At 41.2% G+C, this 115,886-nt stretch overlaps 2 protein-coding genes across 10 annotated transcripts; both read left to right on the forward strand.

The window, feature by feature from the left end:
* The first annotated feature begins 3,558 nt into the window (after positions 1–3,558).
* col21a1 (collagen, type XXI, alpha 1) lies at positions 3,559–49,236 on the forward strand. Of its 9 annotated transcripts, none has more exons than XM_036956227.1 (30): positions 3,561–3,793; positions 9,174–9,304; positions 9,523–10,083; positions 11,281–11,446; positions 15,789–16,017; positions 17,804–17,977; positions 18,809–18,886; positions 19,619–19,627; positions 21,373–21,462; positions 22,720–22,782; positions 31,774–31,827; positions 31,922–31,975; positions 32,175–32,228; positions 32,808–32,861; positions 33,268–33,321; positions 33,414–33,467; positions 34,704–34,757; positions 39,013–39,057; positions 39,872–39,925; positions 40,134–40,187; positions 42,225–42,278; positions 42,571–42,642; positions 43,512–43,547; positions 44,688–44,732; positions 45,254–45,286; positions 45,395–45,541; positions 45,705–45,759; positions 45,843–46,037; positions 46,279–46,356; positions 47,108–49,236. In XM_036956227.1, exons 2-30 carry the CDS (start codon positions 9,205–9,207, stop codon positions 47,296–47,298), a joined length of 2,907 nt encoding a protein of 968 aa, XP_036812122.1. In that variant the 5' UTR covers positions 3,561–3,793; positions 9,174–9,204; the 3' UTR covers positions 47,299–49,236. The 9 variants fall into 9 exon arrangements, with proteins under 9 accessions (XP_036812125.1, XP_036812122.1, XP_036812123.1 ...); XM_021576468.2 differs by lacking the exon at positions 3,561–3,793 and adding an exon at positions 3,822–3,918; XM_036956228.1 differs by lacking the exon at positions 19,619–19,627.
* Positions 49,237–51,554: 2,318 nt separating this feature from the next.
* Positions 51,555–89,838, forward strand: bmp5 (bone morphogenetic protein 5). Its single transcript, XM_021576472.2, has 7 exons — positions 51,555–52,624; positions 57,798–57,990; positions 77,744–77,892; positions 85,911–86,108; positions 86,707–86,783; positions 87,221–87,331; positions 87,545–89,838. The coding sequence occupies exons 1-7, from the start codon at positions 52,129–52,131 to the stop codon at positions 87,692–87,694; spliced, it is 1,374 nt and encodes a 457-aa protein (XP_021432147.2). The 5' UTR covers positions 51,555–52,128; the 3' UTR covers positions 87,695–89,838.
* Positions 89,839–115,886: the final 26,048 nt, after the last annotated feature.

Raw genomic sequence — 115,886 nt, forward strand, 5'->3', positions numbered from 1 at the left:
CAGTTAAACAAAATACACATTTTCAAATGTGTTAAACTATTGCCTTTCTCTCTCTTTGAGTCAACTACTCACCAGATTTTGTGCTAGCTAGCCGTACTGTAGCCTATACTTTTAGTACTAGATTCATTACCTGATCCTTTGGTTGGGTGGACAACATGTTAGTTCATGCTGCAAAAGCTTTTATCGGTTGGAGGATGTCATCTGGAAGTTGTCATAATTACTGTGTAAGTCTATGGAAAGCGGTGAGAAATACGAGCCTCCTATTGTTTTTTATTGAAGTCAATGTTCCGAGAGGAGGAAGGACCAGCTGTCCTCCGGGTATACCATCGTGCTACCCTACAGAGTGCTGCTGAGGCTACTGTAAACCATTGCAAAACAGTGTGCTTTAAGCAATTCTTTGGTGACGTGAATATATTTAGTATAGTATTATCTAAAAACGATAACTTTTTCAATATTTCACTATTTTTACTTTTATGAAATTCACTGAGGAGGATTGTCCACCCCTTCTTCCACTGCTACTAGATACTTTATCTACAATTCCATCAACATTTCAACAAAACAACCATGTTTCTGACATTATTCATCAGTATGCTGTCTTCGTAGGCTTATGTAAGACATTTATACCTGGTTCTAACATGCATCCTTTGTCCTGATCTTTTCCACATTCTGATTGTGCCTGCATTTTCAGACAGGTTTAGAGAATGAAAAACTGATTAGCTGATTGTGATCAGATCTTCCTGATCACCCCCTGAGGTAGTCAGGCATGCATTGTATCTGGATATCTTACAAGTGTAGACGGATCTGGACAGTGGAACCATTTAAATCATCATTATCCCGCCTTCTAATATTGACAGGTGGCACCATTGACTTATGGTATCAATATGTGTCTTAAAATGTATAAATATATATTCTTTTGAAAGTATGGCTGTCAAATAATTTGCAAACAGGGAGAGGCAAGTAAATCTGGTCACAATGCAGACACAGTGGACGAATAAGTGACATTTTAATACCATGTGTAGACATTTCTGAAAATGCTGGCCAAATCAAGGGTGCATGTAAGCACCAGGTATAAATTAGGCTCTAGATGCCCCCCTATCACAGCACAATAATGTCAAAAATGTAAACAGTGTTTCATTACATCAGGTCACAAGTTTGCAGATAACACAACAGTGGTAGGCTTGATCACCGACAATAACGAGACAGCCTATAGGGAGGAGGTCAGAGACCTGACCGTGTGGTGCAAGGACAACAACCTCTCCCTTAATGTGTTCAAGACAAGGGAGATAATTGAGGACAACAAGAAAAGGAGGACCAAGCACGCCCCCATTCTCATCGACGGGGCTGTAGTGGAGCAGGTTGAGAGCTTCAAATTCCTTGGCGTCCATATCACGAACAAACTAACATGGTCCAAGTACACCAAGACAGTCATGAAGAGGGAACGACAAAATATATTCCCCCTCGAAAGACTGAAAAGATTTGGCATGGGTCCTCATATCCTCTAAAGTTTCTACAGCTGCACCATCGAAAGCATCCTGACGGGTTGCATCATTGCCTGGTCTGGCAACTGCTCAGCATCCGACCGCAATCAGGGTAGTAGTGCGAATGCCCCAGTACATCACAGGGGCCAAACTTCCTGCCATCCAGGACCTCTATACCAGATGGTGTCAGAGGAAGGCCCTAAAAATTGTCAAAGACTCCAGGCACCCTAGTCATATACTGTTCTCTCTGCTATCGCACAGCAAGCGGTACCGGAGCACCAAGTCTAGGTCCAAGAGGCTTCTAAACAGCTTCTACCCCCAAGCCATAAGACTCCTGAATATATAATCAAATGGCTACCCAGACTATTTGCATTGTCGCCCCCCACACCCTCTTTTACGCTGCTGCTATTCTCTGTTATTATCTATGCATAGTCACTTTAATAATTCTACCTAAATGTACATATTGCCTCAATTTCCTTGGCTAACCGGTGCCCCCACACATTGACTCTGTACTGGTACCCCCTCTATATAGCCTCGGTATTGTTATTTTACTACTGCTCTTTAATTATGTGTTACATTTATTTATTTATTTATTTTTTTTGGGGGGGGGGGGAGGGTTTCTTAAAACTGCATTGTTGGTTAAGGGCTTATAAGTAAGCATTTCACTGTAAGACCTGTTGCATTCGGCGCATGTGACAAATAACATTTCATTTTATTTGTATCAGTAGCGTAAACCCCTTTTTTCCTCGAACAGATGATGATCATGCTTGACTCAATGCATTCTCCTACAGCAGGGATCGTCAACTAGAGTTTTTCTTGAGCAGATGGTCACGGGGCCAGAAGATAATTACACATCATTTGTAGACTGCAAATTGACCGCAAGAAGCCCAAAAATAATGTAATATTTGACTAAACGTAATAATTTCAAACACAGCTTACATTTGTAAACGACCACATCTATCTCTCTATTATACATGGGAATACTTTGGAACAGACTTCCCAAATCAAAATCACTTGGAGCTGATTTGCTGGTGTTGTTACAGTATTTTATGTCCAAAAATATATAAAGAAATTGCTCAGAAAACTTGGGAGGCCAAATAAAATCACCAGCGGGCCAAATTCGGCCCGTGTGCCGCCTATTGGGAAACCCTGTCCTACAGCATCTGGACAGCATTTCATGTGTATCTTAGTTATTACACTGAATGTTTTGTTCCCTTAGGTCAGGTTGTGAAATCATCTTGATGTGTACAATGTGTGTTTTTATTCTCATGAGATTTACATTGTGAAGGCCTAACATTGTGTATTCTGGGCTACCCTGGGAGTATTTCAGCCTGTATGCTGAAACTGCCCCCGTTAATCATTGCAATACTGAGGTGCAGAAAGCCAAAATGGAGTCATTAGTTGATGCAGGATGCTGCAGAGCTATGAAACTCAAAGAAATATGACAAACTGAAGTCTACAACAACATTCTCAACTGATATCAGATTTGGTTGGACATATGTGACGAGTTTCAGCTGTAAGACTAGGCTACTAGGAACGGTACCATATCACAGTCATTTTATGCCCCTTGTTCATTGCTCACTTGTACCACATGATCTCCTGCTGTCCACCTTGGTAAGCCCTTTCCATGAGCACACAATAGGAAAATGACAATGGGCAGATGGAGATATGGAGAACAACGGAATATGAAAAACAACGGAACAGAATGCCAGTTACCAAGCCCGAGGTTTGGTCCCAGCATTTGAAAGCCTGTAGCCTTATCTAGGACCTACCCTGGTTCCTGGAACCCTCAGGACTTCATGTGTATACCCTCAGCCCCCACACACAATCCTGTCCTTCTGACTACTCTTTTTCTCCTGGCACTGACAGAAAGAGGCTGTCTCTCTCAGTATTTCTTATCTGTCTCTCTCTTTTAGCCTGGATAATTAAGAGTGGCTGTTGGTCAGTAAAAGTTGGAGAAGACCCAGAGAAAAGAGAGAGAGGGAGAGAGGCAGAGAGAGAAAGAGGAGAAGAGAGAGGGGTAGAGAGAAGGGGGAGGGAGTGAGGTGAAGAAAGTGAAAGGGAAGAGGGGGAGAGCAAGAGAGAGGGGGAAGAAAGTGAGAAGGGGAGGCAGGGGGAGAGAGAGAGAGACAGAGAACTGGAAAGTGAATGGAGAGGGCAGGCTTTCAGTCACAGGAGGAACATTTGGTGCAGTGCTGAAACTTCTTCCCCAAACACAGCTTCTTCTTCTACCTAGACCTTGCCACGGTTATGGCCACAGGGCACATATGAGAAGGTGACGGGGGACACTGACACTCGGACTACACTAACCACTGGTAACTTTTTTTTTTGGGGGGGGGGGGGGGGGGGGTTTGCTTCTGCCATTTTTGGAAAACTACATTTTGTACACTTGTTGATTTTGGGTCTGCAAGGGCCTTTGATGCCAATACTTTAATCTACGGTATGCTAAAGAATGTTTCATGTTTAAATTAGGAAACAGATTGTTTCTTGTTTGAAATGTGTTTATTATTCAATTGTTTCATGCATTGTAAAGCAAGTTGAACCTGTTGGATCCTTTTGGGATTTAGACTGAGTATGAACTTTCAGTACAATTTCAGATCATTCTGGTTTTTGAGTGTGTTTTAGTGTGTTGTAGCTTTCACTGAAGCTTTGTGCTTTATCAATGTCTCAATAGATGTGATAATCTACTAGTGTTTATATTCCTACGATCTGAGCGGCTGCAGCAGCAGACAGCAGGTAGCATACTGAAGACATTAGGAGCAGTTATCAGTCCCTTGTTTGTGCCTCTGTCATATGCAAGGAATGAATGGAATTATTTAACTGAACTCTGCTTGGCGCTCGACTCAGTCTCCTCTCATAAACAGAAAAAGAAAGTTGAGGGAACAAAATCCATAGAAATACCAAGATCAGGGGTTTGCATAAATTGCTTTCATGAGTTTCTGTGAGTGTGACAAATTTATATAAAACAAAAGTTAGGCATTCCCAAAAGTAAACCCCTAGCCTGTAGCTCATTCTAAAATAGGAACATATTGGATGATAATATACCCCTCCCAGGCTCCAAGTGGTTTAGTCTACTGTGATGATATGGGTTCATGGTTTTGCTTATTTGATTTGATTTCAAGGGAGAGCTAATATAATGTTTTGGCTTTTCCCTTGGTGCCTGAGGAACTTGGCAGTAATTAACGTTCCCCTTACCTTGGCAAAGTTGTAATCAATGATGTATATAAACCCTGGATTGCTGATGCTATGTATTGGCCAAAGAGAGGCTTTGAAACCACCAGTCTGCCATATTGGCACTCCCCAGAAGAAGCAGTCTTCCACATGAATGAATGGAATTCTACAGTATTTAAATAAAAAAATTTAAGAACAAAATTACATGTATTTAAAGGTCCAAAGCAGCCATTTGTATCTCAATATCAAATCATTTCTGGGTAACAATTAATAACTTACTGGGATTGTTTTCTATTAATATGGTCATGAACAAAAAGATTGCTTCTTAGCAAAGAGCAATTTCTCAAACAAGAATTTTGCTAGGACTGTCTGGGAGTGGTCTGAGAGGGGAGGGATAACTGAAAAAACTATCTGTTATTGGCAGAGAGCGTTGGAATTCCCATCAAAACAGGCAGACATTTCAGGCGGTATTTTCAAACAGCTCTTACACTAAAGGGGTATTATCATCATTTTCTGAATTTCAAGTTATCATTCCAACCTCAGTTTGGAAATATATACATATTTTACTGCACCGGGCAGTAAGTATTTTTGTTTTTTGTAGTGGGGAAAGTAACAAACTATACTTTAAGGAATATTTCTAAATATATTTTTCTGCTTAGCTAACATAATCAAATGTATGTGTCTGTAATAAAATAAGGAGCTTATAATATAATAAAGCTGGCCAAAACAAATGAAGGTATAAAAAGAAATGTATTAATATAGCTTCCAAAATAGTTTTTACAATGGTGGCGGAGTGTGGTGGCTTAGAAACAGCTAGTCAGTCAGCTAGTGTACATGCTGTATAAATCATTGGTTGTAGTACATGCTGAACAGCAGCTGTTGATTTTGGGATGGAATAACTTTTAATTGCATTATTTAAAGGAGTTCAGTCCAAAATGCAATGGTTGACATATTAAACACAGTAATTTAAGACAGCAGGTGCTAATGTTTAAATAGCTATTCTAGTAGGTGCACATGAACTTCCCCAATTAGCTTTGGAGTTGTGAAAACAACATCTCAAATGTATCCCTAACAACAACTCTATGAATCAGAAGACCATAGCAACCAAAAAGGTTAGGGTAAGAACCAGATGAAGGAACCAGAAAATCCGTAAGTGATCATCTATAGAAGTTTGTGCTTTCGGCTCGAACCACGAACAGGTTAACTCTGTTGGTAGCACCTTTTCTGGAAAAGTGGGAGGAATCAGCTGTTCAACATGAGCTTCCTGACTCCCATGTCCAGCTGGATGCAACCCACCAGGCATGACATAAATATTTTACAAAGTATTGCTGCAAACTAGATGAATAACTCAGACTCGATAATAATAAATAAGGTGTCTGGAATAGAATTTGGAAGTCATGTTACGGGTTTTAGGCAATATGTCAGATTTTTTTAAATCTTTATGATGGATATTGTTTTGTGTTTTTCTAGTCGGGGGGGGGGGGGGGGGGTTATAATAAACTGCATACCAGCGACCCGTCATCTTGACCAAGATGGAGAGCTATTAAGTGTCTGCACTGCTCCAATAACGTCAGAGGTCAATGACTGGGTCATACAAAATAAAAATAAACATATGGTTGACGGCACTGCACTGACCTGCAAAACAAGTGCATGGGTTATTTGAGAGAATTTTGTGGCATGCATTCTCAGCTGGTGCCTACTCCATCAAGCTTTAATGTAGCCCATTCAGGAATGTGTTCCTTTAACTGTGTAGTCCAATCACAACCAGGTCTCTTGGTGTCTTGGACAATGGTTGCCATCCATTCGTCATGACTACATGTGTTTGGTCACTGTCCAGAGCTGGAATTTCACTGTCTGACGCCATAAATGAATTCCATGTGGCTTTAGCAGAAATGTAGAAATATCCAGTTTGGGGTACTAGCGAATGGGTCTTTGCTATCTGGGGTCATTGGGAAGTCCCAACTCTGACGTCACCTCATTGAAGTTGAAATTTAAAACAGTAAGGGTTAGGGTAAGGGTAGGGGTTAAGGTTAAGGTTTATTTTAGGAATGTCCCAAGGATACAGGATTTTACTGACCATACCAAATTGCCCATGTCACGCTGCTCCAGCGACCTCCCCTAGTGCTCTGGACGGATTTGGGGGGAAAGACCGGAACAAAATGGCCGGCTCTACCATGGCAGTTTGGAGCCTCACTGAGCTGTGCCTCAAATCCCAGGTCAGGGAGTGGAAAAACACAGTCATGTTATGGCTGTGACAACAAACCGACTGCACAGTTACATATGGTGGATCAGGGTTAGATTTCGGTCATTGCAGAATTCTTCTATCCAAGTCTGGTCATTGTCTTAGGAAAACCCACTGCTTAAGGTTGATCGGATGGATTGACTGAGCTGACTAAAGGTCCTTCCTTCCTTCCACAAATGCTTTCTATGGAACATATCTGTTCCTCATTTATAGCTGCTTCTTTTTATAATGTCTGCAGTTTCTAACTTTCACGGGCTGGAAACTGCAATAAAATATACCATTTCCTAAAGAAGCCAGAGGGAAACAAAGAAGTATGATCAAAACAATTCTGAGTACTCACACACACGGAGAGAGAGCGAGTGTGTGAGAGAGAGCGAGTGTGTGTGAGAGAGAGAGACCTCAGAATGCTCTTCCATGTTTCATTGCCACTAACACATACTTAATTTGCTTTATCTTGTTTACAACAAATGCAATATACTGACCCTCCATCTTTTGTCACAGATACAGTGCCTTGCGAAAGTATTCGGCCCCCTTGAACTTTGCGACCTTTTGCCACATTTCAGGCTTCAAACATAAAGATATAAAACTGTATTTTTTTGTGAAGAATCAACAACAAGTGGGACACAATCATGAAGTGGAACGACATTTATTGGATATTTCAAACTTTTTTAACAAATCAAAAACTGAAAAATTGGGCGTGCAAAATTATTCAGCCCCTTTACTTTCAGTGCAGCAAACTCTCTCCAGAAGTTCAGTGAGGATCTCTGAATGATCCAATGTTGACCTAAATGACTAATGATGATAAATACAATCCACCTGTGTGTAATCAAGTCTCCTTATAAATGCACCTGCACTGTGATAGTCTCAGAGGTCCGTTAAAAGCGCAGAGAGCATCATGAAGAACAAGGAACACACCAGGCAGGTCCGAGATACTGTTGTGAAGAAGTTTAAAGCCGGATTTGGATACAAAAAGATTTCCCAAGCTTTAAACATCCCAAGGAGCACTGTGCAAGCGATAATATTGAAATGGAAGGTGTATCAGACCACTGCAAATCTACCAAGACCTGGCCGTCCCTCTTAACTTTCAGCTCATACAAGGAGAAGACTGATCAGAGATGCAGCCAAGAGGCCCATGATCACTCTGGATGAACTGCAGAGATCTACAGCTGAGGTGGGAGACTCTGTCCATAGGACAACAATCAGTCGCATATTGCACAAATCTGGCCTTTATGGAAGAGTGGCAAGGAGAAAGCCATTTCTTAAAGATATCCATAACAAGTGTTGTTTAAAGTTTGCCACAAGCCACCTGGGAGACACACCAAAATTGTGGAAGAAGGTGCTCTGGTCAGATGAAACCAAAATTGAACTTTTTGGCAACAATGCAAAACGTTATGTTTGGCGTAAAAGCAACACAGCTCACACCCTGAACACACCATCCCCACTGTCAAACATGGTGGTGGCAGCATCATGGTTTGGGCCTGCTTTTCTTCAGCAGGGACAGGGAAGATGGTTACAATTGATGGGAAGATGGATGGAGCCAAATACAGGACCATTCTGGAAGAAAACCTGATGGAGTCTGCAAAAGACCTGAGACTGGGACGGAGATTTGTCTTCCAACAAGACAATGATCCAAAACATAAAGCAAAATCTACAATGGAATGGTTCAAAAATAAACATATCCAGGTGTTAGAATGGCCAAGTCAAAGTCCAGACCTGAATCCAATCGAGAATCTGTGGAAAGAACTGAAAACTGCTGTTCACAAATGCTCTCCATCCAACCTCACTGAGCTCGAGCTGTTTTGCAAGGAGGAATGGGAAAAAATGTCAGTCTCTCGATGTGCAAAACTGATAGAGACATACCCCAAGCGACTTACAGCTGTAATCGCAGCAAAAGGTGGTGCTACAAAGTATTAACTTAAGGGGGCTGAATAATTTTGCACGCCCAATTTTTCAGTTTTTGATTTGTTAAAAAAGTTTGAAATATCCAATAAATGTCGTTCCACTTCATGATTGTTTCCCACTTGTTGTTGATTCTTCACAAATAAATACAGTTTTATATCTTTATGTTTGAAGCCTGAAATGTGGCAAAAGGTCGCAAAGTTCAAGGGGGCCGAATACTTTCGCAAGGCACTGTATGTCTACTTTCAATATTAAGATATGCATTGCATGCAATTCAAGTAACAGCAGTGACAAGTAAGAAAAACGGTCTTGATTGGTTAACTGATATGAGCAATTGTAACGACAATCTCAGCAATGCATGTGTTGTTTCCCTTTCCCTATAGGGGCACAATTGGAGTTTGGTACTTCAGCATCATGGGTTGCAAAACAAGATCCATGCATTGTGTCTTGCGGTGTGTGTGCTTCATGCTCCTTCACTTGTCTTGTACAGCACAAGATGAGGACATGAGATTCAGTAAGAGTGCTTCTGTCTTCATCGTTATGTGTGACACATTTCCATTGCATGGTGTCCATTATCTCTCAGGTTTACTATAAAAACAGAATGGATGTTCAGGAAAGCTCTCTATGAACCGTATTGGTAAAGGCCATTCCTTCAGAAGAAGTGAATAATTTGCATTAATGTTTTTTCTCAAGGCTGTGTACCACCACTCATGTGTCTCATGTCTCTTACAGGTTGTAAGACTGTTGCAAGTGATCTGGTCTTTATCCTAGACGGCTCATGGAGTGTAGCTGATGTGAACTTTGAAATAGTCAAGCGATGGCTAGTCAACATTACCACAAGCTTTAACATCGGACAGAAGTTCACCCAGATCGGAGTGGTCCAATACAGTGATGATCCAATCATAAATATTCCACTAGGGAAGCACCTTCATATCAAGGATCTCATTAGAGCCATGGAATCCATTGACTACATGGGAGGAAATACAAGGACTGGGACGGCCATACAGTTTGCTAGCGACAAACTGTTTAACCTGTCTGAGAGAGGCCCAAAGGGCGTTGCTAGAATCGCTGTGGTCCTAACAGATGGGAAGTCACAAGATGAGGTGAAAGCTGCAGCAGAGGCAGCCAGGAGAAGAGGAATAATCATCTTTGCCATTGGTGTGGGATCTGAGACAGAAGAGGCAGAGTTGAATGCTATTGGAAACAAGCCTTCCTCCAACTACGTGTTTTACGTTGATGACTATAAAGCTATTTCCAAGATCCGTGAGACCATAAGGCAGAAATTGTGTGAAGGTAGGCATTGTTGTGATGACAAAATGGGGACAGTCATAAGCCCTATCCCTCAGCTTTATAACAAACCAAGTGGGGCAATCATTTTTGTTGTTGTTGGTTAAAATGAAGGAGCGGGCTTTTAAGGACTCTTCGGTTCATTTAACATGTTTGCACATTGCCAAACATTGAAGCTCTTCAAAACCAAGAAATGTCTTGAAATCAAATGTTTTCTCAAGATCTAATGATTGGGAATGTAAATGTTTTCTAAAGCTGATGACTATGGATGACGAGCCAAACTGTGCCAAGAGAATAATGTCAATGTGATGTTAGTGCTTCAGGTGACCCAATATCTGGGCAAAGGAGAAGATGATATGATCTGCTCTCTGCCCAAGGCCTAAATAAAAATGAACAAGCAACAACAACAAAACAGCTATCAATTGCTTTTGACCGGAAGAGGCACCTTCTGGTAAGAAACAATACATAATGATTTTTTTTGTTTGCTTGTAGATTTTTATTTTGATCTTTTTTGAAGGAACATACATGGCGTAAGGGCAGTAAATTACAGTAGTTGCTGGCAGCGCAGGCATATTTGGACAGTAATTCTGAAATGTTGACGCTTGCAGAGCTGGTGAATGGTAGCTTGAATGGTAGCGTTTTGTGCAGAGAGGCGATCTCGTCATATTCATCATCTCCTTTGCCCAGATACTGGTTCATGCTTCAGAGTGAGGTAAAGGTTAGTGAAGCTATTTAAAACAAAAGGGTTTCATCAAGAACAAGAGCAAAAACAACTCCCAGAACCAAGCATAAAACAATAGTTAGGAAAATCGGACCTATTTGAGTGGTTATATCCACTTAAAAACAGAAAACAGTAAGGATGCCTGATCCCATGTAAATGAATAGCCTACTGTAATAATTAACATGCGTAATTAAAGGGTGGGTGTAATGGTCAAATTCTGTCTGGTTTTCACAATGGGAGGGGTGTTCTTTAGACAGCTTGCCTATTTGCAAAATGTCCAGTGATCCTTTCCAATGCCTTTTACAACAGATTATCTGACACTTCGGTTTCCAGGTCAAATGAAATGGATTTAACTCAAAATTAACATGCAGCCCGACCAGAAAAAAGGATGGTGGTATGAAAGTGTGTTTGTGATTTTCAACCAGTCACACAAAAATACGTACTCTGCTGTGTTCTAAATTCTCTCATTCTCTTTATTTCAGAGACTGTTTGTCCAAGCAGTATCTCAGTCGATAACGGTGATGTGAAGGGCTTCGATATTCTACAGTATCTTAATTTGGCCAAAAAGGTCAAAAAAACTCAAGGGTCTTTCTATGGCTCCAAAGCCTTCCAGGTGACATCTCGCGTTGACCTGAGTGAAAGCACGACGTAAGCTTTAAACACCATGCCATGTCCAGTGGTGTAGCACAGTTTCACTGGGCCCCCTGTTTTTCATGTGGGCAGAGAGAAAAATTTGCAGATTTATAGCTAATCTCATGCTATTTTACACATTTTGGCTATGAGGTATATATATTTTTTGCTATTTTATAGCTCAGGGATTCTTGAAAGACAGGACAATCTCAACTTTCTTTCCACAAATATTTGTCTTAAGAAAAACGAAAATGAAAATGAAACATATATTTTGCAGGCCAAAGTATCAGCTACAGTATAACAGCATGTAAAGGAACAACCTCCAATTTCTATATGTTTTCATAAAATGCAACTAACTGGATTCCTACCAACCCCATCAGACACCATAAAAGGCATTTTATTTTTACAATTATTATCGAACAAGTGTTTAAAGGTCTATATAAAATTGCTACAGCCCATAGAAACACATTGAACTACACATTAATAAATGGCAAAAAATTAATAATAAGGAACAAGGTTTTGAATGAGAAAACTTAGACCCATGTTTGGTCACGTTATTTTTGGCACATTTTACCTATACATTTTTGCAGCCTGGTACTGGATTACCTTCAGACAACGTCCCTGAAGCTTATTAGTTTGTAACTCACACTGTTTGGGTTTTACAGACAGATTTGTTGCGAATGTCTTGTCTGGATTCTCTCATGTGTATTAAAAGGCCACTTTCAAAAGCCCTGTTGTATGGATTAAGTGAAAACTTTATATATCCGGAAAGAGGGGATTGAGCTGCAGCCAATACAATAAATTGTACTGTATGTCTCTAACTTAAACACACAGGGATATAAACACACTCAATATCCAAAATGACATCACCTTGTGGGTGTGGGTGTGTCAATCAAATCTAGGGGGTTTTAAAGTTAGAGATGGCTATTTCATGAAACTCAATAAGATCATTTTCTAGATAATAACCATCATTGCCAGTTTTTAAAATTTTAAACACTTTTTTGGAAAGTTTGAAATTGGGTTCCTTTGCTTCGGACAAAGGCATTTTGAAAGTTTAGAGAATTCCTAAAACAAATCTCGTCCCTTCTAAGATTCTCATGAATGTACATTTTAGGGCTCAAATAAAAATAACACAACAAAATCATATTTTTTTGACTATAAAAATACAATTTCCCTGTCGGACAACAATTGTCCTGACTTTCAAGAGTCTCTGAGCTAATTTCCTGGCATTCTACATATTGCTGAGAGAAAATGTTGTAGTTATAAAGCAAATTTCCTATAATTCTGAACATTTCTTTCATGGTATGATGATTTTTTGGGGGGGTTGGGAGACCCCAAATCTCGTTGACCCCCCCGTACCTCAGTATGTGCCATGCCAGTGGCTGTGTCAATATTTTATTTTTTATTTGTATTTTTTATTAACCATCCCTCTTCGGAGGACACATGTCTTTATTATATATTTTTTACAGCCTTTCTGCTACATATACACTACCGTTGAAAGGTTTGGGGTCACTTAGAAATGTCCTTGTTTTTGAACGAAAAGCAAAAAAAATTGTCCATTAAAATAGCTTCAAATTGATCAGAAATATAGTGTTGACATTGTTAATGCTGTAATTGACTATTGTAGCTGGAAACGGCTGATTGTTTATGGAATATCTATATAGGTGTACAGAGGCCCATTATCAGCAACCATCACTCCTGTGTTCCAATGGCATGTTGTGTTAGTTAATCCAAGTTCATCATTTTAAAAGGCTAATTGATCATTAGAAAACCCTTTTACAATTATGTTAGCACAGCTGAAAACTGAATTGACTGAAAAAAGTGGCCTTCTTTAGACAAGTATCTGGAGCATCAGCATTTGTGGTTTCGATTACAGGCTCAAAATGGCCAGAAACAAAGAACTTTCTTCTGAAACTCGTCAGTCAATTCTTGTTCTGAGAAATGAAGGCTATTCCATGTGCGAAGCAAGCATAGAAGTAGTTTAGCTCGTCTGGTAGGCTTGTGTCACTGGGCAGCTCTCGGCTGTGCTTCCCTTTGTAGTCTGTAATAGTTTGCAGGCCTTGCCACATCCGACAAGCGTCAGAGCCGGTGTAGTACGATTCGATCTTAGCCCTGTATTGACGGTTTGCCTGTTTGATGGTTCGTCGGAGGGCATAGCGGGATTCCTTATAAGCTTCCGGGTTAGAGTCCCGCTCCTTGAATGCGACAGCTCTTGCCTTTAGCTCAGTGTGGATGCTGCCTGTAATCCATGGCTTCTGGTTGGGGTATGTAAGTACAGCCACTGTGGGGACGACATCATCAATGCACTTATTGATGAAGCCAATGACTGATCAGAGGAGGAATCCCGGAACATATTCCAGTCTGTGCTAGCAAAACAGTCCTGTTGCTTAGCATCTGCTTCCTCTGACCACTTTTTTTTATTGATCTAGTCACTGGTGCTTCCTGCTTTAATTTTTGCTTGGTATCAGGAGTCAGGAGGATAAAACTATGGTCAGATTTGCCAAATGGAGGGTGAGGGAGAGTTTTGTATGCGTCTCTGTGTGTGGAGTATAGGTGGTCCAGAGTTATTTTCCCTCTGGTTGCACATTTAACATGCTGATAGAAATTTGGTAAAATGGATTTAAGGTTCCCTGCATTAAAGTCCCCAGCAACTAGGAGCGCCACCTCTGGGTGAGCGTTTTCTTGTTTGCTTATGGTGGAATATGGGTCATTCAATGCTGTCTTAGTGCCAGCCTCTGACTGGGGTGGTATGTAAACAGCTACAAAGAATACAAATGACAACTATCTCAGTAAGTAGTGTGGTCTACAGCTTATCATGAGATACTCTACCTCAGGCGAGCAATAGCTCGAGACTTCCTTAGATATCGTGCACCAGCTGTTGTTTACAAAAATACATAGACCGCCGCCCCTTGTCTTACCAGACGCCGCTGTTCTATCCTGCAGCAAATAACCAGCCAGCTGTATGTTGATGTTGTAGTCGTTCAGCCACGACTCTGTGAAACATAAGATGTTACAGTTTTTAATGTCCTGTTGGTAGTTTAATCTTCCGCGTAACTCGTTGAGTTTAATGTCCAAAGATTGCACTTTGCTACCAGAATGGAGGGAAGTGGGGGTTTATTCGATCGCCTATGAATTCTTAGAAGGCAGCCTGACCTTCACCCCCTCTTTTTCCGCCTCCTCTTCACGCAGATCACGGGATCGGGCCTGTTCTCGAGGAAGCAGTGTATCCTTCGTGTCGGGCTCATCATAGTTGTGAAAGGAAAAAGAGGATTCTGCTAGTCCGTCGTGAGTAATCGCAGTCCTGATGTCTAGAAGTTATTTTCGCTCATAAGAGACGGTAGCGGCAACATTATGTACAAAAAAATATTTTTAAAAAGTTACAAATAACACAAATAAACGAACAAAAAAACACAAAAAACATCTGCCATCCTCTCAGGCGCCATCTTACTTACTTACTTATTGCTTATTCAATCAGTACAACAGTTTTCAGCTGTGCTAGCATAATTGCAGAATGGTTTAATTGTATCTTTATTTAAGAAGGCAAGTCAGTTAAGAACAAATTCTTATTTTCAATGGCAGCCTAGGAACAGTGGGTTAGCTGCCTGTTCAGGGGCAGAACGACAGATTTGTATCTTGTAAGCTCAGGGATTTGAACTTGCTAGTCCAACACTCTAACCACTAGGTTACCCTGCCACCCCAATTAGCCTTTTAAAATGATAAACTTGGATTAGCTAACATGCCATTGGAACACAGGAGTGATGGTTGCTGATAATGGACCTCTGTACGCCTATGTAGATATTCCTTTAGCCGTTTCCAGCTACAATAGTAATTTACAACATTTACAATGTCTACACTGTATTTCTGATCAAGATGATGTTATTTAATAGACAAAATTAGCCTTTCTTTAAAAAATAAGGAAATGTCTAAGTGACCCCAAACTTTGAATGGTAGTGTACATACATTTTATAAATATATTTTCGTATACATTTTGCATACACATTTTACATGCACATTTTACATACATGGTACTTTTATATAAAGCATTCACATAACAATAATACAATACCAAACATAAACTCTTTAATCCCAACCCTCAGCCCATCCCACCTATCACCATAGACCTCAGCTTTTTAATCCCACCCCTCAGCCCATCCCACCTATCACCATAGACCTCAGCTCTTTAATCCCAACCCTTAGCCCATCCCACCTATCACCATAGACCTCAGCTCTTTAATCCCAACCCTCAGCCCATCCCATCACTGTTGCCATGTCTACTTTATCACTCTGGTTTCATAGTGATGTGATTGACTGGTTGTTTCATGGTGATGTGATTGACTGGTTGTTTAATTTTGGCCCACAGGAACTTGTTTCCAGACGGCCTGCCTCCGTCCTACGTCTTTGTGTCCACACTGAGGTACAAGGGGTCTCTGCTCAGGGAAGAGTGGGACTTATGGAGGGTACAGACCAATAACGGGAAACCACAAATGGCTGTCACACTTAACGGATTTGAACGCAATGTCAAGTTCACTACAACCAGTGTAGCACCAGGTGATACTCAGACAGTGGTCTTCCAACAAGAACCTTCCAAGGTACCTCAACACCATGAGTCTTCCAAACCACCAAAACAGACACATGACATGATAGTACTTTACAGATGTCGGATCTTTATTTGACCTCTGTTTATTGGTACTCTTTTTATTATCTATCCTGATTGCCTAGTCACTTTTACCCCTACCTACAGTACCAGTCAAACGTCTGGATACACCTACTCATTCAAGGGTTTTTCTTTATTTTTACTATTTTCTAGTAATAGTGAGTACATCAAAAGTATGAAATAACACATATGAAATCATGTAGTAACCATAAAATGTGTTAAACAAATTAAAATAGATTTTATATTTGAGATTCTTCAAAGATGACAGCTTTGCATCAAGGCAAAGAAAACCCCTTGAATGAGTAGGTGTGTTCAAACTTTTGACTGGTACCGTATATGAGAATATAACCTCAACTACCTCATACCCCTGCACATTGACTCGGTACTGTTACTCCTTGTGCGTTATTGTTATTTGTTGTGTTACTATTTTCTATTTTTATTCTCTATTTTTCTTACTCTTTATCTCTGCATTGTTGGTAAAGGGCTCATAAATGAACATTTCATTGTAAAGTCTACACCGGTTATATTCAGCACATTTGACATTCAATTTGATTTGATTTGACTTGTATTGTATAGTCACAGCAAAATAATCCTGCAGCAACAGGATTTGAATGTTTAATCCATAATGTTGCTTGAGCGGTGGTTAGGCCTTTAGCGGGTCAAAATGAGGCTACTTGTAAAGTGGGATACTGTTACTATAACCATCTGTTAGTGCAGGTTTTCAATTAATTTTTGTAAATCACGAAGCTCATGTGCATTTCCTGTGAAACAGTGAAATTCTCAGCAACAAAAGAGTGATTAAGATGATAAATCTGTACCGAGCCCCAACGAAAATGTAAAATCATGACTTGTTTGTGGCATTTATAAAACCTCAAATTTGGAAAAGAGAAACAAAAATAGTCTGGCTAAGTCATTAATTCATTTCTCTCCAGAACTGGCAATCATCATGAAAATCTCTGAGGCAGATGTACAGTCTCTACAGTCCATGAAACACAGAGAGTCCTCATAAAACAGTGATAGGGTTTATTACTACACACACTAATGATATGACAACAAGCTACATTATATTCCAAAGAAGCATTTTCGGGAAAATAACTAGCTTTCTAAGGACTAGGATGTGGGAGGATTGAAGACTGTGACATTTGAGGAGAATGGGATGTAGTGAATTGAAGGAATGATTCAATATGGTTAGATAATAACTTCTTGGAGATCAGTCACCTTATCAGACTATTTGAAAGCATCCAACGTTTTCCTACTGGCCTTGTGCTAGCCAAGGCCTACTTTACAATGGCTTCTTGACATGCCTGAGTTAAATGTAATGGTCTGCCTTTAGACAGGCAGACCAATTCTGATATTGTTTTCACTAGTTGTTCTTTTGACCAATCAGATCAGCTCTAAAAGATATCTGATGTAAAAAATATCTGATGTTATTGGTCAAAATACCAATTAGTTCAAAAAATATCTGTATTGAGGTGCCTTTGATTTCTTACGTTTTGACCATGTGGATTAGTGATTTTAACTAAACAGAAAAGAAACTGATCTTCTAAAGCTGAGCCTGTCTTTATTCTTTGTTTCTCCATTGTTCTTTCTATCAGTGTTTTGTGATTGCCCAACAATTTCATATCCATTGCACTCTATAGTAGGCAGGTTGCTACATTCTCCTAGACCTTGTTGACCTTTGTATATATAATCATTCCATATCCTCTTTTCTTGTCAAATAGAAACTATTTGATGAGAACTGGCACCAGCTTCGCCTACTGGTCACTGAGCAGGATGTTACCCTGTATGTTGATGACCTGGAAATTGAAACCATGCCATTGGAACCTCCTGTTGGTATCTTCATTAATGGGAAGACCCAGATCGGAAAGTATGTCAGCAAAGAGACGACTGTACCAGTAAGTATCCGGAGACTACATTTTCAGAACCAATAACGTGCATTCGTGCATCTTTGAGCAAGACAACTGTCGTTTACAGATGTAGGATCTTAATTTGAGCCAGTTTGCTACAACAAGAAAATAATCATTCTGCAACAGGAAATGTGAATTACAATAAATTACAATTAATGGGCATTTTTGTAGGGGTTGATTAATTTTTTGCGAGGGAAATTACACATTTTAGAAGCCTTTTAAAACCTAAAATACACCACAAGTTTGCAAAGTTCTCCTTCAACATTGTGATTAAATTAACATCCTACATCTGTACATTGGATCGCATTTAAGCGGCTATTGGTCTAACTGTTTAACAGTAGGATGTGAAGAGTCAATATTCTGCATTTTCCTCTAAAACATACTGACCTCAGTGGATTAGAAAATCTTGCCACGAAGAACCTCTCTGCCCTCTATGTCTTATTTAGTCTTTGCTTTATTAGGCCATGTTGATACTTGGTGTGCTGTGCCAAACATCCTCAACCTGCAATCAATCATAATGATGTGTGTTAAAATGAACAACTTTTAGCCAAGCTAATTTGAGACGTGCAACCTGAATGTTGCTGGATTTGTTTTCAACCCATAAAACTTGAAAATGACCTGCAATAAATCCTTACAAGTTATGGTAAATATAATGAAGGTGTCACTTAAGTCTAGAGAAATAACTTCCTGGTATGGTGATGAGAGGGACTTATTACTTTTCATGAATCGTTATAAAACTCTTATCAAGACAAAGTAGCCACTTGTTAGTGTTGAAATGCTTTTCCCCCGACCGTACGATAATTCCTTTCTCTTTAACAGTTTGAGATTATGAAACTCAGGATCTACTGCGACCCCGAGCAGAACAACCGTGAGACTGCCTGTGAAATACCTGGAGTTGTGAGTACAACCAACTTTTTGGATGTGTCCTTGTAATTAATGTGGCACATTAAAACCAAACCACATTTTTTTAAGGGATCACATATTTTCCTGTTTGTGATCACAATGCACCACTATACTATATACCACCATACCACCACCATGACTTAGTATCGGGGAAAATCCATACAATGTTCATCTTGAAATCTGTTGAAATTTGTCAAAAAACTTTACTTTTTCTTTCTTCTTTCTCCTCTTTCAGTTGTGCATTGAATCACATGGAACTAGGAATATGATTCACGATATATGACCCGTGTTTTATAGATTATTACACGTATCACTTGTTTGACCTCATCCTGCTTTCTACTGTGCTGTGGTGGAGCGCCTTTACCTCTGCTTGCCACATGCACATTGCTCTCACTGTTATTTTACCGTCTGACAGCAAATCTGTTTGTGAAGCAGTGGCCAAATGCTGCATTGGCTTGGCTATTGCTTTCACTACTAACCCACGATGCCAGACCATTGTTTTGCATATGTGGTTTCTGGATATCAGTTTGGGAGAAACAAAAAGAGAGGGACCGAGAGGCACTGAAAACACAACCGCATGCCAGCATCTCTCTCTCTCTCCCTGCATGTCTTGCATTGTCTCATTTACCTTCAACCAGTGTTGTTGTCTAAATGAATTGGTCTATTAGTGTGAGATTACAGGTTCCAGGCGCTTCCATGACATAATCTCGCTCCTTTTATTTCCAGGACGGCGAGGTATGTATTTTGGCTGATGGCTTTGCTCGCTTACAAAGTAAACCCTAGTTTAATTTTCATCGCGAGAGGTAAGACTATACTTTATTTTATGGTCTTTTGCAGTGTCACTTTTTTTATTTTTTTATTTTTTTTATTTAACCTTTATTCAACTAGGCAAGTCAGTTAGGAACAAATTCTTATTTGCAATGACAGCCTAGGAACAATGGGTTAACTGCCTTGTTCAGGGGCAGAACAATAGATTTTTACCTTGTGAGCTCGGGGATTCGATCTAGCAACCTTTCGGTTACTGGCCCACTAGGCTACCTGCCATCACTAATCTGCTAGGGGTTGTGCAATGTATAGGTAACACTTTACCTTAAAGGAAAATTCCACCCAACATTATATCTTTTGGTATTGGTTTTATTAGTCCATTGTTTATATAATCCCAATTTGTTTTGCATGCCAGCAATTATGTGATGCAATCAATACACACCATCATACAATGCAACATACTGACTGTATTACTGTATTTTGAAAGTTATATACAGTATCTTGAAAATGTGGTTGCTGACATGCAACAGATTTTGGGACTATATCAACAAGGGACTCATGAAACAAACTAAAATATAGTTTTGGGGTTTTCTTTGAAGTTTCCCTTATACCCAGGTAACTGCACAGCACTAACTATAGTTACAACATTGAAATAGGGAAGGGAAAGGGGATACCTAGTCAATTGCACAACTGAATGCATTCAATCGGAATGTGTCTTCCGCATTTAACCAAACCCCTCTGAATCAGCGAAGTGCGGGGGTCTTCTGTAATCGACGTCCACATCATAGGCGCCCGGGGAGCAGTTGTTGTTGGGGGTTAACTGCCTTGCTCAAGGGCAAAACGTCAGATTTTTACCACCTTGCCGGCTTGACAATTTGCACCAGCGTCCTTTCAGTTACTGGCCCAACACTCTTAACCGCTAGGCTACCGGTAATACAAAAGTAATCACATGGTAATAACCTCATGTTGAACATACCTATCGTTACATTTGATGAATTTCAGGGTAAGTCCAAAGTAATATTTTTCCCTTGCGTCAAGCAAGCAAACATATTTGTACTAATATGCAGTCAAGGTTTTTTGTCTCTTGCTATAAACATGTAATATAGCCCTTTGTCTCTAGAACTATGTTTGCAAAGTCATTTTGCTGGAAGTGTCTGCTGTGTGAATGCTACTAGGCTGCCAAATGCTAAATGATACGACTGCTAAGAGACCTGAACTGAATGCACTCCCTTGGCTTCAGTTGTCTGAGTGTCTGTTAGCAGGAAATCAGACATATCATTGATTAATTGCTCGTATGTCTTCCATATGACAAGAGTATTTCTTAGTGATCACTATGTTCAAACCTTTTACTGCAGTAGGCAGAGTGTTTATTGGTAGTCTACTTTGAAACAAAAGTACACACCTCACACACAGGGCTATGGACTTTAAAAAAAAGACACCTGTACCATGTCAGATATAGCGTTGAAATGTATTACATTTTGAGTTCGCATCCCAATATTACACTTTATATACGTAACAGAAGAAATAAGAGGGAAAAAATGTTTGACACTGAAACACTGGATTTTTTGCAGTTTTTTTTAATCATCTTGATTAATTATGAAAAATATGAATAACTTTCCACCCATGAGGCCACTAGAGGGCGATTTGGTGGTTTGACCGCTGGAAAGGGCTATGTGCCATTAGTGAATGGTGTGTGTGTTTCTTGTTTATTCCAGTGCGCCAATGGTCCTGGTGACATAGACGTGGACCCCACTCCAGAACCATGTACCTGTCCTCCCGGACCTCCTGGTCTTCAAGGAATGAAGGTCAGTCAGAAGGGTTACATCACCGCGCTTGCCAGTTTCTAAATCAGGTGTCAACTCCTTCCATCAGGACATGATGCTGTGCAAATCAGATACACCTCTGAAAGCGTTTCACTTTTGAACAGTTTTCTGACATAAATGGTTTTGTCTACCCACAACTTGCATGACCAATTCATCCAAGACGTGAACGTACAGCCAAATAGAAAGATGCGGTTCAAACGGATGTGGCTTTGTGCCTACAGTACGTCACTGTGACAGCAATGCATGTGATTTGGTTGTGGTTGGAAGATGTTATCAATAAGACCTGCCCCACTGTCCAACGTCTTTATTGATGGAAATAATGAACCATTGAAAAAGGGACTAGTTACGGATTGTTTGGCAAGAAAATGACAAGTTGACTAAAAGTACAAACAGACTGGCTCCTAGGCTAAATAAAGTTTCCTTAAATGGGCCACAAAATAAAGTGCTGTGTGACACATTTAATTGTTCACAGAGCATATGCCAAAGAATTTACAAGATGTTAAAAGTTAAACTAAAACGTTTCACCTTTAAGCAATATTACCACAGCAACAGGTCCTTTCATTCTGTAAAAGTGCACAAGGTTATAGGCATGTTTGTGTTTATAAGGCCATAGTCACGCATGGGTACAAATCCAGTTTTTCAACAGGAAAAGATTGCTCTTAAAGGTTTTAATAATACATCCAAAAGGCTACAAGCATGGCTGGTTCGCAGATGGATCTTTTGGGCTGAATCAGAGGAAGCTGGTGGGAGGAGCTACAGGAGGATGGGCTCTTTGTAATGGCTGGAATGGAATCAATGGAATGGAGTTAAACATGTTTCCATAATTGTTATGTGTTTCTTACTATTCAATTTACTCCCTTCCATCCATTACAATGAGCCCGTCCTCCTATATATCCTCCCACCAGCCTCCTATGGGGCTGGTATATTAACAGGAATTGTAGCAAAGGGCATCTTGAATCAAGTGAAGCTCAACATGTCCTGCTGAGACATGAACTCAGAATGATCTTTCGTACTGATAAAGTCTGTAAAACCCTGAAAGGTCTTTTCCAGGAAAGGTAAAAAAGCATTTCTGTTTGATGCTCCTCACAAAGAACATGTTTTAAAACCAAATCGGTGCTGCTTTGCAGCATGCAATAGACAAACAGTTTCTGAGTAGTTCAGCGGGTTTCATGAGTGGTGCAATTGTATTGTTTAAAGATCAAAATGGTCCAGTCAATAACATGCTGTGTTCTCTGTCAGGGGGAAGCAGGAACAATGGGGAACCCAGGTCAAGCTGGTCCTGCTGGTGCTGATGGTAAGCCTGTGAGTACTACATAGTTTAATATACAAACATCTACTTACTCAACACCCATCAGAATCCACTTTTGGAGAAAATAAATGCATTGAAAATGGATTAATTGCTATTCGGGACATTGCTGAATGGGCATTCAAATCAGTTGGATGCCAGTTGGATGTTTTGGATGTCAAGAGAATTCCCGTTAATGTTGTAACGGTTAAAGAGCACACTTGGAGAGAGAGGGTGAAAGGGGATACCTAGTCAGTTGCACAACTGAATGCATTCAACCAAAACGTGTAACCCAAACCCTCTGAATCAGGTGCAGGGGGCTGCCTTAATTGACGCCCATGCCATCGGCACCCGGGGTAGAGTACATAGTGGTGCTAATAGTACCCTTTCTCCAGCAGGATTTACCTTCTAGGGATTTCAGGGCATTTTTCACATGCTTAAAAGGAAAGGGAAAAGAGGTTCATGTCTGAGTGTTAAGTACAGTATCTGGTACTTAACTCTAAAGGCTTTTTCTCCCGACTGGGTGGCAGGAGAAACTTTATGACTCCTGCCAGTGTGATAACTGGGCACACGAGGCGGGCCAGATGGAGGCGGGCCAGATGGAATTTCATTATTTGCAGAAAAGCTTTGTGTTAAATATGATTAATAAGTCCAGGGCCCGTATCCACAAAGTGTCTCAGAGTAGGAGTGTTGATCACAAAGATTAAGATTATATGGACATATTCTAGATCAGCACTCCTACTTTGAGACGCTTTGTGGATACGGGCCCAGATCTAATTTCTAGACTAGATTGTACTCAAACGTAAGTAATCACCGCTGCCACAGTTTCTAACATACATAAATCTGCAGAGAGTAGAAAAAAAGGTGCTATCTAGAACCAAAAAGGGTTCTTCGGCTGTCCCTATAGGATAACCCTTTTTGGTTCCACGTAGAACTCTTTCTGGTTCCATGTAGGACCCTTTCCACAAAGGGTTCTACATGAAACCCTAAAAGTTATTCCTGGAACCAAAAAGGGCTATCCTATGTGGACAGCCGAAGAACCCTTTTAGAACCCTTTTTTTCTAAGTGGAGATTTGATATAATGATCTGGTCGCCACTGAAGATGCTAAAGCATATTGGATCTTCACCTGATTACATGTTAAGTGGCTGATAGTCAGAACATAACGATTATGAAACAGATCATGAAGATGGAGCAAGTCCTCCCTGAGATGCTCTCTAACATCAAGCAGAAAGGAAAAGAGAATAATCTGTCATTTGTAAAGGTGAATGTCTCTCTAACCTAGTGTCCGGCTTAATGATAAAGTCCCTACATATCTTCGTTCCATGTTGGTGTTTGATTTCTTTGAGTTAGAGCAGAATTGTCTTACCAGAATTAATTGAATAGACCCTTAGTGGATTGGATCATGACCTTTAGGGGACTGTTCATTTCTAAGGGCTAGACTTCATGCCATGAAACAAATGTTTTTGGAAATCTGACAAATGTTTTAAGAGGACTCATGGTCATTGTTTCCATGAAACAGTACAGCACATGTTACCTCGCAGGGGACTGTCACTGTAACAAGATAAATCTCACAGAAGCAGTAGATTTTTTAGTAGGCGTTTGTGCATTAGCGGTTTGGCATTTGTTGTTTTTTGTGGTATGACTCAGATTTCACTGAAACGGTTAAGCAGGAGGTAAGAGTGTCTGTATGAATACTTACACAAGAACCTTGAAATTCAGTAACTGAAAACATGTGGCACGTTTGCTGATATTGCTTGTTTGCTTGTACCAGCTCTACCATCACTTTGAACTTGTAGGGTGATTTCCTGGACACAGATTAAACCTAGTGTTGGACTAAAAAGTAAGCTCAATGGAGAATCTACATTAAAAGTTATTTTTAATTCAGGACTAGTCTGAGTCTGTGTCCGGAAAACCACCCTGTAATGACTCAGTAATGTTTGCCCAAAGTGGCATATAAAGTCAATTTTGAATATCATCATTATTCTTGTAAATAGTCATGTAACAAAGACTATTGTGTAATTTTCTGCCTAAACTATATCAGGGACAAAATAACCATTGTTTCACTAATTTTTATGAACTCAATTTGTTCATTGTTATCTATCAATGAACTCTTTATCAACTCACTGTTCGGATGACATTTTGAAGTCCTATATTTTCCTAGCTTTTTCCATTAGAGGCTTTGAAATGCTGTATGGTTGGAAGGACAGTACGTTGGTCTGTGTGGGGTGTTCAACTTGCACTCGATACTCATCTCTACTGATGACTGAGGTCACGAGATTTGTAGACCAGTTTACAATACAAAGATTAATTCTTTGTGAACATGTTGTGGCCTTTAAATACTGGCATTGTATTATTGGAGCAAATCTTCCTCCAAAGTGCCATAAAGAGATGAGAGAGTGTCTTTCATAAATATCTTGTGAAGTCTTTCCTTTGTAACCAGAGGAAAGATATTAGTTTCGTTCAAACCCTACACTACATAACAACGAAAGCAGTACATATCATCCTCCTACATTTCATCCTCCCACTGAAGTTGGGGCAGATGTTACATTTGGGTTTATCCCAAAATATGAGGGCTGTTTTATTGCAAATGCTAATTTCCGTAGCAACTGAGAATATTTTAGTTCCCAGTAAACATCCTCTAGTGGTTTGAGTCATTAAATAGAATTGAATAATTATCTTAATTGAACAGTCCTCAAATTTTCCCCAATGAATTTGTCGACACACTTACAGTTGAATAAACAAATGGTACCCACTTGTAGTGTAATCAAGTATGGGTGTGGAAGTGTGAAAGAACTTACAGAACTGGAACCATACTCTGTACAGTAATCAAGTTTACCATCATACTAAGAGCAAAGATCTATGATCAATGCAGAAACGGATCTACACTCAGAAAGCATACTTTTCTCCTGACTATTTTTTCTTATGTTAAATATAGACATGCAGATGTCAAAAAACAAAAAAAGAACATACCATTCCTGTGCCAGTTTATGATATTAAAATCAAGTAAAATGCAGCATGGAGCTATTTTGTAGCTAACAGGTAGTGTGAATTGTAAATTGCTACCCATGTAGTACTTCATATCTAGGGCAGAGGCTCAAGTTTTCCATAACAGCTGCAGAGCAGCAGTATGAGCGCTAATTCATTAATGAGTTTCATATGCTCTCTTGACGTAAAATTATGAAGTGTATAGTGCTTGGCGGTGGTGCTCACCACTCTCACGAGGATAAAAGTACGTCTCCTAAAAGCAATGGAAAAAGGGGTTCACCCTCTTTCATGGCCATGTAGGAATAAGATTTGGAGAAAATAAATTGCCTGATGTTTGATTAAACTGATTAGCATTTTTCAACAGATTCCAATTGAAAGCTGGCTGGAGGTCATGTCCTCATATAGATTTTGGTTGTCCTGCTGTGAGGACAAAGGCATAGTTTACCCATAACATTATAGCCTTGACTTTTACAGGATACCAAAAACCTTGTCTTAAGTATACCAGCAACATGTTTCAACTGATAAAGGCTTTTTAGAGCTTTAATAATCCCTACATAGAGGTCTTACGAATCCTCTATAAGCAAAGTCATACTACAAAAAGAGTGATATAAAAGGTGCTTACATCTGTTTTGTCAAATCTATCAAAACCCGTTTGGCACACTTCATATGGCATTTGATTATGAATGACTTCTGAAGCATCTATATAGGCCTTATAAAGGGCTAATGAAGGCTTATAAAGTGTGTATGTATGAAGGTTTTAAAAGTTGTTTTAAAATTTTGAAGGGGCAATTGCAGTAGCTACATCCATTTTTGGACATAGAAAGGAATGATATGTACACATTGATTCTTGAAGAATATAACTTTTATAAGTGCCTCATGGGCTTAGTTAAACTGTCGTACCCCATCAGAACCCAAAATATAACCTTGTTTTACACCAATGTTTGTAAACAAACACTGTATAGCCTGTATAGGTTAAAACTATAGTTTGACTATTGTTATGTTCTAATTATCAGAGTAAGAACTCGACGGACACTATGAAAGCTCACACCAAGTTTATTCTGGTCAATACAGCTGCATTAGACAAAAAACATATTCACACAAGCACTGATATTGAACTCTTTCTCCCAGTCTCCTCCTACACATCTGAACAGCCAATGCATCCCTGTTGCTAGACAGAACCTTAGTGATATCTGTTCTTCCTCACTTCATCTGACCTGACCTCTGCCCCAAAGTGCTCAATAGTACCAAAATCACTGCTGTCATGGTGACTAGGATCCCTGAAGGCTAACGATAACACATCCTGACACAATGTAAACATGATACATTCCACTCTCTCCCTCAGTGACATTAATTAAGTACAGTATATTTCATGATTTCATAAGTCAAGAAATCCAAACCCAACACTACATATATAAAGCATTCATTACACATACATAAGCTTTTCAGGAACCTGTTATAACAGCTCCCAACCACATTAAAGGTTAATGAAATACAGTGCCTTCGGAAAGTATTCAGACCCCTTGACATTTTACACATTTTGTTAAGTTACAGCCTTATTCTAAAATGGATTAAATAGTTTTTTCCCCTCATCAATCGACACACAATACCCCATAATGACAAATCAGAATCCGTTTTTCTGCATTAAAAAATAAATGAACACTCAAATATCACATTTACGTAGCGTAGAAGTACGGTGGCTAGGAAAAACTCCCTAGAAAGGCCGGAACCTAGGACGAAACCTAGAGAGGGACCAGGCTCTGAGGGGTGGTCAGTTCTCTTCTGGCTGTGCCGGGTGGAGATTATAAATGAACATTGCCAAACGTTCATAGATGACCAGCAGGGTCAGACAATAATAATCACAGTGGTAGTAGAGGGTGCAGCAGGTCAACACCTCAAGAGTAAATGTCAGTTGGCTTTTCATAGTGTCAGGAGAATTCTATACTCCTGTTAATTTACCAATTAAGTTACCCTTAGTCTGTTATATCAGGATTTGTAAGATACTGATAGAAAAGGAAACAGACAGAGGCCCAGTCTACAAAAGTTAAATGTTTATTCACGGGAACGTTCTGAAGTCAAGAATACAAATCAATTCATTTTATACTGACTTCTCACGCCCACACATACACACAAACATACGCACACACATACACACAAACATACGCCCACACATACACACAAACATACGCACACACATACACACAAACATACGCCCACACATACACACAAACATGCGCCCACACATACACACAAACATGCGCCCACACATACACACAAACATACGCACACACATACACACAAACATACGCCCACACATACACACAAACATACGCACACACATACACACAAACATACGCACACACATACACACAAACATACGCACACACATACACACAAACATACGCCCACACATACACACAAACATGCGCCCACACATACACACAAACATACGCACACACATACACACAAACATACGCACACACATACACACAAACATACGCACACACATACACACAAACATACGCACACATACACACAAACATATGCACACACATACACACAAACATACGCACACACATACACACAAACATACGCACACATACACACAAACATATGCACACACATGTCCTGCTACGCACACACAGTCTGTCTCACTTCCCAGCCGACAGAGATAGTGACTTTGTCCTTGAGACGTACTCTCCGTTCTCTCACAAATCTCTAGTCAGGTCGGCACCGAGCTCAGACAGTCTGTGTTTAGAATACCATAAAGGCATATTGTTTTACCCTAAATCTGACTAGGACTACACATTTATTGATTATGATTTCATACATTCTAATCAATTCCATACAATTATATGTTTCAGGGCAGAATATTCTAATCATTCAATTAACAGACAATTCTCACCTATCATATAGCCAATCATTCAGAGTCAGAGACAGAAGGTGCGGTAGAGAGAGAGTCCAATATAGCATGTCCGGGACAAGGTAGCACATCCAGTGAACAGGTCAGGGTTCCATAGCCACAGGAAGAACAGTTGAAACTGAAGCATCAGCATGATGAAGTGGACTGGGGACAGCAAGGAGTCATCAGGCCAGGTAGTCCTGAGGCATGGTCCTAGGGCTCAGGTCCTCCGAAAGAAAGAGAAAGAAAGAGATAAGAGAGAGAATTAGAGGGGGCATACTTAAATTCACACAGGAAGACAGGAGAAATACTCCAGATATAAAAGACTGACCCTAGCCCCCCGACACAAACTATTGCAGCATAAATACTGGAGACTGAGACAGGAGGGGTCAGGAGACACTTATTTCCTCCGAAAGAAAGAGAAAGAGAGAGAGAATTAGAGGGGACATACTTAAATTCACACAGGAATGGCCCGAGCCCTCACCCTCCGATCCAACAGGTCCCAGACGTGCTCAATGGGATTGAGATCCGGGCTCTTCGCTGGCCATGGCAGATCACTGACATTCCTTTCTTGCAGGAAATCACGCACAGAATGAGCAGTATGGCTGGTGGCATTGTCATGCTGGAGGTTCATGTCAGGATGAGCCTGCAGGAAGTGTATCACATTAGGGAGTAGGATGTCTTCCCTATAATGAACAGCACTGAGATTGCCTGCAATGTCAACAAGGTCAGTCCGATGGTGCTGTGTGTAACTCTCCTTCGTGAAGGAATGAGTGTTACACACCGACCCAGACCATGACGGACGCGCCACCTCCAAATTGATCCCACTCCAGAGTACAGGACTCGGTGTAACGCTCATTCTTTCACGATAAACGCGAATCCGACCATCACCCGTGGTGAAACAAAACCGTGACTTTTCCGTGAAGTGCACTTTTTGCCAGTCCTGTCTGGTCCAGTGACGGTGAGTTTGTGCCCATAGGCAACGTAGTTGCCGGTGATGTCTGGTGAGGACCTGCCTTACAACAGGCCTACAAGCCCTCAGTCCAGCCTCTCTCAGACTATTGCGGACAGTCTGAGCACTGATGGAGGGATTGTGCGTTCCTGGTGTAACTCGGGCAGTTGTTGTTGCCATCCTGTACCTGGTGCTGCAGGTGTGATGTTCGGATGTACCGATCCTGTGCAGGTGTTGTCCTCGCAGTGGCAGACCACGTGTAACAATCAGCTGTCCGTCCTGTCTCCCTGTAGCGCTGTCTTAGGCGTTTCACAGTACGGACATTGCAATGTATTGCCCTGGCCACATCTGCAGTCCTCATGCCTCCTTGCAGCATGCCTAAGGCACATTCACGCAGATGATCAGGGACCCTGGGCATCTTTCTTTTGGTGTTTTTCAGTCAGTAGAAAGACCTCTTTAGTGCCCTAAGTTTTAATAACTTTGAACTTAATTGCCTACCGTTTGTAAGCTGTTAGTGTCTTAACTACACAGGTGCATGTTCATTAATTGCATATGGTTCATTGAACAAGCATGGGAAACAGTGTTTAAACAATTTATAATGAAGATCTGTGAAGTTATTTGAATTTTTACGAATTATCTTTGAAAGACAGGGTCCTGAAAAAAGGACGTTTCTTTTCTTGCTGAGTTTATTTCTGTTTTACATTTTTTAAAACCTGTATTTCCTTTGTCATAATATGGTATTGTTGGATTGATGAGGGGGAAAAAACAATATAAGGCTGTAATGTGACAAAATGTGGAAAAAGTGACTGCAGTGATGCCTCTTGCACTGAGATGCAGTGCCTTAGACCGCTGCTCCACTTGGGAGCCCAAATTTTATGAGTTCGGTCATTAGCAATGCAATTGACCAGACAACACCATTAAAAAAAATCACTTTTATTACAATCTTCTTTTTCCAAGCCAGTATCACATCGATCATCAGTCAATAGATACCCAGATGGTGGCTTGCACACTACTTAGACAATAATAATGCACAAGACTACAACCACATTACTGTCCATAAGAGCAAATAAATTATGTTGTCAATTATTTAATCACAATTAATCTACCTGGCGAAGCCACCATCACCACGAGCATGGGGGAGCACGGGGTGTGGCACTTGGAGCAACAACTACAAAAAAACAAAAAAAAGACAACACTGAACTCAGGGAAAACTATTTTTAGGACGAACGCCACTATGAGCTAGCTTCAACCACACTTACGCAGCTCAAACCTTTGTAGTTTGGACCAACAATTTGCGTCTTTTATTCACAGCGCTTGATCTCAAACACAGGTGCACCACAGGTTATAATGGAGGCAGAGCGTGTGGACCACAATGAAAGAGAGTCAGTAGTTTAAGGGATGCTACAATCACAGGAGGAGGATGGTTAATTTAGTACAGAAAGTTACAGGACACACATGCCATCAATTAAGGTAAATCATTTGTGAGAGCATGCATAGGTCCATGAAAATGTAACTCTGAAGGATAAAGTACACCATATGACACATCTATAAAGATACCTAAACATGAGCTTTTGCATAGCATTTACAGTTTTTTACATTTAGCAGACTCTCTTATCCAGAGCGACTTACAGTACTAAGTACATACGTTTTCATACTGGTCCCCTATGGGAGTTGAATCCACAACCCTGACGTTGTAAGTGCTGTTCTCTACCAAGTGATCCACACCAGACTAGGAAGACATGAAGGCGCTATAGATATGCTCTGTAGATATGCTATGGATATATTTAATTAACCTTAACCTAATTAATAATGCATTTGGAACCTGTTGTAACACGTTCATGAAATGCTTATAGATGTCTGAAGAATGCTTTATAGCTGTGTAGTCAAAGTAAATTGTTACCCTTCATTTTGATATAATGGATGGTCAGTCCTTGTATCCATAGCTCTGTCTACAAATTTGAGCGTGGTTACGTTTCTCCAGCCCCATCCCTCAAATTTTTTGCGAAACACAGACTGGGAGCACGCCTTGTTAATGTTTAACTGCTGATTGCCACATTAAGTGGGACTAATTTAATTGAACACAGCTGATTCATGTGTTTTACCTATGAGCAACATTAATAAAAAGGGTAAATATCTCATGAATTCTCATCTCTCCTCTTTTTAAATTGAAGGGTGTGCCTGGTAACCGAGGGATTCCTGGACCGCAGGGTCCAACTGGGACAGAGGTATCAGCTGAATATTAAAACAAATTATGTTTTGATCAGAGTAGTGTTTTTGATGTAAAATCAATGGAGCTACTCTTTCTGTTCTCTCTTTCAGGGGCGACGCGGGGTTGATGGCAACAAGGGAGAACAAGGACGGCCTGGTGATTCGGTAGGAAGGTCAAAAAAAAGCATTTGTATGACTTTTTATCGATTCGGCATTATTTATTTTATGACACTGTAGGAGACCCACTTTCATGCATTATAACCAATGCTTGGAATTCCAATCAACTGATCAAAGCTACTTTTAATAATCTACAATCACTTTTATCAGACATACATTTTTATGTATAAATCTCTTGTCTTTTCAGGGTGAAAGAGGGGTTCCGGGATTACCTGGGCCATTGGGTCAAGCAGGTGAAAAGGTACGCCATAACACTGGTTTCACTGAATAAGGTTATCAAATGTATACATCTCTATATAATATCAACTCTTTGCATGCACATTATCAGCCAGGTTATTCAATTAATCTGTATATAATCAGTAATCCATCTCCCTAAATGTCTTACGTCCTGGGAAGATGACATATGTTGCATTGATTCATTATTTTGGTCAAATTATGAACAGAAAAGGAAGCTATTGGTAATCCATAGCAATAAACTATCGGAACTATCCTAATAGAACCATCTTAAATGGAAATAAACAGCTGGTGAACTGAATGTCATGAATCCCACATCTAATTAAACTATACACCTTGTATTATATGAGAGCAAGCCAAAGGAAATGAAAAAGAACATGAAACATTTGTAGGTTATAAGGAACATAGACATTGACTCTGTACATTATTTATTGTTACTGTTGTTATTATTGTGTTATTACTTTTTTTAGTTTGGAAGGGCTCGTAAGTAAGCATTTCACTGTTCATCTTAATCAAATGTTTTCAGGGAAAGGTAGGCAAGGGGCGTTATTAAATTCATCTTTCATTTCTTTCATTTCTTTCCCAGGGCTCTATGGGTCTTTCAGGGGGATCAGGACTTGCCGGCAAAGATGGCCTAGTGGTAAGAATATCCCAATACTGTTAACCACACGGTTATGTACATTAGTTGCCAAGTAAACAACAAAGGTTAGATAGTAGTTAACTGGCCACTTACTTATGCTTTCAAGATGACAAACATGTTGACAAATGTATACAGTATATTGACCTCTGGCCAATATACTGCAGTATTATATTGTTGTAATATTGTACATTTTATATTGTACATTTGTAATGATGGATAAGGGTGAATTTGTATAGTACCCAAGGTATTGTGTGATGTATTGTTTTATTGATGATGTAGACCGTTTTGGTGTGATGTGTTGTTTGGTTCCGGTATGGACCCCAGGAAGAGTAGCGGCTGCCTTGGCAGCAGCTAAAGGGGATCCTAATAAAATACTAAATACTATATATCAATTTAACGATTTCAGGGAGAAAAAGGAGCCAGGGGATTCTCTGGGCCATCCGGACATCCGGGAGTACCAGTATGTACAATATAGATACTCTGGTTTCAAACCAGGAACTGACATGGCTTTAAGTTTGAAAAAATATCTCTTTCTCCCATTCTTCAACTCAGGGTTTACCTGGAAGGGATGGAAAGAACGGAGTCCCAGGACAAATCGGTCAAAAGGTTGGTTTCCAATGTGACTACACAAAGGAAAGTTAACTCACTGATGGATGGGATTGACGTTTGACAAAATTGACCATAAGGTTGACTTGTCGTAGTCGGTCTGAACTGAACCACCAAAGGGTTAGGCTGCTATTGTCTGGCAGTTCCCCAACAGTGGAAATATATTATTGCTGTTAGAACACATTGTGATCTATAAGGGGGTTAGCGCCATTGTTTCCTTGTGTTCTTACTCAGCTCAGGCTTTTCTGACACATGGTTTCCATTATCTTAATGGCAGTTCATCACCATCTAGGTGGTTGTGTCTGCGTTATAACTTCTGGATTTATATGATTTTTTTCTTCCACATGTAGGACCTTCCAAAAATGTTCACAGTTGGTTTCTTCCCTTCTACACTGTGGAAAATAGAACAAGTAGTGTCTCATTGGATGTTTTTAGAATGCCAGTTGGTTGAAAATAATGGCTTGACAAGCTGGGTTACTGTACATGTAGAGCTGATACTGTACAGACTTATTATGGCTTTTTTTAACCTTTATTTAACTAGGCAAGTCAGTTAAGAACACATTCTTATTTTCAATGATGGCCTAGTGGGCCTAGTGGGTTAACTGCCTTGTTCAGGGGTAGAACGACAGATTTGTACCTTGTCAGCTCAGGGATTTGAACTTGCAACCTTTTGGTTACTAGTCCAACACTCAGGCAACACACAGGCTATGCTGCCGCCCGGCTTGACAAGCTGGGTCACATGTAGAGCTGATACTGTACAGACACTGTACCTTATTTAACCTCATCATGGCTTGACAAGCTGGGTCACATGTAGAGCTGACACTGTACAGACACTGTACCTTATTTAACCTCATCATGGCTTGACAAGCTGGGTCACATGTAGAGCTGACACTGTACAGACACCTTATTTAACACCTCATTTGACAGACACTCTTATCCAGAGTGACTTACAGTTAAGTGCCTTGCTCAGGGGCACATTGGCAGATTTTTCACCCAGTTGGCTTGGGGATCCAAACCGGCGACCTTTCGGTTACTGGCCCAACACTGTTAACCGCTGGGCTACCTGCCGCCTCTGCTGTTAACTTTAATCTAACAAAGATAGATTCAACAGTATCCAATTAGCAAATTCATGGTGGGTGCTGCTATCTCTTTGAACTGTACCTGTAGCCAGTACACTGAATCATCAAGCATGACGTCTGTGTTAATGATATTCTGATGCATTATTTTCATCAATAGGGAGAGGTTGGAGCAGCTGGCATCCCTGGTCTAGACGGAAGGGAGGGCCATCCTGTAAGTCATGGACATTTCTATTCTTTCTATAACCATGGATTATATTCTACATTCTATGCACTCCAGACGATCTACTTTCTTGTATGCTTAGGTTTCTATGAAATATGAACAATGCCAGAATGCCCTCCACCCCCTCAAATAAAATGAGTTCCTTGACTTTAGCAGGGGATATCCAAAACAGACTCGGTCATCTGGAGCTACTTGAATCACAGCCGACATCATGGATCATGACAGTATTTCTGACAGCTAGTAAATTTGGAGTGGTTTCCCTCTAGTTCATCCCAGGATATAAACCCTATTATGGCAATACTTTGGTGACTTCATGTAGTCATTTTGTAGTCATTTGGGGACAGAATAATACATCTGAAAAAGAGTTTTACACAAGTGCATCCCCATTAGTCTTGGGAGTTCTGCAGATTTGGCCGCACAAGCCGAGTGGTGGAACTACAATGTTCTAGATGAGTCAGTTGCTCCACAGGGCTGTAAGCCATTTGGTTTGCCAGAACATCCAATGATCCAATGTCTTTATGGACTAAATAACACAATAGTTGTATCTGCCTGTAACCCCCTCAAAGCTAGTGTCTAAAAATTATTGTATTGTGAGACTTTTTTCTATATTTTTTCTATTTAGGTACTTATTTTACATGACGTGTTGATAATGGCATGGGGAAAAGGATGGGGTTATCAGCCTTACTCTTGAGTGTCATGTGATTTTGAATAACCAATGAGAGTCAAGAGTGTTGTATCCGAAAGACATCACCTTGAGTCATTGTTTTTTTTTAGATTAGATGGAAGAGCACACACTATTGGCCCTCCAAAACCACTTTCAGGCCCTATCCAAAGCCAACAGATAGATGCCAACAGATTAGAGAAGGCTGTTTGGAGGAGCTATAGGAGGACAGGCTTATTGTCATGGCTGGAATGGCATATATGGAATGGAGTAAAACATGTGGTTTCCATATGTTTGATGTGTTTGATACCGTTCCATTTATTCCATTCCAGCCATTACAATGAACCTGTCCTCCTATAGCTCCTCCTACCAGCCTCCTCTGCAGCAGATAGATACAGTACTGCATGTTAGCATTTAACAGGATTTAAGCATTGCACATAACGAAAAACATAGCTCATGTGGTGTTCTTGCCAAAAATTGGTTAGAGGTCCTTATTTAGGTATTTAGTGTTTGGAATTGAAAGGGTTCTTTGTCGTCACGTTTCTAATTAGTAGAACACAATGTAAAGAGAAGGAAACAAAGGCTGTTCTTGGACACTTCCATAGCTAGGCAACTCTTTGATGTGCAACATTTTTTTATGAATTCCATTGGAAGAAAATGATATGAAACATTTGTGCCTCCAATGAGCCATAATAAGCCTCACAGTCACAACTTGTTCATGGATTAACTCCATTCATCTCCCCCATACTCCCATCAATGATCCAAGAACACATGTAACAAACTATAGTTGACCATGATGTACTACTCTGCCTATTCCAAGAACATCTCTGCTGTTTAACACATAAATACGCTTTGGCTTATCTATATGACACATAAATAGATTTTCATGGTGTCTTACCTGAAGTGGCTAATTGTCAATAGCCTCGTCTGGGGAACAGCTTTTAATATATTTGCAGCATCGGAGGATTTTTGATGAGTTATTTTCCATGTTTCCATGTTCCTTTACAATCCCCTCAAGATAAAGTCTCTGCCGTTTTCCAAACATCTGTACCCGTTTATCATGAAAAACTGACTAAAGAGGCATTTCAAGGTAGTTTTGTTGGATGTGCTCAACAATTATAAACTGTTTATTTACTCAACTAAACATTCACAAACTAACAGATTTACTATTTACGACCATTTATGTCCCCGGGAGGGTTTTAAACGCCAGGCACTTTTCACATTTGTCCATTAACAACAAATATTGTCTCTCATCTACCAAACATATATCAGATTATGCTGTGAGGTGTAATGGAATATGCAGAATTTGGTTTAGGATGTGACAATCCCTGTTTGGGATTTGACATTGTTGGTTATTCTACATTTGCCGCCAACCATTTGCCGCCAACCACTACTTGGGTGACCTGCTATGTCACCCATATCCATATCCTTAACCTTCAACGTCAGTCTTTGTTTGAAGTGTGACAGAGATGTGTCGGTCGAAAGTCTTTGAAGAGGAGGAAATGTTTTCTATAGATAATATGCGTACAGTCATGAATGTAGATCAGACTTGAAAAAGGATATACAGTCATCTCTGGGACTACTTAAATATGATGTATCAACTGACCTTTGGCCTGTACGCAATAGTCTCCTTTTGGTCTCATCGTTCACAGGGTTACACCACAGTGTATTTTCAGAGATATTTGGAATCACTAAATGCAGTAGACCTTATTTAGTACTTCCATAAACATGGCATATGTGTTCACTGCATACATGCTTCTTCTTTTAAACTCCTGATTTCTGACACTGAGTGGTCAGACAAAATGGGCAAGCTTTCATGGAAATGGAATGCATCCGTTCCACTTCATGGAACATATCCTCAAGCATTTGAAACACCTATTGCTGTTTTCAATGAGTAATATTTTTGGGACTGTGTTGCTATTCATTTAAACCAAGATATACACTGTGGCTTTAAGAGCTTTGAGGTCTGAGGCTTTGTCGGAATGAGACTCTGGAGGTGTCCCAGATACATTTTCCATGTTGAAATGACTGATTAGTGGGAAAACTATTGTGTGCAGAGAACACTTATAGGTCCACATAAAGTTGTGTATATTCTTCTATACAAACTTTAGGAAGTATATTTTTAATTTAAATGAACCTTTATTTAACCAGGAAAGGCTCATTGAGATTAAAATCTATTTTTCAAGAGCACCCTGGCCAAGATCGGCAGCACAAGTCATTACAAAAAAAATTACAGACAGACAACATGAAAAACTACAAGTAATCTAGTAAAAACCATTGAATTCACAAGAGTATAAAACAGCAAATTAAAAACATTGACAGGTCAGGGAATCAGCCTCAAAATCCTTCATCAGTGATTTAAAAACACCAATCGGGACAAGTTCTTCCAGTTTAAAAGTATTTTGTAAGGTGTTCCAAGACGATGGTGCAGAGGACATAAAAGCCCTTTTACCAAATTCAGTTCGGACATTTGGAACAGTTAGCAGGAAAAAGTCCAGCGAACGAAGAGAGTGCCCACCACATTTCTGAACAATAAAAATGCCCAAATAAAAAGGTAGTAAACCCAAAATGGCTTTGTACATAAAAGTATACCAGTGACTGAGCCTACGAGTGACTAGAGAAGGCCAGCCAACCCTGGTATACAAAGTGCAGTGGTGCGTAAGGGTTTTGCAGTTTAAAATTGTGCCATGGTGTGCCATGGTAAATTGTGCCATGGTAAAGAGTGTTAATTGATCTCAAACACTGAGCGGAAGCATTCATATATAAAATATCCCCATAGTCTAGTAAAGGCATAAATGTAGCTGATACTAGCCTCCTTCTGGCTTCAAAAGAAAAACAGGCCTTATTCCTAAAATAAAATCCCAATTTCAGCTTAAATTTTTTTGTAAGTTGTTGAATATGCAATTTAAAGGACAGGCATCATCAGTTAAAATTCCAAGATATTTATATGAGGTTACAACCTCAATCTCCTTGCCCTGACAGGTAGTAATAGGTGAAAGGTTCAGAGGTCTATTTCTAGCATTAGAAAACACCATTAGTTTAGTTGGACAACAAACCTATTTGTACTATTAGGTCTATCCTTGTTAGGGGTCAACTAGTTATTCATATAAAATCAATGAACATGTTATGAAGAGATCGCCAAGGGTTAACACACACATTGTATGTTATATAGATTGGTACAACAATCTCTCTGATGAATTATAAATGCAATGAGGTTTCAAGCCGCATTCGACCTGTCCATTCATAGTGATACCCAATGCTATCTAGTACTACTGTTCTCTTCATTAGGGCAGTATTTGTGTTTGTTTTTACAACATCCTGTGAAAGCTATTAAACCCACTGTCTGATACAGCCAGCGAAGCTCAGGGGAAAGACATTTGATATGTGAATAATCCAGACCTCTCAGAAGAAAAAAAACAAAACTATCCGTGAACCATATACAGTATGTTAGCTGTGTTCGATGGGGAGGACACTTACCCGTCTGTCTTTCATCAATATATTGAAAACAATTGTAATGCATAACACACGGGGTATTGTGATCGTGTTTTGTCATATAGAGTAAGCTACATACTCTTTTGTTTCCAGGGTATGCCTGGCGAGCCTGGAAATGAGGGCCAGAGTGGAACTAAGGTGAGCTCCTGTTATTCTCATAAACGTCTGCCCTTATATCAGGACGTACCCATACTGTCTATTACATTTTCATTAAATATTGATTCAAAGTCACAATATCCTTCCCGGCAATTTTTTATAGCAAACTTTTGTGCAAGAAAGGCTATAATGTTATTGTACTTTATTTGGCATTCCCTTATTTTAAGTCTAAAACAATTTATGAACACTATACTGTTTTCAACTATGGTTTACGTGCACTGTTATAGAGCATAGACTAAAATATATAGGAATATAATAAAGTAAGCCTAGTCGTTAAAGTGTTGGGCCAGTAACCGGAAAAATTGCTGGTTTGAATCCCCGAGTCGACTAGGTGAAAAATCTGCCGATGTGCCCTTGAGCAAGGCACTGAACCCTAATTGCTCTTGTAAGTCGCTCTGGGTAAGATTTTAGCGTCTGCTAAATGACAAAAATATAAGTCCAGGTGATGGATTTTGGAAAATCCGCAAATGATTTTGGGATTACAAAAATCGAAGACTTCAGTCTTGCCCACAAATAAGTACATTTTCAAAAGTCCTCTGAGGGCCCAGTACCCTATCCCCATAACATTAGACTTTTATAAACTATGGTTCAAGTTTTGATATTGAAATACATAAATAATCTTTAATAAAGATGTCATAAGTGACAGAGAGAAAGTGCACACATGCAAACAATCAGGGAAGTTGTTAAACTTGTATTTCTTAGCTAAAAATATTTCCAAATTGAACAACCCCTGGTTTAATTGCAGTATAGAAAAGTGACCACCAATGTTATTAATTATATGATTCTATAATTACAGGGTGAAGATGGTTTACCAGGACCGAAGGGAGCCAAAGGTTCCACTGGACTATCTGTAAGTTGGCTGCCACCAATAGATCCAGTTTCAATTTGTCCAAATGTATTCAGGGTCACACTTACAGTAGTATATTGTACATATGTATGGAGCAAGGTTCTAAGTCATTTTCACACATACTCAATGATCCATAATAAATACAAATACAGATGTGCAGAGATACCGGGAACATCGAAACTGATGCTGTTTTCTTGTTTTTCTTATTTAGGGGGACAATGGATTGCCTGGTGAACCTGGATCATCAGGACAACCTGGACCTAAGGTACTAGTGGTTTCTGTTCTCTTCCAGAAATGTAACATCTTGTCAATGGGATTATGTCAATCATGGATTGTGTCGATTTTCTTTTGCCCAATGTCCATGTGAGTACTGTTTGCAGAAGTAGTAAAATGCACTTTTCATGGGGGGCTGAGAACATCTCAATAACTTGTGTAAATATAGTCAATAGCATTAGTAAAGATTGCTCGAACACATACCTTAATACACCATATTAGCATTGAAATGATGTGAACCAATACAGGTACAAATGTAGGATCTTAATTTGATCACTGTTTTGTTGCTGAGAATGTTCCTGCACAGCAGGAAATGCTAACTTTACGTGTATTTGTGTTTTAAAAAGGATTCTAAAGTTTGTCATTTCCACCTATACATTTCAGACTTGATCTAACAAAAAATCCATCACCTCATACAAAAATGTCCATGAATTATAATTGGTTTAATAAGTATTTTCCTGCTGCAGCAAACTGGAACAAATTAAGACAGGATGAGAATGTGTTGGACGAATTTCAGTGTTCTGGCCATTTACTGGTACTTGTCCAGTGTCCTGTTGAAGATCTCAATTACTCCTGTCTCCTGCAACACCACCTAGAGGCAGTGCTGCAACACCACCACTAGAGGCAGCGCTGCAACACCACCACTAGAGGCAGTGCTGCAACACCACCACTAGAGGCAGTGCTGCAACACCACCACTAGAGGCAGTGCTGCAACACCACCACTAGAGGCAGTGCTGCAACACCACCACTAGAGGCAGCGCTGCAACACCACCACTAGAGGCAGTGCTACAACACCACCACTAGAGGCAGCGCTGCAACACCACCACTAGAGGCAGCGCTGCAACACCACCACTAGAGGCAGCGCTGCAACACCACCACTAGAGGCAGTGCTGCAACACCACCACTAGAGGCAGCGCTGCAACACCACCACTAGAGGCAGCCTTGCAACACCACCACTAGAGGCAGCGCTACAACACCACCACTAGAGGCAGCGCTGCAACACCACCACTAGAGGCAGCGCTACAACACCACCACTAGAGGCAGCGCTGCAACACCACCACTAGAGGCAGCGCTGCAACACCACCACTAGAGGCAGCGCTGCAACACCACCACTAGAGGCAGTGCTGCAACACCACCACTAGAGGCAGCGCTGCAACACCACCACTAAAGGCAGTGATGACCACACAGAGCAACTTTAAAACCCTTAATGACATTGAGCAGTGTTATGAAATTCAAAATATTGCCGGCTACATTACCTCATCTGTCCTTAAAAGGGTTTATAGTTGCGCTGTGCATATCAGCCCTTGTCTATTGGTGTGCGAAATCCGTTCCTCTAGTCATGTTAGAGTGCCACTGTATAGGCCTACCAAGACAAGCAACAAAACGTTGCATTATTGTGCATGCATATAGTGCTTGGGTTAACATTTTCTGCAGTGATATAATTTCTAGCGAGTATGTTGTTTAGAGCAGTGCCTTGGTTACACTGGAGACGCCAAATGAAATGGTGATACAAGTTGACTACTATTGCCTTCGACAGTGGAATTTTGGGATGGAAATCAAAAGCGGTCTGGTACTCTGGTTCTCTGGTCTCGACTCTCTGTCTCCCAATCACTTTTCATTAACTGATATCTGTTTAACAAGAGCCAATGTGTATTGGTTAATGGCACAGGAGTGAAATAGTAGTTTATAGACATGACCAGGGTTTTCATATTAATGTCCTAGTTTCAAACAGCATTTATTAGGGAGAGGATATTTGTTTAGAAAAAGAAAAAACACAAACTAGGGCTAGGTTTAAATCCGATCAGCACTAGATAACGTATTAGCACGTTTGACATTTAAATGGAATTTCTGATTGAGCCGACATACGCAGCACTTACCTTGAATGTGGTCTCTGCCAATGTGGAAACAATGCCTTTCAACAATGCCTTTTTTTCACAGCAGTATTTCATGATTTCAAAGCAGAATGGTATTTCTGAATTGTATTTTATGAAGTACTTCCTTCAACTAATATTTTTTTTCTCAAATAAAGGGCAGCAAAGGTGAAAGTGGACTTCCAGGTCAACCAGGGGTTCCAGGACAGGAGGTCAACATTTTAAAGTTTTATATCGGTTGATATTGTCTATTATGAATGTAAAGGTGATTACGTCATTTAGATCTGTTTTAAGAAGGCTGTGTGAGTCATTGATGAACCCTTACGACGTAAGCTACAGAACGTCTACGAGACAAAGTGTCCTTACTGTGGGTTCTTACTATGTACAGATATGTGGTTGTCTCACCCAGCTATCTTAGGACTGTAAGTCGCTGTAATAAGTGTCTGCTAAATGACTCAAATGGACATGTACAGTATAATGCTGATTGAATGAATGTTATTCCAGGGCAAGTCAGGTGACCATGGTGGAGCAGGTCAGCCAGGACACCCAGGAATGCCAGGCCTGACAGGACCTAAGGTAGTTATTAGGGAGAGGACAGTCTCCTACAAAATCACTCTTAACTGCTGTGAAATTACTATGTCTATACTGTTCAATAGGGATTAACCTATTTAGCAATTATTGGAATTATTGGAATTAGCAATTATACTCATTTTCACTAAATGTTCTGCTCAAATAGGTTCTTTTAAAATTGGTATAATTATTAATTTTTCTGAGGCTTAGTGTACGATTGAGCTGGGATTAAACATTAAGAATGTTTTCTGCAAATGTTTTCAGTGTTGCCATCCCGATCAAATTGTTTATTTAATGAGCGAGGAAAAACACTGACGTTGCATTTTGATGAAGAATTAGGAGCCAGAAAGCTACTTTATAGTGAGCTGTGTTTCCAGATTTACCTCCATTAACTTCAATAAAGAATAATAATTTATACCACAGCTTCCAATAAGCCTTTCATATGATGAAATAAATACATTTCCCCAAGGACTGCAATTTACAGGTGAGGGTTAATCAAATGCAATAAAATACATCATTGATCAATAACAGTATTTTTTACAGGAACTGTTTCACAGTCATTATTTGATGCTCCACAGTAGAGACAATTACATCTAGCTTACCGTATCATAAACAGCACTTTTTAGTTTGCCTTTCGTTTAATTTCTACCACTTCAGGACAACTTAGCAATCTTACAACAAAATAGATTTTCAAAAAACAGGGAAACACTACAAGAGGCTTGTAGAATGTTTAACACACTGTCCTCTGGCATATCCATAGCATGTTCCATTGACTTGATGCAGCTGAAGTTTGAACATATGTAGCTGTAACTCTGTATTCTTCTATTGTAACAATATCATAACACGTGATTGTTGTGTCATTTCTATCTCACCAGGGACAAAGGGGAGATCCAGGTGAACGAGGAGGGGAGGTATTCGCGACATTTAATTACTCCTGATAATTCAAATCCATTTAACTGCCCTTGATTCTTTGTATGGAGCGTCTGTCCTCTCAGAGGATTTCAGATGGAATTCCACATATGTAAAGCATAGAGTTGAGTTATATTTTTCCATGCTGTTCAGTCCAAGAGAGTAAATAATGGTAAACAGCAACAAAATGAAATGTAATATACTGTAACTGATGAACATATTGAAACCTTCATTTGACGTATGGACTGGAGGTTGCTTTGGGAAACATACAGTACCAGTCAAAAGTTTGGACAAACCTACCCATTAAAGAGTTTTTCTTTATTTTTTACTATTTTCAACATTGTGTACCAAAAGTGTGCAAAGCTGTCAGAGGCAAAGGGTCGCTACTTTGAAGAGTCTCAAATTCAAAATATATTTTGATTTGTTTAACACTTGTTTGGTTACTACATGATTCCACATGTGTTATTTTAGAGTTTTGATGTCTTCAGTATTATTATTTGCTTATTTGAGCTGTTCTTGCCAAAATATGGACTTGGTATTTTACCAAATAGAGCTATCTTCTGTATACCAACCCTACCATGTCACAACACAACTGATGTTTTCACCATTAACTGATGTCTTCAGTATTATTCTACAATGTAGAAAATAGTAAAAATAAAGAAAAACCCTTGAATGAGTAGGTGTGTCCAAACTTTTGACTGATACTGTATATACAGGTTGCTACATTTTCCATGTACAAAAGACTGCTTCAAGTATAATCGGATGCTTGGCTCACTACCTCCTTCCAAATGTGGTTGCTTTCATTTAGCCAGAGTGGAATCATGTTGAACAACCGCTTAATTCAAAAGTCATGGAAAACAGGGACAGCTATGATCTTTGGGGCAGGAAACTAGGAAGCGTATCGAGTCAAATGACAATGTCACCACAGGACTACGGTTAAGAAGTCACTTGTACTGAGTCTCTGGATGGAAATATCATTAAACTGACTGTCATGGACATAGCAACAACCTTCTTGTAAAATCTCAGTCAATTTTAACTCTGCTCTGAAGGACACTAATTTCATTACGGATGACCTTACATTTAATCACTAACAGAATGACTAAAAACAAAAACCATAATTGCTAGTTTAATTTTCTCTACAGGGATTGAGAGGTGAAAAAGGAGATATGGGAATTCCAGGGAATCATGTAAGTTCCCCTTCCTATGATTACATAAAAATTTTTGGACATCAATGAATGCATTCTGTAATGGCTATACAAGAGCATTTTGTCCAATTGGACAGTTGATTGTCCAGTAGCCTCAGAAGCCCAGTTACATCATATTTAGTGCTTGCAAGTGCTGCAGTAGACTTGTTCTATTGGAAAACTTTTCTCACCACATTATAGTGGCTCTTCAATAGCCTAAATCATTTGTAAATGGGAATATTTTCCTCTTGTCACACTGTGTTTATTTCATAGCATAGACTAGCACTGATCTAATACATTCATGTACAGAAATTGGATTGTGAATTTGGAAGTGTCAGAACAACTCTCAAATTGACTTCTGACGATCACTTTTCCATTGGCAATATCAATTTAAACAGCATGTTTTCCCTTTATCCACATCTAGAGGATATGGAAGTTAGTTGTATTTCCATCTCATTCAATTCCATTTACATTATAATTAATGAACTTTACTAATAATCAGCCATTATGACTTTGATCGACAGGGCTCTAATGGCTCATCGGGACAAAAAGGAGAGGTAAGTTTGTCATTGACTACTGTAAGTAGCCGTAGCCCTAATAGCTAAGCATACATTCCCATCTAGAGCAGTGTGTGTGTACTTATACTATGCTCTTGTGGAAGCCAGAAAGGGACAACAGGAGACCCCGGTCAGAGGGGACTAGGAGGTCACCAAGGCCAGCCAGGACTATCTGGGCAGACAGGCCCACCTGGGCCTCGAGGACAGAGCGGGGACGTTGGCCCTCTTGGGCCACCTGGACTAGAGGGGAGACCTGTATGTACCTCACCAGTACACTGACCATCCTTGGTCATCAACAACTACCCAACATGTCACTTTTCCACAAAAATCGTTCACTGTTCCATCAATGTCTATGCTATCTGTATTAATTGACTCGTACATTTTGCATGATGCCATCAATCATGTCACATTTCCACAGGGAAGGGAGATGTCCAAGCAAATAATTCAGGAAATATGCAGAGAGGTACTTAGATGTGAGTATTGATTATGTTTGATCATTGCTGTGCTCTGTGTAGTACACCAAATCTGAGCCCTCTCCATTGTGTTTTCATCCCAGTGGAGATGCCTTCACTACTCCTCAGTAACCAGCAGCTGAGTAACTGTGACCACTGTCAGACCAGGGACGGGACTCCGGGGGTACCAGGCCCGGTTGGGCCCCAAGGATCTACAGGCTTTCCAGGGAACCCTGGTTCCAGTGGACAGCCAGGTCATCCAGGTCGACCTGGGCATCCTGGGATGCTTGGCTTGAAAGGTAATGCATAGGCTCACAGAGGACTCAATTAATACAGAGGACTCAATTAATCTGTGCAGTATGTACAGGTAAACAGTAGAGTAGAATATAAACATAGGCCTAGCTTTTTCTTTTATTCAAATACGATTTCAAAATGTGTTTGTACTGTCTGGAACACATTGCATTCTATTTGTACTGTCTGGAACACATTGCATTCTATTTGTACTGTCTGGAACACATTGCATTCTATTTGTGTTTCCAGGAGATCCTGGTTTAAAGGGTGAGAAGGGCAGTCAAGGAAGAACAGAGATTGGAGATCCGGGAACACCAGGGCCTCCAGGTAATGATAGGAATATAATACATGTTTACTATGTATGGTACGCTACTGTGCATCCAATCAGATAAATGCAATATACACTGAGTATACAAAACATTATGAACACCTACTCTTTCCATGACATAGACTAAGATCCCTTATTGATGTCACCTGTTAAATCCACTTCAATCAGTGTAGACGAAGACAAGGAGACAGGTTTAAAAAGTATTTTTAAGCCTTTAGAAAATTGAGAAATGGATGGTGTATGTGTGCCATTCACAGGGTGAATGGGCAAGACAAAACATGTAAGTGCCTTTGAACGAACGGGGTATGGTAGTAGGTGCCAGGTGCACCGGTTTGTGTCAAAAAATGTAGGCAGTTCTGAGGGAAAAAGGAAGGGTGCAACTCAATATTAGGAAGGTGTTCTGTATGTTTTGTTCACTCAGTGTAGTTATGTCTATTCAGTTATTTAGTTAAGATAGAAATGGAATCAGGAGAATGTACTTAAGATTGATGCATCTGAGTCACTGCATAGTGTCCAATCATGTCCTCAGTCCAAGCTGTTGGAGAGTACTTTCTGGGATTCATTTCAAATCTATTACGACCCTTTTCCCCTCTTCTGCAGATAAACACATTGTAAGCCTTCTGGGACCTTAGCTACCCTTTTTCAATCAAAAGTGATCAAATAACAGGATTAGGAATTGTTGGCAAACCAGTAAGACATGTTTTGGAACCACAAGAAAAACATCTCATTTGTAATTGTCTACTTTCCCAGGTCAAATGGGTCCCCAGGGGTACAGTAAACCAGGCCATCCAGGGAAGCCAGGAGCCCCTGGCTTAAACGGGGAGGAGGGGAAGAGAGGTAACCCTGGGGTCCCGGGCCAGCCGGGGGTGTGTCATCTATCCATGTGTTACGGTGTCATGATGAGGAGCAGGGATCCTTTTAGTAAAGGACCAAACTATTGACCCAACATGGCAGCAGGCAGGCAATCAAACAGTCTGGAGTAGATGCATACATCGCAAAGAAAAACAGCAAATCTTTCCAATCTCAGGAAGATCACATTTTACAGTGTTTCCCATTAGTCACGGAAACAGGAAGTACCTCTTAACATGTATATAGCAAAGATACTCATGTGCATCCTTTCATGACCTTTATCAAGCCCAGTTTATACCTGGTTCTAACCTGGTCCTTCGTCCTGATCTTGTCCACATTTTGACTGTGCCCACATTTTGAGACAGGTGTAGACAATTATAAGATCTGTGATCTGTGATCTGATTGTGATCGAATCTTCCTGACCAGCTTCTTAGGTAGTCAGGCACACGTTGGGTTTGGAAATACCTGTGTAGACGAATCTGGACAGATGGCACCATTGACTTATGTCATCAATATGTGTCTTAAAATAAATAAAGATTATTTTGAAAGAATAACTGTGAAATAATTTGCATACAGGGGTGGGCCAGGTAATCTGGTCACAATGCATGCACAGTGGACGGATAAGAGATTACATTTCTGAAAATTCAGGAACAATCACAATGTGGACAAGATCAGGACACAGGATCCATATTTGCAGCAGGTATAAACCGGCTTTAGAGGGGAAAAAAACATATTAATTCTGTCCTTGTCACATTCTGCTTGTTATGTCATGGGCTCCATTTTGCTTTAAAGGGATAGTACAACATTTTGGCCTTTTTGTACTTGCCCAGAGTCAGATGAACTCATGGATACCATTTGTATGTCTCTGCAGGCAGTTTGAAGGTAGTTTCTGGAGCCATTGCTATCTAGCATTAGCACAATGACAGGAAGTCTACAGGAACAGCTACAGGAAGAGCTAGCATGAAAAAATGTTTCACTATCCCTTTAAAAGAATGATAGTAATTGCTCCTACATTTGGATGGCTTTGGTTGGCATTGGTTAGATTCTGAGCCAAATAGCAATACAACAAATCCAATGTAAAGAATTCTACATTGCTCACAGAAGTACACAGGAATAAAGGGTTGGTACTCCACTTGGACAATGCTGATGGTACATTTTCTTGCCATATACTGCCCCCTGGTGTTGGTGTTTTTGCACCATACTTTTTGATTGGTCACCCCAAAATTATGCATTTTTTGCACCAGACTTTCTGATTGGTCACCCCAAAAATGAAGTGTTTTTGCACCATTTCTTTTTCATGGTCACCCCTCAATTTGTTTCGCAAATTTGTTTGTATTTTTTTATGAAATATTTAAAGACCCTGTAATGTATTATAATTTGTAATTTGACAAATAAAGTTGTAAACAACATCTAAATAATTATGACATAGTTTCAGGGCAAATCTGTGAGCTTACTATCTCTATAATGGAGGCTGCTATGTTTATGAAACATTTAGATGAATAAACATAGAAAAGCCATAATCTAAAACCTGTGTGGATTACAGCGATGCTATTTCAGTTTATATTCCTTTTAAAACATTTTTTTTTTTACAAAAACTAGTTTATATATTGTATGAAAAATACATTAACAAGTATTTTTTTTTAACTTGAGTAGAGGATAGGCCTACCTACTATAACAAATGTAAACCTGGGAAATCCTAGCTACTTTCTGCCAAAAGAGTGAGGGATAAATGAAACATGTTGACATCTTGACTTAATCTGAAGTTTGCTCTGTTGCAAATGTTTTACTGTTCGCGCATATATGACATTTATGTGCCTGAGTACCTTACCTTACCGTACCTTGTCTTACCTTAGCCTATCAAGTTGAAGTATTTTTGGTTATTTATAAAACTGAACTAATTTACTGTGTACTGATGGGCTTTACCTGTGAGAGCATGGTCGTTTTTTTTGCTGTGTCTAATTTTGTATGTGTAATGATGACTTTTGTATTGACTTTTGGTATCATTAATTAAAACTTTTTTATGACGTGAAGTTTTTTTGTGTTTGTGTGTGTGTTATGCAAATTAAAAAATACATTCCACCACTTCTTACCTTATATTACTAATTTCCCTCTGTTTCAAAATCACAGTTGGAATTTCCTTTTAAGTACAGAATTCTCACTGGTGGTAATTGGGGATGATAAATGATGGTCCTAACACTCTCACACTCTTACATCTTTGTACGATCTTGATCAACTGTCACATGCCAGTTGCCGGATGACTCAGCCTGAATTTGTGTGTGTGCTCACATGTGTGTGTGTATTCTGTGTGTCTGTCTATGGCTGTCTGTCTGCAATAACAGGTGATGTACACATCCTACACTAGATGGCGCAATGGGATTACAACTCTGCAACTAAACTGTGAAATAACTTAATCAATTGGGGATGCTTAGTCAATTGAATGAAAATTAAATACTTTATAGATTGCTAATAATAATAATAATTGACCATTTCTATCTCTTTTCAAAAGAAACTCAGCTTCAAAGGCATAGAACAAACAACCACTAGATATTAATGAGCAGCCTAACTATAGTTAGCGAGGTCAACCAATACATCACCATGAGTAGCTTAACTATAGCGAAGCCAACCAATAGAGGCCAAGACTTTGATGGAGAAAATGTGGAGAAGGACAGTTTATGCTGCTACTGTATATGTCTTGAGGATAATGTTGACAGCACTGCTAAGCTGCACCTGAGCCAAACAATGACTGACTGATAGCTTGGACACTATGATAGTACATCAGTAATATTAAAGCTGAGGTAGGCCTACTGCATGGTTACAGGTTGTTCTTACCTGTAACTATTGCTATAAATCCCTTCAAAAGTTAACATTTTAATACTGTATACATACTGTAGGTCTGAACATAATTGAAAAAGTAATCGTGTTGCCTTTGATGTAAATGAATGTTAGGATATTTACATCATGATATACCCAATCAATACACTATTGCAAACCTGGCAAGAGATCTTAGCAGCCATATCAATAGCACATACGTTCCTGTATACTTACATAGGCTTACACATGCCTGGGGCTTGTGTGGTTCAGTTGATAGAGCGTAGTTGCTGCAATGCCAGGGTTGTATGTTTGATTCCCACAGGGCACCAGTACATATGAAAATGTATGCACCAACCCCATTATTTAACTATGTTCAATGATGATGACCATACAGCCCCATGTGTTGGTGAGGATAACTCGCGCACATGTCACACCTCACCAGCCTACAGTCTTCTCATTAAGAAAAAAATGATTTGCAACTTTGTGGAGCTAAAAGGAAATAATAATGAACGAAAACAATAAACTCAAGATGTGACAATTTCAGTTCATAGATGGAAAAAAGCCAATTGAAATAAATGAATTAGGCCCTACTCTATTTATTACACATTACCTCCACCACTGGGGAGGCAAGCCCAGCCAATAAGAAAAGTTTTTTTTTCTCCCAAAAAAGGCCTTTATTACTGACAGAAATGCACCTCAGTTTCATCAGTTGTCCAGGTGGCTGGTCTCAGACGATCCCGCCGGCGAAGAAGCCAGATGTGGAGGTCCTGGGCTGGCGTGGTTACACGTGGTCTGTGGTTGTGAGGCCGGTTGGACGTACTGCCAAATTCTCTATGGCAGAGAAATTAACATTAAATTCACTAGCAACAGCTCTGGTGAAAATTCCTTCAGTCAGCATGCCAGTTGCACGCTCCATCAAAACTTGAGATATCTGTGGCATTGTGTTATGTGACAAAACTGTACATTTTAGAGTGGCCTTTTATATTCCACAGCACAAGGTGCACCTGTGTAATGATCATGCTGTTTAATCAGCTTCTTGATATGCCACACCTGTCAGGTAGACGGATTATCTTGGCAAATGAGATATGCTCGCTAACAAGGATGTAAACAAACTTGGCCACAAAATTTGAGAAAAAAAAGCTTTGTGTATGGAACATTTCTGGGATCTTGTATTTCATCTCACAAAACATGAGACCAACACTTTACATGTTGCATTCATATCAAATGTTTGTTCAATATAGATGGGCCTGTCCTAAAAGACCATCGACATAATATTGTAGGTGGTCAAAAATATACGTTGATTGATATATTTCTAGATTCAATGAATGTACAGATTTGATTTTGGAAACAATAATTACTCATTTGTCCAAATGTCCTCTCCTTAAACGCACGGATATGGCCAACCCTGAAGGGGTAATTAAATGGCCGTGTCGTTATTCTTTGACTTGTTAAGACAGGTTTCAGATTTCAAGTGTCTCCCCTTGCACATCTGAGTTGCCACATTCATCTTCATGTCGGTTAAGTTTTATTGTGGCCGCTAGAGGTGGATGCAAAAACGTGTTCCTGGATGGGAAGGACTCATTGGATAGACAACAAGCTTCAACACATTTTCCCAAAAACTTTACGCGCCGTGGCAACTAGTGGCAACGGGTGCTATTACTGTATATAGTCTACTGATTTCCACTCAAAGGGGCTTTTATGTTCCTATTCAATGAAAGCGTTGGGCTTTTTCGACTTTTATGGGCGTACCTGCATGTTATTGTGTAGGTGCGATAGAAAGTAACAATTCCACATGTGATGCGCCTATTTTGAAACATGTGACAGTGGGACATTGGATTTAAGCGGAGCACTGGAAAGAACTTCAACAAAAACGTGTTTATTTTTGCCGAAGAGAAGGGACAGCTCCACAGCATACGTTGATGTGAGACTTACAAGAACATCATTGCAGGCAGACGTTCTAAGTGTTGTGACATAATAACCTTTATGTTATGCTGGATGTAAAAAAAACATTCAGAAATTGTGATATTTGCATTGAAATGGAGATCATCTTTATACATTGGTAACAACTGTATACTTGTGTAACATCATCATCAAAAACATAATTGTGCAAGATGAGAGCTTTCATTTCTTTGAACCGGCCAACGTTTGGACTTTTCTGGAGCTGCTTGAGTTTTCTATACTGCGCTCATTGTGGTTTAGGCGACAACCATGTGCATTCTAGTTTTATTTACAGGAGATTGCGTAACCATGAACGGAGAGAGATTCAGAGAGAGATTCTCTCTATTTTGGGTTTACCACATCGTCCAAGGCCCTTTTCTCCAGGAAAACAAGCATCTTCAGCACCCCTGTTCATGCTTGACCTGTACAATGCCATGACTACTGAGGAGGAAGAAGGGTTGAGAACACAAGAGGTTACAGGGAAAGGATTCAGCGCGAAGGCTCATGGAAACTCGCGTAAAGGGTACCACGGCTCTCCGCAGGGACACTCTCGTGTTTCGCAACCTTACCGCGCGGCTCCTCTGACGAGCCAAAGCCCTCCACTCACTACATCTCACGACACCAACTTTCTAAACGATGCTGATATGGTTATGAGCTTTGTCAACTTAGGTAAGCGAATTGATTTGAGAAAGGTTTCAAGCTTGCTGATTTGTGCCGTGCGCTCCAACACACAACAATTGCAAATATTGCGGTAACTGATTAACCACAGTATTTTTTAATCCTTAGAACAATGTCACATGGCCTTCTCACTACTAATATTTTAACATTTAGATTTGTTAATATATTATAGGCTTATTATTTTTCTTATATTGTCCATATGTCCTTCAATGATGGAAACGTACTCTTTAAACCATGTTTTCATTTTACATTTAAAATACCACATAGATTCATACAAATTCTAACTTAACAACATTGATTAAATTAACACGAATCTGTGTTTATTTTTATTGAATTTGATTGGATTCATTAGACGAAAATAAAAATCCTAAACATGTTAAACAAATGTTCCTCCCACAGTAGCATATGCAATGCTATTCATTTTGTTGCAGATAATTATGATATTCAGTTAGATTTCCAATTAATATAAAGTTATAGGCTATTCCTGTAGTATCAGGCACTCATTTCCCCTTTGTCACCTGTAGCAGGAACAGTGTGGCACACTGCTCAGAAGTGTTCCCAAGTTCTCTTCAAGGTCACTGTGCTGTTTTGTCTTAATGCTGCACTTTTCATTATACTGTTGTTGATGTTTCAAGTCTATTTCGATGTCAATATCAGTTTCCATTTCAGACTTTGAGATGCCTGATATTAATGTCAGACCATATTTACAAGGTAAAACAGTGGTAAAAGCACAAACAACTCTTTGAAAAAAGGTTTGATCAAACAAGCTGTTTGTATGGACATTCTTCAAATTCTCATCTCTATGGAGATCTTGAAATATTCAACTGCAATTTCATTCTAAGTCTTGCTTCCCTTAAAATGCATGAGTTTTCTCTTAAACCTTCATATTTGAATAACCTAGGACAATGGTTATTTGACAAGGGGACATCAAAAGCATTCAGCACATGTTAGATATCCAGCACATACATTTTGAATGAATAGATGTTTATCAAAGTCCTTCATAAGGCCCACATTGGAATATTTCTATTTTTTGAAATTGTCAAAACGCATTGTAGCCTAAGGAAAGGCGTTCTGGTAAATATGATTAACACTGTTTCTTCAGTAGCGCTGACCTTTATACCCGCAGTTCATACAAACTTATCAGATGACTGTCTGGCCTTGGTTAAATTGGCCTTAATTACGTCCTGTTGTTAAAGAAAGGAAAGCGATCGAATGAGGGCTGCACATTTTCGCCACATATTCATCGTGGCAGTTGATTTGGGAAGTAAGATGTGAAAGCAGTAGCATTGTTAATTCGTCTTTGTGTCATTTTTCATTAAACATTACATCCCAAAGGAGAGTGAAATGTAATGTATATCGCATTTAAGGAATAGTACAACAGCGGCAAAAAAGGAGCTGTTATATAAATGTTATACTTGTTCACATGTGCCACTATGATAAAACACAAACTACACTTACAGATGTAGGATCTTAATTAAATCACTATTTTGTTGCTGAGAATTTTCCTGCACTGCAAGAAATACAGAGGAGCTTTGTGATTACAGAAATTCACTGAAAACCCACACTAACACAGATCATATTAACTGTACTGCACTTTTCATGTAGCCTACTTTTGGCCACATACTGATTAAGCAACATTATGGACTAAACAGTTCAGTTTATTTTTGCTGTGACAATACAGGTCAAATTAAGATCCTACAATGATACAGACACATCTACCAACAACTACAGTTACAGAGAACACATTTAACAACAATGAGGCTTATACGAGATATAGCTCTTATAAGTGCTGTATAGCGAAAGCATGTAAAAGGTATTTGTGTGAACGCTGTTGGATGTAAAATCCCTCACCTTGGCCAGTCCCATCTGTTTGCACTTAGAGCTGTATGGCATGTTCACTGTCAGCCTTTAATGCTATGTGCTCTCATTCATGGGACAGTCAGTGGTAAAGTGTTCAATGAGACTATTTACGCAAGTATTACCACTACAGCTATAATGGATTTAACTACACTAATGCTACTACTAACGCCTATTATAATACTACTACTATGAATGATTATTAGGCCATTTAAGTGAGGTATTCACAAAAATGCATATTTACTCTTGTCAACATTCATTTTTGTTTTATCAGGCAAGAACAATTTCTTACGTACAATGACAGCCTACCCCAGACAACACTGGGCCAATTGTGCGCTGGCCTATGGGACTCCCAATCACAGCCGGATGTGACGCAGCTGGTTTCGAACCAGGAACTGCAGTGATGCCTCATGCACTGAAATGCAGTGCTTTACAACACTGCGCCACTCCGGAGACATTATGATGAACAATTGTGCAAAATATGTATAATTTGCCTAGTTCCTCTTCCAAATGATCATCAAAGTTTATTCACTGAAACTGCTACATGTCTGGTAGCCTAAGTGGCCGACCCTTTTTAGTGAGTCAAACCACCCTCTGAATTGATCTGCAGTCATCTGACGCTTGAAATACTATATACTCAACCTCACTTCTGCTTCCGATTACTGACCAAAGCTAATCATGGAGCAAGTCCAATCTATGACAGGACGGCCTGACCCCTGGCCTGTTTGTGTTAAGTAACCACAGACTTTCACTGTAGATAAACTATCAGTGAAATGGACTTGCTGGCTGTATGATTTCACTTGCTGTGCCAGAACACTAACACACCTCAACATCAATGCTTTTCTGCTGCTATTTAGCAAGTGTTGGATGGTTAGCTGTCACTTTGTGTCTTCTTGACTGCATTATGGCATGCCTTTGATTGCAGACAGGGTTCAAAATGAGGTCGGCTCTTCTTTGTTTGTCAAGTGTAACTCTCAGTCATATAATATAGTACAAATGTACAATCTTAATTTGATCAATATTTTGTTGCTGATAATTTTCCTGTACCGCAGGAAATGCAGATGAGCTTTGTGATTTACATAAATTCGCTATTTCATGTAGCTTACATTTGGCCAGCTAATAGCCTAACCACTGATAAAACAACAGTATTGACTAAATGTTAAAATCCTGTTGCTGCAGGATTATTTTGCTGTGACTTTCAGTGGAGGCTCCTCAGAGGAGGAAGGCGAGGACCATCCTACTCAGTTTTGCAATGAAGGTCTACAGTGGCCTTAACAGAACCCTCTACTGTAGCACCATGGTGTAACCGGAGGACAGCTATTTTCCTTCTTCCTCTGGGTACATTGACTTCAATATAAAACTTAGGAGGCTCATGGTTCTCACCCGCTTTCATAGACTTACACAGCAACTATGACGACTTCATAATTACCTACCAGTGCTCTTGCAGTATGAACTGACACGTTGGCCATCCAATCAAAGAATCAGATCATTTATCTAGTAGCCTACTGAAAGCCTAAGATATAGCTAGCTAGCACTGCAGTGCATAACATGTGGTGAGTAGTTGACTCAAAGAGAGAAAAAGACAATAGTTGGAACAGTTTTGAATAAATTAATTTCTTCAAAAATTAAGGAGAAGCAGCAGAGAGAGAGAGAGAGAGAGAGAGAGAGAGAGATTTCATGGTATTTTTTGTTGTTATTGTTTTACCTTTCACTTACATAGGTAATGCAGCTCATTTAGCCTACTCAACAACCTGACTCCAACATTGAGGAATGCTAGATAGCTATTTACTGTATGTTAGCTAGCTGGCTAAAGAGTAAATCATAGTCCACATATGCTGAGACGTGATAGTCCGGCATCCCATTGTGACATTGCTACGCAGCTCTGATACGCGTCCTCTGTTCATTTGAACTTATTGACAGGTGGAGAAATAGCTTGAGCTGAGAATGAGAAAAGAATGAAAGTCAAAGGTCCAATATTCTATAACACTGCTGTGAGGCTATGAAACGCTGCAACTCTTCCAAGTCCAGGTAAACTTTCAGTTTTATAAATGTATTGCCACCAGGGCCCACTGGTGTAACTGCTAAACTGCTTACTTCGCAATTATATATATATGGATTAGATTGTGGGTTTACTAACGCGTTAGTTCTAGTTTGTTGACTATAATGATGACAACGATGTAAGCTGTGTAGCGGTTAGCGGTTATGGTATGAAGGTTTGGCTTGGAGAGTTTTTTGCCCTTGGTCACAGCTATTGTGTTGTGCACTGAAGTCCACAGGCAAAGAGTGAAGGTTGAGAGGAGGAGAAACATTTTGAAACTATTTGGACTAATGATTACACCCCAGATCAGCTAGATGCAGTCAAGAGTGTGCAAGGCAGTATTGAATGTGTCACTGTCTGTCATCTTGATTACTCCAATTTGTCTCTCGACCTGTGCACCAACGTTATAAACTTTAATTTGCATGCTAAGTTGTAACAACCTCATGATGGGAATAGGGCAAATTAGAGTATCATCCAATATGCTGTAATATAAATAAAACCATGCTCATTAAAACAATTTGTCCTCCCTAATCTTAAAAGGCACGACCGCCAGTGGTGACAATATTAGTTAAATGAAGATGCTACACCTGCATTTATAATTTTTGTAAATTGGAAATGTGCACATTTTCTAATGTCCTCCTATGAAACAAGTTTAAACAAATATATCAGACAAAGATTAATATGGGTTTCATGTATCTTAATATGGGTTTCTTGTATCAAACATAGCCAATATGTTATATAGGAACTACAGGAGATCAATATTAGGTTGGTAAATGAGGTCCCAGCAGTCACTCAAATCATGTAAAAAAAAGGCTGTCTGATCACTTTTTCTCACGTGGAGGGGCAGACGAAAGTAACTTTCAATTATTGAAATCACCCTGTTTTTCATAACTGACAGCCCATTCATCATCGGCAGAGAATGTTGTGCGGCACACAGTGGAGGGCCTGTCTGGAAACTTCTACTTGTACTCAGTTGACTGATTGAATGGACTGGAGAGTGCTTTTGTTGGGAGTCAAAATGTTTGGATTGGCTTTTGGAATGTGAAAAGTTTTGATGAATTACTTTTTTTTCAGTTAGGTTGGTTACTGCTGTCACACCACATTCTGTTGCTTTGCAACACATTTTGGCTCTATTGTGTATCAGGGAGGAAGATATCGGTAATAATAATCACTGATCTGAATAAGGTTCATACATTTCCTCTCAGCATGTTATGCAGTTATGCGAGTCCTCTATTTAGTCCTCATGGAACATACTGTCTTCTTTTTCAGTGGAGAAAGACAAAGATTTCTCCCATCAGCGAAGACACTACAAGGAGTTCCGTTTTGACTTGACTCAGATCCCAGAGGGGGAGGCGGTGACTGCTGCTGAGTTTCGGATCTACAAAGATGGCAGTCCTCCTCGCTATGAGAACGTTACCCTGAAGGTCACCATCCACCAGGTCATCAAGGAATATCAAAACAAGTAAGCTCCAGCTGCTCTTCATTTTAACACCCCACATCATCCAAATTGAATATGAGGTATATCATTACCTTTTCAATTCTTCTGAAATGGTATATAAAGTCAGTTATGGACATTTAAAAGTCCAGAAACAGAAACAGATTATATTGACTGCCACCTTTGGAATAGGGTGAACTGTATATTTATGATTCATAAGTTCCACAATCTTTTTTTTCTAAAACAGTACTATGCACAGTAGAGTATCCTTGACATCCAGATGTATACCTCTTTAGAAGGTCACTGTACATTTGGTCTAAATCAAACTATGTTATGAACTGAATTTGCTGCTGCATGTAATTGATCATTCTATGGTTTAGAGTGGTGGATTCCTCAATCAAACGCCTATACGAAGGGAAGTGAAAGCACATCTTATTCTGTTTAACTGAGAGGAAACAGCCATCTCAAATGTCCCCTATTACTGTTTATAGGCATCCTGAATCACTGTACATAAAAGATGCAGCCATGTGAGTTTACAAACCAGTGTGCCTTGTTCTGCCTTGGCCTTTTTGCCCGTTAGAGAACCAAAATGGTTGCTCATTTGGGTTTTATATTGGATATTTTGAGAATGGAAGAACTGTCTTTATCACATGTCTGATGTAATATCTAAGTGACATGGCTGTAAATGTTTGTTCACATGAATTCATTGATAAATCCAATCAATTAACCATTCAATCAATAATTCAATCAACCTACCAATCAACCAATAAATCAACCAACCAATCGTTTAATCTACCAATTAAGCAATTTACCAATCAACCAACCAACCAATCAATCAATCAATCAAACCACCAATCTTCCAATCCACCAAACAACCAATCAAACAATCTTCCAATCTACTAATCTACCAATCTACCAATCAACCAGTCAATCAATCTACCAATCTACCAATCAACTAATCTACCAGTCACGCAATCTTCCAATCGACCAATCACCCAATCTTCCAATCACCATGGTCTTAGAGTGAACCTAACATTTTATGAAATTGAACACAGCTTAAATTAGTTTTGAATCAGCTTTGAACTGATAATGGCGCTGACGGGGATGGCTGCCGTTTTACGGGGTCCTAACCAATTGTGCAATTTTGTGTTTTTTTCCCCTCATTGTTTGTAACTTTTTTGTACATAATGTTGATGCTACCATCTCTTATGGCGGATCCCAAATCCCGTCATTCTTATGAAGAATAGACGGAAATATAGGGGCCGCAGATTAGGGTGCCTTGTGAGAATTTGTCAATGAGTGTGTAAGCCCCCTCTACCATCTGTTATATTAGCCAACGTGCAATCACTGGAGAATAAACAGGATGAGCTCCGTTCGAGACTATCCTACCAATGGACATTAAAAACTGTAATATCTTAGGTTTCACCTTGTCGTGGCTGAACGACGACACAGATAATATACAGTTGACTGGGTTTTCCATGCATCGGCAGGACAGAACAGCTATGTCCGGTAAAATGAGGGGCGGGGGTGTGTGTCTACTTGTCAATAACAGCTAGTGTGCAATGTTTAATATTAAGGTAGTCTCTAGGTATTGCTTGTCTGAGGTAGAATACCTCATGACAAGCTGTAGACAACACTATCTACCAAGAGAGTTTTCATCTATATTTTTCATAGCCGTCTATTTACCACCACAAACCGACGCTCGCACAAAGACTGCACTCAACAAGATGTATAAGGCCATAAGAAAACAAGAAAATGCTCATCCAGAAGCAGCGGAGTGCTTCACTAGGAGCTAGTGTTTGGGGACTTTAATACAGACAAACTTAAATCTGTTGTACCTAATTTCTACCAGCATGTCATATGCAACCAGAGGGAAAAAGAACTCTAGACCACCTTTACTCCAAACAAAGAGACACGTACACGTACTCCCTTAACCTCCATTTGGCAAATTTGACAATAATTATACAAGTACCAGTGACTCGATCAATACGGAATCGGTCAGATGACGCAGATGTTACGCAACAGGACTGTTTTGCTTGCACAGACTGGACTATGTTCTGGGATTCATCCAATGGCATTGAGGAGTATACCACCTCAGTAATCGGTTTCATCAATAAGTGTATCGACGACATCATCCCCACAGTCACAGAACGTTCATTTCCCAACCATAGCCATGGATAACCGGAAACATTAGCACCGAGCTAAAGGCTAGAGCTGCCGTTTTGAAGGAGCGGGAGACTAATCTTATAAGAAATCCATCTATGCCCTGTCGTGTCTTCGGCTATGCCGGATTAAGTGATATGACATGCTATTCTATAAAAATCCTTTCTCTGTAATTAATATTACTTAATTGAGCTAATCATGTAAATGTAATTAACTAGAAAGTCGGGGCACCACAAAATAATATTTATAGAGCAGTTATATTCCGAATAAATTCTTAAAGACCTAGTAATATTTTACATCAATAGCAGTCAATATCAACCGTCAGCTTATTTCAGTCTCATATGAAAGTTGTAAATTCTTGGTTATCTTCACAAACTAACAAGTTGAATCAGCAATACAAAATTGGGTTTAATTATTTATTTACTAAATACCTAACTAATCACACATAATTACATATACACAGAATAAATCATACCTTGATTACAAATTATGTCATAAAGGAAAACGTACCTAGCGGACAGAACAGATATGACAGCTGGTTATCCAAAGAAAAGGGGGTTGTGTTTGAGTGAAAGAGCGGAAAGACTGAAGAAAAAGGGAGAAGTGATGTCTCGGAAATACAGTATCTTATGCATTCTAAATTACCGCCCATTTGGAAAAGGAAAATGCAATAAATATTTACTCTGAGCTGCGCTTCGGTAGGTTGGTGGTAGATGGAAGGCCGTGTTGCCCAACAGAGTCCTTTGTCCTTTGAAGAATGTCTCTGGTGGTAAATTGAATACATTGTAATAACGTCGTTGTGTGGTAGACGGGATACTCTGTCTGTTCTTTCCTAGCCCACGTTTGCAGCTGCTGTTGCTAACTCAACAGCTAGGAGGTATCACTTCAGTAGTGAATAAGAGTTCAAAGTTCATACCATTCGCAACCAAAGCTCACGCTGAGGTTGTCTTCGTTCTGTAGTTATTATCTGAACCCTTCTGACATCGGAATGTCATCCTAATGTACCCGGAACAGAAAGTTATATTGTCGTCAAGGTTTTAAATAGGAAGGGAGAGGAGGGCGTGTTTCATAGTTTATAACCAGTGTCTCTTCACGTGGGCGGGCCACTGAGTCGGGCCTAATTCATTCATGAAAACCCAATTCTCACATTTTAGAAGATAAAATCACATTTCATCCCCTCCCAAATAATTTAATATTCAAACATTTAAATTGCACACAATTCCATGTGAATCTGATAACTATAATGTGTAGACTTTCCACTGTACCGTTTATGTCATCTTATCATTGATGAGAATGTCTCAGATGACAACTGAACTGACATCATATTCATTAAGTACCAACGCATATGTTCAACTGGTTGGATTACGAAAATATGGTTCATTTCCCCCCACCTTCTGATGTTCCCAGAATCTCTGTTTAACAAAGGCTATTCAAGAGTCCCTCTGTAGAGTCAAGAGAGAGGGAAGGGAGAAAGGTATTTATGGGGGGGGTCATAAACCTTACCCACATGCCAACGCCATGACAGCCCTCAGATGAACCATCAAACAGGCAACGTGTCAATACAGGACTAAGATGGAATCCTAGTACACCGGCTCTGATGCTCGTCGGATGTGGCAGGGCTTGCAAACTATTACGGACTACAAAGCGAAAAACAGCCTCGAGCTGCCAAGTGAAGCGAGCCTATCAAACAGTCTAAATCCCTTTTATGGTCTGTTCGAGGCAAGCAACACTGAAGCATGTATGAGAGCACCAGCTATTCCAGACACTGTGATCAGTGATCATGCTCTCAGTAGCCGATGTGACCAATACCTTTAAACAGTTCAACATTCACAAGACCGCGGGGCCAGACGGATTACCAGGACTTGTCTCAGAGCATACGCTGACCAACTGGCAAGTGTCTTTACTGACATTTTCAACTTCTCCCTGACCGAATCTGTAATACCTACATGTTTCAAGCAGACCACCATTGTCCCTGTACCCAAGGAAGCGAAGGTAACCTGCCTAAATGACTACCTCCCTGTAGCACTCAGGCCGGAAGCTATGAAGTGCTTTGAAAGGCTAGCCATGGCTCACATCAACACCATCATTCCGGAAACCCTAGACCCATTCCAAATCACATACCGACCCAACAGATCCACAGATGACACAATCTCAATCGCACACAACACTGCCCTTTTCCACCTGGACAAAAGGAACACCTACAGTAAGTGAGAATGCTGTTCATTGACTGCAGCTCAGCGTTCAACACCATAGTGCCCACAAAGCTCATCACTAAGCTAAGAACCCTGGTACTAAACACCTCTCTCTGCAATTGGATCCTGGACTTCTTGATGGGTCGTCTCCCGGTGGTAAGGGTAGGCAAGAACACATCTGCACATTTTCACATTTTCTTAACTCTATTTTCTTAAAATGGCATTGTTGGTTAAGGGCTTGCAAGTAAGCATTTCACAGTAACGTTTACACCTGTTGTATTCAACGCATGTGAAAAACAACATTTGATTTGATTTGATGTGAATGCATTTGAAAGTTTGGAATTTTTGGCGTGGATGTCTTTAGATCATTATCTAAAGCTGAGCATCCAGGTTTGGGGACATGCTTGTGACAGCTTACTCCAAGGGAGGCTTTTAAATGGCCCTTTAAAACCTGCACGGTTCTGTGAAACACTTGTGTCAGGCAATCAGGCATAAAATAAAAGACATCCTGTTTATATAAGTACATCGCTGAAGTTTAGAGGGTATTTTTTCTTGATTAATCAGCTTGTTCCGAGTAGCTTCAAGAAGGTAATTTGTCTCCTTTGAAATATCAAATCATGACCAGCTGCTTTTCAATTTGACTCTGTAAATCATCCATCCTATAAAAATGTTTTTATATGAAGAATATCATTACCTTGTAAATTCTTGTGAAATGGAATATACATTCAGTCATGGGCATTTAAAAGTCCCTCCACAGAAACAGATTATATTGAATGCCACCTTTGGAATAAGTTCCACAATCTTTTTTTTCTAAAACAGTACTATGCACAGTAGAGTTTCCTTGACATCCAGTTTTATACCTCTTTAGACGGTCACTGTACATTTGGTCTAAATCAAACTATGTTATGAACTGAATTTGCTGCTGCATGTAATTGATCATTCTATGGTTTAGAGTGGTGGATTCCTCAATCAAACGCCTATACGAAGGGAAGTGAAAGCACATTTTATTCTGTTTAACTGAGAGGAAACAGCCATCTCAAATGTCCCCTATTACTGTTTATAGGCATCCTGAATCACTGTACATAAAAGATGCAGCCATGAGAGTTTACAAACCAGTTTGCCTTGTTCTGCCCTGGTCTTTTTGCCAGTTAGAGATCCAAAATGGTTGCTGATTTGGGTTTTCAAATTGGAAAGTTTGAGAATGGAAGAACTATCTTTATCAATGTGAGATGTAATACCTCAGTGATATGGATGTAAATGTATTTTCAAATGAATGGATGAATGAATAAATGCATTAATTAATTAACTAACTAATTAATCAATAAATCCAAATCAATCACATTTTATACTTTTTCTTCACCTTTATTTTAACAGGGTGTCATATTGAGACCAAGTCTCTTTTTCAAATGAGCCCTGCACAATACAAACACACACATGAATACAAAACACAACACAAATACTAAATTACAAGACATAATCATAAAAAACAAACACAATCTTCCTTTAGAGCATCCCCCACTAATGCTGTACATTCCCTAAAGGGCACGAGGCATTCAAGCCTGAGCTTTCCTTGCAACATATTCTACATCTGTAGAGCATAACATCTATGAGCGGCTCTCCCTAAAAGGCTATGCATGGTCAGTCCAACGTCTGCAGTGGCTTTACAGCGTTTACTGTGATGCAGCTTCCGCAGAAGTCAGGGCATTCATACGTATTGTGCTTTATGAAGCAGAGTTGTTGTGAAGGAAGTTGTTAACTAAGTGAGTTTGTGTTGACACAGGACCTCCCGCCCCTACCATTCTTTAACCAATCATGTCAATGCGGAGCTATACGGAGCAATACAGAGCCCTCTTCATTGTTGCAAAATTTGGGAGGCGCACGGCAATGCGGTATGGACCTCAATGGCCTCTGCATGCCTCCAGCGGCTCCACAATTGTGTCACACCGTCCATACGGAACCTCCAACCACATTTGGAGATCAAGCATAAATTGGCCTTAAATCGGAAGCCACCCTTGGAACCTCTAGCACTATCCATTCTTGTGCCCTTAATCAGTCAATCAATCAACTCCAAGGGAGGCTTTCTCCAAGGGAGGCTTTCTCCAAGGGAGGCTTTCTCCAACGGAGGCTTTCAAATGTCCCTTTAACACCTGCACGATACTGTGAAACGCTTGTGGCAGGCAATCAGACAGAAAATAAACGACATGTTTACACTAGCCCATCTCTAAAGTTTAGAGGGTATTTTCCTTGATTAATCAGCTTGTTTTGAGTATCTTCAAACATTTTATTTTTCTCCTTTGAAATATCAAATCATGACCTGATACAAACATTTAGGCAATATATGGATATTGCAGAGCATTAAGTGACACAAAGTAATAAGAAATGCCACGAAATGAAGCTTGTCACAAATATATTATCATTAGGAGCTTGAATATACTTTTGTTTTATCTTAACTTTGATTCCAAATGGAGGATCTAGATTAAGGTTATTTTATTTTATTGACTAGAAACATCCATTGTGGTATTTACAGTGCCTTGCGAAAGTATTCGCCCCCCTTGAACTTTGCGAACTTGTGCCACATTTCAGGCTTCAAACATAAAGATATAAAACTGTATTTTTTTGTGAAGAATCAACAACAAGTGGGACACAATCATGAAGTGGAACAACATTTATTGGATATTTCAAACTTTTTTAACAAACCAAAAACTGAAAAATTGGGCGTGCAAAATTATTCAGCCCCCTTAAGTTAATACTTTGTAGCGCCACCTTTTGCTGCGATTACAGCTGTAAGTCGCTTGGGGTATGTCTCTATCAGTTTTGCACATCGAGAGACTGAAATTTTTTCCCATTCCTCCTTGCAAAACAGCTCGAGCTCAGTGAGGTTGGATGGAGAGCATTTGTGAACAGCAGTTTTCAGTTCTTTCCACAGATTCTCGATTGGATTCAGGTCTGGACTTTGACTTGGCCATTCTAACACCTGGATATGTTTATTTTTGAACCATTCCATTGTAGATTTTGCTTTATGTTTTGGATCATTGTCTTATTGGAAGACAAATCTCCGTCCCAGTCTCAGGTCTTTTGCAGACTCCATCAGGTTTTCTTCCAGAATGGTCCTGTATTTGGCTCCATCCATCTTACCATCAATTTTAACCATCTTCCCTGTCCCTGCTGAAGAAAAGCAGGCCCAAACCATGATGCTGCCACCACCATGTTTGACAGTGGGGATGGTGTGTTCAGCTGTGTTGCTTTTACGCCAAACATAAAGTTTTTCATTGTTGCCAAAAAGTTCAATTTTGGTTTCATCTGACCAGAGCACCTTCTTCCACATGTTTGGTGTGTCTCCCAGGTGGCTTGTGGCAAACTTTAAACAACACTTTTTATGGATATCTTTAAGAAATGGCTTTCTTCTTGCCACTCTTCCATAAAGGCCAGATTTGTGCAATATACGACTGATTGTTGTCCTATGGACAGAGTCTCCCACCTCAGCTGTAGATCTCTGCAGTTCATCCAGAGTGATCAATTTTTTTTGTATCCAAATCCGGCTTTAAACTTCTTCACAACAGTATCTCGGACCTGCCTGGTGTGTTCCTTGTTCTTCATGATGCTCTCTGCGCTTTTAACGGACCTCTGAGACTATCACAGTGCAGGTGCATTTATACGGAGACTTGATTACACACAGGTGGATTGTATTTATCATCATTAGTCATTTAGGTCAACATTGGATCATTCAGAGATCCTCACTGAACTTCTGGAGAGAGTTTGCTGCACTGAAAGTAAAGGGGCTGAATAATTGTGCACGCCCAATTCTTCAGTTTTTGATTTGTTAAAAAAGTTTGAAATATCCAATAAATGTCGTTCCACTTCATGATTGTGTCCCACTTGTTGTTGATTCTTCACAAAAAATACAGTTTTATATCTTTATGTTTGAAGCCTGAAATGTGGCAAAAGGTCGCAAAGTTCAAGGGGGCCGAATACTTTCGCAAGGCACTGTATGTTATACGTCTTCCACGGAAAGAGAGTTTTAGCTGTGGTAAATGCAATCAGTAGCCTACATAGTGTGGTGTGTCATGAAACAATCCAATGAAGATGAAGCAAACAACAAAGGAGGCACTAAGGCTGGGTTGACACAGGCAGCCCAATTCTGATCTTTTACCCAATTATGGGCAAAATATCTGATTGTTAAAATGACCAAATATGGGCTAAAGATCTGATTGTTAAAATTACCAAATATGGGCTAAAGTTCTGATTGTTCAAATGACCAATTATTGGCAAAAGATCTGATTGGACTGCTTGTGTAAACACAACTTAATGGACATGGTTACGCAAACATTCTGGCCCAATCAGGTTTTTCTTTTAATTAATTAAGACCAAACATACATTTTGACTTTATTTGTATTTGGACATGAAAAATAGGTTTTAATAAGTTACTGAAACTTTAGAACAAACATACATTTGCATGTTAAGTAAATATGTCAATGTTATGTATGAATTCTACAGTTGATCTTTGCCTGGTCTAAAAGTGTTCTACATTGCTCTCCTTTCAGCTGACTGACTAGATACAGTTTGTGAACCTCATCATTGTATCTCAAACCCTGTTCTGTCTCATTCTCACCACACCAGGGGCTCACAAATATAGTTCTTGGATAAAGCTTTTCCATTAGCAAGTTCACCACTTGTGAAGCCTCAGAAATCCATCAGTTATCAGTCCTCCTGCTCTATGTGTTAACTATCAGGCGACTTGTTGCATTCCCGTTCAGTTGAAGCCATATTGGCCCAATAGGAGCTGCGTAGGGGGTTCCCATGGTAACCCTTATGCCTACCTGCTTCTCTTAAAGCTGTTCTGGAAGTGAGAAGCAGTGACATAGCTGAACACACAGGGGTCTACTTAAAGCAGGGCCCACATTCACTGGCCAAATATGTGTGCGGGTGATTGAAGGGGAGATATGGCCCTCTTGGGCTTTTCTGGAGGTCCTAGTCAATAAACTCTCCCATCTGAAGCCCTGGGCCCCAGTCATCACGGTCACCTTTATAGCTCACCCAGGTCTGGAGCCATCACACACCACACATTTAGCTTCTTAGGTCCTAACTGTTATTTTTCTGCTGGATAAAACTTATTCAGAGTTTCACAGTTCAGCACCTCCTTTCTCTGCTCCTCCCCCAAGAAGCACTCATAAAGACGGCTCTAAACTGCTCAACAGCTCAGACACATAGGACTTTAAATGTGTGGTAGAACAAAGACACATTTGTAACTTTAATGTTTTTTTCACTACTTGGAAATTATGGCCTTGAGTATGTGACTGGTTGATTAATATCCTGCCTGTCCATACATTGTGCGGTTGTGAAAACAGATTGTCTCTAATCTGGCCAGAGTCATTAGGCATGAATCGAAAGTTACAGAATGGTTACCTGGAGGAAAATGGAGAGGGCCATACTTTTTCAATTTCAGTCAAGGGGAGGGTTTAGTCTTTTTTTAAATCTAGTCAGTGTAATTTGTAATTGGTTAAAAAACATATTTTTACAATTAGTTGCTTATTAGGTTATATATCGATGTGTGCCCGATGCCACCCCTTGTCTATGATTCTCCGCTGGGCGTGCAATATCAATTGCGCCTATAGGCTATTTACTGTGGTCTCAATCAGATTTTCCATATAGGCTGTAGTCTACGAAGTGCACGCTCGGAGAATCACAGAGTAAAGTTACATTTCGAAAATAGCTGCTGTGACAGTGTAATTAAACTAGGCTGCATTACACACCGCAATGGATATTCCAACCCTGAGCCCCTGCCTACTCTGCTCTTGCTAATCAAACACGTGTTTATGTGCTACCTGGCCAGTGGCTGTGCTGTGTAGGTGGCAGTTCAGAAGAAGAGTCAAAGGCTTCTTCCGATTTTTGGGAAAGGATTAGGCCTAGTCCAAAAAACGCACTTCTTGCGCATGGACTAGTCTATTGTTCTCATCAGTTTAAGGAGATTGTGAAGATTAGGAGGAATGAAGATCAACTTTGATAGCTTGCTACTAATATAGTTGATTTGATAAAAAACAGTATGTTTCCTGCCCATTATGTACACTACTGTTCAGAAGTTTGGGGTCACTTAGAAATGTCCTTGTTTTTGAAAGAAAATCACATTTCAGAAATACAGTGTAGACAATTGTTAATGTTGTAAATGACTACCTTATGCTGTGTCCTACTCCCTTCACAGAACAGAGCAAACTGGCTCTAACCAGAATAGAAAAAGGAGTGGGAGGCCCGGGTGCACAACTGAGCAAGAGGACAAGTACATTAGAGTGTCTAGTTTGAGAAGAAGATACCTCACAAGTCCTCAACTGGCAGCTTCATTAAATAGCACCCGCAATACACCAGTCTCACTGTCAACAGTGAAGAGGCGACTCCGGGATGCTGTGTTCTTTTGCCCATCTTTATCTTTTTTTTATTGGCCAGTCTGAGATATGGCTTTTTCTTTGCACCTCTGCCTAGGTCAGCATCCCGGAGTCACCTCTTCACTGTTGACGTTGAGACTGATGTTTTGCGGGTACTATTTAATGAAGCTGCCAGTTGAGGACTTGTGAGGCGTCTGATTCTCAGCTAGACACTCTAATGTACTTGTCATTTTGCTCAGAGCCTCCCACTCCTCTTTCTATTCTGGTTAGAGCCAGTTTGCGCTGTTCTGGGAAGGGAGTAGTACACAGCGTTGTACGACATCATCAGTTTCTTGGAAATGTCTCACATGGATTAGCCTTCATTTCTCAGAACAATAATAGACTGACGAGTTTCAGAAGAAAGTGCTTTGTTTCTGGCCATTTGCCTGTAATCGAACCCAAAAATGCTGATGCTCCAGATACTCAACTAGTCTAAAGGAGGCCAGTTTCATTGCTTCCTTAATCAGCACAACAGTTTTCAGCTGTGCTAACATAATTGCAAAAGGGTTTTCTAATGATAGATTAGTCTTTTAAAATGATAAACTTGGATTAGCTAACACAACGTGTCATTGGAACACAGGAGTGATGGTTGCTGATAATGGGCCTCTATACGCCTATGTAGATATTCCATAAAAAAATCTGCCGTTTCCAGCTACAATAGTCATCTACAACATTAACAATGTCTACTCTGTATTTCTTATCAATTTTATGTTATTTTAATGGACAAGAAATGTGCTTTTCTTTCAAAAACATTTCTAAGTGACCCCAAACTTTTGAACAGTAGTGTATTTATCAGAGTTATTGACAATAAGACAGATTGGAGTAACTTACATTGTGGTGCTTAAACTTCGAATTAGCAGCCGCGCCACAATCAATCAGAAATGGACAGCTCAGGGTGCTGAAAGTAGGCAAATTCAAGTAAGCACAATTCATTTCAACCGTCTTCATTTTAATTAGACTTTACTAACAACAAGAGGGCTTTGTGTTGAACCTATTTCTTCCTATTTAAGAAATAAGAAGTAGGCCTACCTGTTTGACAAACAAAATTAGGCTATATGCTGCTATATCCATAGATTTGTTGGTAAATTCCTCCACCCATATTGTACTCTTTAAAAAGCCTACCTCCGTGCAAGTGAAGGGCTGTTAAGTTTAAACCAAGACTTGAATTGAGGGGGTATGAGAGGCTATCCCATAGGCTGGCCTTTTATTAAAGAAAATGTCTAAAAGCCTACCCTTTGTTAGCTTAAGATTTTGATTCAAATAAAACTGATCCGATTATATAAAGTGATCTATAACAGCGCTTTGGTCTGCAATGCTTTATGCTAGAAAAAAAGTGTAAAATACCCGGGAAAGACATTACTCAGATGCATATTGATAACAATGTGCTTTTTTGTATTTAAAGGCCTACCTTAAAACTCAGTGCCTCTTTGCTTGACATCATTGGAAAATCAAAAGAAATCAGCCAAGATCTCAGAAAAAACTGTAGACCTTCACAAGTCTGGTTCATCCTTGGGAGCAATTTCCAAATGCCTGAAGGTACCACGTTCATCTGTACAAACAATAGTACGCAAGTATAAACACCATGGGGCCACACAGCCGCTATACCGCTCAGGAAGGAGACGCGTTCTGTCTCCTAGCGATGAACATACTTTGGTGCGAAAAGTGCAAATCAATCCCAGAACAACAGCAAAGGACTTTGTGAAGATGCTGGAGGAAACAGGTTCAAAGGTATCTATATCCACAGTAAAACGAGACCTACAGTATATCGACATAACCTGCCATAACCTGACAGCAAGGAAGAACCCACTGCTCCAAAACCACCATAAAAAAGCCAGACTACGGATTACAATTGTACATGGGGACAAAGATAGTACTTTTTGGAGAAATGTCCACTGGTCTGATGAAACATAAATATAAATATAATGACCATAGTTATGTTTGGAGGAAAAAGGGGGAGGCTTGCAAGCCGAAGAACACCATTCTAACCATGAAGCATGGGGGTGGCAGCATCATGTTGTGGGGGTGCTTTGCTGCAGGGGGTACTGGTGCAATGGGGTAATGAGAGAGCAGCAGTGTGATTCACATCAATGCGCTATGTAGATATCAATAATAAGTGATATCCGTATCGCCGTAGACTACACCAGTGCTGTTATCCTTACTGCCAAGCATTTATTCAAGTTGTATAATCTTTGGATACCGACAGCAATTGCACCATTGGAAGACATAGCTTGGGCTGTAGCCTACAAAGGCCCATTCCTGCTCTTTTCTCATGATCCATCAAACACTTTTGGTGTGTCATCATAGTGGTCTCTGACTTGTGGTCAGACTCGCTCAGGTGGAACAAACTTAAACTTGTGCCTTTTTTCAATGCTAATTTGAATGTCATTGAGAAAACAGAGAAGATTTTTCCCGCAAACATCCTTTCTGAATTTAAAAGTAATTCTCGATGTAATCATCTACTTTTTCAAAAGTATCTGTAATCTGATTGCAATATTTTAGTTTGTAACGTAACAGATTATAGTTATTAATTTCCTGCATTTTTACACAAACCAATATGCCATCTCTATTTAAAACAAAAAGTAGGCAAGAATTCCCACAGTCATCAAGCTAGGTAAGAGATCATTATTTAAATGTCTTCAACCAATAGCCTAACAAATGAACAACTCCTTAAAAAATATAGACTTTTCATTGTCTTTATTAAGACTTCCTCCCTATCAATTTTAAGCCAGACCGACCAGTCAGCCTGATCCTCCGTGCAGGACCCCCACCAATCTGGTCAATAACTCAACTCACTCCCAACACAATTTCCCTCCCAGTTCCCACCTTTAATTGTTTTAATTCTCAAGGAAAAGGTTTGGAAACAACAACAAAAAACACAACAAAAAATATATACATGTCAAAGATACATTAACTCACAGAAACAGCAAATCCTCCATATAATTAGTCTCATAGGCCTAATAGTACTGTAGAGCTCTTTTTTTTTATTTAAATTTTACCCCTTTTTCTCCCCAATTTCGTAGTATCCAATTGTGTAGTAGCTACTATCTTGTCTCATCGCTACAACTCCCGTATGGGCTCGGGAGAGACGAAGATTGAAAGTCATGCGTCCTCTGATACACAACCCAACCAAGCCGCTGCTTCTTTAACACAGCGCACATCCAACCCGGAAGCCAGCCGCACCAATGCGCCGGAGGAAACACCGTGCACCTGGCCACCTTGGCTAGCGTACACTGCGCCCAGCCCGCCACAGGAGTCGCTGGTGCGCGATGAGACAAGGACACCCCTACCGACCAAGCCCTCCCTAACCCGGGCGACGCTAGGCCAATTGTGCGTCGCCCCACGGACCTCCCGGTCGCGGTGTAGAGCTCTTTTTACTTGCACACAATATAGCTGGGTCACCCCTTCCTGTCCCTAGGGGTCCACCACACTGCAGTGCCCCAACCCAACACACCCCACTCAGCTTTAGGTTCTTTGTGAAACATTAATTTATTGGTTTTGGATGTGTTAGGCCAAGACCAGAGTGACAACCCACAGGATGGCATACCCCCAGGGCCAGGACTGAGCAGCCCAGCAGCTAGGGGTTGCCTAAATAGTTATCTCCTCTGACGTGGGCATGTTTTCAATACAGACTCCTTTAGTCATACTGTATTCCATATAAGGCACCGAGACCTTATGAAAGTTGCCCAGTATACCCTTAATCTTGTAATAAATCAATTCTGGTGATACATAACTTGACATTGTGGGAGGATAACCAATCTTCCAATTAATGTCAATGCATTTCTTAGCTGCTATACATGCTTGGTTATACAGTTTCTTCTAATAACACAGGTAGAAGGGATAATCTGTAGACATGCTGAGATTAAAGAACATACTCTTTGCCAGAATTCAGCCAGCCTTCACAAGACCATAGCATATTCAAATATGTCCTCTTTTGTGTTTTACACCTCCAGCAGAGGAATTACATTTCTGAGTGCATGTAATTCAGTTTCACTGGCATATAGTACATTCTATGGATGGTCTTAAACTGCCTGAGATGATATGAACATTACTGGGCATTCAAACATATCTGTATCCATTCATCATCATCAATAGCTTCTACCAGGGGCCAGATTCACAAAACATTACTTACGAAAAACGTAAGAAGTTTCTTAAAGAAAAAATAAGGAAGTTCATAAGATAGTTCTTAAATGCAATTCCTCAAAATGTTCTTAGGAATTCTGAGTTTTCTTTCGTAAATATCTTTCTTAAGAACTTCGTAAATATCTTCCTTATGTGCATTGACATTGGTGACGTGCTTGAAACCAGTCAATAAGCCTATGTGACAGGGATGATCAGATTTGGTTATTTTGGTATTTTTCACACATTATAGCCATCAGACTAACTATATCAAAATCTAAAATTGATAACCAAAAAAAGAGATTGAAGTGATGGTGGAGGAAATAGCAGCCAGGAAAAGGTTGCTATTGGTGAGACTTGATAACTGTGTGGTCACTGCAGAGACCAAAAAGAAAGGATGGGCGAGAGTGGCCGAGTCTGTCTCTGCCGTCGGGGGAATGGCAAGGGACAGTGACGCCGTAAAGAAGAAGTGGTCCGACATCAAGTCGGCTGCTAAGAAGAAGGGATCTGAGAGACCATTCATGTGGACCAGCTGGAGGAGAAGGTGTCGTCCATCATAGAGATGGTGGTAGACGGACTGCGCAACCGGTAAATTAGTTAGATACGTTAGCTAGCTAACGTGTAAAGACATTATAGCCAACAAAGCTAACAACGTTAACGTTAGCTAAGTTAGCCGTGTTCTTCTTTGCAAATTGACGAGATAGCACTAGCTATTTAACACTTCTAGAATATTGTAATATGTTGTTAATTACTAGCTAGCTAGATAATGCATGTTTAATTTGTATTCTTGCTGTATTTAAATATCCGTTAGCCAACTGTGTCTGTGGCGCAAGAAAACGTTCATGGTTACAACAGTATCCATTCGTCTCAAGACAAGGGTTTAAGCTGTTCTAAAGTTAAGTACATTTCCAAGAAGAAATTCTAAAGCATTATTTTCAAGAATCCCATTTCTTTTCAACTTTTTTCTTAGGAAGACATTTAGGAAAAACCTTAAGAACATTTCCAATAACTTTATTGAGGAATAGCAATTTTTCTTAACTTTATTCTTAAGTCTATAGTTAAGGGGAAAAAATGGCTGTTAAGAAGACATTTCTTCTTAAGAAGGTTTTGTGAATCCTGCCCATGGGTCTTCTTCACATTTTTTTTTCAGAATGTTTTGTGACATCAGACAAAGCCTCTTTCAACCCTTTATACAGTTTGGAAACCGTATGTGGCTTGTCCAGTGTTTGCTGCACAGAGAGAATAACGTGTTGTATCTGCAAAACTTCACCTCAGCTCCGTCACAGACTGGTTTTCCCAGGCTGCCTGACTCTACTGAGACCCCTGTCACCATCTGATCCTCCTAAAATGAGGCATGACAACTAATTACCTTGGTATATATTTATACATGACGTTATCCAAGAATATAATCAATGGTTCAATAATTGAAATGACCATCATTCCCAGATCTCAGACTGTAGCTTTAAGTTGCTGTCCTGTGGCTACTGTAGGTCTACCCATCAATTCAAGATGGAACTTTGTATCATTCACTGATATTGTTAATATACTGCAAAATTCACCTGAGCTCTGTAGATTAGTCTTCCCTGACCCATGTCACCATCTGATCCTGCTAAAACATGATGAGCAGTATTGTGTACTGTCTGTGCATCCCGGGGGATGCCTGCAGGACCTGAAAGAGATCATTGCGGTGCGGTCTGCATTTTTCATGCTGCAGGCGGTCAGACAAATTACTTTAGGATGAAAATATTTTTCTTGTCCCACAGATTACTTGGAAACGGTCCTCTTTCTGCTTTGTATGCGTTAGCCTATTGTATTGTATCGTATTAACTTCTTGTTGGCCAGGTGGGAAGCTACCGTCCCACCTGGCCAACATCTGGTGAAATTGCAGAGCGCAAAATTCAAAAATACTAAATTCAAATATTTAATATTCTTGAAAATATATGTGTTATAAATCAAAATATAGCTTAACTTCTTGTTAATCCAGCCGCTGTGTCAGATTTCAAAAAGGCTTTATGGCAAAAGCACACCATGCGATTATCTGAGGACAGCGCCCCGCATAGAAACACATGAAAATAATTTTTCAACCAGGAATGTGCGACACATAAATCAGAAATAGCGATATAAATCATGCCTTACCTTTGAAGATCTTCTTCTGTTGGCACGCCAAGAAACATCATATCGCAGAAACATCACAAATTGTCCTTTTGTTCGATAATGACCTTCTTTATGTCCCAAAAATGTCAATTTATTTGTGGCGCTTGATTCAGAAATACACCGGTTTCAACTCGCCCAACATGCCTACGCAGTATCTAGTAAGTTACCTGTAAACTTGGTCCAAAAATTTCAAACAACGTTCCTAATCCAACCTCAGGTAGCCTAAATCGTAAATAATCAATCAAATTTAAGACGGAATAAACGGTTTCTAATACCGGATAAATACAACGTGAAGCGCGCTCCAGTTCACGCGCACCAAAACAGTTGAGTCCACCTGGAGTGACACATACATTGAGTAGGACTACTTCTTCATTTCTCAAAAGAAAAACATCGAACAATTTCTAAAGACTGTTGACATCTAGTGGAAGCCATAGGAACTGCAACCAGGTTCCTAATAATAAGGGTATCCCATAGAAATCCATTGGAAAATCCTATGACCTCAATTGTTTTTTTCCCTGGTTGGTTTGTCCTCGGGGTTTCGCCTGCCAAATCAGTTATGTTATACCCACAGACATTATTTTAACAGTTTCAGAAACTTTAGAGTGTTTTCTATCCAAATCTACCAATTGCATATCCTAGCTTCTGGGGCAGAGTAACAAGCAGTTTACTTTGGGCATGCCTTTCATCCGGATGTCAAAATACTGCCCCCTACCCAAGAGAGGTTTAAAAGCACATATTTTTCCACATTACTTACACACTCAGAATATGGTGCTTCAACTTTAGTAGCCTACCTCTCCTAGTTGGGCGTGAGAGTTCAAGTGCATCTAGAATGTGTGGTCTCATTGAAATAGACTAAGCTGCATACATGGGCAGAGAATCACGTGGCTGTTAACTTAAATATGATTAGACTGTAGTTTACCACAGTGTCTGTAAATAAATATTGGTAATGGAACGAAGTGGAGGGTGCTCAACCAACGTGAGTTGAAGTGCAATCCAAAAATATAATCAGCACTGAAAAGAAAAAGGCACAATACGCACCACATTGGTTAGGCTACTATGGTGAGCGAGGGTTGCGCCTTTTCTTTTTCAATAAGCATTGATTACCCATTTATTTGTCAATGCCTGCAAATGGTCCTCCTAAAAGGTAGGCTATATCCTATAGGACTCTGCAAAAAAATAGCAAGTGTCACTGTCATCATTCTTGCTGCTTCAAGTTCAGTAGGCATACAGTACCTGCGAGATCAGGTGCGATTGTGGTCTCAATTAAATAGAGTAGGCCATAACCTATGCATGGGCAGAGAAGCACTGGGCAGTTATCTTTCCAAGAAAATATACTTCCTAATTAGTTTACTACATTGCCTAGAAATAGGCCTAAATATTGATAACCCATATTTCTTGGTCTGAAAATCTTCCCACTCCTTAAAGGTAGGCCCAAAAATACTGTACATACAAGCAACTGCTGTTATATAGTTATAATAGGGACCTCATATCGCAATCTGACAGACAGCTAGAGGCTAGAGCTGACCTGGCTATGGTAGCTACTAGCTAGTGCAGCTAATTCATTCACCTCAGTCGAGAGAGGATGAAACTTTGGCAAATGTTATATGTCAGTCACACTAGCTAATAGCTCAGCACTGCGAATAAACACTAGTTTTGTTTTATTCTGTTAAGTTAAACAGCAGTTACCTTACCAGCTACATCAGTCAACTAAAGAGTAGCCCGTTTCTGCTCTGCTTGCTTTTACAACTTGGAAAAAAAGTGTAACACACTGACAGCAGCTGCCTCCGTTCAACTCTCTGGTGCTGGTCCAACCAGCCTTCCAGTTCCTTTGCCTTTTACACAGCCTGTCCGCCCCCTCTGTGGTGTCCGGATCGTCCTAAATCCAGCCTGCTGAACACTCCAAACAGCCTAGTGGACCTCTCTGAGGCGTCCACGTCGTCCTAAAGCACACTGTTGCCACTTTTTTGTATCATATTGCAATGATAAAACTGGGGGGGACAGAAATGTAATTTCAGAATGTAAATGATTACATTAGGTATTTATTGTGGAATTGTTAGATATTACTTGTTATTGCTGCACGGTCAGTACTAGAAGCACAAGCATTTCGCTACACTCGCAATAACATCTGCTAAACACATGATTGTGACCAATAAAATTTTATTAGATTTTATTTGAGTTTGAAATGTAATTTCAGAATGTAGGGACGACATGACCCCCAGTTCCCAGTGAAAGTTGCGTGCCTGTATTTCAGAAGAATTTACTTCAAAATATGGGGCTCAAAGGACAGAGCAAATGGGATCAATAAATGTAACTAGCAAGATACATGTTTGTCAAAGGATGTTTTTGGCTCAGATCTGAGAGAGAAAGATGGAATAAATTGCATCCAGTGGGGATTATTCAATGGTACTTTGTTTCTATAATAATTTCCAATATGGTGTGTCAGGGCCTCCTTAACTGTTCTTCTGCTTCCAAGTCTAAACGACACAGAGGAAGCATGTTCTCTCTTTGTGTGGCCCCGTGCAAGTTTTAACAAAATTAACGTGGAATGACAGGAATTTCATGATTAGTTCCAGAGCTTAAAGAGGAGAGGACGGCCCATCAGTTATATCACGACTGTGCTAAATCTTTTTTATTCAATAAATCAAACTATTACACATAATAATGTATGTGCATTGCTTTGCGTGTCAAGTGATCATCTGTTATTTTTTTTATTGATTTTCTATGTATTTTTTTCCTCAACAGGGATGCAGAGACGTTCTTGTTGGATTCCAAAAAGATCAAGGCCTCTGATGGGGGTTGGCTGGTCTTTGATATCACAGCTACCAGTAACCACTGGGTGCTGAATCCACTGCAGAACATGGGTCTGCAGCTCTCTGTTGAAACTATGGATGGTAATGGAAGCATTACTTTTCTTCAGTCTTTGTTGTTGCTGGGAATTACATGTAGAAAAGCAAATGGCAGTTAAACTTTGTAGTTACCCCAAAACTGGTCTTCCAAAGTCACACCCAAGTTCTTTGCCGTCTTGTAGGCAGACACAGCTGTCCATAGAGGAGTGGTTAGGTCTTTATTGTCAAGGTTTGAGGTTGTGATGTTGATGTTTACCATGAAGAGATACATACTGTACCATATCATAACCTGTATGTCAGATGAGAGAAGGACAGACAGAGCTGTTTGCCTTCTGCATAGCAAATGTAGGATAAGCCCTGTGAAGAGAAAACAGAGCCCTGTGACTTGGTCGTGGTCTACAGAGAGAACAACAGGGGAGGAGAACTGAGCCCTGGGGGAAGGGGAAAGGGGTCGTGGTCTACAGAGAGAACAACAGGGGAGGAGAACTGAGCCCTGGGGAAAGGGGAAAGGGGTCGTGGTCTACAGAGAGAACAACAGGGGAGGAGAACTGAGCCCTGGGGGAAGGGGAAAGGGGTCGTGGTCTACAGAGAGAACAACAGGGGAGGAGAACTAAGCCCTGGGGAAAGGGGAAAGGGGTTGTGGTCTACAGAGAGAACAACAGGGGAGGAGAACTGAGCCCTGGGGAAAGGGCAAAGGGGTCATGGTCTACAGAGAGAACAACAGGGGAGGAGAACTGAGCCCTGGGGAAAGGGGTCGTGGTCTACAGAGAGAACAACAGGGGAGGAGAACTGAGCCCTGTGGAAAGGGGAAAGGGGTTGTGGTCTACAGAGAGAACAACAGGGGAGGAGAACTGAGCCCTGGGGAAAGGGGAAAGGGGTCGTGGTCTACAGAGAGAACAACAGGGGAGGAGAACTGAGCCCTGGGGAAAGGGGAAAGGGGTCGTGGTCTACAGAGAGAACAACAGGGGAGGAGAACTGAGCCCTGGGGAAAGGGGAAAGGGGGATACCTAGTCAGTTGCACAACTGAATACCTTTAACTGAAATGTGTCTTCCGCATTTAACCCAACACGTGTTGCTTGGCTTCATGGGCTCCCAAGTGGCGCAGTGGTTGAAGGCACTCTGTCTCAGTGCAAAAGATATAACTGCAGTCCCTGGTTCAAATACAGGTTGCATCACATCTGGCTGTGATTGGGAGTGCACAATTGGCCCAGTGTAGTCTGTGTTTGGCTGGGGTAGGCAGTCATTGTAAATAAAAATTTGTTCTTAACTGACTTTCCTAATAAGAAATAAAAGTTAAGGATAGATCCTCTTCATGTGTTTGTGGTGATCATCCTGAGAAGCCCATTCCTCATAGAGGTTAACAACTTTATTTGTATTTACAGATGGCATACATGTTTGTTATTAAGGCACATGAAAGCTCTCATGTTCGAGAACGCAAGTTGCTCTTATCCACAGCAACTTACAGTTTGTGCATTCATCTTAAGATAGCTAGGTAAGACAGCCACATATCACAGTAAAATGTGACTCATTTCAGGCATATGTCGCGGGTCACTACTTCACAGGAGAGCCGTTTGAACGTAAACATTTGCGTTCTTGGCAGAAATGCCTTCTCGAACATGTGAGCTTTCATTTGCCTTAATAACAAACGTGTATGCAATCTGTAAATACAAATAAAATTGTTAAATTACGAGCCTAGTTGGTTGAGCCACAGAAATAGTGAGCAAACCTCCCACTAGCCATGATTGGCTGAGATAATGAGTGGGCTGGACTTGCCGAGAGATGAGTTGGGATTGTTCTGCCATATCAACTCAGCAAAAAAAGAAACGTCCTCTCACCTTCAACAGAATTTATTTTCAGCAAACTTAACGTGTAAATATTTGTATGAACATAACAAGATTCAACAACTGAGACAAACTGAACAAGTTCTACAGACATGTGACTAACAGAAATGGAATAATGTGTCCCTGAACAAAGTTGGGGGGCTAAAAATCAAAAGTAACAGTCAGTATCTGGTGTGGCCACCAGCTGCATTAAGTACCTGTCACGAGAATTATGTTGTCAATGTTCATGAACCCAATTTAATTAATTACTCAGCCTGAAACCCAGAATTTGTAAGAAACTGGTTGAAATGAATCAGACGGAGGCCCAGCTACAATAGTCAGAAAATGTATATACGAGAGCACGCTAGCTTGTTGTACAAAACAATACATTTTATTCTGGCTTTTCACGCACACCTTCACACAAACATATGCACACACATTCACGCAAACATATGCACACACATTCACGCAAACATATGCACACACATACATCGACACAAAACAGAAGGTATCCGACGCACATACTGTCTCACTACCCAGCCGACAGAGATTAGGGAGACCTTGTCCTTGAGACGTCCCGTTCTCTCCCAAATCTCTAGTCAGGTCGGCATCAGACAGTCTGTGCTCAAGACGCTATAATAGACATATTGTTTGACTGATTAAAACTACACACATCATTAATTATAACTTTATGATTCTAGTCAATTTCTACAATTATATGGTTTCTGAGTGGAGTATTCTAATCATTCCTTTAAAGCTATAAATTCCATCAACAGTACCGCAGTGCATCTCCTCCTCATGGACTGCAAAAGATTTGCCAGTTCTTGCTGTGATATGTTACCCCACTCTTCCACCAAGGCACCTGCAAGTTCCCGGACATTTTTTGGGGGGGGAATGGCCCTAGCCCTCACCCTCCGATCCAACAGGTCCCATATGTGCTCAAAGGGATTGAGTTCCGGGCTCTTCGCTGGCCATGCAGAACACATTCCTGTCTTGCAGGAAATCACATACAGAACGAGCAGTATGGCTGGTGGCTTCGTCATGCTGGAGGGTCATGTCAGGATGAGCTTTCAGGAAGTGTACCACATGAGGGAGGAGGATGTCTTCCCAGTAATGCACAGCATTGAGATTGCCTGCAATGACAACAAGCTCAGTCCGATGATGCTGTGACACATCGCCCCAGACCAAGTCTGTAACGGCAGATCTTCGTCTGAACAGGAGTAAGGATCGGACAAGATGCAGCGTGGTAAGTGTTCATGACGATATTTTAATAAAGACAAATGAACACTCGAGCAAAAACAATAAACGATAACGTGAAATCTACAAAAAACGAAACAGTACCGTGTGGTGACAAACACACACACGGAAACAAACACCCTACAAACCAACAGTGAAACCCAGGCTACCTAAGTATGATTCTCAATCAGAGACAACTAACGACACCTGCCTCTGATTGAGAACCATACTAGGCCGAAACAGAAACCATACATAGAAAACCAAACATAGACTGCCCACCCCAACTCACGCCCTGACCATACTAAATAAAGGCAAAACAAAGGAAATAAAGTTCAGAACGTGACAATGACGGACCCTCCACCTCCAAATCGATTCCGCTCCAGAGTGCAGACCTCAGTGTAACGCCTCAGTGTATCACCCCAGATGAGACAAAACCGTGGCTTGTCAGTGAAGAGCACTTTTTGCCAATCCTGTCTGGTCCAGCGACGGTGGGTTTGTGCCCATTGGAGACTTTGTTGCCAGTGATGTCTGGTGAGGAGCTGCCTTACAACAGGCCTACAAGTCCTCAGTCCATTCTCTCTCAGCCTACTGCGGACAGTCTGAACACTGATGGAAGGATTGTGCGTTCCTGGTGTAACTCAGGCAGTTATTGTTGCCATCCTATACCTGTCCTGCAGGTGTGATGTTCGGATGTACCGGTCCTGTGTAGATGTTGTTACATGTGGTCTGCCACTGCGAGGATGATCAGCTGTCCATCCTGTCTCCCTGTAGCGCTGTCTTAGGTGTCTCACAGTACGGACATTACAATTTATAGCCCTGGCCACAGCTGCAGTCCTCATGCCTCCTTGCAGCATGCCTAAGGCACGTTCATGCAGATGAGCAAGGACCCTGGGCATCTTTCTTTTGGTGTTTTTAGGAGTCAGTAGAAAGGCCTCATTGGTGCCCTAAATTTTAATAACTTTGAACTTAATTGCCTACCGTTTGTAAGCTGTTAGTGTCTTAACAACCGTTCCACAGCTGCATGTTCATGAATTGCTTATGGTTAATTGAACAAGCATGGGAAACAGTGTTTAAACCCTTTACAGTGAAGATCTGTGAAGTTATTTGGATTTTTACAAATTATCTTTGAAAGACTGAAAAAGGGACGTTTCTTTTTTTGCTGAGTTTAGTGCGCTTCTGTCTATTTGAGCTGGTCAATATGTCTAAGTAATCCTGTTCTAGCGTCGTTTTTTTTAAAGTCGATTGTGTATTAAAACTGCATAAGTGTTGCTCTCCACTTTCTGGAGGACTGAGTTTTGAAATCAGTGGAATATAATATGTCTCCGGATTACATTTTCAACCTAAGAGCAACCATGGCATCCGACAGGAGATATTCTAGCTAGCCATATTTTCAGATATTACAAATGTCTCATTTTGACAGAAAGAGCCATCAGAATGTTCAGATCAGCCCTACTAATTGGCCAAAGCATCCGGTGTGCACTCTGAACGCGAAATGCTCTGAATTTACTAACGGACAGTCTGTCAACACAGTTGCAGCCACCAATGTTCTGGATAACATAACAGCCTAATTAGCTCTGCTAGGGTGAGTAATGTTCAGTGAGCTGTTCTCTCTCACTTAAGTAGCTAACAAGTTAGCTTGGGTGCTTGACTGCTGATGTTAGTACATTCGGAACAACCCTTAAGAGCTGGGTGGGGCTAAAGCTGAAGAGACACCCTGAATGATGCTGAATGGGTGTAGACAAGAAGGTCTTTGTCCTGGTTTTCTAACTACCTCTCTCAAAGAGTGCAGTGTATAAAATCAGAATATCTGCTGTCTCGGCCACTGCCTGTCACCAAGGTACACCCCAAGGCTCGATCCTAGGCCCCATGCTCTTCTCAATTTACATCAACAACATAGCTCAAGTAGTAGGAAGCTCTCTCATCCAATTATATGCAGAGGATAGTCTTATGCTCAGCTGGCCCCTCCCCAGATTTTGTGTTAAATGCTCTACAACGAAGCTTTCTTGGTGTCCAAAAAGCTTTATCTGCCCTTAAAACAAAGGTCCTGTGGTTTGGTAAAAAGAAAGCCCCTCTCCCCCCAGGTGTGATTACAACCTCTGAGGGTTTAGAGCTTGAAGTAGTCACCTCATACAAGTACTTGGGAGTATAGCTAGATGGTACACTGTCCTTCTCTCAGCACATATCAAAACTGCAGGCTAAAGTTAAATCTAGACTTGGTTTCCTCTACAGTAATAGCTCCTCTTTCACCCCTGCTGCCAAACTAACCCTGATTCAGATGACCATCCTACCCATGCTAGAATACAGAGATGTAATTCATAGATTGGCAGGTAAGGGTTCTCTCGAGCAGCTGGATGTTCTTTACCATTCGGTCATCAGATTTGCCACCAATGCTGCTTGTAGGACACATCACTCTGTATACCCATTGCAAGACCCACTGGTTGATGCTTATTTATAAAACCCTCTTAGTGCTCACTCCCCCCTATCTGAGATATCTACTGCAGCCCTCATCCTCCACTTACAACACCCGTTCTGCCAGTCACATTCTGTTAAACGTCCCCAAAGCACACACATCCCTGGGTTTCTCGTCTTTTCAGTTCACTGCAGCTAGCGACTGGAACAAGCTGCAACAAACACTCAAACTGGACAGTTTTATCTCAATCTCTTCATTCAAATACTCAATCATGTACACTCTTACTGACAGATGTGGCTGCTTTGCGTGATGTATTGTTGTCTCTACCTTCTGGCCCTTTGTGCTGTTGTCTTTGCCCAATAATGTTTGTACCCTGTTTTGTGCTGCTACCATGTTGTGCTGCTGCCATGTTGTGTTGCAACCATGTTGTCGTCATATTGTGTTGCTAACATGCTGTGCTGTCATGTGTTGCTGCCATACTATGTTGTTGTCTTAAGTCTCTCTTTATGTAGTGTTGTGTTGTCTCTCTTGTCGTGTTGTGTGTTTTGTCCTATATTTTGATTTAATACATGTTTATTTTTAATTCCAGCCCCCATCCCCGCAGGAGGCCTTTTGCCTTTTGGTAGGCCGTCAATGCAAATAAGAATTTGTTCTTAACTGACTTGCCTAGTTAAATAAAGGTTAAATAAAAATTACAAAATTACAGCTAAACAACATATACATTTTGTAGCGTTTTGCAAAACAAAATCAAAATATACAGTTGAAGCCGGAAGTTTACATGCACTTAGGTTGGAGTCATTAAAACTCGTTTCTCAACCTCTCCACAAATTTCTTGTTTACAAACTATAGTTTTGGCAAGTCGGTTAGGACATTTACTTTGTGCATGACACAAGTAATTTTCCCAACAATTGTTTACAGACAGATTATTTCACTTATAATTCACTGTCTCAAAATTCCAGTGGGTCACTAAATTGACTGTGCCTTTAAACAGCTTGGAAAAATCCAGAAAATGATGTCATGGCTTTAGAAGCGCTGATAGGCTAATTGACATCATTTGAGTCAATTGGAGGTGTACCTGTGGAAGTATTTCAAGGCCTACCTTCAAACTCAGTGCCTCTTTGCTTGACATCATTGGAAAATCAAAAGAAATCAACCGAGATCTCAGAAAAAAATTGCAGACCTCCACAAGAGGGGTTCATCCTTGGGAGCAATTTCCAAATGCCTGAAGGTGCACCGTTCATCTTTACAAACAATAGTATGCAAGTATAAACACCATGGGACCACACAGCCGTCATACCGCTCAGGAAGGAGACGCGTTCTGTCCCCTAGAGATGAACATACTTTGGTGCGGAAAGTGCAAATCAATCCCAGAACAATTGCAAAGGACCGTGTGAAGATGCTGGAGGAAACAGGAACAAAAGTATATATATCCACTGTAAAACGAGTCCTATATCGACATAACCTGAAAGGCCGCTCAGCAAGGAAGAAGCCACTGCTCCAAAACCACCATAAAAAGGCCAGACTACGGTTTGCAACTGCACATGGGGACAAAGATCGTACTTTTTGGAGAAATGTCCTCTGGTCTGATGAAGCAAAAATAGAACTGTTTGGCCATAATGACCATCGTTATGTTTAGAGGAAAAAGGGAGAGGCTAGCAAGCCGAAGAACACCATCCTAACCATGAAGCAAGGTGGTGGCAGCGTCATGTTGTGGGGGTGCTTTGCTGCAGGAGGGACTGGTGCACTTCACAAAATAGATGGCATCATGAGGTAGGAAAATTATGTGGATATATTGCAGTAACATCTCAAGACATCAGTCAGGAAGTTAAAGCTTGGTCGCAAATGGGTCTTCCAAATGGGCAATGACCCAAAGCATACTTCCAAAGTTCTGGCGAAATGGCTTAAGGACAACAAAGTCAAGGTATTGGAGTGGCCATCACAAAACCCTGACCTCAATCCTATAGAAAATTTGTGGGCAGAACTGAAAAAGCGTACGCCAGAAAGGAGGCCTACAATACTCAGTTACACCAGCTCTGTCAAGAGGAATGGGCCAAAATTCCCCCAACTTATTGTTGGAAGCGTGTGGAAGGCTACCCGAAACATTTGACCCAAGTTAAACTATTTAAAGGCAATGCTACCAAATACAAATTGAGTGTATGTAAACTTCTGACCCACTTCGAATGTGATCGAAAGAAATAAAAGCTGAAATAAATCATTCGCTCTACTATTATTCTGACATTTCACATTCTTAAAATAAAGTGGTGATACTAACTGACCTAAGACAGGGAATTTTTTACTAAGATTAAATGTCAGGAATTGTGAAAAACTGAGTTCAAATGTATTTGGCTAAGGAGTATGTAAACTTCTAACTTCAACTATACATTTAAAATCTATGAATGAAACATCTGAGAACAGTAATATTTTACACACACATGAAAGTATCCATATGCAATCCTAAAAACACAAATGTGAAGGATTGGTGGATATTGCCTTTTGGAAATAAACTCTTATGTTGTGCCCCGATCATTGCATTTGATTGGATAGGAACGTAAGTATGCTTCTGTTTGCTGCTATTCACACTGCTTGTTGTTTTAAAGGACGGAGTATCAACATGAAGTCTGCTGGCATCGTTGGTAGGAATGGACCACAATCCAAACAGCCGTTCCTAGTCTCATTCTTCAAGGCCAGTGAGGTATTGCTGCGCTCTGTCAGGGCCGCTGGTGGAAAGAAAAAGAATCACAATCGTAACAAATCAGGTGGTCAACAGGAATCATCACAGGCACCGAAAAGTGGAGGTGGGCATATTAAAGGATCATAATTGTTATGTCTACCCTCCAGGATGTTATGTCTACTCAAGCAGCTTCTTGTTGCCAATTAGCCTTGTTTTGGCAGTTACACGTGTACTATAGATCCATATAAAACACATAGCTTTTCAAAATAATAAACCTACCTGCTGAATCTTTTACCCTTCCTTCAACTAAGGATGGTCCATGGATATTAACATGTAACGCTCACCTTATATAAATACTCTAGCTAAAGTACACAAAACGTCCCCAATGACCCTCAATAAATTAGTTTAATTTGGCTGTCATTTTATAGAAGTCTATGTGCACTTGCTTCAGCTCCACAGCTGTTTAGAACTGATGTGGTTCAGTGCGTTAGGGACACCCAGTCAACACCCTTTCAGTGGCCTCTTTACTGTAATAACTAGAAATGAGTTGGTGCTGCCATTTGCTGTTAACAGTTTGTTAACATTTCACTAATCATTTTCTAGTTTCCTATTGTCCAAAATAATAATAGTGCTCACAGGTGCTCAATAAAATAAAATAAAAGCCTAATGATGCATGAAAAACCGGTAAACTTGCAGATTAATTTAATGTTTATTGTTTTCAGATCATAACACCAGTGAACAGAAACAAGCCTGCAAGAAGCATGAACTTTACGTCAGCTTCCGAGACTTAGGATGGCAGGTAAGGAAGATGGAATACCATTTCAACCTTACCATGTCTATTCTACACTGTCATAAGCATGTCAGAGCAGAAGGCACATAGGCTGCATTTAGACAGGCAGCCCAATTCAGCCCAATTATTTTCCTTCTCCAATAATTGGTATTCTGACCAATAACATCAGCTCTTTTTCATGGCTGATTTGATTGGTCAAAAGACCAATTAGTAAAAAAAAATATGAGAATCATAACATGTGTGTTACATGTGTGTTACAAATATGTGTGTGTTTGTAAAAACACCTCTTTTAGTTTCAACACTATTATTTAGGGTATACAACGCAGTGCACGAGAAACAGACAGATGACTGACTAAAGAAAACACATGAAGTGTGAATGAAGTGTCTTCAATATTCAATGAGGAGCACGTTCAGGCTTATTTTGTCTTTTTTCATTCTATTTGAAGGACTGGATTATTGCACCTGAAGGCTATGCTGCTTTTTACTGCGATGGGGAATGTTCTTTTCCACTCAATGCACATATGAATGCGACAAATCACGCCATTGTGCAAACTCTGGTAAGTGCAAAGCCTCAAAATTTACTTATTTGAATTCATATTGAATTTCTTTAACAATATGGTGATAATTATTCCCTCACCATATAGATTTTATGAGCTTCTCAAACTGCTGCTTTGATGCTATCTCCTTTCTATACTCAGTCCTTTCTTTCTTTCTTTCTTTCAGACATTTTCATTTATATTTGACTCAGTCCTTTCTGTTCACTTCCTCAGGTCCATCTGATGTTCCCTGACAATGTGCCAAAGCCATGCTGTGCACCGACCAAGCTGAACGCTATATCTGTGCTTTACTTTGATGACAGCTCAAATGTCATCCTCAAGAAATACAGAAACATGGTTGTCAGGTCATGTGGTTGCCATTAACGGGCAAGCAGCGTTATATTTCACATATGTGGTATTGCTGAAAAAGTACAATATCGATTTAGATAGGTTGGAGGTGTGATGTACAGTATTATGTATATATTAGTTGTATTTACTTATTTATTTCCCCTATTTTTGTGGTAACACTCAACATTGTACAATGAATATGACTTAGAATATGAAATTAGAGTGCATGTATATTAGACATCACTTGGCACTCTCTCCTATAGGCCATATCAAACATATACAGATACGTTGTTATAGTTGTAGTTGTTGTACATCTTAGCAAAAGGAAACTTCTCGATCCAATATGGATCTATTGGACGTATTGTTATTGAATACGGTCCAACTAAGGATACACATTTTACCAACATGGTTCTTCGGCTGTCCCCATAGGAGAACCATTTGAAGAGACCCTTTTCTTCCCAGGTAGAACCTTTTGGGGTTCCATATAGAAGCCTTTCCACATACGGTTCTACATTGAACCCAAAATGGTGCTTCTATGGGGACGGCGGAAGAACCGTTTTGGAACCCCGTTTTCTAAGAGTGTATAGCACTGTTTTTTAAACTGTTACATTACATTTCATTTTCAAACCATTGTTTTAAACCATTCTAACCACTCCAAAAAGATTTACAAGATGCCGCTACAGTAAAATGAGGTAAAATCTTATGACACAGCAGTTGAAAATAGTTTGCGTAGCTACAGCATCTTACCTAGAAATAGTGTCAATTATTGCATCGACATTGTATTATGAAGCACATTATAACCTCTACTAGCCTATGCAACTTGCAAAAAAATGTATTTGATTTATCCATCAGATGTGTTAAAGCAGAATCCGTATTGATGTCGTTGACTGAGTAAGAGCCTGGCACAACATAAATCACATTAAAGGTATGACATAAAAGAGCAAAGGAAGTATTTCAAATAGGTCCCCTTGAATAACACTCTGGAGTTTTTCCTCCAGGCTTGAAGTTAATCGTATTTACACTGTGCACAGGCTTCAGTCTATCATGAAAATGGGTTTGGAAAAACGTGTGGTTGTTTATACGGTATCCTTAGACTTCTGGCTATAAAATGTATGTATATATCATGTTTTATATCAAATAAGTTCTGCTGAAAGGTACTTCCTCTATGCCAAAGTATCCCATAGCTACATTCTGTTGAATGCATATTTCCAGAGCATTCACTGAAAAAACATGAGGACTGGCATGCTATATTCTCAGACCCTTGAAATGTCATAGTTCAATAACAGTAGGAACATATGAAAATTAGGCAAAAGTTGTGCAGTAGCTCTCTTAAAAGTACTTTATGGCCAGTATATATTTTCATATTTTACATATTCAATACGTAATGGATGAAACATCCCTAACGTGCTGACTAGACCGGCCACGTTGTGTGCGCGGGTGTTGCAAAATAAATGTACACATCATGTACACGTTATTCAATCATTTCATCCAAACTGCTTGCATGTGTCAACGATCGTCTGCATAGCCAGAACTTGGTTCCATGTCCTGCCTCTCCCATCTACTCTTTTGTTTTCGTGACCATACTAACCCACATGGGTGATTGAATAATTAACAAGGAGAGATAAATCAAAGAAAACTGACAAACTGACAACAAAATTAATTGTCGGAGTAGAGGACACACAATTTTGTATGACTCAAAATGGGACAAAATTCTACAAAGATCCAGCAAAAAAATAGGACCATTTGGCATTTCAGATAAAATAGCAAGCCAATGTTTATCTCCCAGGACAAATTAGCTAGCAACAGCAAGCTAGCTAAATGTCCGTGAATGTTTCATTTGTGTTTCAACTTGTCCCCAAATGAATATAGTTGGTTCACAGTTGGTTTTGGTATTTTAACCTGCGTGTCATGAACGCATATGGCGGAGATAAACAAAATCTAAATGCACAGGATGGCGCACGCGGATGCATGCTTGGGACAGGTTTGGTCAAGGTGTGAGAAAATACATTGTTTGCCCAATTGTGGTTATATCACTGTTATTTTTGTATTATTATTGATGTTATATTATTATTGTCGTGTTGTTATGCTTCATAGTCATTTGAGTAATATATGTTGGGGAAAAATACAGGTTACTGTATTGTTAGTGTTGTTTACATATTATTAAATGATCTTTTTGAAAATATTGCTTCCAAATACTTTCAATTTATTATTAACTCAACCAATACGTATTAAAAAATAAACAGACAATTTACATCCCTTAAAAGATGTTCAGTTTAAACATGAAAATAACCATTTTCCCCACCCCACAAAGGCTTAAAACACCAATCCCACCTTAAAGAAACTCCATTGACAAACACTCTCTTTTGTCCTCCAGCTGCAGGCCTTCAGGTTTTTCAAATCCAAGTTGTCTTCGTGTATTAGTGTTTGGAATTCTATGGATGTTTTATGCACTGTTGCCGGACTACCGTCTGAGATTTATAAATGTTTGACAAGTATGATATAAACATAGGGGTCCACCCAGGGAGCCTGTACATCTGCTGCGTAGTGACAGACTGCTAGTGTTTAGTTGTTTTGTGAGCTTCAGCAGAACTCTCTCCTGACTCCTGACAGGGAGGATTACACCATCATATTGTTGCTGTGTGTGGTGATCTATAGTCACTAGGCACCAAAGAGGCATCCCTCCTATTTTGGAGAATATAAAATAAATGTACGGGTTAGACCATACATTGACCAAATGTTTTACTGCTACATTATTGTTTAATGCAAAGTATATGAGTAGCATCAGGGTTTGAATTACGGTGGTGTGATCACAATGGTTGTTATGCTTTTTTCGTCTCTGCTAGCACTTAATCATGAGTCCCGCCAAGCAGCTGTTGGTAAAGCACCGTTGTGCATGGGGTTTCCATAGAGAAGTGACCTTTTAAATCAACTAGCTAGGAAATCCACGCTATTAGAACGACAACTGCCAAGAGGGAGAATATCTAAATGGATTCAGTTTTCTCTGTGACACACAAACACTTTGGAGACACAATTCAGTTCAAGACAGTTCTACTTACTTTTTTGACCACTGACATTGCCTCCTATCCTTCGAGATAAAAAGAGAAGCAATGATATTTGCCATAGTTGCTATTCCAGCTCCCACTTGGCTCAAATGGGATGAAGAACAGATAGTTAACCATTGAGGAATTTGTCCCTAATAACCACTAACACACCAAGAGTAGGATTCAGTCAAACTTCTTGTTTATGCAATATACATAAACAGTAGCGGTGCATGGGTAAAATCACTGAGGAAGCCAGGCCAGAAAAAAAGCCATATTACAACATTTTTGTTGTGATATTTGCATTGTTTGCTCTATAACCTGTTATGCCTTGCCACTGTGACATATAGGCCTAAGGCCCAGGCAATAAGAAGACAGTGGCAGAATAAATTCAACTACACCTTTGTTTCATTACAAAACCGGGGAGCAACATTCGTCCTGTGAAGTCCACAAAGCACAGTTACATCACCTACAGCATAGTCAAGCAAGTTAATGTTTCCAACATTTTCGGACTACCGAATAACTGATGATTTAGAACCACAGAGAGTTACCACAATATATGTTTTCCTAGGCTACCTAGCTCAAATGCTTGCTCACTAGCCTGACTGTCATGTACTGTCATGTTGTGTCTTGTCTCTGTCCTTTCCCTTCACCCTGTCTCCCTCTGCTGGTCGTTGTTAGGTTACCTTTTCTCCCCCGCTTTCCCCCAGCTGTTCCTTGTCTCCTCTTGACTACCTTGTCACCCCTTCTCCCACCTGTTCCCCTTTTCCCTCTGATTAGTCCCCTATATCTCTCTCTGTTTTTGTTCCTGTCCTTGTCGGATTCTTGTTTGTTGTGTTTCATGCCTGAACCAGACTGTCGTCATGTTTGCTGTAACCTTGTCTTGTCCTGTCGGAATCTGCCGGTCCGTCTGAGCCTACCTATGTTTGGTAATTAAAGAAGCTCTGTTTAAGTTAATTCGCTTTTGGGTCCTCATTCACGCACCGTAACAGAAGAATCCGACCAAGAATGGACCCAGCGACTTCGGATCCTCTCCACTCAGCCGTCGAGATCCAGGGAGCGATGCTAGGCAGACACGAGCAGGAATTGTCTGCTGCTCGACATGCCGTTGAGACCCTGGCCACCCAAGTCTCCAACCTCACAGAACAGGTTCACCATCTCCGCCTCGATCCACCGGCCACTTCCAGGGCTTTCGAATCTCCGGAGCCCAGAATCAATAACCCGCCGTGTTACTCTGGGGAGCCCACTGAATGCCGCTCGTTCCTCACCCAGTGTGATATTGTGTTTTCTCTCCAGCCCAACACTTACTCCAGGAGCACTGCTCGTGTCGCCTACGTCATATCTCTCCTTATTGGACGGGCTCGTGAGTGGGGCACGGCAATCTGGGAGGCAAGGGCTGAGTGTACTAACCAGTATCAGGACTTTAAGGAGGAGATGATACGGGTTTTTGATCGATCTGTTTTTGGGGAGGAGGCTTCCAGGGCCCTGTCTTCCCTATGTCAAGGCAATCGATCCATAACAGACTACTCTATTGAGTTTCGCACTCTTGCTGTCTCCAGTGGCTGGAACGAGCCGGCCTTGCTCGCTCGTCTTCTGGAGGGTCTCCGCGCAGAGGTAAAGGATGAGATTCTCTCCCGGGATGTTCCTTCCAGCGTGGATTCCTTGATTGAACTCGCTATTCGCATTGAGCGACGGGTTGATCTTCGTCACCGAGCTCGTGGAAAGGAGCTCGCGCTCTCCGTCGCTCCCCTCTCCGCATCACTACCATCTTCCTCTGCCGGCTCGGGTGCTGAGCCCATGCAGCTGGGAGGTATCCGCATCTCGACTAAGGAGAGGGAACGGAGAATCACCAACCGCCTCTGTCTCTATTGCGGTTCCGCTGGTCATTTTGTCACTTCATGTCCAGTAAAAGGCCAGAGCTCGTCAGTAAGCGGAGGGCTACTGGTGAGCGCTACTACTCCTGTCTCTCCTTCAAGATCCTGCACTACCTTGTCGGTCCATCTACGCTGGACCGGTTCGTCAGCTTCCTGCAGTGCCTTAATAGACTCTGGGGCGGAGGGCTGTTTTATGGACGAGACCTGGGCTCGGGAACATGACATTCCTCTCAGACAGTTAAAGGAGCCCACGGCCTTGTTCGCCCTGGATGGTAGTCCTCTCCCCAGGATTCAGCGTGAGACGCTACCTTTAACCCTCACTGTTTCTGGTAATCATAGTGAGACCATTTCTTTTTTAATTTTTCGTTCACCTTTTACACCTGTTGTTTTGGGCCATCCCTGGCTAGTTTGTCATAATCCTTCCATTAATTGGTCTAGTAATTCTATCCTCTCCTGGAACGTCTCTTGTCATGTGAAATGTTTAATGTCTGCTATCCCTCCTGTTTCCTCTGTCTCTTCTTCACAGGAGGAGCCTGGTGATTTGACAGGGGTGCCGGAGGAATATCACGATCTGCGCACGGTGTTCAGTCGGTCCAGGGCCACCTCTCTTCCTCCACACCGGTCGTATGATTGTAGTATTGATCTCCTTCCGGGAACCACCCCCCCCCGGGGTAGACTATACTCTCTGTCGGCTCCCGAACGTAAGGCTCTCGAAGATTATTTGTCTGTAGCTCTTGACGCCGGTACCATAGTCCCCTCCTCCTCTCCCGCCGGAGCGGGGTTTTTTTTTGTCAAGAAGAAGGACGGGTCTCTGCGCCCCTGCATAGATTATCGAGGGCTGAATGACATAACAGTGAAGAATCGTTATCCGCTTCCTCTTATGTCTTCAGCCTTCGAGATCCTGCAGGGAGCCAGGTTTTTCACTAAGTTGGACCTTCGTAACGCTTACCATCTCGTGCGCATCAGGGAGGGGGACGAGTGGAAGACGGCGTTTAACACTCCGTTAGGGCACTTTGAATACCGGGTCCTTCCTTTCGGCCTCGCTAACGCTCCAGCTGTCTTTCAGGCATTAGTCAATGATGTCCTGAGAGACATGCTGAACATCTTTGTTTTCGTTTACCTTGACGATATCCTGATTTTTTCACCGTCACTCCAGATTCATGTTCAGCACGTTCGACGTGTCCTCCAGCGCCTTTTAGAGAATTGTCTTTTTGTGAAGGCTGAGAAGTGCACTTTTCATGCCTCCTCCGTCACATTTCTCGGTTCTGTTATTTCCGCTGAAGGCATTAAGATGGATCCCGCTAAGGTCCAAGCTGTCATTGATTGGCCCGTCCCTAAGTCACGCGTCGAGCTGCAGCGCTTTCTCGGCTTCGCGAACTTCTATCGTCGTTTCATCCGTAATTTCGGTCAGGTGGCAGCTCCTCTCACAGCCCTTACTTCTGTCAAGACGTGCTTTAAGTGGTCCGTTTCCGCCCAGGGAGCTTTTGATCTCCTCAAGAATCGTTTTACATCCGCTCCTATCCTTGTTACACCTGACGTCTCTAGACAGTTCGTTGTCGAGGTTGACGCGTCAGAGGTGGGCGTGGGAGCCATTCTTTCTCAGCGCTCCCTCTCTGACGACAAGGTCCACCCATGCGCGTATTTTTCTCAGCGCCTGTCGCCGTCGGAACGTAACTATGATGTGGGTAACCGCGAACTGCTCGCCATCCGGTTAGCCCTAGGCGAATGGCGACAGTGGTTGGAGGGGGCGACCGTTCCTTTTGTCGTTTGGACTGACCATAGGAACCTTGAGTACATCCGTTCTGCCAAACGACTTAATGCGCGTCAGGCGTGTTGGGCGCTGTTTTTCGCTCGTTTCGAGTTCGTGATTTCTTATCGTCCGGGCTCTAAGAACACCAAGCCTGATGCTTTATCTCGTCTCTTCAGTTCTTCAGTAGCCTCCACTGACCCCGAGGGGATTCTCCCTGAGGGGCGTGTTGTCGGGTTGACTGTCTGGGGAATTGAGAGGCAGGTAAAGCAAGCGCTCACTCACACTCCGTCGCCGCGCGCTTGTCCTAGGAACCTTCTTTTCGTTCCCGTTCCTACTCGTCTGGCCGTTCTTCAGTGGGCTCACTCTGCCAAGTTAGCCGGCCACCCTGGCGTTCGGGGTACGCTTGCTTCCATTCGCCAGCGTTTTTGGTGGCCCACCCGGGAGCATGACACGCGTCGTTTCGTGGCTGCTTGTTCGGTCTGCGCGCAGACTAAGTCCGGTAACTCTCCTCCTGCCGGCCGTCTCAGGCCGCTTCCTATTCCCTCTCGACCGTGGTCTCACATCGCCTTAGATTTTGTCACCGGACTGCCTTCGTCAGCGGGGAAGACTGTTATTCTTACGGTTGTCGATAGGTTCTCTAAGGCGGCTCATTTCATTCCCCTTGCTAAGCTTCCTTCTGCTAAAGAGACGGCACAAATCATCATCGAGAATGTTTTCAGAATTCATGGCCTTCCGTCAGACGTCGTTTCGGACAGAGGTCCGCAATTCACGTCTCAATTTTGGAGGGAGTTTTGCCGTTTGATTGGGGCTTCCGTCAGTCTCTCTTCCGGCTTTCACCCCCAGTCTAACGGTCAAGCAGAACGGGCCAATCAGACTATTGGTCGCATCTTACGCAGTCTTTCTTTTCGCAACCCTGCGTCTTGGTCAGAACAGCTCCCCTGGGCAGAATACGCCCACAACTCGCTTCCTTCGTCTGCGACCGGGCTATCTCCTTTTCAGAGTAGCCTCGGGTACCAGCCTCCGCTGTTCTCATCTCAGTTCGCCGAGTCCAGCGTCCCCTCCGCTCAGGCTTTTGTCCAACGTTGCGAGCGCACCTGGAAGAGGGTCAGGTCTGCACTTTGCCGTTATAGGACGCAGACTGTGAGGGCTGCTAATAAGCGTAGAACTAAGAGTCCTAGATATTGTCGCGGTCAGAGAGTTTGGCTCTCCACTCAGAACCTTCCCCTTAAGACGGCTTCTCGCAAGTTGACCCCGCGGTTCATTGGTCCGTTCCGTATTTCTCGGGTCATTAATCCTGTCGCAGTTCGACTTCTTCTTCCGCGATACCTTCGTCGCGTCCACCCGGTCTTCCATGTCTCCTGCATCAAGCCCGTCCTTCGCGCCCCCGCTCGTCTCCCCCCCCCCCCCCCCCCCATCCTTGTCGAGGGCGCACCCATCTACAGGGTCCGTAGAATTTTGGACATGCGTCCTCGGGGCCGTGGTCACCAGTACCTCGTAGATTGGGAGGGGTACGGTCCTGAGGAGAGGAGTTGGGTTCCCTCTCGGGACGTGCTGGACCGTGCGCTGATCGAGGATTTCCTCCGTTGCCGCCAGGTTTCCTCCTCGAGTGCGCCAGGAGGCGCTCGGTGAGTGGGGGGGTACTGTCATGTACTGTCATGTTGTGTCTTGTCTCTGTCCTTTCCCTTCACCCTGTCTCCCTCTGCTGGTCGTTGTTAGGTTACCTTTTCTCCCCCGCTTTCCCCCAGCTGTTCCTTGTCTCCTCTTGACTACCTTGTCACCCCTTCTCCCACCTGTTCCCCTTTTCCCTCTGATTAGTCCCCTATATCTCTCTCTGTTTTTGTTCCTGTCCTTGTCGGATTCTTGTTTGTTGTGTTTCATGCCTGAACCAGACTGTCGTCATGTTTGCTGTAACCTTGTCTTGTCCTGTCGGAATCTGCCGGTCCGTCTGAGCCTACCTATGTTTGGTAATTAAAGAAGCTCTGTTTAAGTTAATTCGCTTTTGGGTCCTCATTCACGCACCGTAACACTGACTTCCTTTCATGGGCAATGATGAGCCAGTTAGTTAATGTTAGCCTACTACATCTAGCAGCATATTGAACTACCATCCTCAGGCCATGGGCACAATATTAATTAATGGTTGGATCAGAATCGACGTTATAATCATTGGCCAGTATGGATAATTAAGTCCAAATCCGTGTCTCCATCCATGGCTAATTTCACAGTTGAGCTCACTCAGTTTAGCTCAATGTTGATTGGCTTTTATTACTTTTATGTTTTTATCAACAGAGGCCAAATGCTCTCTGGCTTCCTTTGCATTCAATTCTGCAGGCGGCAACAATGTCATACTCTTTTTGACCAGACAGCATGGGCTACACATACAGAGACAGAGAGAGGGGCACTGTTTCGCTTGCTCAGATGCTTTCTCCGGTGAGATACATTCAGTCTCTTGCGAATTGAATCAAAATTATGAAACACAGAGAGACGAAAGTTACATTATTTTATATAGTTTTTTTTTCCGTTAATTTTTGGGGGAAGCCTGGGTTCCCTTGGCATCCATGAATAAACGCCACTGTACATAAAGTACATTTTTTTTGTTTATAGAGTAGCCTAGCAACAGGGAGCCTAGCAGTTAGAGAGGCGAGCAAGCAACCGGAGGGTTGCAAGATTGAATCCCGGGTCTGATGGGAAAAATCTGTCGGGAAGTGAGTTGGCAACCGGAGGGTTGCTGGTATCAAATCAGAGATGCCATTGCATGCCGTTGTGCCCTTGAGCAAGGCACTTAAAACCCAACAACAACTGCTCCACGACAACAACAACAGCCCCCCGCGCCAACCTTTCCAACCTGAGTGTGTATGTGTGTCTTTCTTCCATTGGATCTTGCGTGTACAAATAAGGTGATATTGTGTACAAATAAAGGGATATTGTATATGAATAAGGTGATCTTGTGTACAAATAAAGTGATCTTGTGTATGAATAAGGTGATCATGTGTATGAATAGTGATCTTGTGAATGAATAAGGTGATCTTGTGTATGAGTAAGGTGATCTTGTGTATGAATAAGGTGATCTTGTGTATGAATAAGGTGATCTTGTGTATGAATAAGGTGATCTTGTGTATGAATAAGGTGATCATGTGTACGAAAAAAGTGATCTTGTGTATGAATAAGGTGATCTTGTGTATGAATAAAGTGATATTAATCTACCTCTCACGCACATTTTATTCTGAAAGCTGTAAGCATCTACCTATGAAATGAGCAGGCTTAAGTCGAATCAGAAGAAGCAATATCTCACCATAGCAGCTCATTTATGAAATGAGAGCAGGGACCTGGGATGAATAGCTCTTGCATTCACCCCTGGTCTAACAAATCAGTCCAAGTAGGGCTTCCTGAAGTCCTTTGGTTGCCCAGGGATGTTCAGTACACTTGGAAAGGTAGATAACCAAAGGGATTAGGTTAAAGATGAATATTTATTTACACAACTGTATTGACCTTCACCAAACACAGGACATGTATTCAGCTATACTTTTTCTTCCCTCAGTCACCCCTTTTTTTTTTTTTTTCCAAATGGCAGAACATTGAGTGACTATATTTCACTTAATTTAAAGCAGTGACCAGTCTACCCAGATGTTATGTGTGCTCCCATCGTAAAGTGTTGATGTTCAATGAATAGAAGAGGCCACCTGCTAACTTAACTCTTGGCGTGGAGGATGATTTGCATTCCTGTGGCCTGTTGCCTGGCATGATTACTTCTAGCACTTACAATCCCATCTACTGTTTAATATCATGGATTCTTTCCAATCCAGCTACATTTCTCCCTCTCTATAACGTACGGGGCTAGCATGAATAAACTCATACTTTCAGGAACTCTCAGCAAGTATAGAGGCCTCTTAGCGTAAACCCCCTGACCACATGAAAGGAGTTGCAATACTGAGGGCAGATTGATACACTGCCTCCTTCCCCTCGGGAGGGCCTCCTGCTGAATTACAGCCCACAGTGAGTCAGAGGTGCTCTGAATCCCATCACATCAACAGCCCCTTACTTCTGAGGCACACCACAAAATGGCTGCTCTGAAAACAGCAGTAAAACAACCCATGACAATCCGCTAAAGTTTGTGTAGGGTGTTTTTCTTTCTTTCTCTCTTTTTATCTTTCTTTCTCTCTTTCTTTCGTTCTTTATGTCTTTCTTTGCTTGAGTGTTACTAGTTTTTGTACCTTGAACAGATGTATTTTTTATTTTAGCAAGTACTATTATGTATTTTTTTGTAGTATTCTTTATTTATTCAGAGAAAACTCCTTGAGACCATGGTCTCTTTCCCAAGGGTGGTCTCATCACAACAATACTTGTATTTAATTATTTATTTATTTTAATTTTAGCTTTATTTAACCAGGTAGGCTAGTTGAGAAAAAGTTCTCATTTGAAACTGCGACCTGGCCAAGATAAAGCAAAGCAGTGTAAAACAGACAACAACACAGAGTTACATATGGAGTAAAAAATAAACAAGCCAATGACACAAACAAGTCAATGACACAGTAGAGAAAAGAAAGTCTATATACAGTGTGTGCAAAAGGCATGAGGAGGTAGGCAATAAATAGGCTATAGGAGCGAATAATTACAATTTAGCAGATTAACACTGGAGTGATAAATGAACAGATGATGATGTGCAAGTAGAGATACTGGTGTGCAAAAGAGCAGAAAATTAAATTAAATAAAAACAGTATGGGGATGAGGTAGGTAGATTGGGTGGGCTACTTACAGATGGACTATGTACAGCTGCAGTGATCAGTTAGCTGCTCAGATAGTTGATGTTTAAAGTTGGTGAGGGAAATAAAAGTCTCCAACTTCAGCGATTTTTGCAATTCGTTCCAGTCACTGGCAGCAGAGAACTGGAAGGAAAGGCTGTCAAATGAGTTGTTGCTTTGGGGATTATCAGTGAGATACACCCGCTGGAACGTATGCTACGGGTGGGTGTTGTTATCGTGACCAGTGAACTGAGATAAGGCAGAGATTTACCTAGCACAGACTTATAGATGACCTGGAGCCAGTGGGTCTGGCGACGAATATGTAGCGAGGGCCAGCCGACTAGAGCATACAGGTCGCAGAGGTGGGTGGTATAAGGCGATTTGGTAACAAAATGAATGGCACTGTGATAGACTGCATCCAGTTTGCTGAGTAGAGTGTTGGAAGCTATTTTGTAGATGACATCGCCGAAGTCGAGGATCGGTAGGATAGTCAGTTTTACTAGGGTAAGTTTGGCGGCGTGAGTGAAGGAGGCTTTGTTGTGAAATAGAAAGCCGATTCTAGATATGATTTTGGATTGGAGATGTTTAATATGAGTCTAAAAGGAGAGTTTACAGTCTAGCCAGACACCTAGGTATTTATAGTTGTCCACATATTCTAGGTCGGAACCGTCCAGGGTGGTGATGCTAGTCGAGCGGGCGGGTGCGGGCAGTGAACGGTTGAAAAGCATGCATTTGGTTTTACTAGCGTTTAAGAGCAGTTGGAGGCCACGGAAGGAGTGTTGTATGGCATTGAAGCTCGTTTGGAGGTTAGTTAGCACAGTGTCCAAGGAAGGGCCAGAAGAATACAGAATGGTGTCGTCTGCGTAGAGGTGGATCAGGGAATCGCCCGCAGCAAGAGCGACATCATTGATATATACAGAGAAAAAAGTCGTCCCGAGAATTGAACCCTGTGGTAACCCCATAGAGAATGCCAGAGGTCCGGACAACATGGCCTCCGATTTGACACACTGAACTCTGTCTGCAAAGTAGTTGCCAGGCGAGGCAGTCGTCAGAAAAGCCAAGGCTATTGAGTCTGCCGATAAGAATATGGTGATTGTCGAAAGCCTTGGCCAGGTCGATTTTATCGATGGCGGTTATGATATAGTTTAGTACCTTGAGCGTGGCTGAGATGCACCCGTGACCGGATTGCACAGCGGAGAAGGTACGGGGTGGGACTCGAAATTAGCTTTCGAAGACTTTAGATAGGCAGGGCAGGATGGATATAGGTCTGTAAGAGTTTGGGTCTAGGGTGACACCCCCTTTGAAGAGGGGGATGACCGCGGCAGCTTTCCAATCTTTAGGGATCTCGGACGATACGAAAGAGATGTTGAACAGGCTGGTAATAGGGGTTGCAACAATGGTGGAGGATAGTTTTAGAAAGAGAGGGTCCAGATTGTCTAGCCCAGCTGATTTGTACTGGTCCGGGTTTTGCAGCTCTTTCAGAACATCTGCTGTCTGGATATGGGTGAAGGAGAAGCTGGGGATGCTTGGGCGAGTAGCTGCGGGATGGGGGGGGGGGGGGTGGAGCTGTTGGCCGGGGTTGGAGTAGCCAGGAGGAAGGCATGGCCAGCCGTTGAGAAATGTTTATTGAAATGTTGATTATCATAGATTTATCAGTGGTGACTGTGTTACCTAGCCTCAGTGCAGTGGGCAGCTGGGAGGAGGTGCTCTTGTTCTCCATGGACATTACAGTGTCCCAAATCTTTTTTGAGTTAGAGCTACAGGATTTGAATTTCTGCTTGATAAAGCTAGCCTTTGCTTTCCTGACTGACTGCATGTATTGGTTCCTGACTTCCCTGAACAGTTGCATATCGTGGGGACTATTCGATGCTATGGCAGTCCGCACAGGATGTTTTTGTGCTGGTCAAGGGCAGTCAGGTCTGGAGTGAACCAAGGTCTATATCTGTTCGTAGTTCTGCATTTTTTTAACGGGGCATGCTTATCTAAGATGGTGAGGAAATTACTTTTAAAGAATAACCAGGCATCCTCGACTGACGGGATGAGGTCAATATCCTTCCAAGATACCCGGGCCAGGTTGATTAGAAAGGCTTGCTCGCAGAAGTGTTTTAGTGATGAGGGGTGGTTGTTTGACCATGGACCCATAGCGGATACAGGCAATGAGGCAGTGATCAATGAGATCCTGATTGAAAACAGCGGAGGTGTATTTGGAGGACAAGTTGGTCAGGATAATGTCTATGAGGGTGCCCATGTTTACCGAATTAGGGTTGTACCTTGTGGGTTCCTTGATGATTTGTGTGAGATTTGGGGCATCTAGCTTAGATTGTAGGACTGCCGGGGTGTTTAGCATTTCCCAGTTTAGGTCACCTAACAGAACGAACTCTGAAGCTAGATGGGGGGCGATCAATTCACAAATGGTGTCCAGGGCACAGCTGGGAGCGGAGGGGGGTCAATACCAGGCGGCAACAGTGAGAGACTTATTTCTGGAGAGGTTCATTTTTAAAATTAGAAGTTCAAACTGTTTGGGTATAGACCTGGAAAGTACGACAGAACTTTGCAGGCTGTTTCTGCAGTAGATTGCAACTCCTCCCCCTTTGGCAGTTCTATCTTGACAGAAAATGTTGTAGCTTTGTATGGACATCTCAGAATTGTTGGTGGCCTTCCTAAGCCAGGATTCAGACACGGCAAGGACATCAGGGTTGGCGGAGTGTGCTAAAGCAGTGAGTAAAACCAACTTAGGGAGGGGGTTTCTGATGTTGACATGCATGAAACCAAGGTTTTATCGATCACAGAAGCCAACAAATGAAGGTGCCTGGGGACATGCAGGGCCTTGGTTTACCTTCACATCACCCGAGGAACAGAGGAGGAGTAGGATGAGGGTACGGCTAAAGGCTATCAAAACTGGTCGCCTAGAGCATTGGGACAAAGAATAAAAGGAGCAGATTTCTGGGCGTGGTAGAATAGATTCAGGGCATAATGTGCAGACAGGGGTATGGTGGGGTGCGGGTACAGCGGGGGTAAGCCCAGGCACTGAGTGATGATAAGAGAGGTTGTATCTCTGGATAAGCTGGTTATAATGGGTTAGGTCACCGCATGTGTGGGAGGTGGGATAAAGGAGGTATCAGAGGTATAATAAGTGGAACTAGGGGCTCTATTGTAAACTAAAACAATGATAACTAACCTAAACAACAGTCTACAAGGCATATTGACGTATGAGAGAGACATACAGCGAGGCATAAAGTAATCACAGGTGTTGATTTGGAGAGCTAGCTAAAACAACAGCAGGTAAAATGGCGATGAATGGGCAGGGGGTCGGTTAACTACACACAGAGCCTGAGTTTGCGGCTGGGGCCGGCAGATAAAGAAATAAAGAAATAAAGAAATAACAATAAATAAATATATATATATATACAGTATATACAGTATAAACAGAATGGAGTACTGTGATTAATGGACAGTCCAGCGGGCATCAGCTATGTAGCCAAGTGATCATAGGGTACAGGGGCAGCAAAAGATGGAACAGGGAGGCCGCGGAGTAGTCGTAACCACGCTAGCACGCGGGCGACGCAGCGTTTAAAGTTAATAGCCCGGGGCTAGTAGAAGCGTCTGCTCCGACGGAGGCCAGTTGAAGGCACAGCGGATGGAGTATTAGTCGGCAGACTTGTCGTAGTGGTGCGGCGGGGCGCCGTGTCGACTAAGGATCCAAGCCAGGTGGCAAAAGAGGTATTGTAGTTGTAGTAATTTAGTTTTCTATACTGTAGATACACCTGGCTTATGGCTAACTGGTGCTAGCTTCGGGGCAGAGGCTTTAGCCACTATAGCCACTCGGTAGCAGCGGTGATCCGGTGGAGTAGTGTGTTCTAGCCGTGTTTGGGTGGAGTCCGGGTGAACAACTGAGTAGGCCGGGAGGTGGGTCTCAGGGATAGCTTCAGTACTGGGTAACACGGTGGGTGCTAGCTAGCTGTGAAGATCAGGAGAATGGTCCAGGGATTACGGCAGGTGTCCGGCATTGTTTATATATATACAGTGGGGCAAAAAAGTATTTAGGCAGCCACCAATTGTGCAAGTTCTCCCACTTAAAAAGATGAGAGAGGCCTGTAATTTTCATCATAGGTACACTTCACCTATGACAGACAAAATGAGGGAAAAAAATCCAGAAAATCACATTGTAGGATTTTTAATACATTCATTTGCAAATTATGGTGGAAAATAAGTATTTGGTCAATAACAAAAGTTTATCTGAATACTTTGTTATATACCCTTTGTTGGCAATGACAAAGGTCAAATGTTTTCTGTCTCCACAAGTCTCCACAAGGTTTTCACACACTGTTGCTAGTATTTTGGCCCATTCCTCCATGCAGATCTCCTCTAGAGCAGTGATGTTTTGGGGCTGTTGCTGGGCAACACGGACTTTCAACTCCCTCCTAATTTGTTCTATGGGGTTGAGATCTGGAGACTGGCTAGGCCACATTTCATCTTCAATGCCCTTGCTGATGAAAGGAGGTTTTCACTCAAAATCTCACGATACATGGCCCCATTCATTCTTTCCTTTACACGGATCAGTCGTCCTGGTCCCTTTGCAGAAAAACAGCCCCAAAGCATGATGTTTCCACCCCCATGCTTCACAGTAGGTATGGTGTTATTTGGATGCAACTCAGCATTCTTTGTCCTCCAAACACAACGAGTTGAGTTTTTACCAAAAAGTTATATTTTGGTTTCATCTGACCATATGACAATCTCCAAATCTTCTTCTGGATCATCCAAATGCTCTCTAGCAAACTTCAGACGGGCCTGGACATGTACTGGCTTAAGCAGGGGGACACGTCTGGCACTGCAGGATTTGAGTCCCTGGCGGCGTAGTGTGTTACTGATGGTAGGCTTTGTTACTTTGGTCCCAGCTCTCTACAGGTCATTCACTATGTCCCCCCGTGTGGTTCTGGGATTTTTGCTCACCGTTCTTGTGATAATTTTGACCACACGGGGTGAGATCTTGCGTGGAGCCCCAGATCGAGGGAGATTATCAGTGGTCTTGTATGTCTTCCATTTCCTAATAATTGCTCCCATAGTTGATTTCTTCAAACCAAGCTGCTTACCTATTGCAGATTCAGTCTTCCCAGCCTGGTGCAGGTCTACAATTTTGTTTCTGGTGTCCTTTGTAAGCTCTTTGGTCTTGGCCATAGTGGAGTTTGGAGTGTGACTGTTTGAGGTTGTGGACAGGTGTCTTTTATACTGATAACAAGTTCAAACAGGTGCCATTAATACAGGTAACGAGTGGAGGACAGAGGAACCTCTTAAAGAAGAAGTTACAGGTCTGTGAGAGCCATAAATCTTGCTTGTTTGTAGGTGACCAAATACTTATTTTCCACCATAATTTGCAGATAAATTAATTAAAAATCCTACAATGTGATTTTCTGGATTTTTTTTCTCATTTTGTCTGTCATTGAAGTGTACCTATGATGAAAGTTACAGGCCTCTCTCATCTTTTTAAGTGGGAGAACTTGCACAATTGGTGGCTGACTAAATACTTTTTTGCCCCACTGTATATATATATATATTTAAAAAAGGGACTGGTACCTGTGCAGAAGGTAAAGGCCTCTTGCAGTGGCTAACAATGACTAAATAGCTTGTAGCTAATGGTTAGCTTCTGATGGCTGAGGTTCTTGCTTTAAAGTCTAAAAATGGCAAATAATAGCGGTTCCGTATCACATTGGGTGACGTAGGTTACTGGAAGGTATAATTGAACTAAAATGGAGAAGAGATTGAAAATAAAATTGAAATATGTACAAAAAAGACGAAAAAATACAAAAGTACACGAGAGGACAAACAAAACACGTCTGCACAGCTACGCCACCTTGGGAAAAAAAATACAAAAACCAATACAATTAAAAAATAATGCAGGAATCAACAGGACACACAAAATGTATGAAAAACAGTCACAGTCCTCAGCTACTAGGTCCTCAATTAACACCCTAAGCTGTCCGAGCGACACCAGAACATCTAACTGTAATGACTTGTGGAAATTGTTCCAGTGGTGAGGAAACTGAAACTGAAAGGGGATTTGCCTCATTCGGTGGAGACTCGAGGAACCTCAAGAGTTTTTCATAAAGGATGCAGTGATGAGTATTAAAGCTCTCACCTGTGATAAAGTGAAGGGTGCTATGGAAGTTGGAATCCAAAGGCTTAACAGTAGTGGTTGCTGCATTCTGGTAAATTGTGTCACCATAATCAAGAACTGCCAGGAAAGTGAACTATTCGATCTGCTTCCTGCTGTTTAAGGAGAGGCTAGATCAATTTCTAAAAATGAAGCCCACTTAAATCTTAGCTTTTTAACTAACTCATTAGTATGTTTTTTAAATCCTTGCCAAACCAGAAGCTCAGATATTTATAGAGACGGGAACCCGATCGATGGGAGAACCATTCAATTAATAAATATTTTGTCCATCTGAAACATTTTCTTGAGAATTAGAGAACAACATATATTTAGTCGTAGCCACATTATGTGCACATTATTAATAAACCAGGGCTTTCTGTAAGGTAACAAGGTCCGATTGCAGCTCTAACAATGCCTGGTCTACAGTTGGGGCAATGGCATACATAACATTATATATTCTTAGTTAAATTCCTTACTTTAGATTTGTGTCTATTGTGTGTATTGTTGTGAAATTGTTAGATATTACTTGTTAGATTTTACTGCACAGTTGGAACTAGAAACACAAGCATTTCGCTACACACGCAATAACATCTGCTAAACATGTGTATGTGACCAAACAAATTTGATTTGAATATGGATGACTATTACAAGTTTTAACAGAGAGACCAATATACTTATATAAATATTAAAGAGAACAGGTCCCAATACCAACCCCTGTGGTACACCTTTTGTAATGTCCAGGAACCTAGACTTAGGTTCCGAAAACTAGTCAGTATCTGGTGTGACCACCATTTACATCGTGCAGCGCAACACATCTAATTAATTGTGGCCTGTGGAATGTCGTCCCACTCCTCTTCAATGGCTGTGTGAAGTTGCTGGAAATTGGTGGGTACTGGAACATGTCGTACACGTCAATCCAGAGCATTGTAGAATGTTGATCCAGAGCATTCCAAACATGCTCAATGACTGAAATGTCTGGTGAGTATGCAGGCCATGGAAGAACTAGGATGTTTTCAGCTTCCAGGAATTGTGTACAGATCCTTGAGACATGGGGCCATGCATTATCAAGATGAAACATAAAGTGATGGCGGCAGATGAATGGAACGACAGTGGGCCTCAGGATCTCATCACAGCATCAAATTACCATTGAAAAAATGCAATTGTGTTCATTGTCTGTAGCTTACGCCTGTCCATACCATAACCCCACCACCACCATGGGGCACTCTGTTCACAATGCTGACATCAGCAAACCACTCGCCCACACGAAACCATACACGTGGTCTGTGGTTGTGAGACCAGGTGGACGTACTGCCAAATTCTATAAAACAAAGTTGGAGGCGGCTTATGGTATAGAAATTAACATTTAATTCTCTGGCAACAGCTCTGGTGGACATTCCTGCAGTCAGCATGCCAATTGCACTCTCCCTCAAAACTTGAGACATCTGTGGCATTGTGTTGTGTGACATAACTGTGTAATTTAGAGTGTGCTTTTATTGTCCCCAGCACAAGGTGCACCTGTGTAATGATCATGATGTTTCATCAGCTTCTTGATATGCCATACCTGCCAGGTGGATGGATTATTTTAGCAGATGAGAAATGCTCACGAACAGGGCTGTAAACACATTTGAGAGAAATAAGCTTTTTGTGCTTGTAGAACATTTCTGGGATCTTTTATTTCAGCTCATGAAACATGAGACCAACACTTTACATGTTGCATTTATATTTTTGGTTAGTGTATTTTTGTTCAGTGTATATTAAAGTGTCTTCAATAGGGACCTGCCCAGATGCACATCCCTGACCTAGATTCTCCTCATTTAGCATGCCATTTGAAACAACTGAGCCCATGGATAGCAGAATATATTTCAGTTTAATATTATAAATGATTTGTAATCTTATTCATGATTTTGAAGATGTCAATAAGCTCCTTTATATTTAATATCTTGTTAGCCACTGCACAGGAGCAACCCTGCACTGCACAGTGAGTTCTGATGAAATGTCAGTTTTGTGTTTCAGTGCTCTCAGCAGGGTTAAGTGTTGATCTAACGATGCCTCACTCCCGGATAAGCTAAACACCTCCTTCACCCACTTCGAGGAAAACAACATCAAGTCGCGGACTCGGGCCCCCTTTGCTCATGAGGACTGTGTGCTCTTGTTCTCTGTGGCCGACGTGAGTAAGTCATTTAAGCGTGTTAACCCTCGCAGGGCTACCATCCCAGACGGCATTCCAAGCCGATTCCTCAGAGCACGTGCAGACCAGCTGGCTGGAGTGTTTACGGATATATTCAATCTCTCCATATCCCAGTTTGTTGTCCCCCACGCTTCCTTCAAAATGTTCACCATTATTCCGGGAACCCAAAATAGCAAAGGTAACTGAACTAAATGACTATCGCCCCATAGCACTCACTCCTGTAATCTTGAAGTGCTTTGAGAGGCTAGTTAAGGACCATATCACCTCTACCTTACCCGACAACAGATCCACGAATGACACAATCGTCATTGCAAGGCACACTGCCCATCCCACAGAATGCTGTTCCTTGACTTTAACACCATAGTGCTCTCAAAGCTCATCACTAAGCTCAAGGCCCTGGGTCAGTGGTGAAGGTAGGCAACAACACCTCCGCCACACTGATCCTCAACATGGGGGCCCCACAGGGGTGCGTGCTCCTCTCCCTCCTGTACTTCCTGTTCACCCATGACTGTATAGCAACGCACGTCTCCAACTCAATCATCAAGTGACCATAGAGAGCCTTTATTTTCTATGGTGGAGTAGGTCAGGGTATGACTGGGGGGTTAGTCTAGTTTATATTTTCTATGTGGGGTTCTAGGTTGTTTTTTTCTATGTTGGGGTTTTGATATGATTCCCAATTAGAGGCAGCTGGCTATCGTTGTCTCTAATTGGGGATCATACATAAGTAGCATTTTTTCCACCTGTGGGTTATGGGATAATGTTTATGTTTTGAGTTAGTGTTGTAGTCACGGTTTGTTGTTTGTTAGTTTATTGTTTATAGTTTTGTCTTTGCTAAAGTTTAACTTCTTTAATAAGTTATGTTGAACTCAACGTACACTGCGCCTTGGTCCGACATTCATTATTACGAACATCGTGACAGACAGGGCCGACTTCCTCGTTATTTCCAAGAGGAAGCAACGCAGGTACAGAGGACAAAGAGCCAGATGCCTGGTCAGGACCTGGAAAAGGCGAGTGGGAAAGCTGCCGTTACCGTCAATACTACTCGCCAACGTGCAATCATTGGACAATAAACTAGACGAGGTACGATCACGAATATCCTACCAACGGGACATCAAAAATAGTAATATCCTATGTCTTACGGAATCGTGGCTGAATGACGACATGGATATTCAGCTAGCAGGATACACGCTGCACCGGCAAGATAGAACAGCACACACCGGTAAGAAGTGCAGGCCACACTACTTGCCTCGAGTTTTCAGCTATATTCAGCTATATAATGTGCAACCAGAGGGAAAACAATTCTAGATCACCTGTACCCCACACACAGAGACGCGTACAAACTCTCCCTCGCCCTCCATTTGGTAAATCCGATCACAACTCTAACCTCCTGATTCCTGCTTACGAGCAAAAATTAAAGCAGGAAGCACCAGTGACTCAGTCTATAAAACAGTGGTCAGATGAAGCAGATGCTAAACTACAGGACTGTTTTGCTATCACAGACTGGAACATGTTCCGGGATTCTTCCGATGGCATTGAGAAGTACACCACATCAGTCACTGGCTTAATCAAAAAGTGCATCTAGGATGTCGTCCCGACTGTACGTACATACCTCAACCAGAACCAATGGATTACAGGCAACACTCACACTGAGCTAAAGGGTAGAGCTGACGCTTTCAAGGTGCGGGATTCTAACCCAGAAGCTTACAAGAAATCCTGCTATGCCCTCCGACGAACCATCAAACAGGCAAAGCGTCAATACAGGGCTAAGATTGAATAATACTACACCGGCTCTGACGCTCATCTTATGTGGCAGGGCTTGCAAACTATTACAGACTACAAAGGGAAGCACAGTCACGAGCTGCCCAGTGACACGAGCCTACCGAACAAGCTAAATCACTTCTATGCTCGCTTCGAGGCAAGCAACACTGAGGCATGCATGAGAGCATCAGCCGTTCCGGACAACTGTGTGATCACGCTCTCCGTAGCCGACGTGAGTAATACCTTTAAACAGGATGACATACACAAGGCTGGGGGGCCAGATGGATTACCAGGACGTGCGCTCTGGGCATGTGCTGACCAACTGGCAGGTGTCTTCACTGACATTTTCAACATGTCCCTGATTGAGTCTGTAATACCAACATGTTTCAAGCAGACCACCATAGTCCCTGTGCCCAAGAACACGAAGGCAACCTGTCAAAATGACTACAGAAAAGTAGCACTCACGTCCATAGCCATGAAGTGCTTTGAAAGGCTGGTAATGGCTCACATCAACACCATTATCCCAGAAACCCTAGACCCATTCCGATTTGCATACCGCCCAAACAGATCCACAGATGATGCAATCTCTACTGCACTCCACACTGCCCTTTCCCAACTGGACAAGAGGAACACTTATGTGAGAATGCTATTCATTGACTACAGCTCAGCGTTCAACACCGTAATACCCTCAAAGCTCATCACTAAGCTAAGGATCCTGGGACTAAACACCTCCCTCTGCAACTGGATCCTGGACTTCCTGACGGGCCGCCCCAGGTGTTGAGGGTAGGTAGCAAAACATCTGCCACGCTGATCCTCAACACTGGAGCTCCCCAGAGGTATGTGCTCAGTCCTCTCCTGCACTCCCTGTTCACCCACGACTGCATGGCCAGGCACGACTCCAACACCATCATTAAGTTTGCAGATGACACAACAGTGGTAGGCCTGATCACCGACAACAACGAGACAGCCTATAGGGAGGAAGTCAGAGATCGGGCCGGGTGGTGCTAAAATAACAACCGATCTCTTAACGTAACCAAGACTAAGGAGATGATTGTGGACTACAGGAAAAGGAGGACTGAGCACGGCCCCATTCTCATCGACAGGGCTGTAGTGGAGCAGGTTGAGTGCTTCAAGTTCCTTGGTGTCCACATCACCAACAAACTAGAATGGTCCAAACACACCAAGACAGTCGTGAAGAGGGCACAACAAAGCCTATTCCCCCTCAGGAAACTAAAAAGATTTGGCATGGGTCCTGAGATCCTCAAAAGGTTCTTCAGCTGCGACATCGACATCGACATCATCACTGCCTGGTACAGCAATTGTTCGGCCTCCGACCGCAAGGCACTACAGAGGGTAGTGCGTACCGCCCAGTACATCACTGGGGCAAAGCTGCCTGCCATCCAGGACCTCTACACCAGGCGGTGTCAGAGGAAGACCCTAAAAATTGTCAAAGACCCCAGCCACCCCAGTCATAGACTGTTCTCTCTACTACCGCATGGCAAGCAGTACCGGAGTGCCAAGTCTAGGACAAAACGGCTTCTTAACAGTTTTTACCCCCAAGCCTGAACAGGTAATCAAATGGATACCCGGACTATTTGCATTGTGTGCTCCCCCCAACCCCACCAACCCCTCTTTTTACGCTGCTGCTAATCTCTGTTTATCATATATACTACCTCAATCACCCTGACTAACCGGTGTCTGTACGTAGCCTCGCTACTTTTATAGCCTCGCTACTGTATATAGCCTGTCTTTTTACTGTTTTATTTCTTTACCTACCTATTGTTCACCTAATACTTTTTTTGTACTATTGGTTAGAGCCTGTAAGCATTTCACTGTAATGTTGTATTCAGCGCACGTGACAAATAAACTTTGATTAGGAGGCTAAAGAAATACAGCTTGGCCCCTAAAACCATCACCAACTTCTACAGATGCACCATTGAGAGAATCCTGTTGGGTTGTACCAAACCCTGGTACGACAATTGCACAGTCCGCAAACACAGGGCTCTCCAGATGGTGGTGAGGTCAGCCCGGTATCACAGGAAGTCCAAGAAGATCATCAAGGACCTCAGCCACTCGAAACAGTGCCTGGTCACCCTGCTATCATCTAGAAAGAGGAGACAGTACAGGTGCATCAAAGCTGGGAGGAGAGACTGATAGAAACGGTTTATCCCCAGGCCATTAGACTGTTGTCGTGTCTTTGGCATCATTAAAACTGAAGACTTATTTTATTTTATTTTTTTGGAAATGATAGCGGATTTTCCCAATGGGATAAACAGGTATCGCGGCTTGGTGGACAAAAAGGGAAGTGGGGGTCAACTGAGATAAGATACTACAAAGTTGATAATTATAACAATTGAAATGCTAATCCTTTGCACTTGAATGCTCACTCATTCGGGAATAATTGCAATCAATATATATTTACGCTCAGTGTGTCGTCAGGATCTTTGTTGAAAAGTTTGCTTCTGTTGGAGAGTTTGTCCGCCCTCTCTCTCTGCCGTGGTTAGAATGGATAGTTCAGAGTAACATTCATTCATGTTGTTATAGAATAGACGTTTTGGCGGTTGTCGGTCTTCGCGTTCAATGATACCTAATTCCTAGCTGCAGACTAGTAATTAGCATCAAAGATTTGTTCTTATTCTGTTGGTATCAATAGTCTAAGAGTTTAACCACGTGGTATGGTTTTCAACAAGAGAAATGCATGGTCTGCAACCTTAGCCCTCTCGTGGTTATCGAGGTAAGCTGGTCTGGTCTCAACCCTTAGCCCTCTCGTAATTGAGGTAAGCTCGGTCTGAAGTGGGAAAACCCAGGTGGGGGTTTTATTCAGAACATAGAAAGGGGCGGTCCCATGACGCCGGGTCCTGCCTGTGCTGGGGGTGGTCCTCTGATTTAGTTAAACTCCAAAGGGAATTGGAGTTTCCTTCATTAAACAGTCTAAAATCACGTTACATAATTTCACAAATAGTTTCATCTTTACTCATTCATTTTATACAACAATTAGATGTAAGCCCCATAACTGAGACTCTAAAAAAAACAGGGTTACGGTAATGCGGCTGTGTTGACTCTCGTGAGTTTCACAAAATTGTACCAAATGGACCAGTTCGTAGCTGGATTCTTCACCGATCTTTTATACATTCTCCAGAACATAAATATTGTTCGGTTCTCCAGTTCTGTGAGGTGGAATAAATTCCTTTGTTCTCTCTATGAAACTCACGCTCTCTCTATACTGTCTGGCCATGAGGAAGATTCTCCTCCAGGAATTTATGACCTCTCTGACCACAGCAGCCTGAGAGTGTAGGAGAGAGAGGGGGGGGGGGGGGGGTGCAGAGGTAGGAGTATTGTGCTCGCTGTGTCCAAAGAGGGCAACGTCATGACACTGTTAACCTCTCTAGGGTATGTGGGACGCTAGCGTCCCATCTGGCCAAAATCCAGTGAGATTGCAGAGCGCCAAATTCAAATACAGAAATGCTCATTATAAAAATTCAGAAAACAAAACATATTTTGCATAGGTTTAAAGATGAACTTCTTGTTAATCCTACCACGGTGTCAGATTTTATAAAATGCTTTTCGGCGAAAGCATACCTAGCCTAGAACATACCTAGCCAAGAACATAGCCCAGTTGACAAATTATTACAAACAGTAACCAGCCAAGCAGAAGCCTTACAAAACTCAGAAATAGAGCTCAAATTAATCCCTTACCTCTGATGATCTTCATATGGTGGCACTCAGAAGACATTCATTTACTCAATAAATGTTCCTTTTGTTCGATAAAGTCTCTTTGTATCGTGCGTTTTCTTCAATAATCCACAGGCTCAAACGCAGTTAAAACAGGCAGACAAAAAATATATACAAAAGGTAAACAAGAAATGCACTCTCTCGGAATTGAGCATGAAAAAGCTCTGTGACACGTCAGGGTCCACTCATTCAGACTGGTCTTACTCCATCATTTATAAGAATACAAGCCTGAAACAATTTCTAAAGACTGTTGACATCTAGTGGAAAGCATAGGAACTGCAAATTGAGTCCTGAGTCCATGGATACTGTAATGGCAGTGAATAGAAAACTATATAACAAAGAACAAAGATTTCCTGAATGGATTTTTCTCAGGTTTTTGCCTGCCAAATCAGTTATGTTATACTCACAGACACTATTTGAACAGTTTTGGAAACTTTAGAGTGTTTTCTATCCAAATATACCAGTTATATGCATATTTACTTTGGGCATGCATTTCATCCAAAATTCACAATGCTGCCCCCTACCCAAGAGAGCTTAAACAGATGCTGGCCTTCTAGGCAGAGTTCCTCTGTCCAGTGTCTGTGTTCTTTCACCCATCTTAATCTTTTCTTTTTATTGGCCAGTCTGAGATATGGCTTTTTCTTTGTAACTCTGCATAGGTCAGCATCCCGGAGTCACCTCTTCACTGTTGACGTTGAGACTGGTGTTTTTGGGTACTATTTAATGAAGCTGCCAATTGAGGACTTGTGAGGCGTCTGTTTCTCAAACTAAACCCTCTTGCTCAGTTGTGTACCGGGGCCTCCAACTCCTCTTTCTATTTTGGTTAGGGCCAGTTTGCACTGTTGTGTGAAAGGAGTAGTACACAGTATTGTATGAGATCTTCAGTTTCTTAGCAATTTCTCGCATGGATTAGCCTTCATTTCTCAGAACAAGAATAGACTGACGAGTTTCAGAAGAAAGTCTATGTTTCTGGCCATTTTGAGCCTGTAATCGAACCCAAAAATCCTGATGCTTGAGATAATCAACTAGTCTAAAGAAGGACAGTTGTATTGCTTCTTTAATCAGTACAACAGTTTTCAGCTGTGCTACCATAATTGCAAAAGGGGTTTCTAATTATAAATTAGTCATTTAAAATGATTAACTTGGATTAGCTAACACAACATGCCATTGGAACACAGGAACGACGGTTGCTGATAATGGGCCTCTCTACGCCTATATAGATATTCCATTAAAAATCAGCCATTTCCAGCTACAATAGTCAATTACAACATTAACAATGTCAATACTGTATATCTGATCAATATGATGTTATTTTAATGGACAAGAAATGTGCTCTCTTTCAAAAACAAGGATATTTCTAAGTGACCCCAAACTTTTGAACGGTAGTGTATATAGCGTATTCTTGTCATGGCTCATCCTACAGATGTTGGATCTTAATTTGACCCCTTTTGTCGCAGGAGGAAAATAATTCTGCAGCTGGAGGATTTTAGTGAATATTGAATATTTTAGGAATAACTGCCAGGGGGCAGATCTGAACGGTGTTTGTAGGCTATATTAGACTACAGGTCCACTGGGTGTCAGTTCAAGCAGCGTAGGCTACAGTTGAAGTTGGAAGTTTACATACACCTTAGCCAAATACATATAAACTCAGTTTTTCACAATTCCTGACATTTAATCCTAGTAAAAATTCCCTTTCTTGGGTCAGTTAGGATCACCACTTTATTTTAAGAATGTGAAATGTCAGAATAATAGTAGAGAGAATAAATTATTTCAGCTTTTATTTCTTTCATCACATTCCCAGTGGGTCAGAAGTTTACATACACTCAATTAGTATTTGGTAGCATTGCCTTTAAATTATTTAACTTGTGTCAAATGTTTTGGGTAGCCTTCCACAAGCTTCCCACAATAAGTTGGGTGAATTTTGGCCCATTCCTCCTGACAGAGCTGGTGTAACTGAATCAGGTTTGTAGGCCTCCTTGCTCATACACGCTTTTTCAGTTCTGCCCACAAATTTTCTACATGATTGATGTCAGTGCTTTGTGATGGCCACTCCAATACCGTGACTTTGTTGTCCTTAAGCCATTTTGCCACAACTTTGGAAGTATGCTTGGGGTCATTGTTCATTTGGAAGACCCATTTGCGACCAAGCTTTAACTTCCTGACTGATGTCTTGAAATGTTGCTTCAATATACCCACATAATTTTCCTACTTCACATCTATTTTGTGATGTGCACCAGTCCCTCCTGCAGCAAAGCACCCCCACAACATGATGTTGCCACCCCCATGCTTTGGGATGGTGTTCTTCGGCTTGATTGTCTAACCCTTTTTCCTCCAAACATAACGATGGTCATTATGACAAAACAGTTGTTGTTTTATCAGACGAGAGGACATTTCTCCAAAAAGTACGATCTTTGTCCCCCATGTGCAGTTGTAAAACGTAGTCTGGCTTTTTTATGGCGGTTTTGGAGCAGTGGCTTCTTCCTTGCTGAGCGGCCTTTCAGGTTATGTCGATATAGGACTCGTTTTACTGTGGATATAGATACTTTTGTACCTGTTTCCTCCAGTATCTTCACAAGGTCCTTTGCTGTTGTCCTGGGATTGATTTTCACTTTTCACACCAAAGTATGTTCACCTCTAAAAGCGTCTCCTTCCTGAGCGGTATGACGGCTGCGTGGTCCCATGGTGTTTATACTTGTGTACTATTGTTTTTACAGATGAATGTTGTACCTTCAGGCATTTGGAAATTGCTCCCAAGGATGAACCAGACATTTTTTCTGAGGGCTTGGCTGATTTCTTTTGATATTCCCATGATGTCAAGGAAAGAGGCACTGAGTTTGAAGGTAGTTCTTGAAATACAGCCACAGGTACACCTCCAATTGACTCAAATTATGTCAATTCGCCTATCAGAAGCTTCTAAAGCCATGACATCATTTTCTGAAATTTTCCAAGCTGTTTAAAGGCACAGTCAACTTAGTGTATGTAAACTTCTGACCCACTGGAATTG

Source organism: Oncorhynchus mykiss, chromosome 20 (assembly GCF_013265735.2).
Source record: "Oncorhynchus mykiss isolate Arlee chromosome 20, USDA_OmykA_1.1, whole genome shotgun sequence".
NCBI lineage: Eukaryota > Metazoa > Chordata > Actinopteri > Salmoniformes > Salmonidae > Oncorhynchus > Oncorhynchus mykiss.

Bases quoted from the DNA above. Each gene is read 5' to 3' on its own strand.
- col21a1 (XM_036956227.1), top strand. From the start codon at position 9,205: ATGGGTTGCAAAACAAGATCCATGCATTGTGTCTTGCGGTGTGTGTGC. The intron at 21,463-22,719 runs GTCAGTCAGAAG...GTTCTCTGTCAG, and splicing joins CTGGTCTTCAAGGAATGAAG to GGGGAAGCAGGAACAATGGG. The intron at 45,542-45,704 runs GTATGTACCTCA...ACATTTCCACAG, and splicing joins CTGGACTAGAGGGGAGACCT to GGAAGGGAGATGTCCAAGCA.
- bmp5 (XM_021576472.2), top strand. From the start codon at position 52,129: ATGAGAGCTTTCATTTCTTTGAACCGGCCAACGTTTGGACTTTTCTGG. The intron at 77,893-85,910 runs GTAATGGAAGCA...GTTGTTTTAAAG, and splicing joins CTCTGTTGAAACTATGGATG to GACGGAGTATCAACATGAAG. The intron at 86,109-86,706 runs GTGGGCATATTA...TATTGTTTTCAG, and splicing joins ACAGGCACCGAAAAGTGGAG to ATCATAACACCAGTGAACAG.